Source organism: Gouania willdenowi, chromosome 1, assembly GCF_900634775.1.
Source record: "Gouania willdenowi chromosome 1, fGouWil2.1, whole genome shotgun sequence".
NCBI classification, from domain to species: Eukaryota; Metazoa; Chordata; class Actinopteri; order Blenniiformes; family Gobiesocidae; genus Gouania; species Gouania willdenowi.
The window spans coordinates 38,053,778-38,197,956 of record NC_041044.1 but is presented as its reverse complement, the minus strand read 5'-3'; the positions used below and the strand labels follow the sequence as shown (position 1 = coordinate 38,197,956).

The 144,179-nt window shown below is 38.0% G+C and overlaps 5 protein-coding genes across 15 annotated transcripts; 1 reads left to right on the top strand and 4 right to left on the bottom strand.

Moving 5' to 3' along the window:
• Positions 1-28,535: 28,535 nt before the first annotated feature.
• On the bottom strand, positions 28,536-38,749 carry LOC114466888 (keratin, type I cytoskeletal 13-like). 2 transcript variants are annotated; one of them, XM_028452792.1, is made up of 8 exons: positions 38,270-38,748; positions 35,982-36,064; positions 35,299-35,455; positions 32,234-32,398; positions 32,022-32,147; positions 30,460-30,680; positions 29,909-29,952; positions 28,536-29,827 (listed from the first exon to the last, which is right to left on the bottom strand). In XM_028452792.1, the coding sequence occupies exons 1-8, from the start codon at positions 38,630-38,632 to the stop codon at positions 29,724-29,726; spliced, it is 1,263 nt and encodes a 420-aa protein (XP_028308593.1). In that variant the 5' UTR covers positions 38,633-38,748; the 3' UTR covers positions 28,536-29,723. The 2 variants fall into 2 exon arrangements, with proteins under 2 accessions (XP_028308593.1, XP_028308668.1); XM_028452867.1 differs by lacking the exons at positions 28,536-29,827; positions 29,909-29,952 and having other exon boundaries at positions 30,456-30,680; positions 38,270-38,749.
• On the top strand, positions 38,483-85,924 carry krt222 (keratin 222). 7 transcript variants are annotated; one of them, XM_028452244.1, is made up of 11 exons: positions 38,483-38,731; positions 55,173-55,271; positions 60,574-60,777; positions 66,596-66,678; positions 68,462-68,615; positions 70,137-70,418; positions 73,687-73,815; positions 73,890-74,110; positions 75,483-75,709; positions 76,691-76,787; positions 84,648-85,924. In XM_028452244.1, exons 3-11 carry the CDS (start codon positions 60,580-60,582, stop codon positions 84,859-84,861), a joined length of 1,605 nt encoding a protein of 534 aa, XP_028308045.1. In that variant the 5' UTR covers positions 38,483-38,731; positions 55,173-55,271; positions 60,574-60,579; the 3' UTR covers positions 84,862-85,924. The 7 variants fall into 7 exon arrangements, with proteins under 7 accessions (XP_028308045.1, XP_028307965.1, XP_028308127.1 ...); XM_028452164.1 differs by lacking the exons at positions 38,483-38,731; positions 55,173-55,271 and adding an exon at positions 55,331-55,605; XM_028452326.1 differs by lacking the exons at positions 38,483-38,731; positions 55,173-55,271 and adding an exon at positions 60,348-60,367.
• A 994-nt stretch (positions 85,925-86,918) lies between these two features.
• LOC114464741 (tensin-4-like) lies at positions 86,919-103,052 on the bottom strand. Its single transcript, XM_028449247.1, has 12 exons — positions 102,922-103,052; positions 101,701-101,972; positions 95,685-95,997; positions 93,594-93,976; positions 92,995-93,099; positions 92,783-92,875; positions 91,638-91,715; positions 91,502-91,564; positions 91,232-91,403; positions 90,462-90,530; positions 90,246-90,275; positions 86,919-87,395 (listed from the first exon to the last, which is right to left on the bottom strand). Exons 2-12 carry the CDS (start codon positions 101,939-101,941, stop codon positions 87,263-87,265), a joined length of 1,680 nt encoding a protein of 559 aa, XP_028305048.1. The 5' UTR covers positions 101,942-101,972; positions 102,922-103,052; the 3' UTR covers positions 86,919-87,262.
• A 479-nt stretch (positions 103,053-103,531) lies between these two features.
• ccr7 (chemokine (C-C motif) receptor 7) lies at positions 103,532-109,003 on the bottom strand. The gene is made up of 3 exons (XM_028451508.1): positions 108,988-109,003; positions 106,074-106,120; positions 103,532-105,240 (listed from the first exon to the last, which is right to left on the bottom strand). Exons 1-3 carry the CDS (start codon positions 109,001-109,003, stop codon positions 104,173-104,175), a joined length of 1,131 nt encoding a protein of 376 aa, XP_028307309.1. The 3' UTR covers positions 103,532-104,172.
• Positions 109,004-118,566: 9,563 nt separating this feature from the next.
• Positions 118,567-143,756, bottom strand: LOC114468458 (SWI/SNF-related matrix-associated actin-dependent regulator of chromatin subfamily E member 1-like). 4 transcript variants are annotated; one of them, XM_028455381.1, is made up of 11 exons: positions 143,509-143,755; positions 141,423-141,472; positions 139,867-139,910; positions 139,205-139,303; positions 135,298-135,378; positions 134,250-134,381; positions 132,660-132,831; positions 125,084-125,256; positions 124,909-125,010; positions 121,254-121,506; positions 118,567-119,167 (listed from the first exon to the last, which is right to left on the bottom strand). In XM_028455381.1, the coding sequence occupies exons 2-11, from the start codon at positions 141,427-141,429 to the stop codon at positions 118,962-118,964; spliced, it is 1,269 nt and encodes a 422-aa protein (XP_028311182.1). In that variant the 5' UTR covers positions 141,430-141,472; positions 143,509-143,755; the 3' UTR covers positions 118,567-118,961. The 4 variants fall into 4 exon arrangements, with proteins under 4 accessions (XP_028311182.1, XP_028311175.1, XP_028311199.1 ...); XM_028455374.1 differs by having other exon boundaries at positions 139,199-139,303; positions 143,509-143,754; XM_028455398.1 differs by lacking the exon at positions 134,250-134,381 and having other exon boundaries at positions 143,509-143,756.
• Positions 143,757-144,179: the final 423 nt, after the last annotated feature.

Below are 144,179 nucleotides of genomic sequence, written 5' to 3'. Positions count from 1 at the left end.
CAAACTCTTCAAAGAAAAATGAACTTAGACACAAAGCAGCAGTGCGACTCTCCACCTCACCAAGTGGTCCTAACATGTAAATAATGTATTCACTGTCCATTTATTTATCAGCCTCATCAGTTTTCAGACACTCTGCTCCTCTGAGACACTGAGGAAGATCTCAGTGATTACAGCAACAGCACCAGAGAAAATATCATCATCGTCATTCTTCAAATGTATCAGACCTTCCTCCCTCACATGAGTTTATTACATTTTAGTTTTGTCATTGTAGCGACAAGTATTCAGGGTTTTAATCACTGGTTGCATCTTATCCCAGAAGGTGTGTGTGTGTGTGTGTGTGTGTGTGTGTGTGTGTGTGTGTGTGTGTGTGCGTGTGCGTGTGCGTGTGCGTGTGCGTGTGTGTGTGTGTGTGTGTGCGTGTGCGTGTGTGACCTGCTTTTGCTTCCATTCCCATGCACCAACATAATTACTGTGTTCTTAGTAATGCAAAGTAATGGCTTCTCAGGAACACTCTAAAATGTTGATGAACATCTGTTTGTTCAAAAAAAACTCCACTTGGGGTACACACACACACACACACACACACACACACACACACACGATTGACAAATGTTCTGTAAGAGACGACGCAGCCAAAGAAATGCTGACCAGCATCAACGCGTGAAGTGTTGGGCTGTGTTTCAAATCGCATGCTAACGTGCTACACACTACACACTCAATGACAATAGTATATACTGTCTACTATATACTATTAGTATGGTTAGGATGTTTAGGATGGTGACTGTAGTATACTGCCTTCTGATTGTTCCTTCTGATTCTGACTCCTGGGACCTTTCTACATGAAAACATGTCATGTCATGTTAGTTTTTAAATAAAATTCAATCCGTAGAGAAGATGGACGCATTGAATTTATTAAAATTTGAAGCCACCTTTGAGTAAACATCAAACGTCATTTAACTCTCCAACGACAAAGTTCTTCTTCATTTCTGATACCATAGCTATTGAGTTATTCCATGTCTCATTTCAATATATTTTCAGGACATCCCCTGCACTTTGCTCTCAAAAACTTCTGACATCTAATTATTCAATAGACACAATGTCATTTTTTAGTTTCATAGGATGAATATATTTTCAGGTACCGCCAAATTTTGTGAGGGGGGCATGTGTCGATTTTTGTGAGTCCTTTTTTTTTCTTCCATTTTCAGATTCTAATATCTCAGGAACTACAGCACGTAGGAAATGACTATTTGGTGTAATAATACAGCTCCACCGACTCTCTTAGAACATTCAAAAATATCTGCTATACATCCCATCTGCTGGACATGCCAGCCCCTCACAACTGGAACAGATCACTGTACACTAAAACAACCCGTCACTCTGATGAACGCCAAACAGTCAGAGTGTCAGACCTGTTGCTGTGTAATTACTCTGGAACTACTGTATACATGTAAGAACCCTGGAGCTAAACTGTCATGGTGAATGTACATATATGTATATTATTTAATTTAAATGTTCACCTAAGCTCACTCTTCATTGTAGATACTGAAATAGAATTAACTCATGTTTAATTAATCACCTTTTTGTAATACTGCACTATTATCTTATTATTATCCTATTTAGTTTTGTACATATTAGTCTTTAATTAATGTTTCTATTTTCTAGTTGACAGTCTCTTGAAGTATGAAAAAATCCTTTTTTTAACAATTTTCATTGGACCATAACTGCATTTGGGAATATAAGACAAAATCTGATCTCTGTTTTCATTTACAGTATAAAGATGACTCTTCCTTGGGATATAAAACTATTTTTCCTCATGCAACTTCTTCATTTTTATTTTGGACATCAACTTTGGGTTATTTCACTACTCGCGAATATTGAAAATCCTTTACATGAGGCCATTGTAGCTTGGCTCTGTGACTAATAATCATTTATTGTTTATCAGTTTTTCACTCGTAACTAGTGAAATGACATGAAATCACCCTATTGTTTATTTTCTGAAAGAAAGAGAAACTTTGTTTTCCATGTGGGAAAGCGACCTGCAGCACAGGTCCCTAAAAGAACCATTGCCAGGTGTGTGCGCAGCACGTGCACATGTTTTCTCTGCTCACCAAGGTCATTGAATGTCTCAGGTCGCCCGAGACGAAGGTGTGTGTGCTGGTGTGTGAAATGTGCTCCGGTGCCAGCTGGCAAGGATCCGATCTGCTATCAATGTTGCCCACGCGCTCTCTCCTGTCTGAAGCTGTGTTAGTTAGCGACTAAAGAGTTTCAGCAGAGTTTGAAACAAGTGACAATATCTAGACTATGACTCATCTAGAAAAACACTAATAAAAACAAAACTATAATTTTCTCAAGAGATCAAATCTGTCATGTGTGTATTTAAAAAACATTAACATTACCCAATATCAGGTTGATCAATGCTAACTGAATCTTTATAAAGTTAAAAAAGTCTTATACTGTATAAGGTAGAGTAGAGTACAGTACAGTAGAGTATCTTTATTAATCCCACAGTGGGGAAATTTACTGTCATGGCAGTTTACATCAGATAAAATGCAATAATATTCAGAGAATCATTCGATATCAGAGATGAGCACGTTCTATCACAGTGGGGGCTACAAAAATGTGATTCTCTGATCTGTGGGCCACATTATCAACATTAATGTCAGCATTAAGATTAATGATCAATCTGTGCATTAATAGAGGAAGGAAGAAAGGGCTTTGTGTGTTTTTTGTTGCTGTTTTGTGTGTTTTTGGAGTCATATTGTTTGTTTTTGATGTTGTTTGTATATTTTCCTGTAGCTCAGTATGTTTTTTGTGTTATTAGTTGATTATTTTTGCTGTCCATTTTGTATTTTTCTATAATTTTGTATGCTTTTTGTAGTCATTTAGGTATTTTTGTTGTCTTTTTTTGTATATTGCCCAGTCGTTCCATATGTTTCGTTGTTTTGTGTGTTATGAGTCATTTTGTTCATTTTTGTTGTCCTTTTTGTGGTTTTTTTTGGAATTCTTTGTGTATATTTTTGCTGGGGCGTTTTGTGTACATTTCTGTCATTTTGTGTGATTGTGTTGTTGTTCCTTTTTGTGTTTTTTCAGGAATTTTGTAAGTTTTTTGGAATCCTTTGTGTATATTTTTGCTGGGGTGTTTTGTGTACATTTCTGTCATTTTGTGTGATTGTGTTGTTGTTCCTTTTTGTGTTTTTGTCTGAAATTTTGTGTTGTTTGGAGTTTGTGTTTTTTTTTTTGCTGTTTTGTGTGTATGTATCTGTCATTTTGTGTTGTTTTTGGAGACATTCGGCCCCTGGGCCACCAGTTACCCATGTCTGCTGTATATTTCAATCAAATCATATCTGTATGAGATTTAGTCCACTCAAAACTAGACTTTTACTGAATTACTCCTGATGACTACATTTTGACTAAAACTAAGCTGTATTTTGAGTCAAAAGACTGTAATTAAAACAAAATCAAAATTTGGTGTAAAAATGAACACTGCTCGCTCACTCAGGCATCAGTCACTCAACCACTTTCCGTTGTTTTCCCAAACATCCGGACAAAAAGAAAGAGTAGAAAGTGAGTTTGTGTTTGTGTTTGAGCGACTCTCACAGCAATTTTTTCCATTTTTGTCCAATAATCACATCTGAAGCCCAACAGCATCCTGAGGCGCCACATCAGACGAGCGCTAAAAGACATTTATTGAGACACCGCATGACTCACGTTCATTTATTTCCCCGCCTCGCTCTCAAACTGTGCGATGGACAGATGAAAGAAAGCGGGGACGCCGAGCGACGGAACCGTGTGAAACAAGCGTCCTAATTGGGCACAAGAGGCTTCACCAGTTTGGTGGTGCAAGACTTAAAACAGGCATTTTTTTCTAATGCAAACAACCAGATAAAGGGCCGCAGATAATTACACCACAACGAGGAAACACACAGTGGTGCGATTGCAGTCATGAACTCACATGTAATGAGTTCTGTTGGACATACACAAGGCAAACACTCACACACACATACACACACACACGCTCAGGCTTAAAACAATAGGAGTCCCCAGGATCTCAGAGCAGATGCATTATTGAACAGCGGGACAAGGATAGCCTCTTGTGTGCAGCATACGTGCCCGTATCTTTTTCCAGCTATAAATACACCTGGATCTGAGATTTCCATCCGCCCGCTGTCTGTTTTCCTCACCTTTCCTCTTCATCTCTACCAAAGCCGCTGCGTTCCACAGCGATTCGTCGCCGCGTGAAATGAATGATGAATCTAAATGACGCTTCCCAGGAAAGCAGATTTCAGCGTTTTGAGATAAAAAGTGTGGAAAAGACTTTTGTAACCGTTTTTTTTAGAAAACCTAAGCCAAGTGTGGTGTCAAATCCAACAGGTTTAAGTTGCCTCCATGGTTTCACAGACCTGATTGCAAGGGGAGACTCATTACCAGGCCTTTTGCAGCTCTGCATGATGACACGATATCAAATACAGCTGCATGTGTTAGAGCAGGAACAGGCAGGATTGTGATCAATATGAGAATAATTCTTCTTTCAGTGAATGTTTAAAAAGGATGCTGCTACTGAAGCCGTTGGAAACGATTACATTTTTATGAGATGAAGACATCGTGTTGGGTTCATAGATCAATACATTGAAATATTATTCACTTTTTTTTATTTATTTTTTTTTAAACATTGAAATTGCCTCTCGAAAGTTTGTTTCTCAAGTTGACTGCCAATGGCTGGGTTTTCATTACAGATTTTTGCAAATATTTGCGATATTTCTAAGTGTCGACAAAGTATAATTGTGCTTTGAACGTGTTTCCATCAAAGGTTGTTTTGAGCAGGAACCTCGTAACTTCCTTGAAATTTCATTCAAAGACTTCGTTGCAGGAAGATGGAAGCTCCAAACCTCCTTATAACACCCTGCATTCCTTTGTTGTTTCAAGTCTAATGTGGCAGTAATAATTTTAACGTATAATGCAAAGAAATGTCCAGGTATCTTCTTCACATACTGCGCCATGTTTTCTCGGAAAGAAGTGGTCACATGTGACCAGGTACGTCACATCATGTGACCAGGTACGTCACGCCATGTGACCAGGTACGTCACGCCATGTGACGTGTAATTGCGGAGAAAGTGTTTCCATAGCGCTGTTGCGACACATTTTAATATCAAAACATCTGAAATTCCTCCGAATGAAAGCATAAAAATCTTTTTGTGATATTCACGGGTATTTACAAAATTCAGGTGTTTCCATTTCCAGTTTTTTATTGTGCTATTTAGATTTTGAGCATTTCCAAGGGTTATGGAAATACAGCTATTGTTGGGGACATTTCTGGATGTGGAGTCCTGTAGACGGAAGCATAGAAACACAATGGCAGATTTCTATTTTAAAATTGAATGCCTTGCGGATTGAGGCGATACCTTCAAGACTCTACCCACATGAAAAACAAACTGTTTCACCTTCCCTTCAGGATTGGTCATTGTCTTCCATCTACTACACCTACTGACCAATCAGCAGCTGCCCTTCACCAACTGGAAACACAACCAGCCTCCAACCAATCAGTCTCAATCAGCCCCAGCGGTTAAAAGAACCTCATTCACTTTTACTCGGGTTGACTGACGAGCAGTTTGCCTCATTTTGTTGTTACCTTCTGGGATTTGTGTGTTTGTGTTTGATTAGTGCTTTGTTAGAACTTTGGTGATCCACTTGCCTTTGCAGTGCATTTTTTTTTTGTTTGAACACTTTTCCATAGTCTTTTGCACCTTAGTTGCTACTTTTGGTTGAATTGCAAGGTGTTGTTCTAAGTTGGGTGTTTGTCAAAGCATTTTATGACTCTTTCCACATGTTTATTTCATTAAAATTGCTCTCATTTGTTAACTTGTAAATAAATTGTTTGGGTTTTACACCATTCCAACTGGTTGTGTTGTGCTTCTTTGCTCCTAGACCAAAAGGGGTCATAACTGTTCGTTTAGGGGACTACACATCCTACAATGCAATGCGAAAACTATTATTTCATTTCTATTTTTAAATTTAAAAAATAAAAAAATTACACAAAAAAGGGTTCCATGTTTTTTCCCCATTCACATAGATTGCCAGAATTTACAAATCTGTTTTATGTATGTAATTATTGGCCAACTCATTCAGCCAATTTCTAATCGTCTGTGCCGTTGTTTTTAATTACTTTAGGCCACAATCGTTCTAAGCAATAAAACATTCCTTAGGTGTTTCTGTCTCTAAAACAACCAAATAAGGCCACATCTCTGTCTGGGACCAAGTCTGTCATATACTCTACAATTAAAATAAAACATAGACCAAAATTGTTGTATGGTGGGACAGTTCCAGAAAGTATAACAGTGAACTTTCAACTCATTTACATTTTTCACATATTGGAGACGCATCAGGATAGAATTTGTGCAGTGCAACTTTACAGTAATGGAAACTGTTATGGCAATTATTATATTCATCACATTGTCAAATGTGTGTTCAAGTCTACAATTTGTCATGTTTTAATACATGATGACTGCATTACTCTTTGCACTTTTGAACAGCTGAGTCATGTTAGATTAAATAGTACAGATCGTATTGTACCCACAGTGCAACTCACAGTCTCTGCTGAAGGCCAAACTCAAACTCACATGCAGATATACACGCGCACACACTATCAAGGACAGATAACAGTGGCGCCAGCCTTTCCTCCACTTCCATTGTTGGGAGCATCTGACTCCCTCCTTTTCTTTCTTTCAGGGTTGGGACTTTTTCTTATATCTGTAAAAAGCTAAAACTGTGAAACTGTTTGTCAGTCATGTACATCCTGAGCCGGACACAAGACCTTTTGAACCATCCTGCTTAGTACCTGGCTGCCTTTGCTCCCAACAGGATGGGACACTTCTTCTTTTGTACTCTTTTTCATTTAGTTTATAATAAATCATTTTTTTTTATAAAATCATCATGCTATGACTGGACTCCATCATTCAACCAGAGCAATAAATCATGTCTCCAAATGAGGTCAGCCGCAAATTTGCGACAAAACAATGAATCACTTTAAACTGCATTAGCCCATGTCTACTGTTAAGTGAGCGGTAGTGAATTAAAGAGACATTTTTTCCATAGTTGTTCCTGTATTGTTGTCTTTTAATGCTATCGTTGAAGTTGACGTTGGTTAAAGAAAACATTCAACAAATTTTGAGATTAACGTCTTAGTTGTGTATGGAAGTTTGTTTTAGTTTCTAGTATTGGATGTTTTTCATTTAATAGCTCAAAATTAGGAAAATTGTCTTTAATGTAATGCCTTACCAAAACAAGCTGGATTGAGGAATTTTGTATTTTGCTCTCAGATTGTTAAAAGAAGCAAGTCTGCCTTCATAGTAGATATTTTATGCATTTAACTCCCTTAAGGTGCCAGTTAGAAAAAAATGTCTGCTGTAGATGGAATAAAAGTATAGAATAATGGTGTGTATAATGCAGTGAAGTGCCGTGAGCACTAGGGACGGGTAGGCAGATCGTTGCAAATCGAAACCACCAATGTCAATGTCAACACCAATGACAATTCATATGTTTTTGCTGGCGAGTGTTAAACAAAATCAACATTGCAAAAAGCCATTAAATAAACAATTATTAGAGTCTCTGCCGTACCAGAAAATAGCGATGTTTAGTCATTTGGGCTATGAAAAGCACAGAATGCTGACACTTTCATGCTTATAGGTACGGTAGGCTATTGGAGACGGAAAAATAAATAATTTTTAATGATATAATTAAAAAAAATAATCAAAATATCAATTCACCCTTGGGTAGGCACTGCCTACCCTGACTGCACCTGACCATCACTGGTATGAGATATTTGGAGCATTATGTGCTTTTTTAATTAGGCATAATATTCTAACTACTTTTCATACCATAATTCTGTGGCGTATTGATTTGTTTTCAGAAAATGGTTTGGTGTAAAGACTTTTCCGATAATGTCACTAAGCTTTGTGTTTACAGTGGATGTAAAAAAAAAAAGAAATTTTGTAAATTCCAACCTTTCACAACTTTATTTCAAGCAATTTATCTTCGATTAACTGATTTATGATCTGTCTATATTTGAAAAAACATGATATCGTCTCCAGTACGTTACCACATATTGAAGCCCTTTAGTACCATATTGGGTAAACACCTGCAGTGTTTTTTTCTTCTTCTCTCTAAGAGAAACACATGATTTTAAAACCTTGTCTTTAAAAGCTTTGATTTGAATGTCATCAGCATATTTAGTTCAATAGTAGCTCTCACACCTGCGCTATGGATCACACCGTGCAATACTTGGAGCCTAGTTTTCAGCGACGCCTCGTTTAATCCGTTGTGAAAATGAACCATCTGCAGGAGATATTTACCATCGTCCCAGCTTTTCGAGCAGGTTGTGTGAAGCACAATAACAGATTGTTCACACAGACACGCAGCAGGCCCGCTCTCCCCTCTCACACACCGGGGCCTCCCAGGTGTGTTTAATTGAGCACGAAATTTACATACACTGTCGTGTCTGAACAGGTATTCCTTCACGGTGGCGTCACAAACTAATTCAGTTCCACATTTAATTCGTCAATGTGGTTGTTTTTTTTTCACGAAAATCAACTTGTGATACAGAAGATGATGCCTCAGTGACTGACAGATGTGTTTCTATAACGCGCCTGAGGCTGGATCCGCATTCTTTATGTATAAGTCAGACGTGATTTACATAAAGTTAGATAAAAACACCTGCGAGTGATCGGATTGTGTTCCACCCCACAGCTGACTTTGAATGAATTGATGAAATCCAAGGGAAAACCGGAGGTGCAGCTTCAGGAAGTGTCACCATTGTTTGTGTTTGTACAAAGTTTCCCTGCAGGCTGTTCAATAATTGCTGAAATATGTCAGTCTGGAGGAAAATGGCAACTGATTCACAGATGAACAGGAAAATAAAAAGAGGCTAATCTTTACATTTCTGTATAACTCCTCAAAAACAATCAATTCATGCAGAACATGTTAAAGAACATTTGCACAATCTAGTGAATTGTTAGATTACAACTCATATCACTTTTGGGTGTTTTTCATGTGCTGCCAGTAAGGACAACAACCTTGTTCAGGGCTCTATTCTCCTATGCACGTAGGTCCAAAAAGCCGCCCAGCGGCGCTGTTTTTGGCTCTGCGCTATTCTCCCCCTGTACTTAAGTCAGTCTCTGGCTTCACGCACACCACAGAATGTGAAAGTCCTTTTCCTTTTATGTGCTTCTAAGGCTGAGATGTTGAGCTTCTAGCAAAGAAGAGCTTGATGGGAAAAAGTCAGCGTGGTCATGGACCACTTTGGTAAACCAGGTTTAAACTGCAGGCCTGGTTCTTTTAAGAGCACGTTTATGAAATACCCCCTCTGGGCGTGAATTCCACCTGTTGAAAACAGAACTGAAAGACAGCTGCAGCAGAGTTGGCGCCTTAATACCTTAATACCTAATCCCTCCTCTGTTGGTAGTTAGCGCTCAACAAAAGGCTGCACCCTTGCTACTGCCTGGCCTTCTTTAAATAGAAATTTCCAACAGGATAAAATGTCATCAAGCATACATCTCTGAATAATCCTGGGAACATGTCAGTTATGTGTGAAAAAAAAAGGCTTGCATGGGTTTTATTTGGTCACCGCAGTTAGACACGCCTATAAACACAGAAACTGATTTACCAAAAACACACTCAGGCATTTAGAGCAATCAATGGATTTTTGTGTAATGACTTCTGTACATGGGACAATAGTTAAATCAATGAGTAGCCTGGCGATAAGCCACACCCACTTCCTTACTTTTTGTGAGATAGTGGGTATGGTCATACGGCCGTTTTTTGCTCCCTTCCTCGGTTCCAAAGAAACCGAGCCAATCAGAGCCGTACAGAAAGAAGGTCATACTGTTTCTCCTGCACCAAGCAGTGTCAAAACAAACATGGCGCCCACCACGGAGAAGACGTTTGGAGCTGCGCTCTGCTCTGTTTTAAATGACCTGGATATAATTTGTTGAAACCACAACAAGAAGAGACTTTAAAACCGTAAGTCTGTAGCGTACTACACACCATTTTCCTCTGCCGGCTCCGTTTAGGGAAAAAGAGCTACGCTTGTTGCACTATGGTCATCACGTCCACTCATCGTTTGATTGGTTACTCTGTGCATGTTTGTCCCACCTCGCTCAGCCCCCCAGAACTCAAACGCCTTGTAAACACTTCCAGGCTTAAACATTGTTTTGCGATATTTAAGTGTTTTTTTTTGTTTTTTTTTAATTAAGGTGTTTCCATTCCCAGCTTTTCTTGCACTATTTAGATTTTGCACATTTCCAAGGGTAATGGAAACACAGCTATGGAGTAATACAAAGACAGTAGGATGGATTCCAGGCTAACCAATAGGAGGACTTACATTGAAAACTAAAAGGAAAGCAGTGCAAATGGGAATCTGAGGGTAGCAGACACTGTTTGGGTAATGATATTACTTTTTTGGGTAATGAAGTAAAGTAAAGCACTACACTTAAAATATTGGTAAAGACAACTACTTTACTTTTCTATGGGAACTCGCGTTCCAGTGTTTTCTTTGAATAATCTGCTCTCATGGTGGAGTGGTAATAACAGCCACTCTAGTAAAGCAGCAGCTTTGTTACAGTAAAAATAACCTTAAACTACAGATGGGCTGATATGCAGACATGGAGCAGTGAGGAGGTGAGTTCATGTGTAGATGGAAACTCATCAGATGAAACTGAATACAGTAAATTTACATACATTCGAACCCGAGTATCAAGCCCGCCTACCTGCACGTTCTGATGATTCTTTTGATTGGCACCCTCATCAGCCAATAGAGTACCACCTAATAACAGATTTTAAGAAAGGTACCAATTATCATTGCACCAAGCAGGCTGCATAACAATTATATACATTGTGTTTAAGTGACATATTCAATAAACAGGTGGTTCAGTCCTGCTGAACAACAGTAACACAACCTGAACGTGTTGTTTTGTCTTTCCACTGACAATGTTCAGTCTTTAATTATTCAAATAATTTATGCAAGCTCTCCAATTATCACATATTTATTTTTATGAATATTTACTTGGCATTTATCGTATATTGTCACTTTTTCTTTTTATGTGTTTGTTGCAGTAACAACCGAATGTCACCGTTGTGGGACTAATAAAGTATTAAACACTATGCACAGGCTGAGTGATGATAAGAAACGGTAATGGTAAAGTAATAAGTTGTGATAATAGTCTCACTAAAATTGACAAAATAACTACTAATGAATTACTCTTCATGAGCATCTACAACAACACTGGTGGCAGAGGTCCCAAAATAAAGAAAAAGAGCCCAAGCAAAGACAACAGTGATTGATTAAACACACTGATGCACTTTCAGCTTTGAAACTAAAAAAACAATAGATCACATTACATCCAAACTCTCTCATTTGACAGTTACACATCTTAGACACAGAGGAACGTGTTCCATCCATATAAATTCAACTCATTCAGTGTTTATTGTAACTTATTTATCAACATGAAGCTCCTGTCCTAATACTAACATTGTTTTTTTTTTTTTTTGTGCAGGTCGAAGCTAACAAAGCATAAGGTGAAAGAAACATGAGTGTGCAGCTTCTCAATCGTTCAACTGTTCCACCTGAATTTTAGTTGGTTTCTTGTTTATTGTTGTTTATTCATTTACTTGTTAAAGTTTTTCACCGTGCAGCTGAAAAAGGCAAACAATAGACCATCACATGCACACACAGAAAACTCAAACCCGGTCAAAGACAGTCTTTTCATACGCCATTTCAAACCTATAGGCAAGGCAAGACAATTGTATTTGTATAGCACATTTCATACACGAGGCAACTCAATGTGCTTTACATGATCAAAAAGTGCAACAGAAAACATTCAACAGTTTAAGAACATTAAAAAAAAAAAAACAATAATAAAATCATCAGTAAAACCTTTAAAGTCAACAAACACATTACATCAACATCAGAAAAAAAGTGCCTTTAACTTTAATTTAAAAATATTCCCATGTGAAGCTGACTGCAGCTCTACTGCAGTTTGTTCCACTTCTTTGCAGCAAAACAACTAAAAACAGCATCACCATGTTTACTGTGAGCTCTGGGCTCCACTATCTGACCTGTGTCCATAGATCTGAGAGACCTGCTGGGTTCATACCTGACTAACATCTCACTGATGTATTCTGGACCCAACCCAGATTTATACACCATCATGACTCAAGATACTTGCTGACAGCAGTCCTCTTTTTGAGTTTTCACTCGTCCAGCAGTTTACTTTTTCTAAGCAGTCACACATCTGGATTCAGTGGTAGATATACACATACTTTGTTTGATTTTGCTTTCAAAAGGTACTAGAAGCAAGATTCTGTTATTATTATTGCAATTTATAGAGCGGTGCTTAAAGTCTGTAGTGCGCCGACCTGGTGGTGAACGGAGGTATGACAGGTGGGGAGCAACAAACAGGAGGACATTTTTAATTTCATACCAATAGTCTTACATGCCTTTCTTCATTAGCAAATAAAGATCATTAACAATAAACAAAATGTCTACACACAAAGAACGAATAACGAGAAACCTAAAAATGTAGCAGAAATTAGGAGCATTAAATTATTAGACTGCACTAGATATATGTCCAGGAACAAAATGTAACGTGGAACTAAAGTGCAAAAATAATGATTTACGTCTTCACATCTTAATAGCTGACTTGAATTTATTTATTTATTTATTTTCTTATAAGCATTTTGGCACAAATTGCAAACAATGTTTGTTTCCTGTATTTTTCACGATTGCACTTTTACATTTGTTTTTTATGCAGGGAATTTGTTCAGTTTAGTTTTTGAGTCTTGATTTATTTATTAAATAAATACTAACTTCATTAAACCTGATGGTTAGTTCTTTTCATACATAATCAATAGCTAATTGGCACAGATTGCAAACAATGTTTTGTTATTTCTGTATTTTTGTCTACTGCCCTTTTACATTTGTTTTTTATGCAGGTGATTCATTTAATTTAGTTTTTGATTCATTATGAAATATGATGTTCCCTGTTAGTTCATTAAATTTGCCAATGTGTTATTAGTCACTTTCGCTCAAAGTGGGGAACACCCCAAAAAAAAAGTCTGAGAACCACTGGGATAAGGCAATGTACTGAAGTACCTCTGAAAGGGGACTGCGTACCCCTGGTTGAGAAACTGTAGCTTAACGCAGCCACGATGCAAGCAGAGCTTTTCTAGAAATACAGTTAATCCTATTATGGCAGCTTTCCTTATCACCAAATCAAACACCTGCTGCTTCGTTACCAAACACAACATATTACATTGACATAGTTAAAAATATTTCTCAAACAACTTCCTCCTGTCATGCCACCAGTAACATGTGAAACATGTGCTGTACCCCGCAGTGATGCTGCGGGGTAAAGCGGGGGTTTCTGCCTTTTTGTTAGTGGCCCCCCTTCTGAGATGGGGTGACTGAGTTTTATTACTGCGCTGTGTGTACATGAAACCACATAAACATCATGGCTAATTGGTGAAGCAAATAGTAGTTTAGCCCCCTGTTGACCGTGAGACACAACACGACGTCTGTTCTAGTGTTTGTGTGGGATAAAGATTAGAAAGTAAGTTTTTATGTGGATCTATTGGGGAGTCTGTTTATGTTGTGGAGCTTCAAGCCAGGGTTGGGGTTAATTACATTTTTCAGTTACAGTTAAGTTTTTGATAACCCATGTTGAATTACAATTCAAAAATGATCCTTAGAAAGTCAATTACATATTAAATTACCGGTGCTACTGATAAATTCTCAATTATTCTACCTATTTGAAAACAATATTTTTATCTCAGCTGAATGAACAAGTGTTTAAAAGTTTTTCTGCCAAGAAATAACATGGCTGGTCACCTACACGCCGCAGAGTGTTTCCTCGTTGCTGTGTTTTTACAAATGTATTCTTTGTGGATCGTGAAACCAAATTTCACAACCAACAAGTTAGCGGATATGATTAGCTCCCGCCTCTCTCGCCTGCTTGTGTGTGTGTGTGTGTCACACACGTCACTCAGTCACATTAAGGAAGGTTGCGGTCATTATACGGGGTGGATTAAAGACTGAATAAAGGATTGTTTTATCCTGTTCTTCTCCTTATCACATTATAAAAAAGGTTAAAAATAGCAGGAATTAGTGCTGGTCTCGAACGGTCTTGAGGGAAAATCCAGAGTCCGAGACGAGACCGAGACCTTTAAAATGTGGTCTCGAGACCAACACCGGACTCGACTATTACAACACGTAATCTGTTACTCGCAAACACTGTCTATAGACTACTTGTGTTTAATCGTCTGGGTCAAAGTAGAAAAGATTCTTGTTTCTTTGCATATTTGTACACACTCCAGATCCAACAGCTAGAGATTCTTTGTCCTGCTGCAGCTGCTGAGATCAAACTCAGGCCTCCAGCTCCGCTTTGTCCCAACACCACCTTCGTATCTCCTTCTGATAATTATCTGCAAGGCTGCGCTGCCTCGCTCCGCTCTCCTCACGTTCCAACAGCAAAGACAACAGAGCAAAGTTTGTAACAGAGGCTGGAACTTAGTTATGAAATCAGGAGAGAGAGAAATTCAGGAGTCGGGTGGGATATTAGGGTTAAGAGGAGGGGCCGACAGACAGAAGGATTGGATGGAGAAATGATGATGAGCAGTGCGGATAGGAGGAAAGAATTCAATCTTTTAATCTCCCAAAGTGGGAAGAAAGCAACCTGAGGCATTTGTGATTGGATTTTCTTTAAGCCCGCAAGTAGGTCAATAGAAGCAACATTGCTCATTAGCAAAGCAGGAGGAGAGTTTTCTGTCGATACAGTGAGCATCATCCGTTTGTCCTTTCCTTGCGAAGGGTAGGGGAGATGGTGCTGAGTAAAGTTTGGCCGGGGCTTTGTTGACTGTATGAGACGGGCAGATGAGAGGCTGGAGCAGGCTGCAAATATAATGAAGCCAAGAAAACTCGACAAAGTATATTCACACTCGATTGCAGCCAACAGACGTGAAGGGTAAAAAAAAGGATTTCTCATTATAAGAAACCAGAGGTCATAATTAGCCTGTTAAAAAATAACCAAAAGAATATAGACAAAGTAAGAACAAGCCAGGAGTGTAAAATCTTCCATTTATCAACCCTAACAATGACGACCACTCACACTGGCCTGTGAACAAAAGCATTAACCAACAGTTTTTGACATTTGCTGAATAATAAACAACCACTAAAAGCTCAATATAATTCATCCAACCCTAATATCTGCCAGCACAATTACATATTCCTTTTAAGAAACAATTAGCAACATGGTGCCAAAGACAGGTTGGGAGAGGGCGGAGAAGTGTGAGAGAGAAAAGAAAATGAACTAAAAGGTTAAGTACAGCAAGAAATGTCAGAATGCTTTCAAAGCATTCATGGTGCCTGTGGCTGCTGCTTTTAAAATTTACCAAAGATTTATTCAAATTGAATCCTAGCATCATCAAAAAATAGCTGCGGGGAATATTTTAATAGTAGAGACATTGGGACACGTTTTTGATTAAAAGAAAAAAAGAAGTTGACAGAAGTTACAAGATCAGCATTCAAGTTTAGTTTTATTTGGATGAAGTTATGAAACTTAAAAACAGAACAAAATGTTCCACAAAAGGTTATCCTTCATCCACACATTGCTCAGTTTAAGTTCAAATAAGTTTAGTCTTTTAAAGTTCAATCACAGTTTAAGTTAGTTTAATCTAAGACCAGGTGACAGAGCAACTACAGGTGAATGCTTTATTAAATCCTTCAAGGCAAACAAACTTAAATTGTAATCTTTGGCCCAAACCAGAATTTAAGCTAAGAGATGACCAGCTAATCCAGGGGTTTCAAACTCATTTTACTTTAGGGGCCAAATACTTTGACCTTAAGTGGGCCACAGATTTTAGGTGAAAAGTCAACATTAATGTACCGTGGTTCACACTTTCACCTTTAAATAATATATACTGTAAATGATAGTGTGTTAGTATATCAGTCCCTGCAGGATCTTCGCTTTAAATTTCCCTGATTTGGGGAATTTGTGGAGATTTCCTGGAATAATTTGAGGAAAATTTGCCAGATTTTGGAAAACAAGAATTCTATCAACAATTTCAGATTAAAAATGACTGCCGTCATGTGACGAGTAAAACTGAAAATTTTAATAGATTTTTTTTGTTCAAAGGAGCTGATATATCTACAACTGAATTAGTTGGTGATTTAGAAAATGTTCAGTGTTTTTTTTCTACCAGTTTTACTTTTTCAAAAGGGCCGGATTTGGCCCCCGGGCCTTGAATTGACACTTGTGAGCTAAGCCAACAAACTAGGAGCAAAAATGGTAGAAGCTAACAACGAAGGAGCTCACAAAATTAGAGCTAACAAGCTAGGCTTGGAAATAATACGCTTTGGCTACCATTTTGCCAGAGAATTAATGAATAAAGTACATGTCGTTTATTATGAAATTGTGTGATGATGGATTGAATCATAGCTTCCTGCTAAGTGTAGTAGGCTAATGGTAAAATAGAGTACATTTTCAAGCGATTCAAGCAACGACCAAATACTGAACAGATCTTCCTTTTAATATTTAGGTAGCTAGGAGCTAATGGTAAAAGATAAAACGCTTGGAACTGACTTAGAAGCTCATATGCTAGAAGGTAACAATATAGGAACTAAAATCCTTGACGCTAACAAGCTAGGAGCTAATATGCTTGACGCTAACAAGCAAGGAGCTAATATGCTTGACGCTAACAAGCAAGGAGCTAATATGCTTGACGCTAACAAGCAAGGAGCTAATATGCTTGACGCTAACAAGCTAGGAGCTAATATGCTTGATGCTAACAAGCTAGGAGCTAATATGCTTGACGCTAACAAGCAAGGAGCTAATATGCTTGACGCTAACAAGCTAGGAGCTAATATGCTTGACGCTAACAAGCTAGGAGCTAATATGCAATCAGTTGGCAGTCTGCAGTTAGACAATTATGACAGATCTGCTTTTTACCAGTTTGGATAAATGATGCACCTTATTCCTGGAAGCGCTACAATAGAGTTTAAGAGTATGAGTTTGCAATTGTTGAATCTAATGACGAGAATAACTTCCTAAGATTCAGAAGTTATAATGATAAAGTCTAAAACATGCAGATCAACCTGAGGGTCTTTGGAAGTTTTATTGACGTTTCCAAATAATCAATTTAAATACCAAAAGTAACTCCCTCATTTTGATTGGAGTGCTGATTTCCAAGCAGATGTTTGAACACAGGCAGGCGGACAAAATATTTATTCTCATGTCAGATCCAAAAACAGTGACCGTGCAATATTCCTGTAGTCTCCTCCAATAGTCCACTTTGGAGAATTAAACTCATCGCTGAGGCTGCCAGGAACAGTTTGTTTTCTTTCTGAGACAAGCTTCACTTCCCAGCAGGCGAGAGCACACGTGTCGTAACTTTAATTTGTCTTCGATATAAAAAGTTTCGATTGAAAAGTATCCATTTACCTAAGATGGAGTGATCACACACGGAGGTTGTGGTTCTCTCTGGGGTAACCGGAGACTAGGCTAATAAAGTTTGTATTTGACTTCAATGGAGGTTCACTGTAGAAATTATATAAGCTAATTAAACGCAGACATGCACAACTCGCCCCAAAAACCAGTGCAATGTGGGCAACAATAGGTTATTGTGGGCGTCAATTACGTTTTCAATTATCCGTGTTCAATTACAATTCATTTACAATTACAGTGACCAGCATTTATTTCAAATTACAATTATTTTCTATCCTCAGAAAGTTTATTTCAATTATGTTCTCAATTACAATTTATCACAATTACTGAGCTTGAACTCAATAACCTAACAAAAGTTAACCTTCCTCTTGCGTTAGCTTTCTGTTAGCATTTATTATGATAATGGATCCAAAGTCAGCTGTAAAATACACTAAAAACAAATATTTATCAACAGTGGTGGCTTGGCCAATGGAGCGCACTACGTTTGTTTGAGTAAGACATACAATTAATTATGAATTAAAAATACCACGAAACAAATTTATATCTGTATTTAGATAATCAGAATAATGATTATCTAGATAATGTATATGTGTAAAGTTGTTTCGCCGTTTAGAGAGAAAGTTGCGACAATGGAAGTCCAAAATGCTTGACCGTCACGTGATTCATGTAGACATATTTGTTCCCCGTAAGTTATTGGTGGGCAATTCAGATCCATTGATTACTTTTTTTTTTTTTTTTTTTTTTTTTTTTTTTACTTGTCTGCACATGTTGTCAAAGGTCAACACTACAAGAAGTGCAATCATTATGAGACAGCAATGCATGTTTTAAAAATTATAAATGAATAAATAAATAAAATAAATTGATTTATTTTATTGCTAAATTGTGACCATCACCAGCCCTCCCTAAGGAAGGGTAAGAAATATTTTATTATAGGGAGGATATAAAAAGGGAGAGCAGTGTTCCACCTAGGAGAGACTCAAGGTAGGAAATAGAAAAGGTGGGGAAGAATAGATTATTTTACAGTGAGGGTGAGATGTGAAGTTGTAGAACATGTTGTGCTTACTATGTTGTGAAATCAAGCCAGTATAGTGACAAGTGTGAAGCTTAGCTATAAAGTTCCATTGATTCCTAGTGACATAACTAGGATTTTCGGTAATTTGTCATCAGTAACTGCATTGATTTACAATATTTATACAGTACACCGTCATATGTACAGTATGTGTATATACAATATATGTTTATGTAGTTCCATAAATAGTTTTTTTTTTCAGAAAGTAAATTTGTTCTAAAGATTAGTGTAAACAGCTAGTGTACTTGCTTTTTTGATGTAGTTAAGGCCAACATTATACAGTATGTATTGTACAGGATGACATATTGCTTTGAGCTTTCTTTAATGTATGGTATTAAGAGCAATCACATTCCAATGTTTACTGACATACTAGCCATTCATAATTCATAATAGTTTGATTTCTTCCATTTCAGTGATCCCATGGTTATTAAGGGCCTATGTAATTTTTGTGATTTGATGTAATTTGTAATTTTTCAGATATCTTTATGCAATGTAAGTAAGTAATGTTTATTTTTATAGCACCTTTCACAGACAGAGGTCACAAAGTGCTTTACATATCAACTCAGTCACACTCACATTCACACACCAGTGGGACAGAGCTGCCATGCAAGGCACTAGTCAACCACTGGGAGCAACTATATATTTGAAATACCCTTATATATATTAATATATAAATATAACCCTATACATTAATACATAACATTTACAAATTCAGAATCATTTAACTGTCTACTTTTTGTTTTGCAAAAAGCAGAAATATGTCTTTATAACTTGCATGTGCAGAAATCTAAAATAAAAAGGGGTCATTAAAAAACACACCACATCCAGACAGGACACGTGGAAAACATATTCATTCCCCTGGTCCCACATCAGGACGGAGATGACCATTAATGATAAAAACTATAGAGCTATAGTTTCTTTGACTCTTTTTTACAAAAAGAAATTCTTTAAAATGTGTTATCGCTCATTCATTCCATCATGATGATCTATAGTTGTTCTTTCACGGTATTCTGAGCAAAAAATGTGGTAGTTGGACATAAGGGGGTACTTGGATTCAGAAATGAGAGAAAGGGGGTACTTGAGCCAAAAAAGTTTGAGAACCACTGGTCTATACTACATTTGTTCTTGCTTGTTTATGGGTTCTGTTGCAATAAATGTGATTAGTTTGAAAGCAGTTTTGTGACTGCAATTTTTCTTATTTGTTCAAAGCTACACTGTTTTTGGTGTATATCTATTTTTAGAATTTTCATGGCAATTACAAAGTCAATTATCGGAACTCAATTACATGATTATACAATTACATTTCTTAAATTACAATTATAATTGCTACATAATTGTAATTATTATCAATTTTGCGATTACAGTCATAATTGACCCGAACCCTGACAATAATCATAAACCACGCACACACACACGAACAGGAGCAGCTGATGCTGATAAAGCACTGCCAGCCTGTGACAGATGATGGATGGAAGGGAGAAGACGACTGTATTGGGTGGCTATGCCTCACTCTCCATCACACCCCACTCCTCGCCCAGCTACCTCCCCTCACATCACTGTCCAAGCCAGGGCTCCTCCCTGTTCTCCACTGATGAATGATGGAGTGAGATCCTTCCCACCTCTGGGCTTCCTGGGTGTCATTAAAAGTGTCAACATCAACTACATCTCTGATGTCTGAGCAGCGGGCGATTTACTCACGAGAGAGGCCCGGAGGCCACAGACCAAAAGCAGACATTTGGTCAGACAGAAGGGCAATAAAGGAGGGATGGAGAGGAAAGAAAAACAAATATGCTTCAGTCTAAATATGCAGAAAATCTTCCACTCGAAACATTTGGGTTTTGGAAGTTTGAATGGTAACACTTTACTTGAAGTTTTATACATAAGGCTGACATTATGCTGTCATTTTCTGTCATAAGCATGAATAAAGTGTCATGAAGGCTGTCATTAGGTGTTCTTTGCTAAATTATGACACCTCTGGTGCTATGTTAGCATTTTTTGGGTTAGGTGGAGGGATCTTATGGTTAGGCAGGGTTAGGGTTAGGGCTAAGCAAGGTTAGGGTTAGGTAGGTTAGGGTTAAGGTTAGAGTTAGGTAGGGTTAGGGTTAAGTAAGGTTATGGTTAGGTAGGTTAGGGTTAGGTAGGGTTAAGGTTAGCGTTAGGTAGGGTTAGGGTTAAGTAAGGTTATGGTTAGGTAGGTTAGGGTTAGGTAAGGTTAGTGTTCGGTAGGGTTAGGTAAGGATAGTATTAGGGTTTTTTTTAGGGTTAGGGTTAGGTTTAATCTTAGTCACGCAACCTAGGATTAAGTAAGAGCATGTGTGGAACTAAGTGGAGTATTGAGTGTTGCGATCGTGAGACAAAATGATCAACAAACCAGGGCAAACGGGTCGACTCTGCATGTCCGGGCGGAGGAGGAAGTGGCGTGTATGGGAACGGAGGGGGGAGAGACTTGGAGGAAGGCTAAAACACAGGATGAAATCCATTCAATTTTGACCCAGATAACAAAATAATAATAATTTTGCCATCAAAAACCCAGTCTCAGTGTTTTGTAGGTTTATAGAAGAAACCAATGTTGAGGTATCCCTAAAGAACAAAAAATAGCTTCAAAGTCACTAATAGGTTTTTTCAGCCAATTATCGGAACAAATTCACTCTGAACACACCTTTGATAAGGGTGTAGGAAAAAATCGTTTCAGCGATTATGTATTGCAATATTTCACCGCACGATTATCGTATCGATCAAAAAAATTTCCAGATCAATTTTTTTTATCATGTTTTTTAGAGCCACACTGCAAACTTTGTGACCTAAAAAGTTGATGCATACAAGTTATTTTAAATGATTCCTCAGAAAAATATGCAGCACTTGACAGCATCAATGCTCCGAGCGGGGCTGCCTTCTTTAAAATACCACCCATGTAGGTTTGGAGAAGACAGACCGTCGTTGGCCAGGTCATGTGACCTGAAGAATGCCTGCCACTGTACTGCAGTCGCATGACCACAGGCTCTGATATACCCATGGAGCTAAGGCTTTTGCTACTATTTTTCACTAAGTGGTGTTTTTTGGTCACTCCATCACTTTATCGCTCCACTGATGCGATGACCAGGGAAGTGTGTGTGTGTGTGTGTGTGTGTGTGTGTGTGTGTGTGTGTGTGTGTGTGTGTGTGTGTGTGTGTGTGTGTGTGTGTGTGTGTGTGTGTGTGTGTGTGTGTGTGTGTGTGTGTGTGTGTGTGTGTGTGTGTGTGTGTGTGTGTGTGTGTGTGTGTGTGTGTGTGTGTGTGTGTGTGTGTGAGCGGTGACAGAGGAGAGAAAGAGAGGTCTAATCACTTCTTTTCCTTCTTCTCCGGCCGTATATTTACAGCACTTATCATAGACAGCTCCGCTTTTAGGGTTTAAATTATGAACTTACGGAGTTACTGAAGGATGAGTTCACTCAGAATGTAGGCTTATTCAAAAAGTTAACCGCTTTAATTTTGCCCCTATAAATTGAGGAAGTGTAGTATAGCCCTCTGCTGTAGCGGGAGGGAGCAGGAAGGGGATGCTGCCGCGGCTCTATAGACAGTGAAGGTCGGGAGAGATGTCGCCTGAAGTCAGATTCCTACTTACATAAAACTAACTTTACTTTTCTTTAATAATGAATTGATGATCTCTCTTCAACCAACAGGTCAACTGCTGTCTGCATACACAATCAAAAGACAAGGGAGGCTGGCTTGACTGTTTGTTGATTTTTGCGACAGTGCTGCAGCGCTTGTGGCCACTAGGGGAACGTCACGTGAAAGTTAAAAGTCTAGCGCCCCTCGTGGCCAAAAGTTACACGGTGTCGCTTTAACTGAGAAAAAAAACATTTAATTTAAGAACTTAACAGAATCAGAATCTGTTGTCGAAGCAGAAGTTCAACATTTTTGAAAAATGTAATTTGACAGTTTGATGAACACACCACTTGTTTTTGATATTTGCACATGAATTACAGTTAGTTAGTTGTTCTCGCACGTTTAAAAAAAATTAACAAATTGTATTACATACCATTTTGTACTTGTAAAGGGAAAATTTGTAATTATTGACATTGTAATATATTGTGACATGTCATATTGTTTAATATCGGATTTACCAAGATATATTGTATTGTGATATGCCAATCGTGAATTGTATCATGTCATCTGATTAATTGATACAGTTCTTCGATGGTAAGAGGGGAACTCGGGACAAAAACAGTCTTGTCTTTCTATGCTGATGACTGAATAAATAATAACCCTCTCACACTCTCATTAATGAACAACTGTACGACACGGCCAGTGTGAGCTGAAGCAGGTGGAGGAGAATGGAGGGAGGGCAGAATGGTAACTTAGATAAAGCATAATATCTGGGGGGACTTTACGGGATTAATTGGGAATTTTGGATTAGACCTGATGATGGACACTCTAAACCAAAGTCAAACAGGCCCAATGCCTCTGTACAGTTCTTGGCATTTTGCGCAAACTGGTTTTAGAAGCCCCCAGCTGCTCGGGGAGAGACAAACCTTCGTTTCCTTAAAAAAAAAAAAAAAAAGAGCAAGGATCTGAGACAGCCTCTCTAATAAAAGTAGTCTTCTCAAAAAACTGGATTTTAATAGAGGGTTAGGTCCTGTGTATTTCAAGCATGTAGTTTTTTTTTTTTTTTTTTTTACTCTATTCTTAATGAAGAGGTTTATTGTGTATAACCACAGCACCACCATGAGGCCAGAGGCTGAAAGTGTCTGACTGTCCACAGGGATGAGCATCACTTCAGGGACTTGGCAGCGGTGCACTGGAGTAGATTAAGAGTGAAAATTATTTATAAATATCTCTTCAATTATTTATTGAGCAATTCCTTCCAGTGTTTACTCGGGGGTTATTAAATATTATGCCGCTAAGCTGCTCCAAAGGCGGAATCGTCTGAGGACATCATCACATCATGCTTTAACTCCTGCACTTCACAATTTTGCTCCATCCATCGTCACGCCATCTTCTCTTCTGCTCCATCCTCATTACGCTCCTTCTCACCATCCAAACATCATGTGGCAGTTATTGTAGTTAATCCAAGATGTCTGCATTGTTCTCCGTCTCAATCACAATCACTGCCAAACATTTGGAAAGCTAAGACATCCTGTCTTCTCTTTCATTCCCTTTTCTTCTATTTATTTTTTTCCAAGTAGGGATCTTTTGTTTACTAAAAAGTTTGAGCACTTTAAAGAGCAGAACCGAAGCCAGAGGTGACATGAGTGTAATAGAATAAAAATAAAATAATGGTTGACAGATGTGGAGATCATCTTAGAACTCACTGTAAGGTTTACTTTAAAACTGACTGATTCAGTCACAGACAGGAGAGAACTGGTGGATTTGTAGCTTACCACAGAGCAACACTGACCCCTAGTGGAGATTTTATATTTTAAAAGCCATGAGCTGTCCAACACTTTTTTTTTTATTAATTATTCATTCGTTTTATTTTTACAATATTTTTGTATAATATTATTTAATTTATCTATCTATTTATTTATTTTTCTTTTTTTTAATAAAAAATATCTGATCCACTATTTTTTACAAATCATATCAAATATATGGTGGACTTGGGTCCTTTCAGTGTGGAGTTTGCATGTTCTCCCCGTGCTGCGTGGGTTTCCTCCGGGTACTCCGGCTTCCTCCCACAATCCAAAAACATGACTGTAAGGTTGATTGGAGTCTCTAAATTGCCCATAGGAGTGAATGAGAGAGTGAATGTTTGTCTGTGTCTGTGTTGCCCTGTGATGGACTGGCGCCCTGTCCAGGGTGTACCCCCGCCCAGCGCCCTATGAGAGCCGGAGATTGGCACCGGCAGACCCCCGCGACCCTGTTAAACGGGAATAAGCGGGTATGAAAATGGATGGATGGATCAAATATATGCAAGCATGAGTAAGATAAATATAATAAATAAAATATGTATTTTTAATATATACATATGTGTATTTATATATAATACACAATGTATTGAAATATGCCCAAGAACTCTAATTATGGTAATGTGCTTTTTTTTTCCTTCTTCAACTTCATTTTTAAAATTATTATTAGTATTATTATTCTGTCTGTCTCATGCAACCAAAGAAATAAATGAAATGATAAAAAACTTGGAATAAGACCAGGCTAAATGTTGACATGCTTTTTCATCCACTTTACATTGTTTTCTTCCTCTTCCAAGACAAATAATTTACATCCAAGCTAAGAAAACTTTCAATCAGTTCTATCAAATTTTAGCTAAATCTCAGATTATTCTGGGAACCGAGCGCATGTTATTCGTTAGATCAGCAAAAGTTAAAGAATGTCAACTCCCCTCTGGGAATGTAAATTTAAAGTTTAGACGTGTGACCTTTTCCATAAAGTTCCCAAAGCAATTATTTTAAAAAAAAAGTTAATCCAGACAAGAAAAGTGGATAATATTTACGTCAGCCTGCTGTTTATCTCATCACCAAAAGCAACAATCTCCCTCTCCTTTTTCCAAATACATATGCGCACAATTTTAAAAGCTACAATTTCATCAGTAAATGCTGGTTCAATCTTTGTGACAGACAAACAGAATGAGCGGTTAAACAGAATAATAAAAGAGCAGCGGTGATGACAGTGACAACAGAGGCCGTGCTGCTCTGTGAGTGTGGGTGGAGACCAGCCTGCAGCTAAACATGGGGAAATGACAAGTCAAAATGGCACTTTTCAATGTCCCTGAACCTCTGCCACCAGCGGATAATGTGTGTACAAACGCAATAATGCTATGCTTGGTGGTGAGTGGAGGTCACAGAGGTGAGCTGGAGAACACAAAGGAGACGGAGGTGGGAAGAGGAGGAGGATGCACAAACAAAACAGCAAAACAGTAAATCAGGAAAGATCAGAAGAAAGGAGAAACTCTGAAAAACCAACTTAAAATGACAGAATCTCCACCTGAAAGCTTTCTCTGTGAAACAAGTGAAGATGACCACCAGTGTGAGAATAAACAACCAAAGACTTACTAGAGATGAAGTAATATCATTCATTCAACATGAATATTTGAAGTGAACAAACATCTAAGTAATTGAATCAACAGGGAGGAATTTATACAACTAGTACAGTGCCCGTCAGAAGTTTGTATTCATATAGTGGGAGGAGCTTAAGTAGAGTTGTCAATTATGGCCAAATGAGTATGTGTTTGAAGGTTGTACTCTGTAGTGTTATAAAGGGGTTTATTTACGGGTTAATTCTATGGGACATGTGCATGATGTTTTTTTTTTTACTCATTTTTATATTTTTGTTGTTTAGTGTATTTTTCTGTAATGTATGTTTATTGGAGTCGTTATGGGTATTTTCGTATCTTTATGTTGTCATTTTGTGTATTTTTCGTATAAATATTAAGTTTTTAAATTATTACTCATTTTCATGTTTTTGTTGTTGTTTGGTGTATTTTTCTGTTAATGTGTGTGTATTGGAGTCATTTTGTGTATATTTACAGTTATTTTGTCAGTTTTTGTTGTAATTTTGTGTGTTTCTAGAGTAGAATTTCTGTTGTTGTATTGTGTACTTTTTGTATAAATATTGTTTAGTTTTTTTTTTTTTTTTTTTTTTTCCTCATTTAGTATATCTTTATTATAAATACCTTATGTGTGGTGAGGGCGTGTTTTGAGATGTGTGTGTGCGCACGCACGGCGCTCGCTCGCTCGCTCCGGTGTGGTGTGCAGTGATTGGTTGTAGTGCACTACGTGACTAAAGGCTCCGGCAAAGGATGATTTTAAGACATTATTCATTAAATGGACTATTTCAGTCCAAAAAAAATCCCACGTCGCATAGCTTTGAACCAAGCTGCAGCTATGTAGCAAGTATGAGCTCTGTCTGTCCCTGAACACCAGAGATATTTGAGGCACAGACACACACGCACACATACATACAGAGATTCCTTGCTTTGATAAATAGATGTCATAATGACATATAGGAAACAATGATTTTAAAAAAAATATTGCCAACAACGGGAACACGACCCTCAGCGTTGGTATTTTAAAGCTGTAGGCCTCGATCAATCAACTGAGGATCATTTGTTAAAATATGTAAAAGGTTGAAAATGCTGCACAAAAGTTTGTTTTGATCTCCACCCTAAACACTTTCTAGGGCTAAAGCGAGATTCTTGTCAGGGTGGGCAAAAAAAAAAAATATGATTAAATACATAGACCCTCTCGAGATTTGCGCCAACCACAATGTGTGTAACATATACAATAATGCAAGATTGATTTATAAACATCATTGATAATGTTGACTATAAAGATTTGCGTTGACGCCACATTTAATGTTGTAAATAAATCAGCTTTCTGCTTTTTTTTTCTGCAGTACCATACATGAACTGCTGGGTGCAGTGTCGCTTCACCATTTACATTGTGAGGAAGAACTGCGCAACAGAAGAAGAACCAAGTCACATGACTCGAGCACCAAAAAAATAACTTATTTTTAAAAGAACAACAAATTAATCCATATTCACTGTATTTTACACATTCACTGTGTTTTATGTCACTTGACATATTTGTATATTATGCACATTATAATAAGAATTGTATTTTTTCAAATTAATTTGAAAAACTTCACGTATGCTTTAGGGACTTGTACTACGAAGCTGGATTTCTTCTTATTGCACTAACTTCCGTGATTTATTCGGTGTGACCTTTACCACGACGCTGGTTAACTTCTTACCGGGCGAAATCACCATGGTAACTTAGGCTGCACACCTAACCTGATCGTGACCAGCCTCCTGACCAGTTTTTTTTTAAATATGACGCTGAGATAAGAATTATTTTTTTTTACCACAAATGTTACTACATTGACAATAATTAATGCAAATGACTACTTATACTTAATATATAAAATAACAATACAAAAACCAAGTGATGCACAAACATCTGAAACATTACTATACAGTTTTCCCAGTCATTTTCTTTTTCAAATTATTAAACTTTTATGCTATGATGGGTCAAAATGGACTGCAGGCTTTTGATTTAGACGCTTGTGCATTAATCATTTGGTAAATTAACACAAAGCACAATGTCAAAGTGCATTCATTACGCCTTAAGAAATAGTATATACAGTTGTGTACATGTGGAAGTGTTAAATTATGATTACACTGGAGGCTCACAGACTTTTGAGAGAGAGATTGTGTGAGATATTTAAGATTTTGAAACTAGACTAATCTGAATTTGTTATTCAAAGCAAAAATATTGCAGTTAAAAGTGTGAGGAAATATACTTTTAGGGTAATTATGTGAAATAATATACATGATAAACGTGCCTGAGCTGCAGATAAAAGTTAAGTCATGATAAAGGATGTAAACAGCTTTCCTAAATATTACTAATGTTACTGTTACTGACCTCTACTGGTAGTTTATCAACACTGCACCCAAAAGCACCACCAGATTTATGTTGGTGTATCTTTGTCTTTATCATTCAATCCCAAAATTATAACATGTACATAAATTAAAAAATTAAAATTAAGAAAACTGAATAATAACAATACAAATCCTCCTCCATAACAAACTTGCCTGTTCGTTCAAAGAAGTGCTAAACCTTCAGGTACTTCATTTGAATGTTATTAGCAAAGCTTACTCAACCTCCAGGCAAACAAAGATAAGTAAAGACAAAGACGTGCTCTTAATTTTGCATTTATTGGAACAAAGTTCAAATTAGAGCTTAAATGACAAAAAAGGAAAAAGGAGTCAAACTCAAAAAAATAGATCATTTCATTTCACCTCACCTTGTTTTCTTGAAAACCACATTTAAACTCAGGCATTTCATCAGCTGCCCAAACAAATTCACAACCTGGCAAAAAAAAAAATCTGCCTTCCATCTCATTTCCTATCGTGCACTTAGATAGGATTGTGTAGCTGAATAAGCATCTCCTCCTGAGCGGACTGAGATAGACCATTTTCATTTGTTTAAAGATCTAAGAATTGTGTAAAGTCATATCAGTGAAACTGATAAAAACACTATCAATCTTTGCTTTTTTAATATTTTATAAACTTTAATGAAAAATGTACAATATTGAAAAGACGTGGAAGCTTTAGCAAATAGTAACAATTTCCATAAAAATGCAAGCGAGAGTGCGAAGATGTAGTACGTTTGTGTCAAATATTGTCTTGTGTGTTCAAAAGTACAACATTACAACGATCCACTGGTCCGGTGTTGTGAGGAATTCTGGAGTGCTCCAGCAGGGGTCGCTACGCTGCTCTAATGTGCAGACAAACTAATGCTGCGTTCACACGCAAGTAGTTGGGCGCTTGTGCTCATTGAATCAGTACGTCTGTCACCAGCGTCAAAGATGAGGATGATGGGCTGCCGCTTTTGACACGTTTGGTGTGAATGCGCCATAACAATAAAGTTACAGAGGCTATCGCTAAATGGGAGCTATCAATTACATGTGAGGGACTGAAAGAAGAGAGTGGAGTAGTTTAAGGGACTTAAAGTTTAGTTTAAGGGAAGGCAAAGGCACTCAGTATGTGGCGCTGTCTGTGTGTCACAGCTCTGACTCGAGTCTGTTGCCTTTGCTTTGACTGTGAGTGGATCTACAGAGCATCACTTACAAGTTGTAAATAATAACAGGAATGTTGGTACAACACTGAATTAATTAATGATGATATTAATAATAATAGTTTAGAAAAAGAGTCATTCTTTACTTGAGCAATGTGGACAAACTGCTGTGCCTCAGCAGCTGAATGTAAAAGAGCCAAAGTTTGAATGTTGAAAGTTCAAAATTATTCTGCAGTTATCTCATATTGACACGGGAAATTTCAAAACATATAACTTAAATTCTTTCCGCACTTAGGTTCTATGGACAATCTTCGTAGTGTTTTTGTATTTTCTTTTAAATAAGTCATATTTCTGGTGACAACAGACTGTCCTTTAACAAAGCCCAAACCTGTAAAAGTCTGCATGGTTCACATTTTTCAGTGTTTTCTTTATGAAAACAAATGCAATCATTAAATATTTCCTGCGTTTCAAGATAACACAATTCCTGTGCAATAACTTGATTCAGTGTGTTGAATTTACAAGATGCGAGTAATTGAGATAAATTACAGATTTACATTCAATTTTCTTTTTGTTTTTTTCTAATTGATTCACACCTCTAATTACAACAGAATAAGGCCATTTTTAACGGTAAACCAAATCTCTGAGTGCGTCTCTTGCTGTACTAATTGAGCACTGTTTCATCCAAATCCACTGTGCTGGACACCACTCTTCCATCAATGATCTCCTCGATCACCACTTTTTTCCTTTGGCTCCTCACGGGTTTCCCTGCATGTGAAGAGCCAACAACATTAAAAATGTTTCATCTGATTGAAAAATAATATAAATCATGCGTGGATGCAAACTTACGCTCCTCTTTCATTTCGAAAACCTCTTTGACGATGACGTTTTTCCTGGAAAACGGACACACAAAAAAAAGACATGAGCAAACAGTAGCTACTGTATCTGTGGTTGGAGACAAACACTATGGACCTGCTTGTACCAAACAAGCTAAACCAGTGATTCTCAACTGGTGAGTCGGGACCCAAAATAGGTTGCGGACCTGTAAGGGGTGGGTCGCGGACAGCTGGTCAAAAATAAATCAATATTTAAAGAGTAACTAAACCCTTGCTTTCTCCTGACCTGTCACTTGGAGGGAAATTCAAAAAATGTCTTGGTTTTGGGCGGGGCAACTGGGGCAGTTAAGACACACCCAGTCTATTCTATAAAATCTCCAATGAACAATCTATGCTATATTAATACCTCTATATTCACTCTTCTCTCAATCCAACCTACTCACCACAGATTGTATAGCCCACAGGTGCTAGTTTTTAGGTGAGACCAGTTGAGAACCCCTGTACTAAACTATGACTTTCAGCTGAATTTATTCTCCTGTTTGTGAGGTCACATGTTCTACTCACCTCACATCCTCTCCGTCCAGAAGCCTTCTGTATTCTGCGATCTCCATCTCCAGTCGTGTCTTGATATCGAGCAGCATCTGGTACTCCGAAGCCTGTCTCGCAATGTCCGTCTTCACGTCGCCGAGGTCGTTCTCCAGCACGTTGACCCGGGCCTGGAGCTGGGACAGCTGGATGCTGAAGCGCATCTCAGTGTCTGCCAGCTGGTTCTCCAAAGAGGCTTTCTGCACAAGACAGAATGAGAAGAAGAAGAAGGAGTGAAACCTGCGCTATGATGGAAGTGGCCTGAGGGCTAGGATAAGCTCTGAAACATTTACCAACTGGTTTTACTGTGTGTGCGTGTGCGTGTGCGTGTGCGTGTGCGCGTGCGCGTGTGCGTGTGCGTGTCTTGTGTTTTCTCCTCCAAGGAGCGCCAATAAATGCTGCATAACCAAACACATTTTACTGTATTTTGTAGTCTCATTAATACTTGATTGAACTGTATCGCCTTTGGTCCCAGCTTATACTGTTCTCTACTATAAACGTATTGTGTCTTATTGTATAGATTGTAATATTTTGCAGCATGTTGTATAGTACAGTACAGGGCAGGTGTAACAAACCCATTTTATAATATACATACATGTATTTCTATACCAGCTTATTGGTAATTGGTATTATATTTATTGTAATGAAGCTGATGATGGAAATCTTAAAATGTATTGTATTGTTTATATGGTGCAGTTGATTGATTATATATCAATGCATATTGTGTATTGAAGTCATTATTAAGTATAGGATGTAACAGTAATATTGTAATGAATTATGGGTGGATAAGGGGGTGGGACTTAGCAAGTTTATACTTTCCACTCCATTTCAAATTGATCTGTGTACATGTAGTTGTATTTTTATTACAACTTGCCACGTAATTGATTCAATTATATCTTCTTTATCTTGCATTTTATTGTATTCTATCTTCACCTCATTACATTGTGTTGTACAACATGCTACAGTGTCTAAGAGGACGTTCTTTTGATTTTATCTATTAGTCTTTAGTTCACAATTCATGATTTGCATAATACAATAGGATATATCCCGATACTAACTAATATGATATAAATCGCTATATCAATTATTTCACTTTTACGAGTACGAAATGGTATGAAATACATTTGATTTCTTTTTTTTTTTTTTTAAACTTGTAATAACAAGTAAATGGTCACTGACTGTAATTCAAATACCAATATCAAAAACAAGTGGTACGTTTATCAAGTTTTTCAAAAAAGTTGAACCTTTGCTTCTACAACAGTTTCTGTTAAGTTCTTAAATATTTTAAAAGTAACCACATACACCTATCAAAGTGTCAAGTATGATTTATGAAAAAAAAGTGCAATCAAGTTCCAGTTAAAATGCATTGAGGAGTGAGGTAGTTTAACAAGGTCTGATGTGGTTCACTGACACCTTGTAAGCGGGCGTTTACGTGCTATGCATAATGTTAGTGCAATTAAATAAATACAATCCATTTTGACATTTTATGAATCGTGATATATCATGAAATCGATTTTTTTTCTTGCACGCTTAGTCGTTACCATGCTGAGTTGGGACTGTAGTTCGATCTCCAAGGCCTGCAGGGTTCTCTTAAGCTCGTTGATCTCAGTGCGGGAAGTCTGGAGTGAATCGGTGCTGCTGGCCATCTCCTTGTTCAGAGCATCAAACTGGGGAAACATCCAGTGACAGGACGTGTCACAGAAACCCATCTCGATGATGAGAAGCTAAATGTGTGATGTCTCGTTCCACTCACCTTGGCCTTGTACCAGGCCTCCATCTCACGCTTGCTCTTGTCGGCCACGCCTTCATACTGAGCCCTGATACTGTCCAAGATGGCAGCCAGGTCCTCCTGAGGCTTGGCGTCCACTTCTACATTCACGGAGCTGCTGTTGATAGCTCCGCGCAGGGCAGCCATTTCCTACAGGGAGAGGGAGGATGGACGTCAGCTGGAATGCTGAGCTTCAGTTACACACCCAAGTAGTATTAAAAAACATTTAAAGTCACAAACAGTGGTAGAAAATGGAATTACAACTGGTAAAAGGCAGAAACTAAAGCTACGTTTGGATTGTGAGCATAGGCGGAGTTTGAAATTTGTGTCGATGCGTTGTTTATTGTTGAAAATTCATCATAAAATCAGGCCGGCGACTGCTTTCTGGTTCATTTTTGCTGCAGTACCATACATGAACTGCTGGGTGCCGTGTCGCTTCGCCATTTACATTGTGGAGAAGAATTGCACAACAGAAAAAGAACCAAACAATGTTCACATGACCCACGGGCCAGAAAATAACTTGTATTTTTAAAATAGCAACAAATGAATTAATATGTATTTTGTACAGTCACTGTTTTATGGCACTTAAAATATTTGTACATTATGTACATTATATTAAGAAATGTATTTTTTCGAATGGATAAATGAAACCGTAATGACAACTTTTGACCACTGGGGGGTGGGGGGGAGGGGCAATGCTCTCCCTGCCCCCGCAAACTCTGCGTATAATTGTGAGGCTAGACATTGGGACTTTAAAAAACTAAGCTGTTATATCTGTGCAAAGCTAACCATTTGTTAAGCCATTAGAGCCATTAATCATTATCTTTTTTCAAGTGTTATATCTTTTCCTAATCTGGCAAGAGCCAGATTGATGTGTAGCCCCTCCCTCTAACTCGAGTTCTCCACATCGATCTGAGTCTGTGTCAGGCGAATCCTTTCAGAACCAGGGAGGGACATGAACAGAATGCTTGAAGCTGATTGGGCGAAGCACCTGTCCGCCATGATTTGTTTTGGCCAATCACACGGCAGAGACGCTGCTATGGCTACAACAACAAGGCTCCGCCGGTGAAAAAAGCGTCTCTCGCTGTTGATCTTTCAAAAGGAAAATGCTGGATTCTTCAAAAACTGAGTTTATAGCAGTTTATAACATCTTTCTGTATTGATTCGGAGCAATGATTATAGTGGTAGCCCAGCTAGTTCCTCTCCCAGCAACCGCACATGCGCCAGTTTTGCTTTTGCGCTTCTGCCTTTGTCCCGCCCTAAACCACAACACTGCCTCATGATTGATTCGAACCAGTTCAGTTCGCTTACGAAGGGTAAGGGCTGGAGCAGCACAAGATGGATTCTGGTGTTTGTGAACACCAGGAGAATCCATCTTGCAGGCAAGGTCAATCTTTTCCTGCCTATTATAGTTTGTTGCGACCCCATTGCTTCATATAACTTTTTGGTAAATATTATGTATTAAATATTATTTAATCACTCCCCAAACACTGGTCATTCAAAATAAAATACACACACCACACATTTTTTAAACCTTGTTCATTCTTTGCAGCCTGGTACCAGCCTGGTATCCACGGAGCTGTACCAGTGTTTCAGTAACACTTAGCTTACATTGTATTAGCGACTCTTGTGCAAATTATGTTATACATTTATATCATATTCTAACATAACACTGAATATTTATACTGTATATATAAGTATACATTTGTAACTACATTATATTATTTTTTTTCATATCTAGCAGAACCAGATTTATTTTCCTATTGTATTTTATCATGAACAATTTTATCCTGTAATTCATTTCATTGGATCTTGCAGCTTATCTATGATGTATTTTTTGTTTTTTATTAGAGGATATTGTATCTTGTCAGACTGTTTTGATCTTGATACTTGATCACTGTACAAAAATATGTATACGATGTATTTAAAGGTACATACAAGAGAAATAAAATATTTCCTTTTCCATAAAGGAGAATTGTCCACGCCAGCATTATGGTTGAATGGTTTTAGAGGGTTTTTTAAAAAAAAAAACAATGTCACCTTTAAGCAAACAGATAATTTGTCGCTTGGTTACATAGTTGGTTTTTGTGCTGCTGTACACATTGATGTTCAAATATTTACCCATAATGATGAAACCTTGTTGGTTTGCATGACTTGTAAAAGGATAATAAGGTTCCCCCAGGGTTTACTGTGGAACCAAAGCACCTAAGGGTGACACATTCAAACCAGTTTATGGTTTCGTTGTGTTTTTATGTAAATGTCTCCTGAAGCATGACCCCGCAGCGAGACTTTCAATCTCACTCTCGCTGTGCATCGGGGCCCTAACTACCACCTCCTTTAAAACAGTGCAAATGGCACTACTGTGACAGGTAGTCTGAACTGTGGATGTGACAAGGAGCGAGAGATAGACAGCAGCAGGAAACCATGTCTTTTCCTCAAGAAAGGAAAACCAGGCCAAAAACGCAAGGAAAGAAAGGAGAGGGAGAGAAGGTGAAATGGGGGAAAGCAACTGCTTACTAAGTTCTTCAGAGGTGAGCTTTAAAACACATATTATTTTTGATTGAAATTAACCATGTGCACTCTCACACATTTAAATTCTGGAACATTCTTTTTGCACGTCAAATCTGAATTGGAAAAAAAAATAAATTAAAAAAATGACAAAATGTTGCTGCCACAAAGTCTTAAGCAGGAGGCCAGAGTGTCGCCAGGATTCTAATCATTAAATATTTACCTTTTATTAAACAGATAAATATAGCAATATGATTAATATACTTTTACTAGCCACACATTAAAAATAGAGGATTTATTAGCAACTTTTCCAAACCAATGGAATTCAGTTTCAGGCGCAGCAGCAGGCCCCCTCATCATTATATATATATATATATATATATATATATATATATATATATATATATATTAGTTATTGGATAATAATGCAAGAATACTAGTATATTAAAAAAAAAAAAAGTCTACATAATTTACAGTAGGGGCCCAACAAGATGGTTTGGGGCCCAAAATGTGGTGCTACGCCCCTGGCCCCACCCTCTCACCTCCTCATGGTTCTTCTTCAGGTAGAGCAGCTCCTCCTTCAGCCCTTCCGCCTGCATCTCCAGGTCGGTCCTCGTCATCGTCAGGTCATCCAGGACCTTACGCAGCCCGGCGATGTCAGTCTCCACCGACATACGCACGGTCAACTCGTTCTCAAACCTGCCAATGAAAAAGAAAGACCAAAAAAAGCTCAGAGGATTCACTGCATGTGCCAACCACAGTGGAACCATATGTTAAAGAGTAACTAAACCCCAAAACCTTTTTTATGCTGAATACATTAGTATTCACTAGTATATTGATATCGGATTGGGACACCCCTACCCATAATCTTAGGCTTGTTTTGAGTTTCCCTCCTTGTGGCAGGTCAGCAGAGAGCAGAGGTTTAGTTCCTCTTTATGTTAAGGTTTGGTTTATTCAGACAAGGTTTTTTCAGGAAATTGTTCTCTCCTGACATGCTTTGACTGTCAACTGCCAGAAAAGCTGATAAAAATGTTCTTAAAAACCATGAAAGAAGACAAAATGAGTCTTGCTGGAACAATTCCACAGTGGAACCAGTTTCTCCACCGTTACAGCCCTGGGATCATTTATAGTCCACGCTGCCAGGAGGGACTTGGTGAAGTACTTAAGCGATGAAAAGAAAACAATTAGGCCACTTGAAGTAATTAGTCGTGTTCCTTTCACTCACTTAATCCTGAAGTCTTCTCCTGCCAGGCGGGCGTTGTCGATCTGCAACATGAGGCGCGCATTGTCCTGTGTGGCAGCGCTGATCTACCAAGGAAACAAATACAAAAAGAAACCCACGTTTATTGTCAGGTAATCCTGATTTACTACAACTCCACAAAAGATGCATCAGCGTCTTATTATATGTCACAGGATGTTTGGACAACCACGACTCAGGTTCCTTTGTAAATTTGCATCTGTCGTTGAACTGTAATCCTCCACACTCAAAACCGACTCAAGACGGTCATTTTTGCTTTGTGTTGAAAACAAAGGAGTCAAGTACAGACGTGAGCCTAAGAAGAGGCCATTAGGATAAAAAAAACAACTTCTTCTTTGATGTTTATCTGCTGATCCCACTCACAATTATTTATCTTTATCTGGTGGATGGGGTTTGTAAGCACTGGCTTTTTTTTAAATTGACTTTATAAAAGCATTTTGAAATAAACATTTTTGCACGTTCATGATGATTTGTTGTTTTTTTTTTTTTTTTTTTTTTAAGAATTTTATATTTTGATAGCGCTTTGAGATGACTATTGTTGTCATTTGCGCTTTTTTCAAAATAAAGATGGATTTGATCTTTTATAATGATATTCTTGTCAAAATTGTCAGGTTTTCTCAATTTTTTTCATCTTTTGGTGCCACAATGTGCCAAAACCCTGCATCATAAACGTTAAACTAATACAAAAAGATCTTGGCTTTCATACAAATGACCGTTTAAGGGGGACAAAAAAATGTCTCAGCACAAGCGGTGAATGCTGTAAATTATGTTAACATGTTGAGTTTCTTTTCACCACTCGTTTACAAATTAGACGAAACTTTGTTGAGGCTTTATTTGTTTAAGAGGTGTTTATTTAAAAGTATTTGCGTGCTCCAAGAAATATTCAAAAATGCAACGCATGATTCAGATTCCCCAAAGAAAAGTGAGTTTTTGTGTCTAAATTTTGTGTCGAGAAAAGATTAAGTATAGACAACAACTTGAGTTTTTCTGTCAATGGAAATGATAAACAAATTTAGGGAAAGTTTATAGGAAAATCCATCTCAGATAAGTAAATATCCGTTTAGATCATTTGCAACGTAATGATGGAGGTTATGGAGATGTTCGAGACCACAAATTAGCAGCTTTAAACACACACAAGCAGGGACTTGTTGAGCATATAATAACCAGTATCTCTGAGGGAGCGATGAGCTGCCACACGTCAAATACTAATTAAAGTCGGATGTGTTGAACTAGCTTAGGGGTTTAATTTACAACCTTAGAATACCAAAGTTTTTATCCAATGGCAAATAGAATGTTGCATTGCTGACTTGGTATGAGCTGATTATAGAAAATCATTCATGCTTTTTTTTTTTTTTTTTTCCAATTGGATTAAACTTATTAAGATCTTCTGGTACATTTTATTCTTGAATAATACACACACAAAAGAAGATAAATAAGGAAAAAAACACTATTAAAAATAAATTGGAGGAACTAACAGACAAATAGATAAAAGATGAAATTGATTGAGAACCTTCAAGAAAGGATTAGTTCAGTGGTTCCCAAACTTTTTCGGGGGTTGTGACCCCCATTTTTATATCATAAGCTTCTAGTGACCCCAGATACATTTTTTCCTCTGCAACTAGTGTTTGTATTTGTAACACTATAATAAACATGTTCAGAGTATTCAGAGTTCCCTTGCATACGGGAAAAATCTCATGTATAAACTTTAAAAGATATAAAATGTTGCACAATTTGAACTTAATTTATTTTACACAAAGACATCTGTATAAAATAAATGGTTTGTCAAAATTTACATTTAAAAATAAATAAATCACCTACGAATTCAAATCAAAAAATTTTAAGGGTCTAAGTATAGGTAACATAATGGGTACAAACCCCAACCTGAACCACAGAAATTGGATGAGTGTTGATCAAACATGTGGATTATGTTCAATGTCCATAAAACGGAAATAAAATGTTTTAAAAATCACAAAAATAAATAAATAAATAAATTAAAAAAAAAAAAAAAACGAATTCACTTAATACCGGTTGGGTGTAGAAATTTAATGAATTACTTTACTTATTTTAAAACGTACTTAAGTACAAGTAAAATGATTGATTTAGAAATATACAAGTACCTTTGTCCTTTGGAAATGACCAAGTTTAAAATTAATAATATTATTGTTATTATTAGTATTATTATGAATAAGACAGTCTTTCCTAAACGAATAGGACACCCTAAGGTGGTCCTACAGTGCTCCTGGAGCTCCTCCTACCTTCTTCCGCAGGTCATCGATGATGACTTCGTACCGGCTGTAGTCCCTGACCTCCGGGGTCGCGTTGTCGTACCACTCCCGGATTTTGCGCTCCAGCTCGGCGTTGGCTGCCTCCAGGGTGCGGACCTTCTGCAGGTAGGAGGCCAACCTGTCGTTCAGGTTCTGCATGGTCTGCTTATCCCCTCCGACGAAGCCGAAGTCATTGCCTCCCCCGAGGCCGAACGCGGGTATGTTGTAGGAGTTGGAGGGGTAGGAGATCTGAACGTTTTTACCGCCCGCTCCTCCGTACACACTGCCGCCGGCCCGGCCGGACATGGCGGGCAGGGAGAAAAGGCTGGAGGCGTAGCGGATGCTGGAGCTCATGGTGTCTGATGGTGGCTGGAAACAGCTCTGCTGGAGGAAGATGTGGAGCACTGGAGGCTTTTATATCCTCACCTGCCGAGGTTGGGAGCGGCTCCACAGGTAGGCCACCACCATCATCACCATCCTGCTCCTACTGGGCGGGGTGGGTCACTCCCATCACACGCACACATAGGAGAAGATCCTGCCGGTCTGACGCGTTCAAGGAGGAGGAAAGTGACATGATTCACCTGCAGCCTGTGGCTTATTCATTCACACAAAGCCTGATGTCACTTTAAAAACCCCAGTGCAGGGTTTCTCAAATGGGGGTACGTGTACCTCTAGGGCAGAGGTAGGCAACTTTTATCTCAGCGGGGCAAAAAAAAATGTGTTGATCAGAGGGTCACGTGATCAACATGACAAAGTCAGGATCTCTCTATAAAAGCAAGGAAGGTCTGTGTGTGTGTGTGTGTGTGTGTGTGTGTGTGTGTGTGTGTGTGTGTGTGTGTGCGTGTGTGTGTGTGTGTGTGTGGCAAATTTCTCCCCTAGTGGTGTCTGTTCGACCTGAAACTTTTTTTTTTTTGGTGTTGCAAACGTTTATCTTAATTTTATTTCGCCCGGACGGCACATTCATGTTTATCCAGAAGTGAAACCTATTCAGCTTTTGACCTCAGTGTGAGAGGGCGCTAGCGCATCAATCTGTTCATTTGCAACCTCTAATAATAAGTAGAAGAAGACCCTCCTCCAGTCCACAAAAGAAGGTCAATGTCACGGTGTCTGTTCCACCTGAAACTTTTTTAACAGCTCCCACATGGCCCCATGGTGTACATCCATTATTCTGGACTTATTTGGTGTTGCAAAACGTTTAATTTTTATGGTACTTCCAAGTCCAGTTGTTTTTCTCTCAAATCTCACACATTAGGCGTTAGACACACGCATTTCAACAACCTGTGATGGAGTATGTGCATGCGCGCGGCTGATGCGCGCATGCACGGAGGAGATGGAGAGAGTTCCACACGGCAACCAGGAGGACAGGTAGCGAGTCACACACATCTCAAAACACGCCCTCACCACACATAAGGTATTTATATTAAGAATATACTAAATGAGTAAAATAATATTAAAATACTTCCGACGGGCACTGTACTAGTTTAGAATAATGAGTGATCTGAGTTTCTATAGTCATTTTGTGTGTTTTTCTGTCATATTGTGTGTTTGTTGTTGCTCGTTGTGAAGCATTTTGTGCATTTCTGTAGTCATTTTGTGTATTTTTCCTGTAAAACGTGTTTTTTGGAGTCATATTGTGTATTTGCGTGTTTATCATTTTGCGGGTTGTTTTTTTTTGGAGTATTTTTTGTATATTAGTACCGTGGGTTTGCTGAGTCATTTTTTGTGTTTTTCTTGTCTTTTTCTGTAGTTTTGTTGTCATTGTCTGTAATATTGTGTATTTTTGTAGTAATTTTGTGTATTGCTGTTGTCGTTTTGTTCATTTTTGTAGTAGTTTTTTTTTTTAAAGTATTTTCTGTGTTTTGATCTTGTCTTTTACTGTATTTTCCTGCAATGTTGTAGTTCTTTGTATTTTGTCATTTTGTGCATTTACTTTGGGGGCGGCATGAAATTAGACCAACGGCCGCATGTGGCCCAGTTGTCTATGTCTGCCCTAGGGCTACGCAGTGGCACTTCAGGGGGTACTTGGGAGAAGGAGAGTGAGAGAGGAAAATTAACAAATGACAGCATCTGATGTTCTTTTTTTCTGATTTATATATTTTTTTTTTATCACCATTTTTCAGTGGTTCTCAAACTTTTTTGTGCTCAAGTACCCCCTTCTCTCTTATTTCTGAATCCAAAGCACCCCTATTTGTCCCCGACTACAATATTTTACTCAAATTCTATGAAAAAACAACAACTATACAGCATAATAATAGAGGAAATGAGTTATAACACATTTTTAAAGAATCTTATTTGTAAATATGTGGAAAGAAACAGTATTTAGTGCCTCCTGCATTAATTTATTTCTAGTTTTTTATAAATTTTATTATATTTTCATCTCCCACCTGGTCTACAGAATAATACAGACGAACAATGACAAAATACACAAAATGACAACAAAAACACACAAAATAATGATAGGTCAGTCTTGGTCCCACATGAACATTGAAGAACAGTCATGTGGAGACAGGGCCATCTATTAGGGAGAATAAAAGGGAGAGCAATTTGGGGCCCATCCACAAAGTCAACAATATGAATGTCCATTGTTCTATGAATCTGTGATAACCAAATTATTTATTTATCTAAAAAATATCCAGTTATCCATGAAGTGTATTATTATATACGCCATAGTAAATACACTACTGGTCCAAAGTTTTAGAACGCCACACTTTCCCCAGTTTTTTATTGAAAATTATTCCGTTTTTAATTTATACGACTTCAGGATTAATTTAGCATAGAACAAATAAGCAATTTCAGTTATAAAAGAAATCATGGAATCCATGAACAATACTGGTCTGGTACCACAGTGTGTTCCAACACTGCTTTTATGCAGACAGAGGGTGGTTGTAAGTAACCAAGAAAATTTGGAACACCTGTAGTAATTAAAGGGGACATATAATGAAAAATCCACTTTTGCAGTTTTTTGATCACATATGAGTTATTTTCAGTGTCTATCGACACACAAAATGTGAAATAAAACCATCCAGTAGTTTGTTTGTGGTCTGTGTAAGTCTTATAACACAGAGAAAATTTCTCCGTTTCAAATTTTCTAAGTTTGTGACATCACAAGCGCTTAGGGAAATACAATACACTCCCCTCCACTGGTAACTGCACCCATGGACTCCACCCCCAACCTGATGAAAACTTTTGAGAAAGTCCACCATTGTTTTTTCTGCTAGTAAAGGAGTGATGGCTACCGGTAAAACTAAATACAGAACTCGCCTGCTGCCGGTGCCGCGCTTCCACAGTGAACGTACACTGTATTGTAGGCATTGTTTGTTCATGCGCAGGTGTACTCCGCTCTTATGGTTTCCAGCACATCTTGGGGTTTAGCACACTGGGGAACCTGTTATATTACACAGTGTGACTCATTGGTTGGACAAAACAGATGATTATCACATTAAATGCACTATTCCTGTAGTTAGAAGAGCAGAGGAGGAGAAGAAAGTGACTTGGCAGCCTCACACTCCGGTGAGAGTTTGAATGACTGCTGCTGCTGTGAGACCCTGAAGCAGCGCTGAGACGATAACCGCTTAAATATCCATGCGTTTTACTGTAATGTGCAGTTTTTTTGTCTGAAAACAATAACAGTGTGTGGATAGCAAAAATAAAATAACTTTGGTGATCACTGATCCTCTTCGTAAAAGAGCGAGTGAGTGTCTGACACGCCCACTCATGAATATGCAATAGGTAGGCCTCTAAACAGCCCGATTTCAGAACTGCTGAATAAGTGACTTTTCAGTGAGGTTGAACGATTAATCGCATTTGCGATATTATCACGATATCATGAAAAGGCTGCAATTTTTTTTTTTTTTTGGACCAACAAGCTACATCCTTATCGGTCCTGTTACGGTATTTTTAAGGTTGTGTTAATCCTCAAGCCACAGACAAGCATTGATACTGCTGTGCTGTTGTCAGTCCTCCTTAAGAACCCGCATGCAGAGCTGACTGATGGGAGGGGCTACTGTAGACACTGTTCGCCTATTTGCCTCGCGTCATGAGTAGGCGTGTCTGTACACGTTATCTACACATTTATTATTGTTTTCAGCCAGTAAAACACATGGCTATTTAAACGGCTATTGTGATTTTGAGTCAGAAAACTGTGTGCCACTGCAGAAGCAGATAAGTTGTGTGTGTGCGCACGCCGTGGCGAGTGCTGGCAGGTAAACCCGCTGCGGCCGCTGGGTCGTCTCGGCGTAGCAGTTGGCTGCATAGGTTTAACCGCACATCGGCCACTACCGTTTAATTCGATTAGTGACTTGCGATCATATATTATCTTACAGCTAAAACGTTGCAAGTTAATATGGCAAAACAGGGGTAAATCAAAATAGTGAGCCTTGTTGTCACGAGCCAGTGCAGCAGCAGCCATCAGAGGTACCGCATATAAATATAACTTTCATAACAGTAGTTGGCTCATTTAACACTATTTAGCATTTAGCTTTTTAGTTTTATACGATTCCGGGAAGTTTAAGAGACAGTAAACTCCTAAAAGGGAAAGATGATGGAACAGAAACGAAATGGAACTTTGGAAGACAAAAAAAATGAAAGCCCTCTCGTCTTGTTGTGCTCATTAACAACATCAAACATCTGTTTTATCTGATGCTGCATGCAAGCAGGTAAACCACAAAGACTGACTTTTAGGGATGTAACGATTAATCGTAAGGCAGTTAAAAATCGATTCATAGGTATCACGGTTGATATCGATTTTCTGACAATTGAATCGCAGTACTTTTTTTAACCAGCAGAGGGCGCTATCCGGAAGTGTTGGCGGCGGGTGGAGTCTGCTAATACTTTCTTTCTGGCTGCCTTCTACTCTTAAATATGTTAATAAATGATTCATTACCCCTTTAATTCCGAAAGAATATCTGTAATATTACTTGAATATCTGTAAAAGTCACGTTTTTCTATTAGCTCTGTCTGCTAGCATAGCTTCTCTTCTTCACTGCAAGATATTTGCATGCCAACCGACCACTGGGTTACCAGCGCCCTCTGCTGGTCCAAACAAATATGACGTAAATCAGTGCAATGACGGTTTTTTTTTTTTTTAAAGTCCAATTGTTAAGACACAAAATACATTTTCCGTTGCACTTTCAAAAGAAAAAGAACTATTATGCAGTTTTTCATTGTTTATTATAGAACCAGAATTTAAATTAATAGGCTTCATTTTCATTTGACAATGAAAAATAAAAGGAAAATAATACAGTATTTTCTTGTTTTTTTCCCAAAAAAAAAATTTGTCTACAGTCCCATTTTGTAAATGAAAAAAATCGTGAGAGAATCGTATCGTGAACCCAGTATCGTAAATCGAATCGTATCGGGAGTTGAGTGAATCGTTACATCCCTACTGACTTTCCAGAATGACAACTTTGTCACATTGCGTGTGTGTACAAACAATAAATCTTTCTCCAAATGACAGCCTGTAATGTATCACAAGTGTCAACAAGTTCAATTACATGCCATTTCAAAGAATGAACTGCACCAACAGAGAATCGACAGAAGTGTTTTTATAGGTTCAATTGTTCAGCTAAAACATTACTGTCATTTTAAGTGTTTTCACTAACTTTGGTTGTTTACGAAAAATAGTTCCGTCCAACTTTGTCGCGCCTCAGGGATTTTGCTGCCACTGCATACGTGATTACAGTTGAGCACTTGTTTAGTCCTTGACTTTACATGTTGAATTAGTAGTTTGACTCATGAACTGGCAGAAAGGTGTGTTTGAATAGAAGCCATAATGTATCTAATCAACCTGCGTGCTTATTATTTATTTCATCCTTTATCCAGGCCTACTATTGAAAGAAACATCTGCGAAATAAAGTCAACTTTTGAGTTCTTCTTTCCATTGTGTGATGTCTGCAGCTGTCCTCTGTTTTATGATCCTTACATCCTGTGTCTGGCAGTCCGTCAACATGTTTTAATTCAGCCATATAAGGAGTGTTAGGTGTTCCCATAGTCACCAGCAGGAAATACAGCCATCACTGCTATCAAACGGACATACTCATGTTTTACTGCTTGTAAAAGTTTGAAATAAGGTCCTTTCATTTGCAGGAGCTCCAATATTTTACGTTTTAGCATCCAGAGGCTCCAATTTTTACATTCTAAAAATTCCCCAATTCCACTTCATTAGCTTTCCCTAATCAGATGACATTAGTCCCATCCAGCCTGAAAATAGCCACCATTGTTCCTGTCCCCAAAAATAACATAATAAGCAGCCTTAATGACTACAGACCCGTGGCACTAACATCTGTAATCAGGAAGTGCTTTCAGAGGGCTGTCCTCCCTTACCTCAAGTCCTGCCTCCCCCAAAACCTCGACTTCGACCAGCACCAATTTGCCTACAAAGCAAATAGGTCAACGGCCTATGCCATCACCACCGTCTTCCACACTGCTACAAACCACTTGGAGCCACGGGGGAACTATGTCAGGTTGTAATAGGGGAGGGTATTTATAGAGTGTAAATGTTTACAGTTTTTAATATTTATTTTTCTTATGTTGTAGGTGTATATATATATATATATATATATATTTTTTATTTTTTTTTCATGACTGTACTGTGGAGGGAGTAGTCCTATTTCGTTGTTCACCTGTGATCAATGACAATAACGACTATTCTGTTCTACAGGCTAATAAATATCCTGAAAACGTGCCAAACATGCTTTATACTAAACGTGGGACGATATATCATCCAGAATCATTAAACACTGGACGTGGTGTCAAATCGTCCTTTGTGCCAAAATATGGTATTTACATGAGGTTTACCATTTGAGAGTGGCGTGGGAGCTGTGTTTTAAAAGCTACAAAAACATTTATTTGTACTTTATTATTCTTACTGTTTGTATAACCTTGTTGATTGTTTTAAAAGGGGGGATGTAACTATCTAACCAAGCATTATTATTATTAATAATAATAATAATAATAATAATAATAATAATAATAATAATAATAATAATAATAATAAAATCACATTAGACCATTAGAGTTCACATTGTTATGGCCGCTGCAGGCAGAATTTAGTCAATGTTTTTAAAAGTTTTTATTGTTGCCTCATTTTTTCCCAAAGCTTCTCTCAGGCTTATTGATGTCATGTGACTGCGTTAAACACAGATTACACAAGCTTCAGTTCATTTTTAAACAGGGTCGTAAAAACTAAACACTTTCGTCAGGAGAGAGAAATGGAATACCCTTCAGAGCTGTTGAGTAACTGGGTTTTCCCTGTTTGCCACCTTGTCTCCGCCATAAACTGCTGACCTTTTCTAAACCAGGAATGTCATCAACAATAAAGCCTCTTGTCCAGGACAGTCCAGCATGGCATCAACAATCCAATTTAAAATAATTGTTATTCCTTCATACCTGTTGGTGGAGAACTATTCTTTCTCTCCAAAATATTGAAGATCAATGATGAATAATATCCTGTAACATTTTTGAATTGTACAAAGAAGAAACAATCTTGTGAAAACAAAAGGATTCAGACTATAAACATAAGGGCTAGAGGGCAAAATGTCGTGCTATACAAGCTTGACAACCACTTTTTTGAAAGAATGTTGCTATGAATGAATAAAATTGAGCCTGTGTACTTGTTTTTGGGTTTTGTCAACATTTTTGATGAAACCGCTAGATGAATATTGGTTGAATAAAGAAATACAGTAATATCAGAAGAAACCATTCAGTATGTATCCTTGATGTAAATGTTTATTTGTATTCTGAAGAGGTGTGTCCTGAAAAAGTTCCTCCAATACGATATCAATAGCTTTGAGTATGAGTCAATAACATTTTTGATCCCATATATCATATCAGCATAAATCATTAATACTTTTACTGCCTATTTTCTAAGGCTTGATCATGATGACAATAGTCATTATGAGAAAAACAGAATCTATTATTAACCAATGGGTTACATAAATAACCATTAAACTCAAACATAAATGTAACAAATATTCTACAATTGAAAAAAAAAAAAAATCATTAGAGGACCATGAAAATAACCCTAAATAAATCCAATAAATACGTAAAAGCTGCTGGATTGAGTGTTTAAATCTGAGGTTTTAGACGCAGGTCGATATAATGATACGTTTTGTAGATAGATAGATAGGTTTTCCATAATGTTATATTTTGTTGCTCACAGATAATATTCTTAGACAAACAGAAGGAGGAAATGAAACTAAGCTTGAGGCTAAAGTCAACAAAACACAAGATGAAAAACTTGAAGCTTGTGTACCCTTAAACTTCATCTTAAAACAGAGGTGAATCCTTGGTCGTGGAACTGTTTCATTGGTGAAAAGTTTTTACGAAGCTTCCGATTCTGTGGTTCAGCCACCATGCTATGGTAATGACACCCATGCAAATATTTACAAAAAAGGAGCATGACTGAATGAGTTTTTCATTGTGCTTGTACGGTTTGTTGTTTTTTTAAAATGGGGATTTAATTGTTTGGCATTCAGGTGACCAGTGTCTGGACTTGACATGTTTACTCTTCATAAACCTTTTCGTCTTCCTACTTGTCAGACTTGTAGCACAGATCTGTCAAGATGATTTACTGTACATTTGAATATTGATATTGGCAGCATTAGCAGTGTACACACTAACGAACTACTTGGCAGCCGGTGTTGAGGAATTAGAAGGAAGTAGACCAATTTTATGATTAGTGGGTGTTGCTGGATCAGAAGTAGTCACGTTCCATTTTTGTATCTACGTTGCCTTTTACTCTACTTTAAGAAGAATATGGTGCAAAAAAAAAAATGAGATGCCCTTCAATGAGTTCCAACTTTCACAAACCTCAGTCGTCTTCTGCTTAATAACTTTATTTATTTATTTGACAGGGACATTGCACAACAAATGTGTTGCACAGACCAGAGATAGCTACAAGCTGATTTTCATCTGTAGTCCCTGGACACAGGCAAAGTGACAGCAGGTTTATACAGTGGACAATGAGCATTCTTAATTAAGAGTCCATTCACAGAATAAAAACAGATAAAGCACTGTCAAAAGGATCACCTCAACAAACAGTCAATGCAATATTTAGAGTATTTACAATTGCAATTACAATTATTTACAGTTCAATGTACCTTCTTACATTTTTAATAATACCCTGATTAACCATTGCTAATGATCACAAGTCTGACCATCTTTCAACCACGTCTTTAGGTTAAGTTTAAACTGTTGCAAGGTGTTACTCTTACGAACAATTAATAGCAAGTTTTCCCTGCAGCTTTCACAGAGAAGCAATTCTGTCCAAAGGTAGAGGACCTAAAGTTCACATAACAGTCTCCTCTGCCTCGACACAAGATTTCACAAACATTCTCAGGGGCTGTGGGGCCAAATCATGAAGAATTGTATACACTAAACTGACATTGGAAAACAAAATGAAAATTTCAAACGTTGATAATTTATACTTCTTCACAATGTTACAGTAGTGGTATGAAACCGGTTTTTTATCTAATGTTTTGAGTGCCTGTTTGTACAAGCTTTGAAACGGCTGTAACGCAGTGTTGGTGGATAGAGACCAAGTTGTGATGCAATATGTAAAATGTGAAATTATCATCACATGCATATAAAGCTTGGCTGCATCTGTGCTCATTTGAGGGCGAATATCTCTGAACTGCGATAAATTAAATTTTACAATTTTTATCAGTTTATAAGAAGGCTATTAAATGTTATGAATGCCTTTCAGTGCTTTAAATGATTTAATTTAGTGAGTGTAAAGAAAAATGATTCCTTAAAGGTTTGAAAAGGTTTGCAGTTTATCTACTTGCACACCCCAAATAATCCACTGGCCCATCTGGTGATCCACTCAAGTTGCCGACCACAACCTTGAGGACTTACCTTCGACTTTGTTTGACATATTTTCCCAACCACAGTGTGTGTAAAAAGCTGACTGACAGCCAAGCTTGAAACTCCTAGTGTAATTGTTTTATCGGGAGCCAGTACACTGTCACCCCGAGGTAACTCTCAGGACTTATACACCAAATGAATACATTTATTATAATGATGCACAGTTTATTTCTGCTTCCCTGGTGGTCGACTTCTGCTTTTGACGGATCTCCGTCGATACTTTTCTATACCAGCCTTTTTTATTTAACGTCAAGATATTAATGACGCTTTGATGGTTTTTAACTTGCTCTCCCAGTCGGTCAGGCACTGCCACCCCTGCTTGTCACGAGCATCGAGCTGCTTCCTTGCAAATGATCAGTTCTAGAAAGATCTTGGAGGACTTTCTTTTGTTTGCTTGATTTCTTGAGCACGTCAAACTCGTTTCATGTTCGAGCCTTGGCGCAATGAAAGTTTTGGAATGGTGTGCGTCAACGCGAAATTAGTCAGCTAAGGTGGAATGATCAGCATTTACGGTTAAGGTGTGTCTGAGGATAGACTGGGATGGGCCGGAAAAAAAACGTGTCCTAAATGATTAGAAGCTTCTCCACACCAGTATAATGACCCCTGACATTAAAGCAAATAACCGTACACTGCTGATTGGATTGGCCTATATTTGGCTAGGCTAGACTACAAGTCCTCTTTTGACGCTCTGTCTCAATTGGTTTCTGATCTTATGCAAAGGAACTATAAGCATATATCTTGACTGACAGAACACTGCAATGTGCACTAATTCTATGTCCCACGAGAGCAAACCAGCTCTACAATCAAGGCCTTACAACATTTGTCTTTCAATGATAATCAGTTGCAGTAATTGGAGCAATCATTGCAATTATTGTTGAGTTTTATTACACCGAGAGGACAGTAACTGTTGTTTTTACACTTTGTATTTATAAAAGAGGTAATATTTCATCATTAAACATAATTTCATGATTCTTGTCTACTCGTCTAATAAGACTTAAAATGAGGGCAATTACTTTTCTACAAGTTGATTTTCCAACACAACAGAAGCCACTCTCATTACTCTCATTAAGTTAATTTACCATTGAGGCTTGTCAGAGACACATGATTTAAGGCATTCATAAGGGTGATCAGTAACTTCTGAAAAGCCTAATTAACTTTGTCAGTTATAGGGAGAGATGTTACGTATCCACTTTTTCCCCTGGTGCCGCGACTTCCTGTTAATTGGTGCACCTTCCTGTGGGATAGATATAATAACAAAGGAAATAGGCTTTCTTAGAGTAAGCAGTTGCTAAATTATCTTTATTTCCAGAGACACAGAACACAGTCTTTTTTTTTCAGTCTTTTACTTTTAATAATCATTACTACAGCAACTGGATGTGATTAGATGTACAACTTCCTGTTTGGATCAAAGAAGTAGCAATCACAAATCCAAAAATACTGTTGGCAGATTATTCTCAAGCAATTTACTTTGTGGTTATACACAAAGACAATCTGAAGTATAACGATTAAGAGGAGTCAAATTTTCTGTTGGTTATAAGTGTATACTTTTTATCCAGAGTTCTTATTGTGAAAGTATGGATAAAAGGAAAAGTCAAACTGTGTTTTTTGGTTTTTTTTTTTAAATCTGTTTATCATGGGTTTTTGAATCAGGAAGTAGTTGAATAAAGAAGTAGTGGTGCTAGGGTAGAAAGGAAAAAGTGGAAATATGGATTTGACCAATACTGTACCAGTACTCGTCTAGCGATTCCGAGCAGGAAAATTGTTGCATCACTACTATTTACTAACTGGCTGTTAGGCTTGGCGTTCTGGAAAACGTCAACTTATTTAACCTTTAGTATTATCCAGCGGATCAGAAGTTGCGATCTGAACGCAAACCAAGTCAAACCAATCACACCACCCGCCTCCATGCTAGACTTTAAATCATTTCTGAAAAAGGTCTGACTCATGTTCCAGGGAAACCTGGAAGACCGTTTCTTACGTTCAGTACAAAGAAAGCAGGTTGAAACAGGACAGTGTTTGAAAACTGGCTAGAAAGTTGGGAATGACATTCTCTTCATGTCATTAAATAGGTTTACACTGGAAATCTGTGTACAGAGATAAAGATGCCAAAAAAATGTAATCACATAAGCCTAAACTTACATATCGCCAACGGATAATTAGCACTGCGGTTGGATAAAAGGGTGTGACGAAGCACATTCAAAGCTCCTGTCGACTGACGAGTAGACACTGTTAGCTTGACTTTGTTAGTAACAGATCCAGAATCCAAACTAAAAGATTAAAGGTTACTCTTAAAACAGACCTCCCACATCTCAACGGATGAAAAAATACAGTGAAACAGTGCTACATGTTAACAAGAGCTCTAAACCGAGTTGATCAATGGAAAGACAAAGAATGAACCTGTCAATGACTAGAATCAGAATCAAAGTCGTAGGGCCTCCACTTTTCTATGATTGTAGAAAACTGACAAAATAAACCGAATTCATGTTCTAAAATGGAAAAATCAACCTGACCATTAAAATGCAATCCAACCCTTTTCTTATTTCAAAGTTTTGAGACAATTTCACCAGAAAACAGGTCATTGAATGTTTAGAAATTGTGACAAATTGACTAATAATTACAGTATGTCAGTTCAAAATTTCTTGCTACATATTATTTTGTGATTGAAAATTCATGAAGTGTGTTTTAATGTGTTGCAATAAACAAGTGGTTCAGATTATTTTGACTGCATTCAAATATGAAAGGCTTTGGTACAAAGTGGTAATTATTTTACCTGTTGACATCATGTCGGTTATTAAAGGAATCACAAATAATGTTTTGGGACCAAATCATACATTTCTATGGTATTTTTCTTGTTTAACTGGTGGCTGAGGGCCTAGCATTGTAGCTAACGTCACTCTTGCAATGTAGTTTTGCGTCATTTTAGCGTAACCATCCCGATTTTGTAAATCACCGGAAGCATATAAAATGTCAAATCAATAACAATAGTTGACTCTATTAACCCTTTTTATAGGGATGTAACGATTAATCGTAAGGCAGTTAAAAATCGATTCATAGGTATAACGATTCACATCGATGCTGTGAAAATTGAGTCGCAGTACTTTTTTTAAGAAGAAGTGTTGGCGGCGAGCGAAATCTGCTAATACTTTCTTTCTGGCCGCCTTCTACTCTTAATCATATTCATAAATGATTCCTTACCCCTTTAGCACCGAAAGAATATCTGTAATATTACGTGAATATCTGTAAAAGTCACGTTTTTCTATTAGCTCTGTCTGCTAGCATAGCATCTCTTCTTCACTGCAAAATATCTGCATGCCAACCGACCACTGGGTTACCTGCGCCCTCTGCTGGTTCAAACAAATATCTGATTGTTAAGACACAAAATACATTTTCAGTTGCACTTTTAAAAAGAAATAAGAACTATTATGCAGTTTTGTATTGTTTACTATAGAACCAGAATTTAAATAATAAGTTTCTTCTTCATTTGTATTACTCCTTTATTTATTTCATTCAAGATTTATTTTTTGTTAAATTGCATTGTTTTGAATAGTTTATCAAGGGATTCTTTTGACAATGAAAAATAGTATAGTATTTTCCCAAAAAAAATAAAGGAATATTTTTCAGTCATTTATATACAGTCCCATTTTGTAAAATAAATTGTGAGAGAATCGTATCGTGAACCCAGTATCGTGAATCGAATCGTATCGGGAGTTGAGTGAATCGTTTCATCCCTACCTATTTAGCATGTTGGTACAGTTTCAGTCAAGTCATCTAAATAGGGAAAGATGATGAAACTAAACAGAAAAGTGCAACATGGCAATGGCTAAACCCCAAAATGGAATTTGGGAAATTTGGAAATAGAAACTCAAAGGCGCTACTGAATGTCATTGAATGACACCTCTGGACAATGTCACCAATGTTAAAAACATGCATGTTCTAGTGGTGGGGGACACTACATGATCATGGGGAAAACATTCTAAATAATTCATCTCAATGGTCTTTATCTAGCTAGAGCCTTTTCTCGAATTGTGGGTGGCCTACAAGGTCCTGTTTGGAGCCCAGTTGCCCAGAATGTGTTTGTATTTGGCTTTGATTTTAACACTTGTGTTGTAAAATATAATTTCCTCAGATCTCTGAAAACACCTCTTCAGGTAAATTCTCGATGGACTAGATCTGATACTACCCTCCTCTGTTCCACAGGCCCACAGTGTTTGTACTTCAATTAGTTCAGACATGTCGATTTGAGTGTAGTCAAGCCTGAGTGAAAAACTGAGGAAAGACGGCCACACCCTAACAACAAGAACAAGTCTGTCTTTTGTTTGTGGACTTTGATCTTTGCCAATGTTGTTTCTGTAACAGAAAAAGGAGCATAATGGAAAGCCTCTTGCCTGTGATCTTATCGTACCGAAAATCATTATAGTGTCTTTGTTTACTTTCCTGACATACATCGTCTGAGACATCAGACACAATTACCCAGCCACCTTTATTTTGTCTCTGTCTGCAAAATGTTGATTCTGTCAATAAAAGGTGCTTTTGTTGACCTGTTATATTATAGCTACAACAAGGCTATGTACTGTGACCAAATGTTTTTTTTTTTGCCACACATGTCCCTCTTTTTACTAAGTTAAGAGATAAAAATGTTGTCTCTCTGGCCCATTGAGCGAATGTGTTTGTTGCGTCCACTTTACATAACGGTTGATTCATTATTCATGTTGCTGCGCATTACGACTACCAAGTCAAATCCCTTGTACTGTCCTAAAAACTGTACTTGGCCATTAAAACATTTCTGAATATGATTCTGATTAATATTTTTGTAACGTGTGAAGTAGGCATGGACAGTACCCAAATTTTGATATCGTTATACCGCCTCCCTATTTTACCGCAGTATACGGTATTACCGTGACTAATTAAAAAATATGACGTAAGGCTCAGGGTACGTTCACACCGAACGTGACTGTGTGTGTGTCTGTGTCTGTCTCTGTGTGTGTGTGTCTGTCTGTCTACGGAGCCGAGTGACAGCGGAGAGGACTGATTGCTTCTTTTCCTTCTTCCCCGGCCGTATGTTTACCGTACTTATCATTAACAGCGCCGCTTTTACGGTTTAAATGATCAACTTACGGCGTTACTAAAGGATGAGTTCACTCAGAATGTAGGCTTGTTCAATGAGTTAAAGCTGCAATTCGTAGAATCCTCTCTCCGCTCCGGTTTTAAACCAAAACCGAAACTGAGCCTCCCTTACCGGTATATTTTCTGAACGCTCTTAGTGACTTTTTTCTCAATATAGACTAGTGACAAATGTATGGACTTTATCTTGTGTTATTGGAGATTTTTCTGGTGTTTTACAGACTCTGTCACAGGGAAGTGCATTGTATTTTTTTTTAATTACAATATTGAAACTGATATCGTTGCTGTTTTTATGACCCCATGGTATACGGTATTACCGTATTACCGCCCAAGCCTAGTGTGAAGGATTACCTCTGTCGCTTTGGGGAAATGCATCCAAGTTTCAAGTCTAGAATCACTTTGAGGATTCAAGTGTCCTCTTTTGTTCAGGGGGTTGAGCTACACCTTCAGGGAACCTAAATTTGAGGAAGCAGTAACAGAGTTGCCCCTCACTGATCAAGCTAATGACAATGCTAACAAGTGCTCTGTAAACTGTTAATTGAAATGCTAAATGTTAGCACACAATGCTCGTGACTAACTTGCCCAAACCTCAAAATACCATCGATTGGCGGATGTCATGATCTGGGATTTGTCGGGTATATTTTGCGTTAGCTACACTGGCATGTTCAGTGGCACTTTGATTAAAGTTCTGTTTAAATATTATTGTATATTGATGGTTCTGGGTTCAAGTCTGTTGAAGTTCTGCTTTTGTTTCAGATCATATTCCTTGCTTTTTTTTTGGTTCCTCTGTTTGTTTCTCTCCCTGTCTCTATGTTTGTTCATGGGTTATCGCCCCCTTGTTGTGAATAGCACCCCCTGAGATAGAGTAATTCCTGCTGTTACTAGGTGTTTGTCATCCCTTTATTACCTTCCTGCACTATTCAAGGAGTGCTTTGTCACAGTGTGTTTGATGGTAGTTGGTTTTGGTTTCTATCTCCTTGTGTTTTTCCTAGTGTCTTATGGTTCTCTGAGTTCTCTTGGTTTCATGGACTTTATGTCAGTACTTTCTATTGGATTTTGTCTTTTTTTAATGCATTTAATTCTTCCTTCCTCGTTCCACTAATACTTCTACTCAAAGGAAAATAAAAATTTTTTTTAAAAAATCCCAAAATAAAATTATTATTTTTGTCTGGTAAGTTGACCAAAGTAATAATTAAGACATTTGTTAATAAAATGAACACTGATGGATGTTTTTTATTGTCAATTATCATCAATACCTGTGATGTAGGAGTTAATTTCAGCTGGTTTTCCTTAGTAAGGCGGGGCAAATTCCGAACAGGTCACCGGCCCATCATAACACAAACCCAATCACATCATCATTAGAGATGCCAGTTAGCCTCAGGTTATTGAACTGTGGGAGAAAACAAAAAAATGGGGTTTCTTAAGGTTGGAGGAAAGTACCATGAAAAACTTTTACAAGCTAAACAAGAACCTGTAAACCTGGTTCTGGAATCGAACCCACGGTCTTTGACTGCCTCACCCCATTTCAGTCTTTTACAAGATGCCCTTTGAGGCATTCTTTGTCTACACATTTTTCTATTCTTCACACATTTGTCAGCGTTGATTTCATACTATTTCTTAAGTCAGCTTTAAAGTGTCCTTGAAAAAGAAAGCGCTTGTTTGTTTCGAGTACTCTACCCTCTTTGTACTACAAGTAAAAGCACATGACACATGTTTAAGCAAAACATAACCCTCACAGCAAAGTTTACGTTCAACTAATCCTTTCTGTAGTCCTGGATTTAAGCCACAATAGAATTGTGGCTTTGCATAGTTATATCTTGTATGGACAACATTGTGCTGGTATGGAGCTTGTTTGATAATGAATAATGTATGGCGATGACATTTAAGCGTGTTTTTATGGTTTTCTCAGAAACAGGATGCTTGAGGGGTCACATGAGTGAGGATCAAAGAGCTCCTGAGCAGCCCAACCTTCTACAGAACGGAGCCGGAGGAATGTAAACTCTTAGAGGTCAGTGCAGGAGATTGTTTGACTCTATTGTATTCCTTTCCTTTTGACCACATCGGAGGTCTCCACTTCATCAAAAAGCACCGACTCCACAAGTGCCGCAAGAGTTTTTGATGAATTATGTCCAGCTGACGTCGTTTCTTGGAAGTGAGAGGGAGCGACATACCCTCAGGGAACAAGTTCTGTACACAGCACTCATTATTCAAGCTGCCTTAAACCTTAAACGCCCTGACACGTGTTTCTACGGTTTTGAGTGACTGTTGTTGAGCATTGGAATCATCATCATCATCATCACTACACTGCTGCCAAGAGGAGAATGGTGTGGAAGTGATATATTGTAAGTATGTTGGACTTTCTACAGTCATCATCTGTTTGCTTTCTCTCCATAGGTACAGATGACAACCACAATCCCCACCCACTATTGATTGTTAGCATTAGGTGCTACCAGGGTTGGGGTCAATTATATTTGAATCTCGTAATTAATAATTAATTAAAATTATGACGTAATTATAACTGTAATTGCAATTGGGAATTTTTACTATAATGGAATTGTAATTAAGTTCAGGTAATTGACTTTGTAATTGTAATTGGAATGGAAATTCCATAAAAACTGTAATGTACAATTTATTTCAACACAAATCAAGGGAACCATGTTTCAGTTCAATGACTTACATAGTTAATACGTAAATGATACTATAATGATACATAGTTAACAATTATTAAAATGTGTTTCATATCAACTTTTCACACAACCTCTCAGTTCTCTTGAGGATCATTTTACTATTTAAAAATATAGATAAATCAAGGGGTATACTGACGGAAAAAAAGCCTTTTTATTGATAAGGAAGCCTAGCAAGGTAACCAAGAGATGAAAAACAAAATTAGATGATATTTTACAGCTGATTTAAGACATGGGTCGGACTCAGAACTGACCAAATATTATAAGAGATGCTAACAGGAAGGTTACATTTTATGGAGTATTTAATAAAGGCTCAGTAATTGTGATTAATTGTAATTGACTTAAAGGTAGGGTAGGTAAATTCCTCCCGAAACACATTTTAGGTTTTGGTTGAAATTGTCTTTATATCCTGACAAAAATGAAGATCTTATGTGCTCTGAAAAAGGTACGAAGAAAATCCGTCATCTGTAGCAGCTGTAACTCTGTAAAAACTTCGGCCACTGAAAAAAGACGGTTTGTTTTTTATTAACTAATCACGTCTCCTTGCTCGTTCTCGACCCCTCGCGTGCACAAGTTCACACTCATAGCGCGTCACCGGTGACAGAGTTAAAATACAGTTTTTAGACCCATTTTTTTACATATAACGATAAAGTTTAGTGTTTACTTACCGCTGGATGAGACAGCTTTAGAGGGAGCACAGAGGGGAGGGGTTGGGTAAAAGTGCAGCAGAAGATGCTATACTTTCAAAATCATGCTAGTTTTCGAAAATTCCCTACCCTGCCTTTAAGGGGGAAAATAGTATTTGTGATTCTAATTGTAATTGGAAAAAATGATGGTCACCGTAATCGGAATTGTGTTGCAATTGAACATTGATACTATATCAAACCCTCCCAGTGAGACAATATTTGCTCAAATGCTGTTGCACAGACAGGAGAAGTTGTCTGTAGTCGCTAAGGATAATAATAATAATCCCACATCCTGCCTTTCTGCACAGTGAGCCTGTTTACCCAGTGCAGGAACCAAGTGACAAGCAAAGCTTCCAAATCTGTACACACAACTGCACAAAAGCAACTTTTTAGAAGACAGACACAAATATACACTACTGATACAAAAGGGGAATATCCTATTTATGGATGTGGTTGTATATAGAGAACATAAGATTCTGTGTGTATTTATTAAAGATTTATTCAAATCATATTCCATCAGCTTAGCAAAAGGAGAAGCCTAATGATTTTTCATCACCCTCATAACAAATGGGTTTATGTAAGTTGTAAGCCATTTTGTGGTTTATTATTAAAATTATAATAACAATATTTTTATTTATTTTTTAAATAATACTAAAAAAAAAAAGTATATTTGTCACCTTCATAATATACACATACTATAGGAACTGCTATGATTGTAAACAACAGAATAACTCACACCCCCCCTACTAATTATCACTTTCAATGGAAAAGTATGATGCTAGCATGAAGCTAGGCAAGATTGTTATTTTTTAAAATTAGATTTTTATCATTTTAATTAAAATATGCATCAAAATGAATTATTTTTTTTATTAAAAGTTCCTAGATCTAGAAACATGCATTGCTGTCTCATAATGATTGCACTTCTTGTAGTGTTGACCTTTGACAGCATGTGCAGACATGGAAAAAAAAAAGTTCCTCGATCTATGTATATGCTGTTGATCGTGTGCAGACAATGTCTAACAAAACATTATTTTTTGTTATTTTGTGTTTTCCTCTACTAAATGAAACAACAATAGCAGATTTGTTTTGATGCAAGGACAAAAGTCTTTGCATTAAAAAAAAAAACTCTTCCATATGCAAGTAAGGACAATAAAGAGAAATCTAAGAATTGTAAATTAATTAGAAAGTATCCAAAATAGTTATTTAAAACATTTAATTTGTAGGACCAGCCCTAAGTAGCTAGTTTGTAACCCTATATTAATATCACGCACTTCTGTGGTGGCAAGTTTGTCCTCGGAATCACTAGAATGTGACGCCTCTCAATCCTCACAAGCTTTATTGCTGTTCGTTTTTTCAATAAATGTTTACATTGTTTATTTGTAAAACTTAAAAGACATGGGCAACTGGCAGTCCCGGCGGCCACATGAGTCTCACGGTCTAATTATGTGCGCAAAATAATTATAACAAAATTACGCGAAACAAATGACAACAAAAACACATCAAAGAAACACAAAATACAAGACAAAATGACACCAAGATCACACACTGACAACAATGAAAATACACGTAATGACACCCAAAACACACAAAATGAGAGCAAAGTATATAAAATAACACCAGAAACACACAAAACTAGAAAAGTTTACTCAAGGAATACTAAAACATACAAAATATGAGAATTCACAAAAAGAACACAGAAAACAATAGTAAAAATAATAAACAAAACGACAACGAAAACGCAAAACGATAACATAAATTACTTATTTTGTTTGTTTTTTGGGATTTTTTTTTTTTCCTTTTGCACCATCCACCAAGTAAAATTTCTTCTCTTGTCTAAAAACTTTACTTGTCAATAAAACTGATTCTGATTCTGATTTAATTTAGGACATTTATGACTAGGGATGTCCTGTTTATAAATCGTAGTTGGTGAAAATATATCACACGTTTCATATTAACAGCTTAAAATATGATTAAAGTTAGATCGTAATAACTACCAAACAGAACACGGAAAAACTAGCAGGCACAAAATCAAAATTTCATTAAAAGTACGCAAACAAATCGACAAGAGCAGCAACACACGGCACTTGTTGGTTCAAATCTAAGTGTTTTCTGACTATTTGAGGCAGTAAGCCTCCCATCATCTGCTTACATTGTGATCACAGCTCGTTGCTTTAAACAAGTTCGTCTTTGCACCACACCCTGCACATCAAAAAAAAATTATCATAACATATCCAATACTTGACATATGATTGATGACCTGAGCTGAGGTGAAGCACCTTGTGTTTTTAATGATTTTTCAGGAAATCTGAGGAGGTTTATTCTTGCCTCAGCTTGAGTATTGAGTAATATAAGGATTTATGAGGTCTACTTTTTAGCTCTGTGACCAGAAAAAAATCAGATATCCCTCCCCAGGGTAGAATGAAACACAATTGTATATGTTTTTTTTTTTTTTTCAAGTATGATACTGTATATAAGAAGTGAGAAAATGATTGTTGTGGTTGCCAGAATTGGTATCAGGGGTGTTTCTGAGCCCATTTTAGTGATATGCCCTGGTGACAACTTTCGCGATTTATCTAAAACACGTAATTTTCAAATAACTATATACAGTATATATATTTTTTTTAATTCTGTCATATTTGTCAGCAAAATAATATTTTTTGACTTATTTTGTCACTTTTTGTCACCTGACGGCCAAAATAGATTTCGAAGCGACTCAAATTGTTTTGTTGAAGATGTGTCTCATCATTCTCGACGTTTTGAGATCAAATATGACGTAAAAATATGTTTTGAAATACATTTATTTGATAATTACCTGTTTTTTATAAATCACGTCATCACCAGGATGTATCACTAAAATGCACTCAAAAACAAAAACATCCTTGCCCCCAACTCTGGTGACGATAAAAATAATTTTCCTACTTCTTATATACAATATCATACTTTGAAAATAATACAGTTGTGTTTTGTTCTACCATGGGGAGGGGTGTCTCCTCATACGTATAATGCCCTTTTGAGATATGGCCGTTAACCTAGTATATTAACAATATTATGGACAATCTTGAGCAAAACTATTCCCAAATCCAAATAGTTTTGACTGTTATTTTGTCACTTTTTGACGACCAAAATAGATTGACCCAAATTGTTTTGTTGAAGATGTGTCTCATCATTGTTGACATTTTGGTACAAAACAAATGTTTTGAAGGAAATTATTTGTATTTGACAAATATGTGTTTTCAATAAATTGCGAAAGTGGTCACCAGGATGTATCACTAAAATGGGCTCAAAAACACCCCTGATTCACCCCAATTCACAGCAATCAGTTTCTTACTATAAAATACAGTTGTGTTTTGTTCTACCATGGGTATCTCCCCATATAATGCCCTTTTGAGATATGGCCACTAACCCCTAGGCCCGTGCACTCCCAGGTCCAGTCACAATGTCTCCCTGAACATTCGCTCCACACCTCGTGTTGTTACAGTTTTGAAAGCAACTCAGTAATCCTGGATCAGGGAGCACAAAGGGCCACAGAGCCATGGTGATGTAAGCTAGCTGTCCAGCACTCGCCACGTGTTGTTTCTGCTCTCATGGTGCCCTCAGGAGGTGGCTGAACATCCCTGAACATCCCTGGACCCTGAGGAGTAGAACCAGCTGGGAGGAGGTTGTTTGTTGGGGATTGTGATCAGGTGTAAAAAGGGCAAAGCCAGCTGACATTTTACTGTAGCTGTAGCTGATCCGTGAGTATCCCTGGGTAAACATTTACCTTGTTAACACCTTAGCAGCATGTGACCTCAGCTGGGTGGCAGCCACCTTGCTGTGGGAGTTGTAATATCCTGACAGTGTAAATGCACGTCGCTGGGCTCTGTTGTGGTGCTATTTGACTACATGGAAATCTCCCAGCGTGAGTTGGTGGTTCACGCACTCTCTACTTGTTTTCCTCCAGGTCACCATGGACTTTCTAGAGGACCCCAGCCAAACCATGTGGGACCTGAACGCTAGATTGAAGAAGTTCCTGCAGCAGGTGAACCAGCTGCAGGAGGCCAACCGACACCTGGAGGCTCAGATATGTGAGTGGGGCGTGAGGAGCAGTGCGCGCTCCCAGGACTGGTCCCAGCAGGAGCAGACGGTGGTGGAGCTGCGAGCACAGGTCAGACTCTGCTTTTATGACATCATCAATCAGCTGGTTATCCAATGTGATTGGCTCAGACTGGTTGGCTGTCATGGTTTTATGATCAGCTCAGGTTCTATAGTCAGTGCTTCTTGGCTGCCAATCAAACGCACCACGCACCAGGGTTGGGGTCAGTTACATTTTTTCATTTACAATTACATTTTCAATTACCCATTCTCAATTACTATTACATTACGATTGCAGTGGCCAGAATTTTTTACAATTACAATTACATTACGATGATTTTTTATCCTCAGAAAGTCAATTACAATTATGTTCTCAATTACTAAATTCCAATTTCACATATTCCCAATTACTAAGCCTTTAATAAATAACCTATTAAGAGTTAACCTTCCTCTTGTGTTAGCTTTCTGTTAGCATCACTTATAATAATGGTCCTAAATCAGCTGTAAAATACACTACAAACATATATATATATCATAATATATCATCTAATTTCTTTCCTAACTATTGATTACCTTGTTAGTCTTCTTAATCAATGAAAATATAGGTTTTAGTATTTTTGGTGTGGGCATCTGAGATGAATTATAATTATAATTACGCCATAAATGTAATTATCAGTTAAGTAATTACAATTATAGTTGGGGTCAATTCATTTTTTATTTTAATTTTCTTGAATTAGCCATGTTCAATTACAACTCAATTGTATAGTTATTTTTGGTGGGGCGTCTGAGCCTTTTTCTGTCAGAATATTGATTTTTTTTTTAATAGTAAAATGATCCTCAATATTTATGGAGGTAGATTTGTGTCTTTATTATTAAATTAGAAAAAAACTAAGGTTTCAATCCCAAAAAATGTTTACATCATTAAAAAATAAATCATTTCAATCAAAGAAAAAAGTTTTGAAATGCAAAAAACATTATTTGAGACCCAAATAATTGCTTTTGAACACTTTTTTTTTGATTGAAAATGTTTTTTTAATTACTTCTAATTCATCTTTTTTCACAGAATTTTTTTTTTCATAGAATTTTTTTTCTCTGATCGAAATGTTTTATTTTTTGATTGAATGATAGAGACACAAATGTACTGCCCATAATATGGCCCAAATACAAAAAAAATATGACATTGATTTTATTATTTATTTGGGTCTCAAATATATATTGAAATACAGAAATATATTGAAAATATTTATTTAAATTGATTTAAAATGTTTTGTTTTTTTCTGTTTACCTCCATAAAGATTAACAAACAGTGAGTAGTGGGAAAGTTTGATATGAAACATATTTTACTAATTATAAACTACATGTGTGTAAGCCCCAGTTTTGCATTTAAATAAATTGTAATTTACAGTTTTTTATACATTTTCCATGTCAATTACAATAACAAGTTAATAATCTGAGCTCAAATACATTTAAGTTATGATTATGTCATAATTATAATTATAATTGACCCAACCCTGCCATGCACCTCCATGTGTGAGTGATATCTGTTAGAGGTCAGATCAGGTGAATGGATGACTCAATAAACACGTCATCAATTGGCAGCAGACTTACACTTATTTCCCAATCTACTCGGGTTTCTTGATAACAGAGTTAAAAAGCAAAACAAAGCCAGGTTTGTTTGAAGTTAAGATGTTATTAAGTCGTGATGACTGCTGATCTTTTCATCTTCTTACGCAACAAGCAAACAGCAGCTACGCCCCGAAAATTCCCCTTGGTCACAAATCTGTAAAAATCAGTTTGTTGTTTAGAAATGTGCTCGACCTCAATATAGAACCACTTCCTTCTTTACGCTCATTAGTGGAAGGAGAAGAGACAGTAAGTGGATCAAATCTAGAGTTTGTGTTTACAGTTAATATTAGTGTTTAGATAAGTAACTCCACAAGGAAATTATTTTTCAAAAATGGAAAAACCCAAAATTGTAATTGCTTGGCACGGATTACTAATTTCAGTTGTGAATGATCACACAATTATTCACAAATAAACACAACGTTAGTCACAATAATGGGAACAAAATCAAAATAGGGTAGTGTCTTTTTCATTTATAATTAAGAATGAATTAAAATGAACAAGATTTTTTTTTTTTTTTTATTTATTTTTTTAAAGTAAAATCATTGCAACAAATAAGAAGGTTTAAAACTAACGGATTATTTTACAAAACAACAGTTTTACGATTTATTTTTCAAGAATATTTTCTCTAGGTTAAAGCTGCAGGAACCGATACATTTTTTCACCAGATAAAAACATAGTGCAGGCTTCATAGATCCATAAATAGAAGATAATTTGCGAGAAATTGTTGCTCCACTGTAAGCACTTAATGTTTACGTAAACGTTTTGTGCATTGCATTGTGGGATATGGAGTCCCATAGATGGATGCATGGAAGTGTTTTTACTTGATTCTTACTGTGATTTCCATTTTTGTTCTAGTTTCTTCCCAGTATTCCCAGTATGATGTCACCTCCCTTCATGAGACATTAAATGTGGGTCAGATTCAGATTTTTCCGTGTGAACCCGAAAACAAACATCCGCTATTTTTACTGCAACTTTCAGTGAAAACACCAGAAATGTCACTTTGGCAGAGTTTTAGGGGCAAAAACAAGAAATCACGAGACTGAAGTAACAACACACTCCACATCCGACAATGCAATGCGCAAAACTTCTACGACAATGTCAATAAACCAAGTGTTTACAAACTTTCAAACGGCAATTTCAACCCTTTACAGCAAATATATCTTTGATTTATTGATCAATGAGGCCTACACTGGATTTTTATTTGATTAAAAATATTAATTGATTAAAAACTTGTGTTAGTTTGTTATAGAAAAACGAGTTACGGAGCCTTGAGCAGTGCTTGATAATACGACCTATTGGAGCTACGTTACGAAGCTAGATTACCTCTTATTGCACTAACTTGCGCTCTCTCTCTCTCTCTCTCTCTCTCTCTCTCTCTCTCGCTCTCTCGCTCTCTGACAACATTTTTCTGCGCCGTTGCTATGATCAGAATGATTCAGTGCGAGCAAGAACGATTTAATGTTAACAGTTTCATTGTTCCACCTGGTCTAATGTGACGGAGCTCAAGTTTGTGGCGGCATGAAGCTTATAAAACTGGGAAAAATCCACAATTTAGCCGCGTCATTGTCATTCATCAAAGCGTGAGAAAAAAGTAGCGGCTTATAGTCCGGTAATTACGGTATTGTAAGCAACATTCCAACACACTCACACTAACACGCATCGTCGTGCTTCCTACAAAGTGTTAATCCTCCATTGGGAGCTATTCAGAGTTGGTTTTACCCAACGCCACTTTGACGCATGAACAAGATTAAACAGCAAACCTCCCTAAAACAGTTCGTTGTTTTTGTGTTTGTTGGAGATCTTCCAAACTGGCACAGAGTTGTACGAGGCAGAACGCAACATACATATTTGTGTCTGTATTAGATAGACTGAGGTGTGACATATGAGGTTCATTCATTCAAATTCTTATGTGACTTTGTCAAATTAATGTTTATCGTTATATAAATGGTATGAAAAGAATTAGAGATGAAGCGTCACGTACACATACAGTACGTCTGCCTGGTTTGGAAAACTTAGATTTCAATCAATGAGGCTGTAAAGCTTTCAATAACAAATAGCTGGAACTATAATGTTGTCATGAGCAAATGTTGGACCGGGGGCCTCATGCGGCCCTCGGACTAATTTTGTGCGGCCGCCAACACACAATGTTACAGAGAAATACACAAAAGGACAACAAAATACTCAAAAGTGTGAAAAATTATGACAAAAAAACACAAAATTTCAACAGAAAATACATAAAACGACAACAAAAAAATACATAAAACAACAACAAAAATGAACAGAATTATTATTATTATTATTAATTCTTCTCTTTCTTTTTTTCTTTTTTACTTGTCTGCACATGCTGTCAAAGGTCAACACTACAAAAAGTGCAATCATTATGAGACAGCAATGCATGTTTTGTTATTGCAGTAAAAAAAATTGATTTATTTTATTGCTTAATTGTGACCATCACCATCCCTCCCTAAGGAAGGGTAAGAAATCAAAATGAACAGCATTAGACAAAAAAAACAAGACAGCAAAAAAATAACCAAAAATACAACAAAGACACATATTTATGCAAAACAAAAAATACACAAAAAGACAACAGAATAGACAGAATGAGACTAAAAACACCCAAGACGACACAAGGACTCATGCACATAAAAAAACACGCAAAACAACAAAAAATATTATTATCTCAGGCTCAGTAATTGTGATGGATTTTAATTGAACTTTAGTAATTGAGAATGAAATTGTAAATGACTTTCTGAGGATCAAAATGAATTGTAATCGAATTGTAATTGGAAAATATGCTGGTCAATGTAATCGTAATTGAACACGAGTAATTGTAACTGAAAAATCAACTAATCCACTGGGTGTGAAGTCATTTGTTCTGCTTTAGTTGTCAACAGCAACTGGGCTTTAATCCAATGCTAAGTCTGACATATGAACAACAGACGTCTCTGGCAGACGTTAAAAAATATCTTTTATTTCCTGCTACATATTGTGTCAATCAAACATTTGGCATGGCCACACTAGGTTTAACTGCCAGCCGTATTGTTTCCTAAAGCAGGGTGTCAGTGTTTTCTTTCTGCTGTGTGAATGTACAGACATGTTAGACATGCTAACTGTGCTCCTCGCCTCACGGGAACTCAAACAGGTTCCCTAAGTTCCACCTTACGCTTGTGAAATGATGTTTGTGGTGTAAATAACATGCTTATCCCCCTGGTTCTCACTCTACATGGGTGTGTCATGATGTGAGAGTGTTTGGAAACATGATGAAATGAGGGCGTGTGTGTGCGCGCGTGTGTGTGTGTGTGCGTGCGTGCGTGCGCGTGTGTGTGTGTGTGCGCGTGTGTGTGTGTGCAAAGGGTGTGTTTAGGATTTTAGCGTGACCCACATGTCTTTGCTCTCCCACGGTGAACGTGTGTCTGATGTAAATACATTATGAGCGTTAAAGCAGACGTGGGATTGAACAAGCAACAGAGGAATATCTGGTCCTCAATGTAAACGTGTTATAACAGTGAAAGGACCACGAAAAAATAAATGGCCTATAGGAGTGATTGTGAGTGTGAGTTGTTGGCTGTGTTGCCCTGCGATGGACTGGTGCCCTTTCCAGGGTGTACTCTCGCCTTGCGCCCAGTGAACGCGATTTTCTAATTTCAAAGGCTGCGATTTGTTTTTCTTTTTTTTCTTGTACTGTCCTGTTAAGAGTGTTTAAGAAGAACATGTTTCATGAAACGTGAACTTCGATATGTTGAAGAGCTAAAGCCACAGATTTGTTTGCTTTATTGTTGTAATCTGTGCTTTAAAATGTCTATTATTATTATATTTAAAGTTTAAATAAAATTGAAATTGTTTATTATAAAACAGATTGATTTATTGCTTGTGTTGTTTGAAAAATACATGACAAGAGGTCCTTGAAAAAATAATCGCATATTAAATCGCAATATTGAGGAAAAAAAATCACAATTAGATTATTTTCCAAAATCAACTAAAATGGTGGATGGATGGTGGCAAGTTGTGCCAGCTCAGGTATTTTTAAATCACATTTTATTATTTAGTAGTAGTAGTAGTAGTAGTAGTAGTAGTAGTAGTAGTAGTAGTAGTAGTAGTAGTAGTAGATGTAATATTGTTATTAATAACTGGATTTATATTTGACAAATAAAATATTTTATTTTTGCCAACTACTAGACATTTCAGGTGACCCAATGTCTGTGTTAGTCGACTGAAACATGACCTTTTTTAATAATGTATTTCCTGTGTTTGTGTTTTGTCTGCAGGTGGCTAAGCTACTGATGGAAAACGCTGAGTTGGCGCTACAGTCGGACAACATGAAAGCTCGAGCTGCAGACATCCAGGCCAGGTCAGCTGGAGCTCACATCCACTCTCCTGAACGTTCTCCAACGCTCCGACCTTTTTCATCCACGTCAGACACAAACCGTGCTCCGATGTGAAACATTTGGCACCGATACATTTAAAAGTGTTGATTCATTATTTAGGGGTAAACACCCGAGTCGTCCTGTGTGCGTTGCTTCTCCAGCTCTTTGTCATCACCACGCACGCCTGCACACAAATCCAGACCGGCATTGAAAGTGCGTCAGCGCTTTGCTTGTGTTGATGTGCGGTGACACAGAGAGAAAACACACACACACACACAGCTCTCTATATAGTGCAGTGGCCAAGGCTAAAAAAGGCCCTATAATTAAGGAGATACCCCTACTAGCAGTATAACAAGTTTAAATTGGTATCATTGTGACCATGTGGATGTCTAGTTTCTGAAAAATTATGTTGTAGTTGCAGATTCTATGTACAACATGTCATATTCGGAATGCCCCAACTTTTTTACTTCCGATAACATACCGATAATGCGTCCTTGAGTATTGTCCGATCCCGATATTGATCAGATACAATATCAGCATGAATCATACATACTTTTATGACTTATTTTGTAGTGTGGAATGTTAGAAAAGGCTTGATCAAGTGATGTCACTCAAACAGAGAACAATAGTCAGCAACAGTAGATACGAGAAAAACTGACCCATTTATTATTAACCAATTGGTTACATACATTTTAACCTTCAACATAATATCTACAGTATCTACAATTGTATAAATATAGAATAGTATATATCGGAGATTTTAGATATCCGATATCTGATATCAATATCGGATCGGGACACCCCATGTCAAATTAACACCTTGTTTGCCAGAGGTGAAAGTAATGCATTACAAGTACTCGTGTTACTGTACTTAACTCACACAGTGCCATTGACGAGATTACTCGTCATTTCAAATCCAAACGCTCAGTGCCATTGACGAGGGGGGAGGGGAGCCAGATAGCAAAATAATAGGTGAGCGCACCTTTGGATGACAGATCATCCATGCTCAGCAGAGCTCAGAGGGAGAAGAGGAAAGGCGTTTATGAGGCAGAAAATGGCGCTACGTACGAGAGTTGACGTTCCCAGCAGCGCACAGCAGTGCACACTCGACCAGAGCATGTGTGGAACTCATGGATAGTGTGGCGATGGTGTGATAAAACAATAAAAACACGGGGAACGCAGTGACACTCTGCATGTCCGGGAGGAAGAGGAAGTTGCGTGTGTGCAGACTGACGGGAGAGAAACTTGGAGGAACGCCAAAATACAGTAAGAAATTCATTCAACTCTGACACAGATAGCAAAATAATAATAATTTTATCATCAAAAGCCCAGTCTCAGTGTTTTTTTTTTTTTGTTTTATATAAGGAAACAATGTTCAGATGTTAGAGTTGTCACTAAAGCCAAAAAATAGCTTTAAAGTCACTGACAGGGTTTTTTTAGAAAACTGCTTTTTTCTCTGAAACTGAAGATTGTGCAAAACTTGCTCTATTCAACGGCTGATTACAAAAGAACGAAACGAGCCAGAAACAAATTCTTTTTCCCCTCCTGTTGTGGGACCAACCCTTGTATTTTTAGTTCATGTTCTAATTAAAATAATTTCCACCATGATTAGTATTTTTAACTAAACATAAACATTATAAACCCCATATTTTTAAAGCTTTCATTTGTTAATTTTGCACTTTGTTTCTCAAGTAGTGCCATTGCGTACCCCCGTTTGAGAAACACTGCCGTAGACAGATGTATCTAATGCTATTTTTCTTTCTTTAGGTGTGATTCGGAGGAGGTGAACACTCGTCATCTGGAGCAGCACCTGCGGCTGTTGAGGGAAACCAAAAGGACAATGGATGAGAGCAGCTCAAGGCTGCAGGACGAGTGCCATCGCTCCATGACAGAGCTGCAGTACATGGACCGGGAGTTTGAGGTCTCTGTCCTTCTGTTCTTCTGTCTGCATGTTGCATGAGCTGTTGGAAAATGTCCCTTCCTGTTGATCATCAGACACACACAATCTGCATTGGGTTTAATGGAGCTCTGGGTTCAGTCGGAGACAAATCACTGCTGCTACACTTCTGATCTGACTCTGAGTCTCTGGATTGTCTGTGAGTTTTAGTGCTGGGATGTTACCTCGTCTAAGGAGGGAATATTTTTACCTGCGTATGTTTGTCTGTTAGCAAAATAAAGTCAAAAGTACCCAATTGATTTTTACAGAATCTTACCTAAATATGGATCTTAAGCCATGGTAGATTCCATTTAATTTTGTATTGGATCTGCATTAATATACTGATTCTGAAAAATTCTTATCCCTCATCATTGGCAGAATTTTAAAAAAATGTGTATCTTTTTGTAATTGACTGATCTTTATGAAATATGACTCAGTTAATTTGGGATGGTTTCTCAATATTCCCAAAGAGTTTCGTCCGTATACTATCGACCCATACATTTGGACCTACTGTATGTTTATTAATGAAGATATACATTCCTTCCAAGCCTTTAAAGTGTGAAATACCATGGTGTAATGATCGAGATCATTGATCCTGGTAACTGACAATATCTGGAAAAAAGGAGGTTTGCTCTCTCTGAGGGCTCTTATCTTTTAGGGCCTGTACTACAAAGCTGGATTTCCTCTTATCAGAATCAGAAGTACTTGTGTTACAGCCGCTCAAGACAGAAAGAAAGAGAAGTGAAAACATACATATTTAAGTAAAATACTGTTAATTAAATAAAGATTAAACACAATCGCATTAACTTCTGAGTTTGGATGAACTCATTCATTCATACATACGAACATTATGGTAATGAAGACAGCTCATATCTCATCCCAGTGTGTGTGTGATAAATTGAGGAGGATTACTTGAATAGAAACACGTCTGTGCTGTAATAAAGTGAAACTGATCAGAGCGCTGTCCGTTTATCATTCTATGGATTATTAGTGTATAAGCTTCCTGCCTGTGTTCTTTCCTTCCTGCTTTTTCTGCAGCAACAGTGTTGTTTTTGGTCTGAATTATAGATTTTAATTCTTCATATTTTTAAAGAAATATTCCTCAATTGTGACGTAAGTTTCTCCATTTCTGAATGCTCCTGACGTCGTTTCCAGTGAACTCGCACGTTGCCAGGCTGAAATCACCTGGCTGAAGTGAACATGCTTATATCCTGCTGCGTAGTACAGCTGCTCTATGATAGAGAATGTTTGGTTAGGTGAAACCCGCTAACGGAGAGATATCACAGATATACTGTACTTATCCAGCTTTGTTGTACAGGCCCTTCGTGTTTTGTTTTGTTTTCACTTTTTTCTGTGGTTTCCCACTCATGGGTTGAATACTCTCTCTCTCTCTCTCTCTCTCTCTCTCTCTCTCTCTCTCTCTCTCGCTCTCTCTCTCTCTCTCTCTCTCTCTCTCTCTCTCTCTCCTACTCCTTTCTCCCCCCCCTCCCTCCTTCCTGTCTGCAGACAGCCTGGGCTCTGCAGCTGCAGTGGACCAGCTCCTGTGATGCTCTGTTAGACTCACCAGCAGCAGCAGCAAGGACAGAGGAAGAGAAGGAGGACAATGGCACAGGGATGGAGATTCCCCGGCTCCGTGATCGAATCAGAGTGCGGAACGAGCAGCAGACTAGATCTCCAGGATGGGGGGAGAGACATCACCTCTTTCCTGATCCTCCCCCAGGAGAGGGTGGGCCTGTGCGTGAAACAGCAGGAGGAGCATCCAGATCACAGCGACGAGGCCTCAGCGAGGTAGGGCTCTCTATGTGTGTGTGTGTACATCACTCTATATGACCTATTCATCAAATTGTCATAATATGACTATTATCTTTTGCTAAAAATAAAGAACAGCCGAAAAATCTAGGCATGGAGAACATCAGAGCTCTGAAGTTGCGCTGTGGTATCTGCTCTTTGATGTTTACTAAAAATAAATAAATAATAGCAACTCAACGCAGCCTCATCATGTTTGCTGTGAACTCTGGGCTCCACTATTTGACCTGTGTCTATAGATCTGAGAGAGGTGCACGGAATAAAATCAAGTAAAAAAAGTTTCAAGGGAGCGCAGCTTCAGTGCGCTTCCACGTTTAAAAACTTGGCTAAGATCTACTATGTTACAAAAGAGACAAAACCATGTTGTGGTTTGCCATATTCATCAAGAAAAGCTTGATGAGATAAACAAAACAACAATCTGTCAACAATAAGTTTCATTTTCAGACAGATGGAAAAAAAACTTTGGGAACATTTGTGTAATTCAGGGTTTTCATGGTGCATTGAAAAGCATTAAGTCATTTAATGAACTGTGCCGAAGTCAAGGCCTTAATTGTTATTAAAAAGCATTAAATTGGATTCAAACTGGCATTAAATCTGAATTTATGGGGACATTATGACATTGCTCAACAAGTTTTACTGTATAAGTTAATTGAAAATACCATAATTATGGTCAAAAAGCATTAAATTTGACTTGCTTCTGCCTGTATTAACCCTGTAATTCTGTGATTTATTTATTGCAACATGAAATAAAAAGTAAAGAAATACAGTTTGTTTATTCATTATGCACTGTTGTAACAGATGTGTGACTGAGTTCAGTAAGATTATTGTACCAATGTTTTAATTAAGACGGCTAAAATGCACCAGAATGCAGGTAATTGCTTACAGATTCTTAAGATCCCCAAGATTCAAACAAACTTGATGTGAGGTACTGCAGCAGACAGAAAGCAGGAAGCGGCCGTGGGCTGGATTTTATCACTAATTTACAAGATTAAACAACGCGTCGACGCTATAAAATCAGCGTCAACACATTTTTGTAGTCGACATTATTGATTATGTCTAATCATTGCAGCCTTACTGAGCATTAATGCCTCTTCTAAGCAGAGGTTGAGACGGATCACTGAGTGAAAACAGTGATAAGTTCACTCTGAGGCGTGATTTATGTGTTTGTCACATTGACGCGCAGTCCTATGTGTCAACACACGGATGCCTACTCAGCAGCATGACGTGTGGCTGTGCATCAGCAGCATGACTTGGGCTTTAGAGAGTCTGTCAGCACACGTTTCACAGAGATCCTCTGCACCTCATCAAGACTGTGCTTGGTCCGCTAAAGTAAAAGACTCCATGGAGAAGACTGAGAGAGTAGATATAACTACAGACTCGCTTCTCAAAGCTATATAACAGTTAGAGCCCACACCATTGAGAGCATATTTGAATCACACACTGGCCAAAACATTGCTGCAGTACTGAAAGAGGAGCTAAGGAAGGGAAAGTCCAAAATATAACAGCACTAAGGCAAAAGCTTTTAATAATTTTATGTTCAATAAATGAGAAATAATTATAAAAAAAAAAAAGTCTTGTTGTTTTACATCAATAAATATTTGTTTCTCATTGGTTACTCTTCATTGGGAATTTGTGTGATTTTTTATATCGTATCGTGAGCCCTATATTGTATTTCGTATCGTGAGTTGACTATTTCGTTACATCCCTATTAGTCGTTAATAATGGTAAATCGGTTTGTAATCGAATTGAAACTTCAATAATCACGATCAAATCAGGAAAAAGGGCAAATTGACCCCGAATGCGTCCGTCAGCAGTGATCATAATGTTATGGCTGATGACTTGTTTTCTTTACGGTGATTTTAACTCAAATAGTGTAAAGAAATGAGTCTAGACAAACACGTATTGAGTATTAAAGGGAATATTCTTATACTTAATCACAGTATCTGAAAGATTGAGAAACAGAAAGCTGTGTATATCCGTGTGAATCTCCTGCTCTCACTTGTGTTTGACTCATCTATAAAAACAGCTCCGGCTGGGAGCCGCTAACTCTGTGGTGTGTTGTGTAACTTGTGTTTGCACAGTGCAGTAATCTCAAGAATCCAAATGCCATTGGTCGGTGCTCATGTTTGAGCGTAAAATAATCATTAACAAAAGGGCCGGACCTTTGTGTTTAGTCAGAAGGAGAGAGGTGTGTGTCTGAGGTGGTAATCTGTGCTGTCATTTGTGTTAAATATGTTGCATTTTTGTGTGTAAATTGTGTCGTGGCTTATATAAAGACTATTTTCAGAAATCTGGCTCCGCCTTTCCCGTCCGAGCTCATTCGTCCTATGGAATGTTATTTCCTCACACATCTGTGCTTCTTAAAAACAACATACATTGTGTCATATTTATTTTTCTCCTTCTCATTTTAAATTTTCAAAAAAAAGTTGTTGAAAGTATAAACTTGTTATATCGCACCATCGGCTCAAATCGACTGTTCCCACTTTGTTATGAGGACACAAATGTTAGATTTATATGTGAAATATATACAGTTAGAGATAACTGTATGCATTCACTTTTGCACACCTTCTTTATTAATTATATATTCATACACATATAGACACATATTTTCATATTTCCATGTGTAGAAAAATATATACCTACTACATTCTCATTCACATATTTATTAATTATAATAATATATACATATATATTATTTAGATTTTGTTTGTGTAATGTGTTTGAACTATTTTAGTCTTTTATTCTTATAGTGCTCTGTTTATAAGCACTATTTAATAGTTTTTACTATTTATTTAGCGTGTGATTCGTGTGCAGTGAAGCTTTGCATCTTTGGTTTAAAGTCTGAATGACGATAAAGAACAATCATAAAGGGTACAGGTAGTGAAAATGTACGAACAAAAAAAAAAAAATAGTTTACTGTATATATTGTAAACAAAATATGTGCATCTTTTTATTTAAAAAAACAAAACACATTAAAATGACTTTTTATACCTTCGGGCACAAACTATGAAGAGTCACCATTTTGGTCAGGATATGACGCACTTTTGTTGATTTCTGTTAGCTGTTGCTAGGCAACAGTGTTCCGTTGGTCCAGTTTCTGATCAATGGTGGAATGTAAAACAAATGGTTGCTTTAACAACAAGATAAAAAACCTGCAGAAACATTTATTTTGCTTCTCTAAACCAAATAACGACACTAAGTCAGAGTTAGCCATTCGTTGGTTCAATCTCTGACCTTCTCTCTAACGCAGGAGGAAGCGGCGGCGTGGACGCAGGTGAGCCTCGGCGGCGCCGCCCTGCTGGAGGCTCGGGCCGAGCTTGCAGAGGCCAGGAAGCAGTGGAGCTGCCTGCAGGTGGAGATGGAAACCCTACACGCGTTGGTAGGAGCACCCACAATAGGGTCCCCTGATGCCTGTGGCGGCGGCCATGTTTAATTTGTTGTTTGGGTGTTCAGGAGAAAGGCCTGGAGAACTCCCTGCAGCACACCAAGCGCACGTTCTCCTCTCAGCTGCACGACCTCTCCCAGGTCATTGCCGAGCTGGAGGCGGAGCTAGAGCAGGTGAGGTGCGGGCTAGCCAATCAGAGACAGCGCCATGGACAGCTGCTCAACACCAAGATGAGACTAGAGAGAGAGATCGCCACCTACAGGCGTCTGCTGGAACAGGAAGAGGGAAGGTGAGGCATTGGCTGTGTTAGAAATGTCATACTAACATACTACTCATACTAATGTACTACTAATACTAACGTACTATTCCTACTAATGTACTACTAATACTAACGTACTACTCCTACTAATGTACTACTAATACTAACGTACTACTCCTACTAATGTACTACTAATACTAACGTACTACTCCTACTAATGTACTACTAATACTAACGTACTACTCATACTAATGTACTACTCATACTAACGTACTACTCCTACTAATGTACTACTAATACTAACGTACTACTCCTACTAATGTACTACTAATACTAACGTACTACTCCTACTAATGTACTACTAATACTAACGTACTACTCCTACTAATGTACTACTAATACTAACGTACTACTCATACTAACGTACTACTCATACTAATGTATTACTAATACTAACGTCTTCCATTGTTTTTTTTACTCTTTTGTTAATAGGGCTCTTGTTTTGAAGGGTTAGGAGATAAAACTGGAAGTTTTGTCAGTAGCACAATGGAGGGTCTCCGAAAATGTTGGAATGAAATGTGTTTCCACGTGTTTTATGGATCAAATGATCACATGTTGATATTCTACTTGGTCAATTTCTCATTTCAAATGCTTTCAGAACTTTCAAAGGTGGCGAATCAATGGAGATATTTAGCCTCAGTGTGAGTCATTTTTTTGTCGTTGTAGGTTCGAAATGCATCGTAACTTCGAAGTATACGTCAGTGGGAATGCTCATCTTCCTAATCATACTAATAGTATATAGTAGACAGTGCATAGTATGGAGTGTGCCATTTTGAACACAGCCACTTTCTTTCCCAACACATTTCTGGTGTTTTCACTGAATGTTTCGGCAAAACAACGGAGAGTGTTTATTTTGGGTTTTACACAGAAAGCTCAGAATACAGCCAATATTTTAATACCAAACTAGAACAGAAACGGTGTTGAGCAAATCACTGTCGTCCTTGTCTGGTGAAGAAATGAATTTAAAAATGAAAGAAAACACTTTTACATATCCATCTACAGGACTCCACATCCCACAATGCAATGCACCAAATTTTTCCAGCAACGTCAATAGGAGAGTGTTTACTGTAGAGATGAAAACAATCAACCTTTTACATCTTTTTTGTGAGGAAATGATCGTGTATTTATTGATCTGTGAGGTCCACATTATGGCTTTAACTGATAAAAAGTAACTTTAAGATAAAGTGAGTTGAATCCTGTAGTAACACCTAATAATGCAAGACCTAAATATCAAACTTAAAGAGCAAAGTTGGAAAGAGTTTGAAAACGTTGAGTTCCAGGGATTAAACTAGTCAGAATTTATCACGGTGTCAGCATCAGCAGCTGTTTCATGTGTCTACAGGTACATGGTGCGTGTGGAGCAGCCAATGGTTTTGCAGCCCTGGAGGTCTCCAGCCGTGGAGCCAAAGGACAATGAAGAAAACGGCTTCAGCGATTCTGTTTCCGTCGTCACTCCAGATGAGCCTAAATCAGAGCCTCTGCCGGAGATTCCTTCGCTTTTTCCCGCTGAGAACGAACGGAGAAAGAAAGGAAAACTGTATCGCCAACAGAGCCTCGTGATTCTCACAGGTAAGGATTCACCTCAGAGGTGCCTTTCCCACAGTGAAGGTATATTAAAAATGGTATTAGCGACAATGACTTGCAAAGGTGTAACACTGCCAGCCCTCCATAGATCATAAGAAAACCACACGGCTGTTCAATGCTAGACAAAGACTGAGATCAAAGACAACTTCTATCACCTGAAAAATGTGATTGTCTGATCTAAGGGTCATGTGATCAGAATTCACATCAGCATTTACAATAATAACCAATCTGAACATTGTTATTGGCGTTTGTGCATTATTCGTATCATTTTGAATATTTTCCTCTCATTTTCTGTTTTTGTTGTCATTTTGTGTATTTTTGTTGTTGTTTGTGCTCATTTAGTATATTGTTCTTTCATTTTGTGTGTTTTTGTTGTTATTCCATGTATTTTTGTTGTTGTTTCAGCTTTCTTAGTATTATTTAGCAGAATTTTTTCTCATTGTGTGTGTTTTTGTTGTCATTTTGTGTATTTTTCTTGTCATTTGTGCACTTTGGTATCATTTAGAATATTTTTCTCTAATTTTTTGTGTTTTTGTTGTCATTTTGTGTATTTTTGCTGTTGTTTGTGTGTTCTTGGTATAGTTTAGACATTTTTCTCTCTCGTTTTGTGTCTTTTTCTTGCGATTTTTTTATACTTTTGTTGTTGTTTGTGCATTTTTGGTATCATTTTGTATATTTTTCTCTCATTTTGTATCAAGTTTTGTAATTTCATTGTCGATTTTATATTTTTCTGATATTTTCTCTGTCGTTTGGTGTGTCATGGGAGTAATTTTGTGTATTTTTTCTCAGGGGGTTCTCTACTTTTGTCATTTTGTATGTTTTATGTTGGGGGCCAAACTCAATTAGGCAAATGGTTTATTTTGCCTGTGTTTGGTTCAAATATTATTGAGAAGAGAATGCTGGGAAGTCTATTAGACATCTTTAACAGAAAGACCTGGATTTGTATACTTGAATGTGTTCCTGCAGAGCAAGATCTAGACCTGCCGATCTCTACTGTGAAGACTCAGGAGATTCTCCAGGGCCATGTGGTGCATGAGAGCGCCGAGGGGCACGGCACCATCGAGTAAGTATCAAAATTTATACCAACATTTTCACTGTATAAGTCACAACTATTGTTCTTTTAAATTCAGGGTCTGACTTTTACAACAATGTGACTTTTTTGTACATTTTAACAGCTGAAATGCATTTTTAATACGTCATTGGTAGTAATAATTCTACTCAGCGCTAGAGCTACACTGTAGTTTATTGTTGCTCAGTTTTCCAAGATAAGTTGTATTTACTGCATCCATTCCATTTCTACATGTTTACATATATGATCACAAAAGTATGTGAAGGATGAAAAACATTTACAAAATCGCAATAAAAATTTACAAAAATAGGCAAAATTACATCATAAATACACAACAATATTCAGAGATACACAGAAAAAAAATAAATGAGAGAAAAATATACAAAATTAAAGCAAAAATAAATCAAATTACAACAAAAATACACAGGACTACAACAAATTCATAGAAATATATGCAAAATTACAACAGAAATGTACAAAAATATACAAAAAATACAACAAAAACACACAGAATAACAAATTCACACAAAAAGACTAAAACTCAAAAAATGAGAGAAAAATAAACTAAATTACACCAAAAATACACACAACCATCAGAAAAATATACCAAACAACCACAAAAAATAACTAAAATAAACAAGAAGACAGAGGAAAATGTACAAAATTACAACAAACTAATATGGTAAATTAATTTTAAACACTAATAAAACACCAATAAAAATACAGACAAAAATCTTTGTTCTTTCCTTCATTAATGCTCAGATTGATCATTATTTTAGACACGACGTGACAACAACTTGTGAACGCTGATTGGCTGAAATCTCCAAAATGGCGACGATCCAAGGATATTTCTGACACAAATATGTCATTTATTTATGTAACATAGTTTCATTATTCAGCTTTAGAGCGATCATCTAATGATGGATAAGGTTGTGTAATGTATTAATTTCGCTTTTAGAGACTTTTATTAATTAGACTGAAATAAGATGAATCCATAAAGTCTTGCAGCCCACGATTTTTTATTGCCACCTATTTTTTTTTTCTTCTTTAACTAAAGACATCAAGGAAGAAGTTGTTCATCTTATTATTTTTGCATTGATTGATAAAAGCTGTGTAAGAAACTGAAGGTGTTGAACCAGCTTTAACCAGTTTCAGTTGTGTATTTGTAGAAAAAAAGATGACATTGGTATTTAGTCTAATGAGACGTTTAGACTTCTCAGAATGTTAAGTGCACGGTTTATGATCCTAAAACAATGCCATTGATGCACTTTATGTGCTTTAAATCATCTGCTATGTGACCTCTATCATTTTCCTTGAAAGGTGAAATAGATTTTACATTGTTCTACGGCTTTAACGAGAGGACGCTTCAGACACTCACTCAACACCACTGAACAGACTGTGTTTGTTCCACATTGAGTCATGAGATTGCTCTGACACTTTCAGACCAGACATTAATACTCTGGAGTTTTTACACGTTTGTCTGTTGTCCAGAAACAGAAACGTTGAGCTGGTTCCCATGGGTAAACACATGGTTGCACCTGTGCGGGAATTTTCCTCCTTTGGTGGCTTTGTTTGATGTGGAGAGGCGTGGCTGCTGTTATTATTAGAACAGACATGGAGGAATTATTACCTTCTGTTTGTTCCTGTTTCAGGTATTAGAGGGGATTTACAGTAAAAAGCTCTTCACTCTCCTGTTAATAACCCACGCTTTTGTGACGTGACGTGAAGTTCTATAGAAGACGAAATTATCCCATAGACAGTGTGGATTTCATAAAGCAGACTGATTTCATTTTCCCAGGAAAAGTAAAAGAAAACTCTTAAATTAACGTTACATAATTACACAACTTCACAAAATGATATTTAACTTGCACATACTGCAGGTGGTGTTATGGTGTTTTCCATCAAGACCAGTAGACACCAGCTACATGATGGTAAATACTGATGCACCGGCTGCAACGGTAGAAGCTGAGGAGTCTTTGAGCGTGTTAATTTTAGTAAAAAAAAAACACCAAATGGAAAACTAAAGCCCAGTTGTGTGCAAATTGTGCAAGAAAGAGTTTATTTATCACCGTAGGTCTTCTAGCCTCCAGCAGAGCTTTTCCACATTAATGCTAACTATGTAGCAGCTAGCACGGACAGCGGTCCTTCTGACGGTACACTAGACCGAGCAGACAGAGTGGCCCATACAATCCACACTGGATGAGATGATTTATAATTAATAAATCCATCCATCCATTTTCATACCCACTTATTCCCGTTTATCAGGGTCGCGGGGGTCTGCCGGTGCCAATCTCCGGCTCTCATAGGGCGCTGGGCGGGGTTACACCCTGGACAGGACGCCAGTTCATCACAGGGCAACACAGACAGACAACCACTCACTCTCTCATTCACTCCTATGGGCAATTTAGAGACTCCAAGCAACCTTACAGTCATGTTTTTTGGATTGTGGGAGGAAGCCGGAGTACCCGGAGGAAACCCATGCAGGACCCAGGTGTCCACCCCAGGGCTTGAACCCAGGACCCTCTTGCTGTGAGGCAGACGTGCTAACCACTAAGCCACCGTGCGCCCTATTAATAAATCCATGAGTGACAAATTAACAAAATGAGTGGATAAATGATTGTAGTGGACAGTCGACCACTCTCAGTGGTAGAGGATGTGGGCGGGGCTACTATTACTACTACTAGTAGTGATTGCTTGATGTTATTACAGTACTTTATTTTCTGATGAACACTGTTATTTTTGATGTGCTACTTTACAGCACTGTGATTGATGGGTCTGTTTTATTTGTTTTAAGTTATTTGAAGGAGGGAGAAAAGCAACAAGTTCTGTTGTTCATTAATTTCTCAGAAAATTATTCTTATGTGCTTTTGTTTCATTTCTGTTTTCTATTATTTGTAGATTGACAGAAGTATCCATCGATATTTCCTTGATGTTCTAAACTAAAGGTGGTAGCAGCTCTTGGGTCTAGTCTCACACATAGAGAAATGGTGATGTTTCAAGTCTAAATTACTTTATAAAGACACTTTGTGATACATTCATCTTTCAGTCTGCCACAATAATGTAAATTAAATGAAAAGGCGTTTCTCAGCAATTTTTAGGTGAGATTAAAAAGAGATTAATTAGATTATTTATTCAAAAAGCATAATTAATTAATCGCACAATATGTTTTATCTATTGACAGCACTAATTAATGTATATAAAGTAGGCTTAGTAGCTGTCATGATTTGTCTCACTTTTCATATTTCCAGGGTGCGTTAGCCTTTGAAATGCAGTGATTAAACACTCACACCTTCTTACATCATGCCCTCAGATGGAAGAACAGGTCCTTGATCATTCCCTGATCACGGAATGGATTAAGTGTCGCGACGTCTCTCGTCAGGCAGGGCGAGGTGCTGTGGTATGTTAGGGAGGGCCTGGTGCATACCTGTGCATCACATAGCTTTGAACGAGGCCTCCTCCGGACCGGCTCAGCTTTTGTCTCCAGGCTTTTATCAGTGTCAGATGATTGATGGCATCACACACAAACTATTTTCACTAACACGTTCAAATCATTCCTGGATGATTCTCCCACAGACATTAATGTTGTTCTAAATATGGCCTTAGGGCAGTTTTCACGGCGTTAAAATCAGTTTTAAACTCATCTCATTGCTGCCGCTAGTGGCAACACACGGACCCTTTCCAAAAAATTTGAATATGGACAACTTTTATGGGATTGTGTTTGATCTGAGCAGATCTGTGCATTAACACATTAAGTCTGTCGTTGTGTCGTTTTGTTGTTTTACGTGTTATTGTTGTCCATTTGTTTGCTCTTAGTGTTATTCTGTGGTTTTTTTATGCATTTTTTTCTTCATTTTGTGCATTTTAGTATTTGTGCTGGCATTTTGTGTGTGATGAGTCATTTTGTGTACAGTATATTTGTGATACGTGTCATTTTCTCTATTTCTTTGTCATTTTTTGTGTTTTGAGGCCCATTTTGTGTATTTTTGTCGTTCTATATGTTTTCATTTTTTCTGTGTTTTTAGAGCCATATTGTATATTTTAGTGAGTTGTGGGAGTAGGTTACCATACCAACTTTATTTATAAAGCACTTTAAAACTTTACAGTTGGCCAGTAATGTTGTACACAAATCATAAAACAACACACAAGGTACATAGTCAGGTAAATACAGCCATAAATAAAACAAAGACAATTTTAGTTATGCAAACAACAGGAAAACTGAAACCACACACAAGTTGTGTATTTTTTTGTCAGTTTTTAGCCGAGTTGAAGGCCATTCAAAATTACACTAAGTGTGTTTATGTATATGAGCACATTTTACGAGTACATGCTGTAAAAGCACAAGCACATACAGTACTATTAGTTTAGAGATGACTCCGCCCAAAGTCAACAGTGAGTTCACTTAAAGGGAACTTATTATTGTTCTAAGGACCCCAAAAACATAGTATTTCATGTTTATTGTCCCAAAGTCGCCTGTTTTCCAGAGTTTCAGCCCTCTGAAAAGTCACTTCCTGAGCAGTTCTGAAATCGGGCCGTTTTGGGGCCTGCTTATGCATATTCATGAGTGGGCGTGTCTCTAGATGTTGTTATTGTTTTCAGCCAAAAAAACTTCACATTACAGTAAAGGCCGTGGCTATGGATATGTTTAACGTATCCATAGCCACTCTATGCACATGCAACGCCTCTCATTGGCCAGTTTAGATCACGTGATAGGTGCACCACATGACCTAAAGTTCCGTTAGTTGTATTTCAGCTCATATTTGTTTTCAGCTACCCTGCTAACCCTTTTATTTTAGCCCTAACGCTACCCCCTGTATATTTAAAGGTGGACTTTGCTGTGTTAAATATGTTAAATGAAAACATTTATATGTCAAAAGTGGAATTCTCACGTTAGGAGAAGGAAGAATACTTCAGTGTGGAGCCTTAGACCACTCGGCCATTCTGACACGGTGAGAACAGAGGTACGTTACACTGTAGAAAAGGTCCAGAAACGTACCCACAGTCCCGTGGGCTGTGGCTGTGTTTAACGTATCTCTAGACACTTTTTACAGTAAAACACTGTAAGTGAGTCCGTCTCAGCGCATAGGGTCTAGCAGCAGCAGCAGTCATTCAAACTCTCGCCAGAGTGTTAAGCTGCTAAGTCACTTTCTCCTCCTCCTCTGCTCTTCTAACTACAGGAATAATGCAAATCATGTGATAATCAGTTGTTTTCTCAAACCGCTGCTTCGCATTGTGTCACAAACACGTCAGATCAGCGATACGAGGCAATAGAACAGGTTCGCCAATGCGTCGAACCACTACAGTTTACGTTCACTGTACAGCAGGTGAGTTCTGTATTTAGTTTTACCGGTAGCCATCACACCTTTGCTAGTGAAAAAAAACAATGGCAGGGGGGTGGAGTTACCAGCAGAGGGGAGGGTGTTTTCTTTCTAGAGATACGTTAAACATAGCCAGAGCCCCTGGGACTATGGCTACCATGTCAGGATGGCTGAGTGGTCTAAGGTGCCGCACTCAAGGATTCTTTTTCCCGCTAACGTGGGTTTGAATCCCACTTTTGACGTATACATTTTTTTCATTTTAACATATTTAACATGGCAAATTCCACCTTTAACATTACATATCAGACAAAAATAAACATTTCAGGGTATTTCCTGGGTTAAAATTAGGGATAGGGTTAGGGTTAAAATAAAAGGGTTAGCAGGGTAGCTAAAAATAAATATGAGCTAAAATACAACTGACGGAAATTTAAGTCACGTGGTGAACCTATCACGTCACCTAAACTGGCCAATGAGGGGAGCTGCGTATGAATAGAGTGGCAGTCTATGAATACGGCCTATTATTTTTCTCAATTTGACTTGTGATGTCACAAATCTGGAAAATTTGAAACGAAGCAATTTTCTCTGTGTTGTAAAACTTACACAGACCACAAAAAAAAATGACTGGATGCTTTTATTTCATATTTTGTGTGCCATTGGACAGTATAGTTACCTCATATGTGATTTAAAAAAAAAACTGCAAAAGTGAATTTTTCATAATATGTCCCCTTTAAGAAGGAGCCACAGTTTGATTTGCATGTGTTGACATTTTTACAGCTTATTTAAATCACAGAATACCTTAAATCACAAACGTATTCTCTGTCTCCCTCTAGAGTCTGTAAGTAGGTATTACAACATCTTGTATCATATCAAGAATAAGTGTGCTTGTGCTCAACCTTTCTGTGTTTACGATCATTCCTTGGTTTTCACCTTTTAGCCTTCCATTTTTGTTCTGATTACTGCACATTATTCATTTATACATATGCTCATATAAATGTACCTCAAATATGGAATCTTATTCTGATTTTATTTTTGGACACCAACAATTTATTGTCAAAACAACAATAACAACTGGCGGTTAGTGTGGCCCCCAAAGTAAACACACAAAATGAGTTCAAAATACACAAAATGACAAAAAAAAGACACAAAACAAGAGCAAATATACACATAAAGGACTGCAAAAGCACAAAACAACAACAAAAACACACACAATTGGAGAAAAATTGACAAAATGACACTAAAAACAACACAAAATGATAACTAAATTACACTGAATGACTCCAAAAACACACAAAACAACAATAAAAAAAAGATAATTTACTAAATAACACTAAAAACACACAAAATGACAACAAAAATACACTGAATGACTCAAAAAATACTCAAAACAACAGCAGAAACAGATTAAATCAGAGAGAAATGTACAAAATGATAACAAAAACACAAAATATAACTACAAAAATACACAAAACACACAAAATAGGAGAATTTACAAACTGGGACTAAAAACATACAACAGAAACAGATGTCATTTGAGAACATTTTCTCTATTAAAGGAGCACAGGGCAGGATTTGAGAAAAAATAAACATTCATTTAAAGTTTTTTTTTTTTAATGCCAACAGGTGATGAAGTGCTCTAAACCAATGAGAATGAGTCCACACATTTCTCCCTATTGCCTTGAAAAGATTGTGTGACACATTTTGTACTGCTGTTCTGGGCGGGAATTTCCCGCACAGTTCTGCGCACATGACATCAAACGACGCTGGTGCGCGTTCTTGGCAACTTGGAAATAAACCGGAAATAAGAAGACAGCTTGGAGACTGAAAGAAGACAAGCACAGTGGACTAAACTACTGTTTGATTCCACAGATGTACGCAGAGGCATGTGCACAGGTCTTGCAGTAAACAGTCACATGAACAGCAAGTGAATAATTAGCCGTGTCACAGTTGGAATGCGGATCGGGCCGCATTTTTTCATCTGAGTCAGACCCAGCTGTTTTAGTAGTAAGCACTGATTTTACTGACAAACAACTGTTAATGTCAACATCAGATCAGTGCACGGGTAACAAGCGAAAGTGAAACACAAACAGGAGCGCAGCGCACGTAAGAGATCTACCACATGTATTTACATAATCCATGTATCAAAGATAAGGGTAATCCATGTTACTGTGTAGAAAAAGGAACGTTTCAACGGTGTATTCATTTACAGTTGTGCTCTGCTCCATTCTCCTTGGATCACTGCTCTCACTGTTATACAGTGAGTGAACTCTGCAGCAGCTACAACATCTGTAGCAGCTGCAGCAGGAAAGGACACTATGTGATCAAACCCGAACACCAGTTCTAAATATCTGTCCGAACTCGACCCTTCCGGTGCCGTCGCGTCCCGTCGGGCTTCGGTCTGGTATCCATCCTCTAGTATCAGCTGTAAACAGTTGATGTTACCCTTAGATCAGACAATCACATTTTTGTTGTCCCACTGTGATAAAAGTTGCTATTATCTGTTTTCGATATTGTTTAATCACTTATTTGTTTGGATCCTTAGGACGGAAAAGATCGACAAGGTGATCAAACAGTGGGAGGGGTCCTTTTTCAAGGACAACCCTAAGCTGAGGAAGAAGTCGGTGTCGCTGCGTTTCGACCTGCACATGGCAACCGCGGACGAAGGCTGCCCTCAGACCCGACAAGACAGCCTTCCAGATGTGGAGGTCCGTCTCATCATGAAGCGCTCCAGCAGCATCCCCGCCATCACGCCATGACCCGGAAACATCTGGACACTAACTAAATCCTAACCCGTCATCACGCCATGACCCGGAAACATCTGGAAACCAACTAAACCCTAACCCGCCATCATGCCATGACCCGGACACATCTGGAAACCAACTAAACCCTAACTTGCCATCACGTCATGACCCGGAAACATCTGGACACTAACTAAACCCTAACCCGTCATCACGCCATGAGCCGAAAACATCTGGAAACTGACTAAACCCTAACCCGCCATCACGCCATGACCCGGAAACATCTGGAAACCGACTAAACCCTAACCCGCCATCGCACTGTGACCCGGAAACATCTGGAAACTGTCTAAACCCTAACCTGCCATCACCCGGAAACATCTGGAAACTGGCTGAACCCTAACCTGTCATCGTACCATGACCAGAAAACATCTGGAAACTGAATAAACCTTAAACTGCCATCACCCGGAAACATCTGACAACTGACTAAACTGTGACCTGGAAACATCTGGAAACCGACTAAACGCTAACCTGCCATCGTGCCGTGACCCGGAAACATCTGGAAACCAATTAAACCCACCATAGTGCCGTGACCCGGAAACATCTGGAAACCAATTAATCCCTAACCCGCCATCACACCGTGACCTGGAAACATCTGGAAACTGACTAAACCCTAACCTGCCCTCTCGCCGTGACCCTGAAACATCTGGACCGCATTCCCCAGAGGACACAGTGACATTAGAGGACATTTACCCATTATTCCCAGTGGAGGCTCCACTCAGGCTTCTGTGCATCTGATTCTAAGTGACACAGACTGATGATGTCACAGAACATAGACAAAAACCTTGTCCTGCTTCCTCATCCGGATTTAAAATCTCTTTCCACAAGTTTTCACTGGACAAGTTTTCCCTTTCCTCCTCAGAGATGGAGATCAGTCAGGGAAACACCAGAAAAAGATAAAGATGAAATTCTCCAACCTCCCGAATATGAAGTTAACCTCAATCCTAAAATCTTTAGCACTTTAAATCATTGAAATGTATTTATTAATCACTAAGAAATCAATTAAAAAGCTGAGTCCCAATCATCTCCAGTGCATTGGATTTGTTTTTTTTCTTCCTTCTGATTTCTGTTCAGAAAAATTGCTCAACCTTAAATAAAGCTGAATAACATTAGCAGGTTTCTCAGCACACAAAAATATCAAGGTCAAGGAAAGTTGACCATCTTTTCACAATATTTAGCAACAAACCATGCTTAAATAACTTACAGTTTGTACATTTATTTAATGCTACTTTTGACCAGATTTACAGCAATGTTTGAGCAATTTATGATGTTTACTTTTCTCGTAAATGCATAATGTCAATGCTAAATCTAAATGCTAAATCTAAATGATAAATGTTGAATCTCAATCCATCCATCTGTCCATTTTCAGAACCACTTGTTCATGTTTTTTAGGGTCGCGGGGGTCTGCCGGTGCCTATGTTGAATCTAAATATTAACTGTTAAATCTAAATGTGGAGCACAATCCCTCCGTTTGAGTAGACCTCAGATAGCATTCATCAATAAGATTTTATTTTGCTACTTCTGGTGAATTTGGAAATATTTAGTTTCACCTGTGACGTTTGTATTCAACATAATAACATTTAGATTCAACATTTTGACATTTAGAATTATATTCACTTACTTTAACTTTAGATCTTCAGAACTTTAACTTTGAAACTTTAAAACTATTTGAAAATGTTAACTTCAGAGAGGTACTGTATAGTGAGTATTAAGTATAGTTAGCATAGCATAGATTGTTCTTTGGAAATTTCATAGTATAGACTGGGCGTGTCTTAACTGCTCCATGAGCCCCGCCCATAATCAAGGCATTTTATACATTTTCATCCTAAACACATCAGCCAAAAACCTCTAGGTTTAGTAACTCTAATAATTTTTCTCATCAAATCAAATGTAAATTGCTGCTAATGCTAACATATGTGCTAATGCTATCCTCTGTGATTGTGTTATAGTAATGTAAGCTTTGTTCAGGTTAGATGATGCAGAGCGTCACCATCAGTAGTTGATAAAAGAACCACAGACAAAAGCTACAAATCTTTTTATTTTATTGCGTTGTCATGTAAACAAAACTAAACAAAAATCAGCAATAGTGTGTTAACAAAATGTTATATTTTCAGTGCATGAAGAATAAATTACAATCAGAAATAACATAAAGGGCATCTGCATTCAAATTAAACCTGGAAGCCTGCGTTCAAGCTGCTTTGCGTCAAGTCTTTTTACCGAAACCTTCAGAGGCGATTATACGTCCATACGTCAATGGCAGCCTTTCTTCAGTCCTGTGTCTCTTTGTGTGTAGGAATGGATTTATTTAGTTTTTGACCGAATACAAACAGCAGTGGTGAGATTTACGTAGGTTACCTCACACCTACAGTTTGTTTACAGCAGCCTGAATGACCTCCGTGACCTTGTTGAAAGGCTGTAGAGGGTCGTACTCTGCGAAGACGTGACACACGTTCTCCATCCCAACTTCAGCGCCTTTAGCCACGAAGCCAAACATCCTGTTTGGACAAAAGAGAGACGACCCATTCAGTCCATGTCATGCAAAAACAACACAGAAACAGTCATTGTTGACCCGACGAGTCCATGCATCGTCCTACAAGATTTATTTATTTATTACCTCCACCAAGGAGGACATATTTTTGTTTGAGAAAACATATTAAAAACCAATAAAATTCCACTTTTCCCAAGAGTGAAATTGAATATGCATTCTTATATTTGCACAGATGATGTTTATTTATGGAAAACATCCACAATATAAGTATGGTTACCCTGTAATCTCCACGAATATATACATAGGGTAGATTGGGGTGGGGGGGGTAGCACTGGTTCATATCAGAAATGTAGTTTTGGCCAATGTTGAATATCAGGAAAAAAGCTAAAATCAAACTCCTGTAAATATGGATCCCGGCTGATTTTCCCACTTCTATCCCATCCCTATCTGTTAGCAGAATTACGTCATAATTACTTCGTGGATTTTGACAAAATTTTACCCAAAGATAAACCTTCGGCAATGGAAGATTAAATTTAATTTTGGTGTGGATCTGGATTAATGTACTGATTCTGGATCAGTTTCAATAATGGAAAAATCTGTCTCTCTCATCATTGGCGAATTTGAAAAAAATCACATCGGTTCGTAATTGACTCATTTTTATCAAATTCGACTCAGTTACTCACTCGGTGAGAATTTAGATTGCGCATTTTATCCTGATGTTTCTTTTTTTTTTTTAAATATTGCCCATACTGTGAATAATAATGGTACCATGATCAGGATTATTGATCCAAATTACTGACAATATCTGAAAAAGAGGATATTTGGCGCCTGGCAGAGGTTTGCGCTCTCTGAGTGCTTCTATTCTGTTTCCAACATGATAACCCCAGCTACACAATGAGCACATCTGCCTCACAGTAAGAAGGTCCCGGGTTGGACACTCAACTCTTATGTGTGGAGTTTACATGTTCTCTCCATGCTTGCATGAGTTTTCTCCAGGACATTCATCTGTTTCCTCCCTCTATTTATGGTGGTGTACCACGCTAATATTATCTAAAAAGGACAAGTCCATATCTTAACTACGGGCTGTGGAGTCATCATAATGACCTAAACTGACATTAATTGTCAGTTTCTATTATTGAAATTTATGTTATTACATATCTTGTTTCTTATGTTCCTATTGAGTTGAAAATGTTATACCCAAAGTAAGTATGTACGATGTGTCCAGGGTTAAAGTCAAATAAAAGCATGGTTATTTTTGCCATTAGCACTTTTTATGTCTTTTCCAAAAGACAGTGGCTATCCATACGTTGCCGTAACAATATACCAACATTCTATCCGTACGCAGTGCCCCTCATTGGCCAGTTTAGGTCACGTGACTAAGACTAATCCTAACCCTAACACGCTACGTGCGCGTACTTTGGTAAACGTACCAATAGCGTTGGAGGTTGTCCGTACGGCAACCGTACAAATAGACACTTTCTTTCCAAAACATTGTGTTGTTATCGTAAGTCCATTATCGTCTATTGAACGCCGTCTATCGTCCCACCCCCGTTTGTTTGTGAGTAGAGCTTAGCATCATGGCCAATTTCCTGAATCGATTAATAAGGTTTTGAGTCGATTAATCAAGGTTATATTTTGATTCAGTGTTGATTGATTGATTTTTCAAATTTCACTTGGATATTAATAAGGTGGTCACACAGCAGAGCTTCGTCTGCATCCAACATCTGCCAAGTTTGCTCTGGATGGCGTTGTACAAGCGTAGTAGTCGACGTTGCTAATGCAAGGCTATAGCGCGACACTGCTGGCATTAGAGTAAAAAAAATAAATAAATAGCGATATCAGCACCTACGAATTCATTTTGTCAAATTTCAATAACGATTTTTTTTTTTTTTTTCCTTAGCTTTATTTGTGAGTGGTTGTGTATCTGTTGCCTAGTAGCCGTGGACAGCTGGAGAAAAGGACCAGGAAAAATGACTATTAGTTTCATTTAGGCTTTAGTTCCTTTTGGCTCTTCCTTCCAGCTGCTGGTTGATTGCCTGCACACCTGAAGCTGATCCAGTGATTAGAGTCTGCAGCTATAAATGACGGCTCTTCACAGAACATGCGGTCACATGGGTTTAGAAAAGCTGGTAGTTATGTCTGCTAATCTGTCAAAGAACAATAAACGCAGCTGAACCTCTGCTGATTGCTCAGTGTGTCTGTGTTTGGGTCCCATTTAATTAATAATGTCATTTATTTATTTATTATTCTGGGTTTTTCTTTCTCTTACCGAAGGAAAATTGTTGAAAAAGTCTCCTCGTAAACAGAAGCACAAAAGAAGCTGCTATACATGTTGGTGTGTAAAGCTGCCTTTCACAATAGAAGTGAAAATAAAACACATTTATCTAATCGTCCTGTTTTTCAGAGTTTCAATTTAAAACATTTATTTAACAATCTCAATCTTACCTCATCTGTGCAATTAAACTTCTTTTCACAATGTTTGTCTAAATGTGTGAATAATTAAATTATTTGTGCAATGTGTTCGTTGTGCATAAATTTTAATTATCTTTGTTTACTCAGTGTTTTTTTTTTTTTTTTCTTCATCTTTTTCAAGCCTGAACCCAAAGTTTACCAAACTACAAAAATGACTCATAATCCATAAAATGCTCCACAAACTACTGTAGTCTGACACTTTACACCCATGAATAGATGAACAACTTAACTTCAGTAGATCTCTATTTAAGGCTCTACTAGGACTCAGGTTTGGAGCCCCCTGGTGGCTCATAGGGCCCCATGCATTTGCATAATCTGCGTATAGCTAGAAACAGCTCTGTCTGTTAGTATTGTGGATTATTAAATTGTGCTACATTGTCATTACCTTGCAGAAAAACAGGATCCTTTCTTCCACCTGTGAAGACAAACAAAAACAGACACATTTCAGTCTTACTCTTGACGACCGATCATTTAGATCATTTAACCTTTAAAACATCTGTGTATTTTCCTTTGTGGGTTTAATGTTCAGATTATTGTACTGTATTGTTTGGCTCCTGTAGCTTAATGTATTGCGTTGAACAATCACTGAAGCATCACTCACAGTCTCTTGTCGGGATCTTCTCCGCAGTAGCTCAGCAGGTGAGAAGGATAATGACGTCTAAAGAAAAGCCTGCAAACAAACCATTGGTTAGTTCATCATCATTTTTTTTTTCTGTCACATGTTTAAATACATACAAACACCAAAAAAAAAAAAAAAAAAAAAACAATTACTGACCAATGCGATGTGGGTTAAAGCATTAGTTTAGCCCGCCTACCTGCCTGTCCTGATTGGCCGAGTCGTCTGAAGAGCACCCTCATCAGCCAATAAAGTGCAGCCTATGTTGCGCCACAGTCTTTGTGTTAATTTTTCTTAGAAAATTGCTAAATCATTGAAATACAGCCCATATAACGGTGCACTTTATATCCCGGAAATTACGGTAATTGTACAATTTGTCATTTGATTAGTCGATGAATCGTTTCAATAATCAATGCCTAGTCGACTATTAAAACAGTCGTTAGTTGCAGCCTTAGTTCAGACTGTCTTTAACAGATCGGATACAGGTGACCTATGGGCTCAAAGTTGGGGTTTGGGTTGCATTTGCCTGCAGTGTGAACGTGTTGCTGAAAATCACATCCATAAACAAGCTGCGCTGTAACTGACGGGGTTTTCCTGTCAGTTTGGAGCGACTCATAAAGTGCATCGTGAACGCAAACCCATGTTTACGTCACTCTTTTTTTTTTTTTTTTTTTTTCAACAGAAGGTAAACGACGGTCTTAGTTTATGAGCACATTATTGCACAAAAGCATGTGTTGTGTTCAAACGGCACTCACTTCCTGTTGATGTCGGTCAGTGTGACGCCCTTCAGAGAAGCTTTCATGTTAACGATGGTGGGGCTGAGGGAAACCGTGGCCTTGTTGAGCGTTGAGGTCACGGCCTTCCTCACAGCGCAGGGCCCCGTCAACCTCTCCGTGGGAACGGTGTTCAGGTAGACGAAATTAGAAGCTGAGGGAACATTTGGAAAATCTGACGTCAAGCATCCGACATGCCTGAGGCTTCAGCTCCTCGCTGGAAACGAGACGCCGGCGTTCCCTGTGACTCACCTGCTCTCATGTTATCGTCTGATGCTGCTTTTTCAGCCATTCTTTCCTCTGTGTTTGGCTCTTCTGCAAAAAGACGATACACTGAGTTTTTCTGCTTCTCTCATGAAATTCACACATGAAAAGGAAAACGCGTTACCTTTGGAGTGGAGCACCAATAAGGAGGGCAGAGCGTAGGCTGACACAGTGTGCTGGTACACCAGAGCAGAGAGGCTGCCTGGAAAGGAGAGATCAATAACTGTGAATACAATAATAAAAGCTATAATAGTCTCTAAATACAATAAATATATTTTTAGTAGAGATGGCTGATATTATCAGCCCACCAAAATGTAATATCTCATTGTGTCATAGAATAGAGACTTTGTTTATGGTGAAACAGTGCTACCTAGTGGTGGTAAAGGATATTGTTTGGGTTTCCCATCCTGACCTTTCAATACGAGTGATTTCCTGTCAAGTTCCAAAACATATTCCCATTTGAAATAAAAATCTATTTATTAATTTTTAAAAAAGAAAAACATACTCCAGCAATGCAGTCATACCCATAGATACATACGGTCATACTTTCTAGAAATCAATCAATTAAATTTTATTTATATTGCACATTTTACACAAATTCAATTGTTGTCCAAAGTGCTTTACAGGGTTTTACGAAAGTGATTGACAATGATCAAAAAGGTTTAGAAAAGTAATCCACATGGAAGTAATTTGATTTAAAAAAAATATTAAAAAGATTACAAATAAGTGTCAGATAAATAAATAAATAAAAAAAGCTGCATAAAAACAGTTAAAAAGAAAAAAAACAACAAAAAATAAAAGATTTAACAAATCCAATAATTCAATGCATAAACACTGTAAAGCACTACATTAAATTCAGAGTAAATAAAATGGCTTGTTAAACTCCATTCTGTGAGATAAATCAATGTCTGTCATTGTTGGTAGACAGTGTTTGTGATGAGTTTCAGTCATTTTACACAGTGATATAAATCATTGTTCACGGTCTTACTGCTAACGCTAACTTGCTAGCTATCTTCATCGATCTGCACCTCATGTACAAACTATTTAACAATGTTATATGTGATATGTTTGTTGCACAATATTGACGGTTGTTTTATCTTGTATTGTGTTAGTGTGAGTTATTTTACAACTGTTTAATTGTTTGGGACAACACTAAAAATCAATAAAATGGTGCTTTTTCCTCCATGAACGCTCACCCACAACTTAAGAGTCCTAACGTGACTCAGTGTAACTGATTCAACCTGCGGAGTAAACATTAAACACACTCACCAAAGTACGGCTCATGGGAGGAGCCTTTGATACGAACGCCTTTTGGAGACGATTCGATTAGGAAGTGCCTGATAAGGTCTGAGCTGCTCTCTCCTAGTTTTAGTAAAAGAGAAAAGACCATATATACATCATGTTTCAGAATTTTAAAAATAGAAATAGGATAGGAAAAACACATGTAGGTATCAACAGAAGTGCTCCAGAATGATGCGTACCTGGTATTTGCTCCGTCTTCATGACCAACCCAAAACTGCCTCTGAACGAGGTGCTGTCTCTGACTACAAATGCTCCAGCTTCTCTGTCCTTTATCAAGCATTCAGCTGGAAAACATCAGACATTCAGGCAAACTGTTCTGCTAATATTTATGTTTTTGTATGATTTCATTTTGTAATCTTTTTTGGTAACACTTTAATTTAAGTTTAATACATAAGGCTGTCATTGTCATTTGCTATGACGCCTTTGGAGCTATGTTGGCATTTTTGGGTTAGGTGAAGGGATCTAGTGCAGATAGGTAGGGTTAGAGTTAAAAGGTCTAGTTAAGGTTAGGGGTTAAGGTAATGTAGGGTTAGGTAGGGAACTATATATTGGTTAGGGTTAAAATTTGAATCTTCACTTTCCAAGATAAATGCAACATTTTATGCATAACTCTGTACAAATAATCCAATAAAAACCTGGATTATACATTTTATACAGTAAATAGAGACAGCTCATCTTGCAAATACAAAGTGATGTCATCAGCCTAAAGGATGAGTCAAACACATCGGTGCATCTCACTTTGTGGAAATTTGGTTTGGCATGGGAGCTTGTTTCTCACCTTCTGCTCTGCTGATGTGTGGGCGAAACCAGTACTTTGATGTGTCCATGACAAACTTCATGGATGAATGGCTAGCGGTAAAGCAGGCCTGGTGTCCTGAACGTCTCTGCGTGGAGTTGGGCTGTTGGAGAAGACTCTGGATGAGGTCCATGTCTGGTTCAGGACGCTGCATTTCCGGCTGTGGTGCTCCGTTGACCAGCAGCAGTGGGATGTCGTTTAGTGACCCCGAGAGGGAAGCAGGACCACTATGGGTAGCTTTACCCTGCAGCTCCTGGACATGCCCTCTCCTCAACAGCGGGGGTTTCTCTGGGCTGTTTCTGGCTTTGACATCATCATCTGCCATCCAAGTGAGATCCATGTCATCGCTGGCCAAGGATAGAGTGCTGTGAATGGAAGAAAGATGACGGTTAAATCTCAGCATTGTCTTTATCTTAATTACATATGTCAAACTCAAGGCCCGCAGGCCAAGTTTGGCCCGCCAGAGCCTCTAGTCCGGCCCACAGGAATATTTTATTTAAACTAAAAAATACAGCAAAAACAAAACTTTTTGTAAATCATAAGTTGTGGATGAAACACGATGGAGGTTGCAGTTCTACAATATGTACAGTAAAATTAAATCACAATTATTTTCAAAAACCTGGAAAATTTTCACACATTATCCAACAAAATTCTGGCAAATTACATTGCCAAGTCAAAGAGTTTTGACCAAATGCTTAACATTCAGGATTTTGTGCAAATTAGTGCTCTTTCCTTCACAAAAACTTTTTTTTTAATTTGACTGGGTCGTATGTGGCCCTTGAACAAAATGAGTTCTATGAAACGGAGCGCTGCTCTTGTGGCTCCTCCCCAGTACTCCCATACCTGTCCCCCATGTGATATGTTACTGTCTTTTATGTTTCTTGGTTGGGATGTAACTGAAACTGAATTGCCCCTCGAGGACAAATAAAGTGATCTGAATCTAATGAAAACACCTGAAAAAAAGTTTTGAAGCTTTCATGAGGAGGAATTTTAGACGTTTCTATCTATTGAAATGTGGCGCAAAAGAGCCACAAATGCACATCAAAGAACGTGACGTACCTGGTCACATGACCACTCCTCTCCGAGGGATCATGGCGAGGTTCTTAGCATTATACTTAAAAATCATTACTGCTACATTAGACACAGTGACGTGCCATCAGGGTAGGCAAGGTAGGCAGTGCCTACCCAAGGGTGAATTGATATTTTGATTATTTAATTATAATTTTTTTTTTTTTTTTTAATTATGAATTATTTATTTTTCCATTTCCAATAGCCTACAGTACCTATAAGTTTGAAAGTGTCCGCATTTTGTGCGTTTCATAGCCCAAATTACTAAACAGCGCTGTTTCCTGGAACAGCTGCAGTCTTTTTTTTTTTTTTGCTCCGCTGTAAGGCAGAGGGAGGCCACGCCCCCTCCCAAAGGCACGTCGCTCTTCTGCCTCTGTTCTCATTGCGTGAGTTTACGTGTTTGCGCATGTGCAGTCAGGTCCCCAATGTGACATCCATTTACGTGCAAAGGCAGCGTAGAGAGCTGCCTTTGCACGTAACTGCGCCATGCTAAATGCTATACGTAAGTTCACAGCACATTAGTGAATAGATGACACGTGACTGCTGCTGCTACGTTCTCTAGCTAGTGGGCGGGATAACACTACAGTGTGGATGACGGCGCTAGAGATGATAGAGAAACTTTGTTTTGAGGAAAAACGACAGCTTTTAAAAGATGGAGACCAACACCTGAGCTTGTTGGAAATTGCTTTATACAAATAAAATTGATTTGAATTGAATTAACACTTGACAGCAGAAACATATGAAATTGTCATTGGTGGTCTCGATTTGCAATGTGCCTACCCAACCCTAGTGGTCACGGCACGTCACTGATTAGACATGAAGCCACAAAGGAATACAGAGTGTTATAAGGAGGTTTGGAGCGTGCAGTGAAGTCTCGCGGGAGTTACGAGGCTTCTGCCAAAAACAATCTTCAATGGAAACGCAAATATACTTTATCGACATTCAGAAATATTGCTTTTATTTTGCAAAAATCTGTAATGAAAACCCAGCTCGTGAGACCTTTACCTGCCCAGGATGTAGCTCGTGTCCGAACACGTGGACGTGGACAGCAGCGAGATGGCGCTGTTTCTGTTGGAGTGCGATGGGTACAGGGATCCCTGGGACACTCCCGAGTCCATCCTGGATGAGCGGGTCCGTCTGGGTGCGCTCCCACATGGTAGAGGAGGTAGGGTGAAGGTCGGCGAGCTGGAGAAAACCAGGGTTCCCTGAGGACTGCAGCTCAGGCTGTTCTGCGAGGGGATGGGGATGCTCGGAGACACGGATCGTAACCTGGGGGAGCTTCCACGTGGAACCCGCTCACAACGGGAGGCATCATCATCTGAGGGTTAGAGGACAGAACAAAGTGACGCTTTAAACTGCACACACACACAAAAGCATTCAAACATGGGTCCTCATTTATCAACGTTGCGTGAAAACGGGTGAAAATTTCAGTTCACATTGTGTCGTACGACAGCGGCGGCTGAATTCAATCGTCTTTAACATGTTAAGCCCTGAAATATTCCAGGTTCGGAAGCTCCGCCCACTGAAGTAAAACAAACAGTGGCAAGGAAATGTTTACGAGATGAAAATCGGCATCCTCACATCTAAAGTGAAGATGAACAAAATCTGGAAAAACTGGAATTTAAGGAGCTCATTTTAAACACTCTGTGGAAGAAAATAACGGCGATGGTGAACAGCGTTTCAGAATCAGAATCAGAATCATCTTTATTCGCCAAGTGTATGTTGTACACACGAGGAATTTGACTCGGTCAACTGTGCTCTCTCCAATAGTGAAAACAAAAAATTTTCAACAATAAACAATCAGCTAGAAAAGATGAAAATAAGTATAAACATAAGTATAAATATAAACAGTAGTTAGATTTCCGTTTTGGAACGGACTCGGGCTGACGTTTGAATTAAATTCTCAATAACTAACTTAACTAATGCCTAATGATTAATTAAATGAAATTTTACTCATCCACAGCCTAAAAGCGTAAATCCCTGCTTTTTGATCAAGACAATTCTTTACATTTTGGTCAATAAAAAGTCGATGAGCAAGCCCAGTAGCAGTGTTTCTCAATAGGTTTATCAAGTATTACCTTAAGGAAAAGCTAAAAACAATGGTATCAGTAATAGTGTGGGTTTAAAAAAAAAATAATATATATATATATATATATTTTTTTTTTTTGTTTATGCTTAAATGACGGCTGAGGCTTATTTAAAAAAAGAAATGTTTTAAGACGAATCCACACACTCAGATTTGCGTACGTGAGGTCAGACCAGACGTGAGATCTGATCGTAGCGTATATGATCACGTCTAAATTGATAAAAACTTTTGTGAATTAGGTCTTACACTCGTTGTACGAACGGTTGATAAATGAGGGCCATGGTGTTCCTCTTCCTCCTGGTCAAGTTCTGTTGAGCCTGAGTGAACCAGACCCTCGGTAACCGGAGAGACTCCAGCTGGGTCTGCTGATGCTTCACGCGTTTAGAGATGGTCCTGTGCACACTTTAGTTGTAACCAGTTCTTCTTTCAGTCGCTGTCCCCTTCCTATCATCTGGAACCAGTCTGTCCAATCACCTCTGACCTCTGAGCTGCTACTCACTCAACATTTCCTCCTTCTGGACCATTCTCTGGAAACACCACGGCAGGTTGTGGGTGAAAATCTTAGTCATGGGTAACCTGAGGCCCTCAGTCTAATTTTCTGTGGCCCCAAAAGTAATTGCACAAATGCAATCTAAAAACACATGAAATGGCAGAAAAATGCACAAAAAGAAAGAAAAATATAATGACAATATAAAAAGCACAAACATAAGACACTAAACTCCAAAGTGAAAGAAAAAAGCACAAAAGGATAACAAACCAACAACAAAATGTCCTCCATAAACACACAAGACAATTGTAAAAATATAGAAAAATATATCAGCAACAACATAACTACACAGAAATGACTAATAACACACAAAACTTCAATAGAAATAGACAAAAATGACTCCAAAAACCTTACATTAACAAAATACACAAAACAACAACAAATATACACAAAAAAACTCAAAAAATACACAAAACAACAACAAATATACACAAAATAACTACAAAAATACACAAAACAAGCAGAATCTAAAAAATCAAAAGAAAATGACCACAAATTGGTCATTGTTCCAACCGTTGACATGATTGTTGGTCATGTGACCCTCAGATCAGACAATTGTTGTGGCCCCACTGTGATGGAAGTTGTCCTTTTCTGACTTCGACCCACTACAGTCTACAAAGGCATGTTTGAACCTCACAGCTGCTCTTAACAAGTTCAATAAACAAGTTTCTACCATTATGTGAATGACTGATTAGCAAACAGTTACAGTTAAATGAGTTCATCTAATAAACCACGTGGTTTTATGCATGCAGGCCCTGACCTGTGAACATTCCAGGAGCACAGTAAGAACAAGCTAAACAATGACGCGTTCTCAGAGTTCCTGGTTGTGAATGCGGTGTCCGGTAAATACCTGCAGGTACCGGCTCGCACACAGGCCCAGCTTCATACATGTATGACTGAGTTATGATGGAACTGTTCAGCTGTGGCGAAGATACGCGTTCGCTGAGAGGAGTCTAAGCTTGTTGGTGCACAAGTGCTTCGCTCATAGAGAAGGAAGAAGAGGGTGTGACACACACGCAGCAGCAACAGCAGAGAAAGGAGAAAGTCGTTTGCACAGAAACATGAACATATCAAGGCTTTTCTATCTAGTTTTTCCCTTCTTCTATATTTTATGGTCTCCAGAAAAGGCAGAATGCATGATGACGCCATCATTAGCATTAGGGAGACATCTAAAACAGCACAGTTAAACACTAATATTGATAATACATTTTGTTTGTAATACACTTTACGTTTGACACCAAATCTCATTGCAACACATTATTCCACAGTGGCTGAACCTCTATCTGTTGTTAGTATCACAGGCTGCATTCACACCAGTATAAAGTCCTGGACTGCGTCTGAATAATCCCTCCTATCTCCTTTACTATCCACTGTTCCTTCATCCCCAGACGTGTTTAAGTGGTGGCCATAATAAAGAGTGTCCACGTTCTCTTTAAGCTCAGAAAAAGAGGCTCAACGCTTCCTTTTTTTACCTCCTTTAGCCTAGGAAACACTGATGCATTCTTTACTAAAGGAGACGAGAAAATGCTGACCCACAATTCCTTGCAAGTTGCGGCGACAATACAATCTTATGTATAATACATATTTTATATTGCTGAGTCGAAAGTGAGCGTGAGCAACCCTTCTCAATGTGACTTTCTTTTCGTTTCACTTTTGTTCCTCGTAGCCTCTTTTACTTTGATTAAAATTCAAACCGTGTGATTTTTTTTTTTTTCAGCAGAAAGTGTTATAAATGTCCATTTTTGGAAATTTGTTGTTTTTTCACCTCGGCAGATGTCACTTAACTTCCCGGCCGACAGATTATTACGTCACCTAGTTGAAGTGCATCTGATTGTCAAAATCTTTTCCTAACTCCTCTCCTAACACCTTTCCTCAACCCTGTGACGTCATCCACTGGGTTATGGAAAAGTGGATAGGAAAGGAGATAGGAGGGACTATTCAGACGCAGCCCTGGACTCAGGCAGAATGGTCAGAGAACAGCTGATAATTTCATCTCCTTGATTGGACTCGGTTTGCGTTCACAACGCACATTTTGATCTGCTCCAAACAGCCTCTGATGCAGTTGCATGAGCAAACTCAGGGTTTTTCAACCTTGGGTCACCAGAAATGTCCAGTAATAACTAAGTTTAAAAAAAATAAAAAATTACTGATTAAAGTTAGATTTAAAAAATGTGTTGTATTTTATTTTTGTATTTTGCACAATTAAAAAAAACAATACATGGTATCACAGAAATAGATATACAGTGCTTTTTCAAAATAAAACACAACACAATCTCACAACTGTATTCTATACTTTCACTTTCTCAAATATAAATCTAGTTCAAATAAAATGCATCTTGTCTTTTTGTGCAGTAATCCTTACTACTCTGTGTTTTTAATACAGTATAACAAATATGGTCAGAAAACTAATTTTAGGAGGTAAAACTTGTGAAACAAGAATAGGGTCACGACCCAAAAAAGGTTGGGAACCACTGAGCTACATTAGCTGGGGCGCCGTTATCGGACTAGAGACTTCTCTGGGCAGACAAACAGAGATGGGTAAAGCGAGTGCGTGAGAGCGAGCAGAAAAGTCAGCCTTCCTCACCTTTTCTTTAACAACATTCAACAATAGAGCAGCAACAAGTTACCGTGCGTTTAGTCGTTTTGCATCGTACCTGAGTGGCTCTAGGCTTTGATTGGAAACGCTCCGAGTGCAGCCAAAACAAACGCCTGCCTGATCCGTCCGACACTTCATTTGCATGTTCTTAGTGCAGATACCACAGCTCACTTTCAATAAGACAGAAGATGAGAAGAGGTAATAATGTTATGGAAATGTATGATACAGTATCTTCTTCAGCTCTTGGTTTTAGATATCCCATAAATACTAACCCTGGTATTAATGGTTTTAAAGTTATAAAGACAAGAACATGTGCTGTCCGTACTTGTCTGTAAATGCAGCTATTGATTCACGGTGCGGAGGAGGCGGAGTCACAGGAGGACAACAAAGTAAACAAACACCCAGGGTTGAATCTGTGCGTACCCTCGTCGTGATGCTTTTTTATTCCAGGCTGTGACTCATGTCTCTGTTTGATGTGTGTCCGACCCTGCAGGCCTGTTTTGTGACTCCTCAGTGAGTCCGTCTGTCTGCTGCCTGCACATGGGTGCGGCCCAACACCCTGAGTGCTTTCTTACAAAAGCTGGATAGAATTCCAAAGCCTGGAGCCATTGATTTCACATTTTTTGCATCACTCCCACAGTGTTTGTTTTGTTGTAACCTAGTCTGGACTTTGCTGTTACTTCTGAGATCTGAACATCTCCACCCTAAGGATGTTTTTTTGAATCCCAAATGTTTGTGAGGCTGTGCTCATTATTTCCTCTTCTTTTCACCAAAGACGACTCCCAAAAATAAAAACATCTCTCGACTATAGAAACCATGGGAGTCATAACGTGTGACTCTCTGATGTGATTATTCCCTCACACTTCTACACATTCTACAAGGTTCACAGATAAATGTATTTAGCTGTGCTAGCATAGCCTGCCTTAAAGATCGGTTAGTGTTTCATTTTCCCAGTGAAACCCTTTGTTTCTACAGCAGGGATGGCCAGTTCTAGTCCTGGAGAGCTGCTGTCCTGCATGTTTCAGATGTCTCCCTTTGGGACGCCGATTGTAAAGTTGTGCATTGAGCAACAAACCACGTTTACAAAAAAATAATGTGAATTTAATTTAGATTTAACATTTAAGATTTCCATTTAACATTTAGATTTCCATCCATCACTCCATTTTCTGACACGCTTGTTCCTGTTTTCAGGGACGCATGCGTCTGCTGGTACCTCATTTAGATTTAGGTTTAACATTTAGATTCAACAATTAAAATTTAAGATTCACATTTAGATTTAGACTTAGTATTTAACATTAGGATTTCCATCCATATATTTTCTGACCCGCTTGTTCCTGTTTTCAGGGTCCCGAGCGTCTGCTGGTGCGTCATTTAGAGTTAAAATTGAACATTTAGATTTACATGTAACAAGTTGCTGTTTTAGCTTTGGCAACTTTACAATCGTTGCCCCATATTTTCCTGCGTTCCTCTCCAGTTTGGGAAATTCTGATGTTTTTTCTCACCGTCCTGTTCTGGTTTCTCCTGTTTTCTCAGCCAGTGAAGGCAGATCATCTTTACATTCCTGAGTCTAGGCTTGATTTGTGCTATTTCATACTATTTGAAGGTATTTTTTGCACTACAGATTCATTTGAATCCAGTGTGTTTAAAGTTTAAAGAAAATTGCAAATGTGAAGAAAAAGCAATGAACCACAAACAAACCAACCTATTATCGGTCCTATTATTAAATGTTTTATGACTCCATGCTCTGTTCTGTGGCCTCTGCTTTGACCTTGGGGGTTCTTTGTTGATTTACCTGAAGGAGGGCTGATGCATGAAGGACTCGTGTTGGCTGGGATGATCTCGAACGTCGGATCCAGCTCCAGGATGAGTTGGTTGAGGTTTTCCAACGAGATGTCCAGTTCAGGCTCGCCATTTTTGGTGGGAGGTGGGCGTTCAATGACCGCCTGCTGCGTAGAATCCAGGCAGATGCTCTGGCCAACTCTCAGCATGTGAGTGGGTATCGTCGGGGACATGCCTTCAGCTGTAGGCATCATGTTAGGAGAACTCGCCGTTCTTTGGGTCTAACTGAGACGGGAATACAAAGGAAGAAAGGAGTCAGTTACAGGGAGTTCAGTGAAACCAAAGCTTAGACTTTGAAAGGAAACCTATTCAAAGAGAGTTTTCCCAAGATTGACCGTAGATCGAATGGCTCCCTGCTCTTACACACATAGGTGATTGCTTCCAGGGCCTGATTATCTCACAATCTGTTATTCAGAATGACACTTCATCAGATTGAAAGGTCATTGTCAATGGAGCCATTAAAGTAAACCCTATCACCTAATTTCTTTTGATTGTATCTTATCAGGTTATCCCACAGAGTTGTTCCATAAGTTGGAAGTAGCGACCTAAAAACAAAGTTGGATGAAGAGATTTTCTTTAAAAGTCACTTTGACTATTTCTAAAAATGGCTTGAAAGAGAGCGCAAGCCTCAGCCAAGCCTGAATCTCTTTCCCAGAAATATATACATGTAGCTACGGTAAAGTCGGGCATTGCGTATAGTTTTCCTGCTAACAGTGACTCAGGACCACAGGGGTGACACCGTGCTGAGTAAAGCTTTTCCTCTCCTACTCATATCAGTGTGTGGGAGGCTCAGCCCGACAAGGTGCGGCCTTGTTTGACTCACTAATGGGTGTTCATGCTTTTTTACTATGGCTACTGTAATGTTTATCTACAACAGTCTTTGGTTTATACTAAAGCAATCAGAACTCATGCCAAGTTTGTTTGATTATTATAGAAAGGTTAGTCTTGTCTCAATCGTTCAGGTTCAGAAAAGCCAGGAATACCTGCTTTAAACCTGTGTTTTGTGTACCTGCTGTAATCTGCTAAAAGAATAAGCAGATATATAAATATATATTACATATATAGCCATAAAGGTGATTAAAAACCCTTAGTTTTCTACTAAATAATCTAAAAGTCCTGAGTGTGCTGCAGCTGTTAGAGAAATGAAAATGAAAAATCTAAAAAGTCACATCACCTTTTATTCTTCTCTTCAGGATTCTGCTGCTTTAGATCTCAGGCTCTTCTTTCACTTTTCACCTCACTTTTCACCAGCAAAGGCTTTTATTAATGAAGACACACCCCTTTTACTGGGCAGCCAATCAGCAGTGAGGCTCGGGCCCATGAGGTTATCAAAGGTGTGAAGGAGTGTGTGGCTGGATTACTTCCAAGCTGCTGCAGAAGTGGCTTGTTGACGTTGATGACGTTGATAAAAACGTGTGTTCAGTCATGCTTTATTCATTGCTTATAAAACCACACACCCTGTGAGATTCACTCTAAGGAATCTTTGCATTGGAATTTGGATTTGGAGAAAGCATGTGATGTGTTCGAGAATATTTATTGAAAAAGTGAAAACAAAAAAATCCAAGTGGAAAACAATTCAACCTAAATCTACACAACAGTGAAGTGAAATAAAAACAAGAAACTGACTTAAGGGATAAACTAACACTAGGATAAACACATTTCATATTATTATTTCAACAAGTCAGTGATCAAACAAACCCTTAATAGTGAAAGGAAGACAGTCAGATCAATAGACGTCACCTATGGAGTGGAAGAAATCTACAAAAATGATGAGACAAGGGAGAGTTTAAAAGAAATTCACAAAATTGGGAAAAACCAACAAGTCAGTAGCAATGGAGTTTTCCAAAGACTTAAGAGAATCAGAGTGTAAACCAAAACAAAAGAGGGCTGTGCAATGCACGTTGCACAGGAAAATATATAGATTTATGTTTGTCTGTATGTTTTCAACAGCTTTTTTTGAAAAACTAAATTTGGTTGGTTGAATTCTAAAAAAAAAAGATTTAATGACAGCAACAAAATGTGGCTCCTAGGGTGAAACCAATTGAGAACCCCTGCTTTAAACAACCAACAAATGGACTTAAACTATAAATCAAAATGATATCAACAAGCCTATTGATCAGTATGGTTAAATCAGAAACTCAAAAGGAGTGTGACACAGATTCAAACCTCTTTCTGCTTCTCATTACGCAGCATTTTTCTTACTAATGTGGAACTGTTGCGTTCTATTCTTTAACTTTCTGAAAACTTTGCTGCAAGTATCTATTGTGCTTCATAAATCACTTCAAAAACCCCCAAAACAGGTGTTTGGTACTCTGTGGATGAGTCTCATTAATCCGATGTTACATATATTTAGGAAAAGTACTTGTATCATTTATGAATTCCATAGTACCCATTACAGAAATGTTCAAACGTGTCTCTTAAAGGGCTAAGGATAGACCGTAGTGCTGGTCTCAGTTTCGGTGGTCCATGAGCTCCTCCGTCTGCCATTGGTGAATTTAAAAAAACACTCTTGGGTCATACAGCCCCAGTCCTTCAGTAGCTTCAAGAGGTCGTATCGGAACTTCACACCAATGAACGCGTAGAGAAACGGGTTCAGGCAGCACCTCAGGAAGGCCACGCACTGGGTGACGTCCGTGGCGTAGAGCAGAGCGTTATCGTAGCTGCAGTCATCGGTTCCTCCCTGCGCAATGACGATGGTGGTCCAGAACAGGACAAGGTTGTACGGCAATTGGGAAAGCAGGAATACAATGACTACGGCAAGGATCACTTTGATAGCCTTGTTGCGTTCGAAGGTGCGCGATTGCCACAGCGTCTTAAGGATGCTGCTGTAGCAGATGCTCATGACCAACAGCGGGATGACAAAAGCCAGAACGATCTGGCTCGTCTGGATGCTGATGCGAGTTTTGTCGAAACTGCTGGAAAACGGGCTGCAGGTGTTGTTGGTGATGTCGGTGTACACCATCTCTGGTATGGAGAAGACCACTGCCATCACCCAGATGACGGCTGAGGAAACCTTGCTGATGAAAACCACTTCAGAGCGATGTCGATGAGCCGACACAGCTTTGGCAATGGCAAAGTATCGGTCGATGCTGATCAAAGACAGGAGGAACATGCTGCTGTAGAAGCTGACCTTGTAGATGGTGTGGACAGCCTTGCACAGAGCCAACCCCAGCACCCATTTTACTGTGGAGTTGGCCACCCAGAAGGGCAGCGAGAGGGCGAAGAGCAGATCTGCGAACGACAGGTTGAGCAGAAAGACGTCTGTCATGGTCCTGAGGCGCTTAAAGTAGAAGACAGTGAGGATGACCAGGAGGTTTCCGGTAAACCCCAGGAAGCAGATGAAGGAGTAGAACAAAGGCATGAACCAACGGCGGAACTGACGGTTGTGATCTTTTGTACACAGCGTGGGAATGTCGTCATAATCAATACTAGGCCAATCGATGGAATCATAGGTGCTGGCGGTTGTATTTTCTTCAGATTCGGCTGAGCAAGACTGTAATCACAGAAAAAGAATAAAAGGCAGAAACTTAGTTTAAAACTGACCAATGAATGAAGAACAAAATATCTCAGCCGAGCCGGAAGCTTTCTGTGTTTTTCAGTCGATTTATTTTACAACTTTTTTCTCCTTATTCCTTTATTGTTATTGTTTTCATTTATTTGTATTCTATGAATTTGTCTTGTCTTTATTTATTTTAAAAAACGTATTTTAGTATTTATTTATCCATTTACTTACTTCCTCATCAACTAGTCATTATTTTTAACTGTCATTTTCCCTGATCATTGGACAGAACACAGCCCTTCCTTTCTTTACTTCAGAGTTTTTATTTTCCTTTTTGTTTTGCTGTCCTAGCTAGCATTAATGTTAACGTAGCTTAGCATCAGCTAGCATTAGATTAGCATTAGCATCAGCTAGCATTAGCTTAGCATTAACATTAACCTAGCATTATCATAAGTTAACATTAACTAGCATTAGCACTAACCTAGTGTTAGCATTAACCGAGCGTTATCATAAGTCAACATTAACTAGCATTAGCACTAACCTAGTGTTAGCATTAGCCTAGCAATAGCATCAGCCAAGCATTAACACCAACCTTACGTTACCGAGCAATAGCATTAACATTAGCCTAGCATTAGCACAAGTCTAGCATTAGTATTAGCCTAGCATTAGCATGAATTATTCCTTCAGGTGATAAAATGGAGGTCTGATAACACAGAGTCCCAGCTTCTTCATCACGTCTCCCTCATCAACCATCCTCCTTTAGAGGAAACGACACTCATGAGAGGAAACCTGAGGTTTGCCACCAACTTATAACCATGTGCTCTCACCTTTAAGTTTGCAAATAGTAGCAGTGTTAGCACGAGATTTGGGAAATCTGGAAAGAGAAAAAGGCATCAGATATCAATTGCATGAAGTTGTAAGACATGAGCAGATAAAAATAGATACGAGTAAAAAAAAAAAAAAGGCAGGAAAAAATGAGTCATTGATGTTTCTTTGGAACCTTTTACCCTGATAATAATATTATGTCAGAATCAGCTTTATTTTTCATTGTACATTCTACAGAGCAACAGAATTACATTTGAGTTTCATCCCATCCCAGAAAATATGAAAAGACAATCACATATAACATGGGAGGACAAGGGCGGGAGAACTGTGGGTCTCCGCAAGGGCAGCGCCCCGTATTTGGATGAAAAGTGGGAGGGCAACAGGAGGAGAGAAGAAGAAGAGGGAAACAGCAGGTTAGGCAGGAACACAGTGTGTTTCTACACAACATCTTGGTGGTAGATGAGACAACCTAGACGGCTGGCTTTGGGAGCCAAATATAAGTGATTTGTTTTCGAGTCCTGGTCTCCCAGCAGTGAATCCAATAATGTGGCCTTTTAACGACCGAGTCGAGCATTCAACTTCTCCAAGATCAATTCAACTCCGTGTAAAGGTTCCAAAGCAGCCTCCTGCTTGCTTTTGAGATACTGTATATTTATTCATGCAATATGTGCTGTATTGGATGCTATAAAGGGCTACATTTGTCCTGTGAGGCTTTCAGTTTAACACGTGTCACCGATTTTTGACACTGAGTTTGGAAATGCACAAAATGATCACATTTCTTTAAATCATAATGACAATAAATACATTTGGGTTGTAGGGCTTGGCGCTCTGTGACGCGGTGGTTAGCAATACTTCATCACTGTGAGAAGGTTTAGGATTAATGCCAAAGGTATTTAGAGTGGAGTCGCTGCAAGGTGAAGGATTATTCTCCTGCAGCCCACACGCACACACATGCCTTTATTCACTAAAGTTGTGCTGGATTAGGGAGCATCTAACACATGCATAAATGACAAAACAACAATAAAATTACACAAAAATGGAGAGAAAAACATAAAAAATTACAAGAAAATATATAAAACAACAAGAAAATTACAAGAAAATATATAAAACAACAAGAAAATTACAAGAAATTATATAAAACAATAAAATTACACAAAAAAATGGGGAAAAAATGCACATAAGGATTAGGGAGCATCTACAACATGCATACATTACAGAAAAATAACAAAACAATAATAAAATTACACAAAAGTGATGGGGGTGGGTTGGACCCGTACAAAATTACAGAAAAATACACAAAACAATAGGGATGTAACGATTCACTCAACTCCCGATACGATTCGATTCACGATACTGGGTTCACGATACGATTCTCTCACGATTTTTTCATTTACAAAATGGGACTGTAGACAATTTTTTTTTTTTGGGAAAAAATTAGAAAATACTGTATTATTTTCCTTTTATTTTTCATTGTCAAAAGAATTCCTTGATAAACTATTCAAAACAATGCAATTTAACTAAAAATACATCTTGAATTAAATAAATAAAGGAATAATACAAATGAAAATGAAGCCTATTAATTTAAATTCTGGTTCTATAATAAACAATGCAAAACTGCATAATAGTTTTTCTTTTAAAAGTGCAACTGAAAATGTATTTTGTGCCTTAACAATTGGACTTTAAAAAAAAAAAAAAAAACGTCATTGCACTGATTTACATCATATTTGTTTGGACCAGCAGAGGGCGCTGGTAACAGTGGTCGGTTGGCATGCAGATATCTTGCAGTGAAGAAGAGAAGCTATGCTAGCAGACAGAGCTAATAGAAAAACGTGACTTTTGCAGATATTCAAGTAATATTACAGATATTCTTTCGGTGCTAAAGGGGTAATGAATCATTTATTGACATATTTAAGAGTAGAAGGCGGCCAGAAAGAAAGTATTAGCAGACTCCGCCCGCCGCCTACACTTGTGGATAAAAAAGTACTGCGATTCAATTTTCAGAAAATCGATATCAACCGTGATACCTATGAATCGATTTTTAACTGCCTTACGATTAATCGTTACATCCCTACAAAACAATAATAAAATTGCACAAAAATGATAGGGCAGATAAAAAATTAAAGCAAAGTGGGGGCTGGCTCACATCACGCTACGGTAACTCATAACAACGAAATGCGAAAAAGTCCGAAAAAACTGTGGTGGAGAAAAAAATATATACATACATTATTAATATTATTATTTTTATTTTTTTTAAACACAAATTTTTAAAGTAAAAATCGTTTTTATCTACACATTCGATTAATCAATTATTTATTTTTTATATTTTTAGCCCAGCCCTAATCTCTCGTTGTCTCACAATTGTTTGTAACCAATGGTAAATTCTCTTCCACTTTGTATATGTTGGACATCGTTTCCCTTTAAAATTTCATCGTTCACTTTCTAGTTTCTACTCTTGTTTCTAAATGTGTTTCAGATGATTGAAGCCACATTCCTGCATGAGACACTTCTCTTTCTTGGTGAAAAACAGGACTTTCCAAAAGTGAAAACAGTCATTCTGTTGCATTTCCTTACAGTCAATCACCGGTTGAGTGAGAATTACGTTGCGTCAAAAATAAAAAATCTGTTTAAAATTGCATAAATCAGAAGCTGTAAAAAGCTCCTGAGTCAGGGGGTTCACCCATAATACCAGTTGTTACACGTATAGTGAATTCCTAATAGTCTGTGCACACCAGGGTTCAATGTTCCCTTCAAGAAATATCAAAACAGCATTGGAAACTGAAATGTAATGTCATTTAAAAATGTCACATACTGTATATTCTCATATCTTGTAAAATATACTGTATGATCCACTGTCCTTAGTCTAATTAAGGTTTTTCAGGTCTTATTTCTAACACACATCTGTGAGTGTGTACTCACCGCTCAAAGCCCTCATGGTGACTGAGGGAAGTTAAAGCTTTGAGCAGAGAAAAGTTTCCCTTTGATCGCATGAAGCTTTTTACAGAGGATGCATGCATACTGCACCGTCTGCAACACACACACACACACACACACACACACACACACTGACTCCAAATATATCAACCTGCTGAAAACATGATGCTTACAACCAGGGTCGGGGTCAATTACATTTACGTCTTCAATTATCCGTGTTCAATTACAACTCATCTATGCCTACAGTGACCAACATTTTTTCCCAATTACAATTCAAATTAAAGTTATTGTTTTCCTCCTGAAATTCAATTACAATTATGTTCTCAATTATTAAAGTTTAATTACAATGAATCACAATTACTGAGCCCGAAATAAAATTGAAAAAAAAAAAAAAAAAAAGCCCATAAAGCGTAACCTTCCTCTTTGTATTAGCTTTCTGTTAGCATCTCTTATGATAACAGGTTCGTTTTATATCAGATGAGAAATACACTAAAAATATTAACTAATTAGTTTCTCATCTATTGGTTACCATGTTGTGCCTCCTTATCAATAAAAATATTGGTGTTAATAGTTTTGTTGTGGGTGTCTGAGCCTTTTTTCTGTTTACTTTACCCCTCGATTTAATTTTGTTTTCTTTTTTAATGGTAAAATGATGTTTAAGAGAACCGACAGGTAGTGGGAAAAGTTGATATGAAACATATTTCAATAATTGTTAACGTAACATGTGTGTGCATTTAATTCAATTGTAAAAAGCAGTTTTTATAGAATTTTCCTGACAATTACAATTACAGAGTCAATTATTTGAACTCAATTACAATTCAATTACGATTGCAACAGATTATTTCAATTACAATTAAAATCATAATTGTAATGATCAATTACACAATTACAATTATTGTTGACCCCAACCCTGGTTACAACCACACATCAGGGGTCACTCACAAATAATGACAATTCCAACTTGTTTCCATCTCTTCAGTGCAAATAAGTCAACCTACAATCTATATATTAACATCTATACTATCTGTGTGTGCTTGTACATTACACTGGATCACATTTAATCACAGGTTTCTGTTCCTCTGTACGTGAACTTTGGAGCAATGGAAGGTGATTGGTGGGTTCTGTGGGTCAATGTTTAGATCCGTTTCATCACCATGATGCATTCTGGGAACAATTCAAACCCATAGACTGGAGTGAGATTTCTCCTGGGAAACCCTTTGTTTGTCCATTAATCATTTTTTATTATTGTAAATATTGCAAATATTCAATCAAAAAAAAAGGTTTCTTAATCAAAAAAATAAATAAAAAATAAAAAAAATGAAAAAAAAGTGTTGGAATGCAAACAAATATTTTGGCACCCAAAAATTGCATTTAGACACTTTTCTCATTGATTGAAGAGGTTGGTTTATTTTTCTTGCTTGAAGTGAGTTTGATTTTTTTTATTTATTTAGTATTGTTATTATTTTTAATTAATTGAAGTCACATCTTTTTTTTTATATTACAGGTATGAGAAATTTGTGTTTTTGTTTTTGGTTTTCGATCCCAAAGAATATTGCTTCAATAATAATAATAATAATAATAATAATAATAAAACGTTTTTAATCAAAGTGTTCAAATGCACATTTTTTGGGGGGTGTCAAATATTTGTTTGCATTTTTAAAATTTGATTGGATTTAAGTAAATTTACTTTGATCTTCTGACATGTTTCGACTGTCAACGCTTTGATGTGTCCAAAAATAATAATAATAATAATGTTTAATTTATCCAGACAACTTTTTTCAGCAAACTCACTTTGAGCTACTGACTTGTTTCAACTGTCAACTGCCAGTTTTCTACTGAGGTATCTGCTGATGGCTTTGATGTGTCTTTGAAGTCTATTCAAAGACACAGGGTGGAGACAGATAAAAGAGCCGCTGAGACTCTGTAACTCCACACTGAGGATCCCACGGACCTGCAAGACAAAAGCCAGAAGGAGTACAGGAGCAAACACACAAGGGAGTAAGCAGACATAGAGGGAGTGTTTGAAAGAGGAATGGGACCCTCTCCGGTCCCTCTCTAACCTAAATGACCTCTCTCTTAACGCCCTCTCCAACCTCTCTCCAACCGAGCATGCCAGACCCCCCCCCCCCGGCAGTCTATGCCTATTGCATCTTAATTATGAGCTATGAGCTGGTTCCTAACTAAAAGCTTTATCAAAGAGGAATGTTTTGAGCCTAACCTTAAAGGTAGAGAGGGTGTCTGCCCCCCGAACTGTGGTTGGTAGATGGTTCCAGAGAAGTGGGGCCTGATAACTGAAAGCTCTTCCTCCTATACTACTTTTAGAGATGAATGGAACAACGAGTAGTCCAGCATTTTGAGAGCGTAGTGTTCTGGGGGGATTGTATGGCACTACAAGCTCCTTGAGATAGACTGGTGCCTGTCCATTTAGGGCTTTATAAGTGAGAAGAAGAATCTTGAATTCTATTCTATATTTTATGGGAAGCCAATGCAGAGAGGCTAATACAGGAGTAATGTGATCTCTTCTCCTAGTTTTAGTCAGTACACGTGCTGCAGCATTTTGAACCAGCTGAAGTGTCTTAAGCGACTTGCTCGGGCAGCCTGCTAAAAGAGAATTACAATAATCCAGTCTAGAGGTAACAAAAGCATGGACTAGTTTTTCGGCGTCGCCCTGAGACAGGATAGATCTGATTTTAGCAATGTTACGGAGATGAAAGAAGGCAGTTCTTGAAGTTTGTTTTATGTGAGAGTTGAAGGATAAATCCTGATCAAATAGAACCCCAAGGTTTCTAACAGTTGTGCTTTGTGCCAGAGTAATGCCATCTAGGGCAGTTAGGCTAGCATAGGTTTCTCTAAGGTGTCGCGGGCCCAGTACAATGACCTCAGTCTTGTCTGAGTTGAGAAGAAGAAAATTTTGGTCCATCCAGGCCCTAATGTCCTTTAGACAGGCCTCAAGTTTAGATAGCTGATTTGTCTCACCTGACTTCATTGATACATACAGTTGGGTATCATCAGCATAGCAGTGAAAGTTAACAGAGTATTTTCTCATAACATTACCAAGGGGGATCATATAGATACAGAAGAGGATTGGACCTAGCACAGAGCCCTGAGGAACCCCGTAGCTTACTTTAGTGTACACAGAAGACTTATTATTCACGTGTACAAACTGGTACCTATCAGATAGGTAGGACTTAAACCAGTTTAGGGCAGTCCCTGTGATTCCAAGTAATTTCTCTAATCTCTCTAGTAGAATATAGTGATCTATAGTGTCAAAAGCTGCACTAAGATCTAATAAAACCAGCACTGAGAGTCGTCCTTCATCTGAAGCCCAGAGTAGATCATTAGTTACTTTAACTAAAGCAGTCTCTGTGCTGTGTTGAGCTCTAAAGCCTGACTGGAAGTCCTCGAACAGGCTGTTGTTTTGAAGAAATTCACAGAGCTGAGCTGCCACAACTTTCTCAAGAATCTTTGAAATAAAAGGAAGATTAGATATAGGCCTGTAGTTTGCTAAAGTGCTGGAATCAAGAGTAGGTTTTTTGAGAAGGGGTTTGATTACAGCTACTTTAAAGGACTGTGGCACGTAGCCTATTGATAGGGATATATTTATTGTCTCCAACAAAGATGGGCAGACTAGGGGAACAACTTCTTTAAACAGCTTAGTTGGGATCGGATCTGAAAGGCAGGTCGATGGTTTGGAGGATGAAATAATAGAGTTAAGTTCCTGAAGTCCTATATGTGTGAAACAGTTTAGGTTAGGCCTATTTACATTTAATGGTACAGCAGGCCCAGGTGAAGGCAGGGAGTGGCTAATTTTATCTCTAATCTTGTGAATTTTATCGTTAAAAAATGTCATAAAGTCCTCACAGCTGAGGGCTAGAGGAATCATGGGCTCAATAGAGCTCTGACTTTGTGTTAGCCTGGCTACAGTGCTGAAAAGGTACCTCGGATTATTTTTATTTTCTTCAATTAGTGAGGAGTAGTATGTAGATCGACTATGTCGTAAGGCTGTCATGTATTTACTATGGCTTTCTTGCCAAAGTATTCGTGACTCCTCTGTTTTATTGGAGCGCCACATTCTCTCTAATTTACGGGTTGTTTGTTTGAGTGTGTGAGTTTCAGAGCTAAACCACGGAGCTTTCCTCTGACGTTTAATAGTTTTTTCCCTCAATGGGGCAATTGAGTCCAAGGTGGATTTTAGTAGACTAGCAGAGCTATCGACAAGCAGATCCAGTTGAGAGGGGTTATAATTAATATCATAGTTATTTATTGGATGGTGCACTGAGTTTAAGGCAGCAGGAATGGCCTCTTTAAATTTAGCCACAGCACTGTTGGATAGATTTCTACTTGTAACTATTTTATTGCACAGTGCGAGATCCTCTAGGATAATGTTAAAAGATATTAAAAAGTGATCTGATAGCAGAGGATTTTCAGGGTAGACTTTTAGTTCATTAATATCAAGGCCATATGTTAGAACAAGATCAAGAGTATGATTTAAACGATGAGTAGCTTCATTAATAGTTTGAAAAAAGCCAACTGAGTCTATTAGGGACATAAAGGCTGAGCTCAGGCTATCACTATCTTTGTCCACATGGATATTAAAATCTCCTACTATCAGTATTTTATCAGAACTGAGGACTAAGTTTGATATAAACTCAGAGAATTCTGATAGAAATTCAGAATAAGGGCCTGGAGGACGGTAAATTATCGCAAATAAGACTGGCTGGCAGGTTTTTGATTCGATATGAGATAAATTTAGAACCAGGCTTTCAAAGGAAGTGTAACTGGCCTTTGGTTTAGGATAGATTAGGAGAGAGGAATGATAAATAGCTGCTACACCACCTCCACGGCCTATGTCTCGTGGCATATGAGTATTTAAATGACTGGGAGGAGTGGCTTCATTTAAACTAACATATTCATCTTGATACAGCCATGTTTCAGTTAAACAGAATAAATCAAAGTTATTTTCTGAGATAAGGTCATTTACTAGTAGAGATTTGGATCTCAGTGATCTAATATTTAATAGAGCACATCTAATGGTTTTATGTTTTGGTGTTTCTAGATTTGAGATTTTAATTTTTTTCAGATTTTTATAATTGATAGCTCTTTTATTTGATTTTATGTTAAAATCATTGTGAAATATGGGTCGGGGGACTGACACCGTCTCCATAAAATAATATTCATCACCATCACAACAGTTGTCATGGCGATGAACACAGCTATCCTGATAGCAATGGGAGGGAAACTGTCCTAAGGCAAGCGCAGAGGGGCGTGGAGGACTCCCCCTCTGTAACATGGTCTCATTCATGAGATGTCATAAATGTGCCATGTTTTCTGATAGTAGAGATGCTCCCTCCAAAGTAGGATGGATTCCATCTCTTCCTATCAGGTTCGGTTTTCCCCAGAAGGATCTCCAATTATCAATGAAGCCCACCTCGTTTTCTGGACACCACCTCGATAGCCAGCGGTTAAATGATGACATGCGGCTATACATGTCATCACTGGTCAGATTTGGTAAGGGACCAGAGAAAATTACGGAGTCCGACATTGTTTTAGCATAAGCACAAACTGATTCAATGTTCACTTTGGTTGCTTCCGACTGGCGACGTCGGGAGTCATTAGTGCCGACATGGAGGACTATCCTATCAAACTTACGATTACTCTTTGCCAGCAACTTTAGATTTGATTCTATGTCGCCCGCTCTGGCCCCTGGGATGCACCTCACAATGCCCGCTGACTTCGCTAGCTTCACGTTTCTCACTATGGAGTCGCCAATTATCAGAGTTTGTTCCCCGGTGAGTGTGTTGTCCTCACAGAGGGGGGAGAACCTGTTTGAGACGTGAACATGGTGGTGTCCCGAGCGGCTTTTTGACCTTCGACTATGCTTACCACGGACAGTAACCCACTCATTGCTGGCCGGGGGGGAGGCTAAGCTAGAGCTAGCACGGTCCGCACCGGCTAGGTCCTGCTTGCTAGCTTCTGTTTTGGTATCAGGGGTGCGGAACCGCTTCTCCAGATTGTTGATCCTCGCCTCCATATCTAACAGTACGCTACACTTTATGCAACTACCATTGTCCCTAAAGGAGGACGAGGAGTAACTAAACATCTGACACACCGGGCAGGAGAGCGGAGGGGAGGAGAGAGAAGCCATAGGTGCTAAATTTAAGCTAAGCTAAGCTAAGCTAAGGACAAAAGGAAGTTTAAAGGAGATTGTACTGCCTATAAGAGGCGAGATTGCTTTTTACTTAACCTTCGTACGTTTAACTGTACGGTAAAAAATTAAAACAAGTGTTTTCAAGGCTAAAATATCAATGACAACAAGTTTGATTAGAGTTAGCAGAACACAGTAGTAGAGCGCTGCAAGCAGCGGTAGAATTCATGTTGGGTGTGGGATACATCTGTATGTGTATATACGTATATATGCATATGTGTGTATCCATAAAATGAAGAGTCCGTCCTTAAGACTGCTCTACTGTAAAGTGCCTTGAGATACCATTGGTTATGATTTGGCGCTATACAAATAAAGATTGATTGATTGATTGATATTCTTTCTTTTTGAAAATATATATATATATTTTTTTTTGCTTGAATAATAGGGACAAAAATCTGCCTTCATACAGATACCACAGCACATCAGAGATGCAGGTTGTCCTTTGGTAGTTTGACAGTGAGATGAAGACGGTGCCCTGCAGAGCTCCACTCTGCACACACACACACACTCTCTCTACTGCGGTTGTGGTTTGCAGGTTTCACTTTAGGCATTGATAACCACGTACTACACAACAGACAGGTGACAACGCTGGGGTCGTCTTTAAACTGAAGCACCTTTGAATCTAAACATGACGTCTGTCCAAATTCCAACAGGACAATAAAGAGAGTAATGAGTCTTTGATCAGGTTTGGTTTGTTTTACTGTCTTTAGAATGCAGCAAAAAGAGGAAATCAGATGGATTCCCTCTCCTCACACCCACTTCCCTTACATGACATGCAGAGAGTGACAGTGTGACACTAGCTGCCGAACATTCAAACAAACAACAGGGATCGTCTCTAAAGCAGAGATTCATCCTCACAAATCAGCAGCAGCTCTTTCATTAAATGTCACTAATTTCTACACATTGTTCAAGGAAATGTTTTTATACATGCATTTAAGAAATAACTACTATAGGATAAAATGATTTTAATATTTACAAAAATGTGATTGTCTGATCCGAGGGCCATATTATCAGGATTCATGTAAGCATTTAGAATAATGAGCTGAGTGTGAATATATTGTCATTTTGTGCAGTTTTGGATGTAATTTTGTGTATTTTTGCTGTCATTGTTGTTTTTTTTTTTTTAGTAGATTTTTATGTTTTTAGTCATTCTGTTTTTTTTTTTTTTTTTTTGCATATTTGTACTTGTGTGCCTTAACTTCTCTTGGACTGTTATGTATTTATTGCTTTTTTTCAAATGTGTTTTTAACTTCTTAAATCCAGAAGATCCTGCTCTGTTTGTGTGAATGTGAGCAATAAACTGCTGCACAATTCCCTTCAGGATCAATAAAGTATCTTGTTTATTTTCTTCTAAATGTGTGTGTTTGGGTTGTTCCGTGTGTTTTTCAGTCACTTTGTGTGTATTTTTGTTGTGTGGTCTTGGAGTAGTTTTGATGATTTTTGTTGTGTTTTTGGAGTTATGTAAGTGTGACAGCCAATGGGACTGCAGCTGTAAATGAGCTCAAAGCTAAAACGTGCATCAGAGCGAAACACGTATTCTTAATTTTGCATGTGTACACTGACTGTTCCCTAACAAATGAAGAATATATCAATTAAAGACGAACAAATTTGTATTTCGAACAAAAAATGTTACGTCAGATTATTTTATATTTAAAAAAACACTTTCATTCATTAAAAAACTGAGCTTTAAACTAAACTGTAATCCTTTTTTGTAAATAATAATCATAATAATTAAATAATTAAGTAAATACATACATAAATGAATGAATCAATGAGCACAAATTTACAAAAACATTCTAAAAGTTTTAAAATAAAGACACTATAAAAGATAAAAACTTGCTTAAAAATTGAAAAAAAAAAAAAAATCTCATTGCTAACAAAAACAAACCAAATTGTGCTGTTGATTCTGCTTGGATTTATGTTATATTTAAAAAAAAGTAAAAATAATAATAATTAAATACATTTTAAAAATATACAAATATAGAATAACTTTTTTGTTTGTTAAACAAAACTAAGAATTTTTACAATTTTTCTTGTCAATTCAGAGTAAAGTTTGAGATAGAAATCTAATTTTGTTAAAAAATAATGACGCTTCATCATAACCTACGGTTCAGTTTGAGCGTTCGGAGGATATTTTTAAAAGACAACCAAAGGAAACTTAAATCTGTGTAAAAAAATTTATTGGTATAAATGTGCAAAAGAAAAGCTCTTAAGACTGCATGTGGGACTGTTTTTGTACGACAACATGAAAAATCCAAGTTTAAGCGAACCTCGTTACACGACGAACACAAACACGACACGTTTAAAAAGTTCCTGTGTGTGAAACTGCTACACTGAACGCAGCGCGCTAACGTTCTAAGCGTACTGCCTGTGATTTGATTGGACAGCGAGCAAACTTGAGAACACAGTCAGTCGAGCTTTGTACAGCTTTGACGATAATGTGATAGTCGTGGACGGAACAATACACAGGAATATCAAAAAGACTGGTAATAAATAGATATGGTAACTACCGTACTACTAAAGACTGCAAACTCCTGAGACAATACATCACTGTAATACTGATACAGAGCGTAAACAAACTGTTGCTCGCCGAGCTCCGACTCTTCACAAGATGAGAAATCTTTTTTTTTTAAACTTGCATCATGCAAAAAACAAATTGAAAGCTACGGTAACACTACGATACAAAGGACATAAGTCAAAATAACACTGAGCAACGTTCCCATGGGGCGCCCATTGTAAAGTTGCAACATTTAGCAACAAACCACATTTCAAAAACATAGATTTAATGAATTATTTTTTACGTTACTTTTGACCAGATTTACAGCAATACTATTTGTGATGTTTTTTTTCGGAAAAATATAATGCAAATGTTAACCTAAATGTTACATTTCAATATAAATGTTAAATCTAAATCTAAATGCTCAATGTTAAATCTAAATGTCAAATCTAAATTTAAGTGTTAAATATTGAATCTAAATGTTAAACCTAAATGTTAACTCTAAAGGTTGAATCTAAATGTTACATTTAAATATAAACGTTAAATCTAAATGCTCAATGTTAAATCTAAATCTAATAGTCAAATATTAAATCTAAATTAAAATTTTAAATGTTGAATCTAAATGTTAAACCTAAATGTTAAATCTGAAGGTTGAATCTAAATCTAAATGTTATATATAAATGTTAAAGGTTAAATCTAAATGCCACGGGTGAGACTAAATATTTAGCTTATTTGAAAATTCACTAGAAGAACCAAAATAAAAGTTTGTTGACGTGAACGAGAGCTATCATTTAACATTTAGATTTAGATTTAAAATTGATGTTATATTTTTACGAGAAAAAAAATATCACAAATTTCACGTATTGTTGTAAATCTGGTTAAAAATGACATTAAAAAAAACACGTTTTATAAATGTGGTTTGTTGCTAAATGTTAAAAAAAAACTTGCTGTTTATTTTAGCATGCGCAAATTTACAATCGGCACCGCATACGTTTCTTTTGTTTTTTTAACTGCAGCGATCTGGGACGTGCCAGAGATATGTTTCTATATGTGCTGAAGAGGGCTCGGTACTTTATAGTGCTTTGTTTATTTACTTTTTTAAGCTGGGCGAGCTTCTGTGGCACGTTTTGGGATCATTGCTTTGTCGGCTTCAAGTGCAGAATTGTCCGTGTGTGTGTGTGTTGATCGTCGGCTGGACTTCAGGGCCAACGCCCTCACCCCCCCTCTTCCACCCACATTTGGCACACTGTGGGGACATCAGTGGGCGGCTCTGGCCCTGCTCAGCCCCTCCGACGGCTCACTGGACGGGGCGTCCTCCGTTTGGGCCGAGGTGGTCTCTGAGCCCGTGTTGCTGTCGCTGGTTCCCTCCTCCATGGCCCCCTCTGGGACGCTCTCCTTGTCCTCCGAGGCCCCCTCCTCGCTGCCCGGGTGAGCATCCAGCTCCTCTGCTGCCTTCGTCTTCCCTGAGTCACAAAAAATGAAAAGAAAAAAAGGAAGAAACCATGTGAGGTTGAACAAAAGTGACGGACAGAGCTGAAAACAAGGTGATCTTTATCAGGACTTCCAGTAAAAACAGAGCTCCTATTTAAAAAAATAAGTCAGTCTGACATTAAAGCTGCGTCTGGTCTTTGTTACACAACGCACTAAATAATGGCAGTATTCAAAGGCTGCTGGTATGTTGACTGAGCGCCATCACATTCAGTCTGTCAATGGGAATTTCAAATTCTTGTGTAAAATCATCATTTTGGTATTTCCTGTCTGAGTTTATGAAGAAAGGAGTAAAAGAGAAGGTATCCAGTAAGTTTTCTGTGACTGCAGAAAACAAAATTCACATTCTGGCACGGAACATTATATAATCTGACCTGATTTTTCTTTTTTCTTTTTCTTTATTTAAAATCAGGCCCCAATATGATATGGAAATCCCTCACATGCATGTTTTGGGACAATATCATTCATTTACACGTTATTTTTTACCAGATAATGGATGATTGAATGTGTAGAAAGATTGACAAATACCTCTACATCTAAGTCCGCCCAGAATCCCGTTCAATGCCATTGGCTACGTGTCACGGTTACACTGGTGATCATGTTATCTCGTTATTGAAAATGTGAAAAGGCTCTGGCACAAATACAGGTTTGGCTAATGGTGTATTAGCTAAACTGGTGATAATTTTACCTGATGACACGTCACGGCAGAAGCGTGACCGACCAATCTCACAGCTCACAGTGATTTACCAGTTGTGGGTATTTAAAGGTTTCACAAATAATGTTTTGCGACCATATCACACATTTTCATGATTTTTTTTCTCCAAATAAACCGAGGCTGAGGATTAGCAGTGTGGCTAACGTCACTCTCGTGGCGTAAACATAATGTTTTTGTAAATCATCTGAAGCACATAAAATATAAAACTAATAACAGTAGTCAACTCTATTAACTAGGGACCTTATCCTAAATGGGCTAAAAATCAATGCAAATAAGAGGGGATTAAGATCGATACAGCACAGTATGTGCTTCAATACTCTGCTTAAACAATAGGGGGCGCTGTACATGTTATTATGACACTGGTTTTGACTGAACCAAGAGCAGAGGTGGGAGAAGAGCTTTAATCAGGCCAAAAAAAGTAGACCAGACCTGGCCCGAGCCCGACTAAACACGGCCCAAACCCGTCTGACCTGAATGAAGCCGTTTCAACCGGACACTATTCACATCCATGAGTTTCCCAGGGACCCTGAAAGCATCTTGAGAACAGTTAATTTAAAAGACTGTAACTCTGCTAATATTTGGTCTATCTGAGAAATTCCACCAGTTTCTGAAAGCTCAAGAGTTGCTCTTTTCATCAATGTTCATTTCTGGATAAATATTGTTATGCTTTTCTGACAATTTACGTGTGTACATCATTTTTTATCCTTTTTAAAACTTACGGACAACTAGAAAAGCACTTGGAGAGCGCAGATCTCCACCAAGCAGCTCAAGCTCAGCCAACACGCCCCGGCCACGGTAACATGGTCAGGATTACCATGACTACCTGTCAACATTGAGCTGTGTTACCATGACTACCTGTCAACATTGAGCTGTTGAACCTATGACATCATCACAAGTTCCAAAGAGTGGATGGGAAAATGAATGGGAAATATATATATATTTTTTTATTATTTCTTTTATATATATAAATATATATACATTTATATATATTTTTTTTTTCTTTTGGGAGCCAGAACTTCACCAAAGTTTAATCACATGTTCCTTGTCCCATTTATCAATTTTCCTGAAAATGTCATCCAAATCCGTACATAACTTTTCAAGTTATCTTCCTAACAAACTGACAGATAAACGGAAGCTAAAACATAGCATTAGTGCTCTTCGCTTCGCTCTTGGCGAAGGTAATAACTTAATTTATCTCCTAGTTTGTATTTTGTCGTTACAAGGTAGATGAAAAAATTGTTGAGTACTTTTTGAGTATGCAGAGCTCGGCCCAAGTGTCCTCTTTTTTGGAAATCAATATATGGTCACCCTATCTTTCTCTATGTTGATGTTCTGGTTCTGCTCACCTGGTGCTGCTGTGCTGCTGCTCTCTGAGTCCTCTCCTTCTCTGCTGCTGCCTTCACTTGGCTGGGACTTGTTTCCATGCGTGGAGCAGACGTGTTTGTCCTCCTCAGCCAGCACGCAGCTCTGTCCCTCCTGGACTCCTCGATCCCCGGCCTCCTTCTCCCGCTCGGCCATGCGTTTGCGGGCGGCCTCTTCAGCGGCGGAGATCTCTGAGGAGATCTTCTCCATGTCCACCTCCACCTTCATGCAGCATAGCTAGAAAGCAGTAGATCACAAATCCACATTTCTTGAACCTAAATCTGTTTGGATTTCATGACTTGTTCATCAGAAGCTGAGATTCAACATGAACAAAAAAAATAAATTCAGTATTCAAAAAGTAAAACAATGTCTTTTGTTTAAATACTTCCATGTTTTCTGGTATGACTGTACACAGAACTACCTTTATAGATAACAAACCAAAAGAACAATACATTTCTAATGATCACACATTATCAAGGACTTAAAGCTGTAGGAGACAATAACTAATGTTTCTTTTTAATAACTGATAAAGGCAAAGCGTAGGTAGCCCTTGTAGATGATTACATCAAAGATATATTCTGGAGGCCACATGCAGTCCCTATGTCTACTATTTTGTGGCCCCAAAAGTAAACACCCAAAATGACTCCAAAAACACACAAAATAATGGGAAAATACACTAAGAAACACAAAAAAAACACAAAATGACTAGAAAATATACTAAATTACAGAAAAATACACAAAAAGAGAACAATAATGAACAAAAATATAGATTACAACACAATATACATAAAATTACTTCATAAATTGAAAAAAATACTGACAAAAAACCCCCAATAAAAACAAACAAAATGACTCAAAAAAAAACACAAAACTACAACAAAAGCAAGAAAAATTTGAGAAAAATATACAAAAAAACCCCCAAAATGAATTAAAAAAAACTGAAGAAACATCAACAAAACTAAATGAAACAAAACAACAAAAACAAAATTTTAACTCACAAAGGTTAGATTGTTGTTGTTTTTTTTTACTCCATCCCAAACATTAAGTTTTGTTGGCAAATAGTCCTAAAACTTAAACTTACAAAGATTTCATGCGTTGCATTGTGGGATTTGGTGCCTGTAGAAGAATGAGAAGATGGCGCGGAAATGTTTCTAAAATGTTCAAAGGGTTTTTATTGTCATTTTCACGTTTCCATAAAAACAAAATGTGTTCCTCGGGGCCAGCAGCATACAAGAATATAAATATAGTGCTACAGTGTATAAACATAATACAACAGAAATAAATAATATAAATAAATAATAAAGAAAGAATACACAAGTACAATAAAAATAAGGATGCAGGTACCAGGTGATTTTTTTATGAGTTTTGAAGAGGAATAGTTAACAATTTTACCTTTTTACCAATAAAGGTTATGTTTGTTGGCTTTTTGTTGGGTCAGACTGGCATCAGTAGTGGACGACATACAGGTAGGGTTTAAGAAATTTTAGGGATCGTCCCCAGCAGCTTTAAACTACCTTGTGAATCATCACTGGATATTAATCTAAGTTTAGGTTCAGACTTAGTTTAGTCTTTAGAAGTCTTAGCCAGCTTAGTCAGGCCTTGGGCAAAAATGATTTGGATTAAATTGAATCTTCAAAAGCACTTTTGTCTAGACAAAAACTACTGCGCTCATTAGTCACAGTTGTAGTCACTGACTTCAGTCTTACTCTATTTTAAGTTTTAAAGGTGAAAAAGTCAAGTTGATGAAAATTATTAGTCATCAAAATGTAACAGTGAGGCCATAGTTTGTATATAGTTTAGGATCAAAGAGCCAATAAACCATTTATTGAGAAATCAGACCCTTCATGTTCATGCAGGAGTCATTACTGTTTAAACTCGGAATTCAGTTTCAATTAAATCATTTAGTTCAATTTGAATGTTGCAAGGAACTGCATGCAGTTGTCCTTCAGTCATTTGTGGAGGCAATAAGTCACAGAAACCGACAGCTTGATGATAGTCTGAACATGTGAAAGGGAAGAAAAAAGAAGAAAATAAAGCAGAAATGGGCAACATTTATCACAGTGGGAGCCACAGAAATGTGATTGTCTGATCCAAGGACCACATTATCAACATTAATGTCAGCATTTAGAATAATGATTTTTTTTGTGATCATTTATGTGTACTTTTGTTGACGTTACTTCAGTTTTTTTGTTTCATTTTGAGTATTCTTCTCTCATTTCTAATGCTTATGTTGTAGTTTTGTGTTTTCTTGGAGTCATTTTGTTTATTTTTGCTGTTTGATGTGTGTTTTTGTTCATTGTTGTTGTCTTTCTGTAATTTAGTTTAGTTTTCATGGGCCTGTACTACAAAGCTAGATTTCCTCTTATCGCGCTAACTTCCAGGATTTAATTAGTGTGTGCTGTCCTACAAAGCTGGCTAACGTCTTATGGAGCAAAATCACCATGGTAACTTAGGCTGAACGACTAACCTGGTTGGGACAAGGTTTTGTACTGGCTAGGATCTGAGCGAGTACTAAAGTCCCGCCTCCTGACCAATCAGTTCTCTTAGAAAACGACCTGTTCAATAAAAGGAGGATCACTCTGTGAACACGTCACTGTGTGACTCTGATGTGACACTGACAGGAGAGATAATATTTAGACATTGATGCAATCCTTTCATTTACCATGACATCCTATTGGAAACAGATTTATATCTGATGGACTGATGATGTATAATAAGTCAGCTGATAAAGCCTGCGTGCATCGGGTACTTTCAGACCCATAAATTAATTAATTAGTTAATTAATGTATTCTGGGGTAGTGCAAAGAGCCTCAGTCCTGTAAGATAATATAAAATATAAATATATTCCACCTTATTTTTAAGGCTGATCTGTATAAATGCAGTATCAGAGCCACAGAAAAGGTAAAAGAGAAAGTGAAACTGATCTCACTAATTTAAGCATTAACACTCATTAATTCCTTCATTCATTACTTGCTGCTTTTACTGCACCAACAGTGAGTTTTTTGCTCTGAATTATTGATTTTAATTCTTCTTATTTGACGTAATTTGCTCTCCACAGTTTCTCTGTGATTGTGATTGGTCTGACGCTGTAATCTCCACCTCTGTCTCAAGAGTATGCACGTAACCAGGCTGGAATCAACACACTTAACCTAGCGAGTTGTAATCAAGATTCGTAGGACAGCTTCTGTCTGACAGGCAATGTTTGGTTAGGTGAAGCCCGCTAATGGTGATAAATCCAGGATATAATTATCTGGCTTTGTAGTGAAGGCCCTTAAGTTATTAAAAGTTTGTAGAGCTAAGTAGATGCTAATTAATTATAGCAGCTTTCATCTGTATGCCACAGAAAAGCGTTATGGTTTAACCCATCCGTCATTGATAGTCATAGCTCCACCTATTGGTAAAAGGAAATCATAGGCGTTATTATATTTGCACAAAACATTTGAAAGTTTGTGATATAGTCCTTGACATGCGTGTGGTTGCGAGAGTCATTTTGTGTATTATTGCTGTTTCTTTGTGTGTTTTTGGAGTCATTTTGTGTGTTTACTTTTGGGGCCGCAAAAATTTAGACCTGGGGACCGCATGTGGCCCCCGGGCCTCCAGTTGCCCAAGCCTGAAGTAAACAGTGACTGAAGGCCTTACCCGTTTGAGCTCATTAGTGAACGACTCTGTGGCCTCGATGAATTTTCTCTTCTTGTCCTGGTGTCGATCTTCAATCTGAAGAAGCTCCGCCTCCAACTTCCTCTGCAATGGCACACGTGCAGGCGTTTAGAACATGATTGGTCCGTGTGAACCAATCAAATGTGCAAGAACTCACCTGATGCACCATCAGGGACTGGACCTGGCGTTTCAGCACCTGCATGCGTGCGGTGGTCACGACGGATCGAACGTCCGGGACGACGCTCTCGCTCAGAATCTCACTAATCAGACGATGGTTGCGTTGGAAACGAGCGGCAGCCGAGTGTTTGATGGAAAAACCGTCATCGAAATCTGAGGACGAGATGTAAATATCAGTTTAATGTCAAAAGGATAAAAAACTAACTTGTTTTGGATGACCTTATGTGAAATAGTGTTGAAAAAAAGTCATTGGAGATGTAAACAGAGCTATATTCTGCAGAATTTTAGCCTTCAAATTAAAAGTACAAGCTCAAGCTTTCCTTATATCCAAGCAGATGCTTGCAACTCACAAAATAGGGTCTGCAACCCCATTTTGCATAGCATCAGAATCAGAAATACTTTATTTATCCCAGGGGGAAATTACTAGTAAACAAAGAAAAAAGAAAAAGAAAATGTATATAATAAAGTAAAAGACTGTCAATTAAAATTAAATAATACAAATGCACACATTACAGTAGAAAAAATAAAAGAAGATAAAAAATAATAATAATATACAAATGTACAAATATAATACAAATATATACAAGAATCAAAAAGCAGTCAGGTTATAGTATAGTATACATAGATTTAGTATACATAGATCTATGCTGATTAATGCAAAAATTTTTACCTACAGCAGGGGTTCTCAACTGTTGGGTAGGGGCCCATTAGTGGGTCACAGACTTATTTTTGGGGGGACTATCATATCATTATATACGTAGTATCATTTATTATTACTTCTAACAATAGGAGGCAGTGATTTGGTTTTTGAGCTTTTGAGGATGTAACTAAGATTGTGAAACCTTTTCTCTTTGAATATACATTTTTTCTAATTATTTATAAGTTTTTGGATGAAAACATGAATTTACGCAGCAAAAACATTGAGCTTTTACCGTAATTTCACAACTACTTTATATTACATTTATATCACTTGTATTATATTTGTATAATTATTATTTATCTTGTTTTATTTTTTACTACTATAATGTGTGCACTTGTTTTTCTTTCTCTTTTTCTTTCTATCTATGTTTAGATAGATGTTTATTTGTAATATTTCTTGAGCGTCTGGAACGCAAGTAATTTCCCTCTGGGATAAAGAAAGTACTTCTGATTCTGATTACATCTACTGTAACTGAAACAGGCTCCAATCTTTAACATCAAAACTTCTGTAACTCCATAAATACAAACAAACCATACCATAGACATAGTGGTATAGGTAATATTGCACACTATAGCGAATTCTTCATGGGATCTAATGGTTTGACAAACCCGGTCTGAGAAAAAACCTCTTTGGGTTTCTGTTCTTTAAAATTACTGACTGTTTTTGATGTTTATCCCCACAGATTTCAAACATCTGCCCGTTATTGAAAACATTTAGGACTGTCAAACTTAACTTTTAATCATGGTAATTACAGGGCAGCCATGGATGCTACTCGCGGCTGCTGTTGCTCTTTCAGCCTGCGGAAAACAAGGAGGGGGGGTTACACTTTCTGGAATACGAGGATTTTTTAACAACTAGGACTCATATGACTTTTGCTGAATGCATAAGTAAGATTATTCTAGAAAGGTCTATATTTCATCTTTTCACCGTCAAACAAAAATCACCTTATGTTTGACGATCACAACCTATGCTGATAAAGGAGTCACACCTCCCAACCTTGCAGGACTGAAGCCCTCCAGGACCGATTAAAGCTGAGCCATCTTTCAAATTACAATCTGCTTTTATAACTGAATGTGTCAGCAAATGTAAACAGCTCGATATTTTTCTTTCTTTTTTTTTTTTAAAGCCCACTTCATGGCTTTCATGATAAATTCTTGATGAAAAAAACATGCTTGCATTTGTTGAACGTTTTTATTAAACTTTAAGTGGAACCTTAACAAAACACGACGCTGACAAATGCACACAAATCACAAACAGAACCACATCTCCTTTCATCTAGAAGCAGGATAAGAAAACAACAACAACTGTGTACACCAGGTTGGCATTGAGGGGAAACAGACGGTTCAGCATGATGGGAGGATGCCATCCCTTGTTTCCATTATTAAGAGCATTGTTCCCTGTTAGGCCAGTACCATATGTTCACTGGTCCTGTACTGGTTTCATACATTTTGGAGTAACTAAATACCAAAAACTGCTGAAAACAAATGTAATGGATAAACTGTTTCTAATCGCTATGAGTATACACTGTCTACTATACGTATACTATAAGTATGTATAGGATGGTGACCGTTCCCACTGAAGTATACTTCCAGGTTTCCCAAGATGAATTTCAAACCTACAATGGCAAAAACCTGAAGCACACTGAGGCTAAATATCTCTGTTGATTCTCCAACTTTGAAAGTTCTGAAAACATTTTAAGCAAGAAAGTGACCAAGTAGAACACAAGTGTCAAACTCAAGGCCCGGGGATCAAATCCAGCCCTTTAGAGCATCAAATTCGGCCCGCAGGATAAAGTTGGAATTACAGAAAACATGAATCATTGTGTAAAAACACCAAATATTTTGTTGTAGATATCTCAGCCCTTACAAATACATAAATTCATTGAATATCCACAATATTTGCCAGGGCGCACAGTTTTCCCACGCATTTTTTACATGATTTGATGACAGTCATTATTAATCAAAAATTGCTGGAAAAGAAATATTTATCTTTTCCAAAATTCTGCAATTTCTTAAAATTATTCCACACATTTTTTACCAAATTGCATAGCAATTTTAAAATTGCTCGTTTTATCGCCTAAAATTTGCGGCCGACTTGAGATCAAACTCGTCTGTATTTGGCCCTTGGACTAAAATATGTCTGACACTCCTGAAGTAGAATATCGACACGTGGTCATTTGATTCATAAAACTTGCGGAAAACACATTTAATTCCCACATTTCGGAGATTTTCGGAGACCCTCTATTGTGCTACTGACAAAACTTCCGGTTAACTATTTACAAAAAGGGTAAAATAAAATATAAAAATTAAAAAAGCGCTTCTCTCATCAACACCATGTCAATTATTGGCCAAGATTCTCCACAAAGCTGCTGAAAAAACATGCTAATATAACCAAGCGGGCTTCTAGCATTTCGTCATTTCTAAGAGTTAAATATCAATTGTGTTTAGATTGTGTAAATAATCTGCCTCACTACAAACATAAAGCAGAGACAGCCACAGTTTCATTTTATTTCTTCTACAGTTTCACCCCCTCTCTAAAGTCTAATTACCTAATATTTAAATAAAGATCTAGGCGGCTATGTTGGAAATGGCATACTCGCGCTATACACTACAAACACAATGAGTATATACTTTCTACTATATAGTAGAAGTATGATTAGGATGATGACCATTCCCACTTAAGTATACTTCCAAGTTTCTCAAGATGCAAATGGAACCTTCAACGAGAAAGCGCTCAAGTAGAATATCAACATGTGGTCATTTTAGCCATAAAACTCACGGAAAACACATTTCATGCTGTCATTTTGGAGATTTTTGGAGACCCATCATTAACTTCTGGTTAACTTCAAAACAAGAGCCCTATTTGCAAAAGTGTTCAAATGTAATGGAAGACAAGAAGAGATGCTTTTGTTTTGAAAAGGGGATGTTTGACTTTTAGCTTGAAGCCGGACGATTTTACATTCTACTCGCAATGCATCATGGGGCGGTTGAGTATGACTAGTGTGCCCTCTGTGCACACTACAAAAATGTCCCCATATAGTAGCCATCTGGGTATTTCTTGCTTACTCAATCTTTCTATGCTATCCAATGTGAACGCACTACATACTCATGTTGAAGTCAGACTTAGTACGAGTAGTATGTTCTCAATGCAAAGCTTGCATCCATACATTGATGATGGTGAACAAACCATAACCATAAACACACATGGTTAAATCTAACATAGGATCAGTTGACTCACAATCATAATCGGTGTAATGGGCACCTCTGCACTCTGTGTGTGTGTGTTGTGCAGTTTTAGTCCAAGGCTGTGTTTTAATCAGCCCTCTCGGCCCTGTGCACGTTTGTAAAAGAGGCTCTTAATGTCAGCGCGGCTTTCAGTTGGTTAAATAAAGGATATGTTGTATATGTGTGTAGCCAGCCTTTAAGCATACAGCTTGATATTTATAGTCACAGTTAAGTACATGTCATTACAACTAAACACATCCTTCAGCTAAACGGGGTCAGGTCGGCCAGGTAAACGGGACACACACTTAATCACAAGCTGCAACAGGCGGACGGATGTTTCCGGATCTAGTCTGCAATTTTAATCCCTCGGCAGACGCTACGCTCCCTCCTGAAGACACGCAGACTCATACATGGTGGGGCTGCTACGTAAAAACGCCAACACAGCAAACCTCAGCTCTTTCTCTACAGCAACGATGGGCAACGTGATTGTCTACTACAAGGGTCACATTATCAGAACTAGTACAGTGCCCGTTGGTAGTATGTAGTTATATAGTGGGCGCTTAAGTAGAGTTGTCAATTATGGCCAAATGAGTATGTATTTGAAGGTTGGATGTACATACTGTACACTGTAGTGTTATAAAGGGGTATATTTGCAGGTACAAAGTGAACTAGCTTGTGTGATTTCCCTGGTTTAATATGAAAACATATCAATAGACTGCCAGTCTAAGCATACGCAGTGCCCTTCATTGGCCAGTTTAGGTGACGTGATAGGTGCACCATATGACTTAAAATTCCGTCAGTTTTATTTCAGCTCATAATTATTTTAGATACGCTAACCCTTACAAAAAAGTTATATTCCTCTGTCTGAAGAACCAGATAGTTTGTGGTTGGACGCCGTGCACAGTCAGCTAAATGCCGTCAACATGATAATCATTGTGGAGCCGTGTTGTGGACTCATCCGCTCACAAAAAAGTTACATTCCTCTGTCTGAAGAACCAGAAAGTAGATATGCATATGGTCGGCTATTGGCCGTCAGCACAGCCGCCCGCACAGTCATGGAGACGGAGGAGGAAGTGGACCCCGTGACCCGTGATTTAAAGGAAGTTTGGGATCACGGGAATAATTTTAAATACCCATGAAATATTAACTTAAAACGTTTTTAATATTAACCTTTTTTAAACCCAAACAAACACAGTGACACAGTGACCTCATGAACCGGTGAACCGGAACCGGAAGTACCGCGCTCAATACCAAGAGGGAGCCGTAATCTTAAAATTAAAATGAACATTTTGCAACACCAAATTACTCCAGAATAACAGATGCACACACTCAGGCTATGTGGAAGCCGTTGACAAAGTTTCGGGTCGAACAGACACCGTGTCGGGGAGATGTTCGCTCCACAAACACGCCAACACACACATGCACACAGAACTTTTATTATTAGAAGATATCATCTCAGCATTTAGAGTGAGCACTTAATGATATCAGGGGACCTACAGTTGCCTATGTCCATTGTTCTAACTGGACGTGTTATTGTACCATCCTCTGTTTAAAAACCTTTTTATCTTTCTAAGGCTAGTTTGTGATCGTAGTAGTAGTAGTAGTAGTAAATATGAGTTTCTCTCAGAGCTCCATCTGGGGCAGCTGTGAAAGTAGCCTGTATTTATACAAGTAAAGTGTTTCACAATACATAAACAGACAATTAGCATGCAGTTAAACTTCAAACCGAGCACAGCATTAAAACATGAAGGGTAACATGAAAGAATACAAAGCCTTTTCAGACATTTTGCTCTCAGCACAACATTCGATTGGTGGCGTCCCTCGCTGTACGCCAACGTACCCCCTCCCCTCAGGTTGTGTTGTGGTTTACCTTGGCTCTCGTTGGGCTCTACAGAGTTTGTTTTTTGCACTGCAGGATTTGAAACCTTCCGAAGAACAGAAATGAATCACCACAACCACGTTTCCCAGGTGCTCTGACACCACAACCGTAAACATATTCAAACAAAAAAGAGCTCGTCTCAAATGATCCACTGTAGCAGCAGCAATAGATCCTCTCACAAATAAAGAAGCACCTTTAAAACTACTCATTTCCCCCCAATTTACTGGATAAAAACATTTGTTTTATTAAAATATACCATTGGTTTAAACATGTATAATTATACAGAAGAATACTATTTTTGAATTTGGTATTGGTTTAAAATGTATATAAATCAGACATAGGAATTTTGACTTTTAGCTCATAAGTGATCCTGTTCGTTACCTAGACAACCAAATGAGGAACTCTATGGCTGTTAACACCTGCACCTCTTTAATGTAGTAAATTAGGACAAAAATAAACCACAAGACTTTATTCAGTCGTTATTTCTTAATTGTAGAGCTAAAAAAATCATGCAAACTCCTCTGAAAAAAGGCCAAGTTATGAACCATGCAAACAGACAGCTATATCCTGCAGAATTTTAACCTTCAAAATAAAAGCACAAGCTCATTTTAACAACTATAACACCTTTTCTCTTCCAGTTAAAGTTTTTGTCTAATTACATTTACGTATTTTGATGAAAATATTTATGAAAGAAATGGGGTTTTTTTCACAGCAGCAAAAAACTTTAGCTTTGAATTTCACAGATATGAAATATTGATCAGTGATTTTACATCACATGTATTACATCCAACTGAAACAGGCTCCAATCTTTCAGATCAAAACGTCTGTAACTCCATAAATACAAACAAACCACAACATAGTAGTATGGTATCCTAAGTATTGACATCACAGCACATGAATGCTTCATAGAATCCAAAGGTTTGACAAACCCGGCCTGTAAACAGACAGCTATATCCTGCAGAATTTTAACCTTCAAAATAAAAGTACAAGCTCATTTTCTCTAGCAGACGCAAGCAACTCATTAAAAAGGGTAAGCAATCAATTTTTGCATTCAGGCACACAGGTAAAGAAACTTAGCTCTATTATATGTATATAGAGCTATGCTGATGAATGCAACTTCATTTACATACAGCATTAAATTTGGAGCTAAAAAATCATGCAAACTCCTCTGAAAAAAAAACCAAGGTATGAATCAACATGTCTTCCTTCCTTGGGAATCAAACCAGAACAAAGTGGTAAACTGTGGCAGAGTAAAAGGCTTTTTGTAACCTGTTCCCACCTGCAGAGATGAGCGTCATTAAATTGTTAACGCTGCCAAAAATGGGTGCAGCGTTTAACCCACAGCACTGCACCCATTTTAGCTGCTTTTCTCCACTTCATTATCTTTTACTCTAACGCAGTCAGACCCCAGACAGGCATCATTTCCTGGACGTGGGTGTAACTCAGACACGGTCTCCGAGCCTCTGTGTCTGAGTGCGTGTGCGCGCATGTGTGTGTAAAATGGACAAAAGAATGTAAATTTGGCAATTACGTCCAAACCAATTCCAGTAACAGAACGTAAACAATTTGTGCAAAAACCAAGGTGGATTTTGCTGCTGCCTGACGTTTGGGATGGCTCAGAAACTGATGCGGTGGTGTGGGCGGAGGCAGGAAGATAACACTCTCAGGGGGGATGTAGACAAGAGGGGTGTGTGTGTGGTCGTCGCTGGGGATAATTGCCGGTCTGTCAGAGCGTGTGGTGAACCCGTCTTACCGTCTGGGTCGTCTGCCGGCTGGATGCTCATGTACGGCTCGCCCTTGTCCAGCCGGGACTGCCTCTGGCGACTCTCCTCCTCCAGGGCCGCCTCGGCGCGGCTCTTAGCGTTGACGTAGGCCAGGTAGGCCGGAGAGTTGTGGTAGGCCTTCATGCTCTCGTTATACTCAATCTAAGGGCAGAGAACACGCCGGGGATGATGAGGAAAACAGAAAAGGGAAGGCCAAGTGTGGACACTCGTTTCTATGAAATACAGCAGTGGTTCCCAATCTTTTTTATCCCGTGTACGCACTTTATATCAGAAGTGCCCTCTCCATTATTTCTTGTGCTGTTTTTTTTTGCCGCTCCTAAACCCCTTTCATGTCACATTGGTTCAAAACTTTGGTTTCCTTTTCCCTTTTTCCTGGAATTTAAAGTGGAATGTATTCAAAAGAAAAACAGGTAACTTTTATGTGATAACTTCAATAGTAAGTAAGATGTTGCTAGTTATTGTCTCCTATTGTCAGAAGTGTAATAAAATGGCCTCTACAGCATAAAATACTCCTTTTTCATTACATTATCAGAAAATATAGTATTTTATTGAGCAATAGTACTATAATAGTGTTAGTTTTTGGTGAATTTGTAAAAAAAAAAATAGCCTAAAAAGGTACTAGGAACATTTCCTGATTTTTTTTTTTTTTTTAATTAATAGTTTTTAAATCTCACTAAGTACCCCCTGCAATGTGCTCATGTACCCCTAGGCAGTGGCGGTTCTGGGGAGGGGCCAGCGAGCGCCAGTGCTCGTGTAGAACTAACCCTGGCCCCCCGTGTGGCCCCCCTCCCCACCAAACGAGAACATTTTAGTTAGCTAGCTGCTACCATGCAGCTGCCATGCAGGCACCAGTGTGACCAGAAGTGATACCACAGGTTGTGTATCATTTGACATTTTATTTAACAAGAGGTGTGGAAAAAATGTGCACTTGAGTTTTATTTCCAAAGGGGATTTATTTTGTGTTGTACATTGGTCATTGTTTATTTGCAAACAACTTAAGTTTAATTCTTATTCTTAAGACAAATATATACTCACTGTTAAATGAAATGCATACAATTTTTTTAATGTTTTGAGCAAAAGTAATTGCCATTTGTACATGTTAATTTGTTCACAAGGCTTTGTACCTTGACTCATTTGTTGATCGGTTTGCCAAAAATCACCAAGACCGTAGAATACAGTTGCTGTAATTTGAAATCTTATATGACATGAAAAATGCGTCTAACGTTCAATAAAGCTTATCTGTTTCTGGAATACTTTTACTAATACTGTGTATTATTTTATTATTATTTAGACCACAAAATGTGTACGCTTGAACACTTCTCAGTCTCTTTTTTCAAGGTTGAATGTGTCCCTTGGTCCCAATCTGGCCCCCAGTGAAACTGGTCTAGAACCGCCACTGTACACGGACCCCTGTTTGGGAACCACTGAACTACAGTAAGGAAAAGGGCAAGGCTGTTAGACAGGAAGGAAGGAATAAATGATGACTGGAGGGACCCACAACTAGTACTGTTCACCCATCAGAGAGACACAGACACACACCCGTTTGTAAAACAACCAACCTTCTCTGCTTCGTAGTCATTCAAATAATCCTGTTTCTCCTCATCAGTGAGGTCCCTCCACATGCCACCGATTATCTTCCCAATTTCCCATAGCTTCAGATCGGGATTGGAGGCTTTTACTTGATCCCAAACCTGGTGATGAGAACCAGACATGGGTGTGGAGGGTTGGGTTGGGGTGGAGGGGCTATACGTGGTTATCTATTAGCAGAGAGGTCACAAACCAGAGGAGGCCGTGTGCTTTATGCTCCATCTCCAAGCTAATACATCGTCCCACTACACCTTGTCAACCACCTACCTCCTTATTCCTCCTATTATCCTTGGGGTCAATTTGACCCCGTTCAATGTTTATCATTAAAAAAATAATAGTTGACTTTTCTTTTTTTTTGCTTTATATGTCCTGACTGTTCCTAATTTGATGGGTACAATTGATTAAGCATAAAATTCATCAATGAGTATTTTTGAACAGCTCTTTCACAGTGAAAGTGACGTAGAAGAGAATGTGTCGGAAACTTTATATTGAATAACCCCAAATATGTTACAAAAAGGAGATTAAAAATAAGTAAATAAATATGTTTATAACAGGAAACGGAAGATTTGGATGGAAGATTTTCAAGATACACTGACTCTAAAACTGAAAGTTTGACCAGATGGTGGCGCTGCAGGAAAGGCCATATCATCACCATAACCAATAGGGTTCAGAGGGATCGTCCGAATAGTCCCTCCTATCTCCTTTCTTGTGGTCGTAAATGTTGTCAGTAAATTTCAGAAGATTTGGATGAAAACTATTCAAGATAATTCAATTGTAATTTAAAAGTTTGGCCTGACACAAAAACCTTGTCAACAATTTTCTGAAAACCATTTTCTGGAGGCAAAAATCCCTAGAGTCAGATTGACCCCATGGGTAATAAATATAATAAATATCTAAGGATAATAGGAAGGTTAAGCAACTCGTAGCATCTGAAACAAACCTCACTTTCTGACAGATCGCAGAGTTTATAATAAAATGTGTTTTTAAACAAAAGGCACCAATCGCACTCCGAGCCCTTACCTTTCGACTGTATCTCATGTACGGCATCAGAGGCTTGTCAGGCGGCTTCGGTGGTTTTGGGATATTTATCCCAGAGGAATTCTGACAAAGAAATGGAGAGTCCTGGTAAGACATGGCTGCAGGAAAACATCAACCTACATTTCTATTTCAACACAAGCAAAAATAAAAAAAAGTTGTTAAAATTTCTAAGGATAGAACATTTTAACCTAATTATGAATTCTATTAAAGCACTAATTTCCAAGCCTAAAATGTGGCAAAATAGCACCTTTAGACTACAATAAAGCTCTTTTAAAGCCTTAAAAAGAGAAGAAAAAAAACAGTTTTTAACCTTTTGCATGAAAATTAAAGCCTTTACAATTTTTAACTTAAACTCTTCACAAACTTGCTAAAGATAACAGATCATTTGTAATGTGCAAAATAAATGCTTTTATTTTGATTTATTGTCTTGTTGACTTCTAACTTCTTTGTGCACTGTTTAGTAACGTGTTTCTATTAGGCTTTACACCGATCAGCCGATATTTAGCATTTTATGCAATTAATGTGATCGGCTGTAGATGCTCCCATTGCATTGTTTGATTGTCTCATTTACACCGATGAGATGTTGCTTTATGTGACACAGCTTTACTTCACTCACATTAGTGCACAAAGGTGAAAACCTATGAGCAAACGACAAAAATGTTGATCGATTAGATTCTTCCCCAGTCTACTGGCTCAGAATGTGGGGACAGCGTCTGCTGTTAGTGTCTGTGTGTTTGTTTGTATGTGTTTCCGCACTTGTTCTGTTTATTCAGCGTGTTTAAATGGAGAGAGCGGAACGCTGCGCTCCAGATTACTGTCGCTTTCAAACCAGACCCTTCTGTCCGTTTCAGGGCGGTGGTGGACACAGAATAGTGCATGCGTGCCTGTGCGCCCCACCTTCGCTGCGCACCTGTGAATACGGACAATAAGCAACAGTAGGTTTTGCGATGCCACAGTCAGGAAATGTGTCTTTGCTCCTAATGCTAATGCTAATGCTGATGGAGGCTTCACGTAGTTCCAGTGCGGTCTGCTTCCACAGCTTCATCTCCAACTCTCTTGTAGTCAACACAGCTGCTGTTCAGGGACTAAATCAAATGGTTTAGCTCACATTTACACCTGCAAAGGCTCGGTCTGCATCGCATTTTTAAAAGTGAAGCCATGACGCTCTTGTGCGTGCATTGTTATGTTGGGTCTTGCATGGAAAATGCCAACTCTACCACTCCCTCACAGTCAAAAGGATGCATTTAGGTCCCGAAACATGAAAGGCTGTATCTGTATCAGGTAGTATCAAAGGAATTTAGTCGTTACTTAAAAAAAACACAAAAAAACCCAACTTGAATTAATATGATCGGATCGATGATCGGAAATAGTTTTTTTTGACTCACTGATCGGTGATCAGTGATCGGCCCAAAAATCCTGATCGTGTAAAGCCTATAGTTTCTATTGTGATTTAATGTCATATTCCTTTTTCTAATTGCTACGTTGTAGGGTTTTTTTTAACCTTCCAAAGGACTGCGGCTGTAAATTAGCATTGTTACTATAGTTCAGCATATTTACATTTATTGCTGTGAAAACAGATGTTCATAAATGTGCACTATCCCTAGCAAACAATTACATGAATCAAATAATTAAAAGAAGCCAAAGAGATGAACAATGAGGTTAGAGGCCTTTAAAGAAAAAAAAATCTGCAGTTCACTCTGCTGACTTTCCCCACTTGATCCATTGTCCCACCCTTACTCTCTCTCCCCTGTTCCTTTTCACCTCACCATGGTGTAACACTGCCCTCTCTTTTTCATCTTTCCCTCTAATAAAGTTTTTCTTACCCTTTCTGAGGGAGCGCTGGTGATGGTCACAATAATGCAATAACATATATGTATTTATTTAATTGCAATAATAAAACATGCATGGCACTACATGTAATGTTGGCCTTCAAAAGTATATGCAGACTAGGTAAAACTAAATAAATAAATAAAATCTGCACAAATTTCAGATTAAAAAAAAGCACCAAGAAACCTAAGTTAATAAAAAACACATGGCAGCACAAACTGTTCTGAGATTAATCCTAAAACTTTTTTTCACCTGGTAAAATGTTTAAGAACTATTTCTCGTAACAAACAAAACTGTTTGTTGAGCTGTTGCATTAGTTACAGAACTATTTTTTTATCAGGGGATTTAGATATGATTTGATCAAATGTAAAACTTTTGGCCTGTGAGCCAAATCCGGCCCTTTGTAGTATCCAATTCGACTCGCAGGAGAAAGTAAAAATGACAGAGAAAACATGAATCATTGTGTGAATAAAACTCAACAATATTTGCAGAGGTTTCCTTGTGCTTATATTGCATGATTTCAGTCATTTTTAATGTTTAAAATTCAAAATTCTTAAAAGGCCCTTCAATTTTCCTCAAATTATTACATAATGTCTCCCTTAAAGGCACACTGTGTAACTTTTGGCCACCAGGGGCGCTAGACCTGTAACTTTAGCATCAAGCGCCCCTATTGGCCACAAGTGACGCAGCACTGTCGCAAAAATCAACAGTCAGTCGGGCCAGCCTCCCTTGTCTTTTGATTGTGTATGCAGACAGTAGTTGACCTGGAACTTCGGGATAAGGATTGGCTCTAAGTGCTTAGTCGGTCGGGCTGGGGTGTGAAGCGAGGCTGGGCTCGCCTCACACCCCAGCTGCTGGAGGAGCAGCAGCCGCCACCGGCCTCCTCTCCCCGCCGCCGGAGGCCCGGCACTCGGCCCTCCACAGCGCATCGGTGGCCCTCGCCCCCACTCTCTGACCTCGCCGCAGTTGTCAGCCTCCTTCGCCGGGGGTTGGCATGGCAACCGGGGTCGGGGTGGACGGGGGACCCGGCATGCACAGGGCGGTGTGCGGCGGAAGGCGAGTCGGCAGAGGGTGGAGGGTCTCAGCGGCGTCTTTTTAGCCTCCTCAGAAGCAGTTTTAAACTTTTTGCTTGGCTCTGCCATGACCAAGAGTCAAACAGGTAGGAAAATACTATCAAAAGCCCAATTAGTATATCAGAGCCTATGGCCACGTGACTGCCGTAAAGTGAAACGTTCTCCAGGCATTCTCCAGGTCACATGACCTGGCCAAAGACGGTCCTTCTCTCCAAACTTACATAGTCGGTTTTTCTAGAGGGAAGCCCCGGTCAGAGCATTGATACTGTCAAGTGCTGTATATTGGCCTGAGCAATCATTTAAAATAACTCATATGGGTCAACTCTTTAGGTCACAAAGTCCACAGTGTGCCTTTCATTAAATAGAAAATGTTCACAAAATCTAGGAAATTTAAAGTTAAGATCCTGTTGGGACTGATATCTATCACTTATTGCTTGAATACTGTCAGTTTATTACATATTTTGTATTTTATCTATACACACAAGTGTAAACTAGGGCACAATAATGTTGAAATGACTTGTTTTCCCGCTTTAAATTCTGTGGCCCACTTGAGATCAAACTGCTCCGTATTTGGCCACTGAACTAAAATGAGTTTGACACCCCTGCTTTAGAGCGTCCAACCTCCCAGTTACTAAAAGCAATGTTCTCTGATTAAACTTGTCGTATACTCTTTGTTTGTGGTGTCTAATACGTTCCAGTTGGAGGCCCTGCAGAGGTCAGACACAGGTCAAGAGAACGTGAAGAAAAGTCACTGCACCACACTTTGCCATGGCCGTAGTTGTCCCACCACAGTACACGCATCACTTCAATGCAACACTGATGGAATGGACTTCACTGAATACTCAGCAGTGTCTGTTTACTAAAAGCATGCTCTTAGTTGCTTTTAACTAACTAAACATCAGGAAAACAGTTCAAACCTCAACAGTTTGCGACCCTTTACTGTTCCCTTATTTAGTCTGCGTGTGCTCTGTTAGCATTCCTACCGTTACCCGACTGTTGCTGCTTTGGCTCCCGCCCAGTCTGTAGTTGTTGTAGGCCAGATGGCTGTATGGGTTGTAGCCCACAAAACCAGAGGTGTTGGGCATTTGCTGATGGAAACAAATGAGAAAAACACAAATGAGATGTGACATAAAAAAAAAAAAAAAAAATGAAAGCAGCCGGAGAAGAGAAAAGTAAAGGAAAATGCATCCATGTTAACATTACAGGTAGATCAGCTCATTACTATGTTGCTGGAAGTTGAAATTACATGTTTATTCATTTTAAATATCTATTTTTTCACATTTTGTTATGTACATTTGTTTTTGACAATAGAACTCTTATCATGTGCATTTGTACAGTAAATAGTCAGATTCTATTTCAGGCTAACAGTAATGTAATTCAAAAAAATATGTGTATTATGATTTTTTTCATCAATATTTGCAATATAATTTGGTTGAATTTTTCATTGCTAATACTTTATTTTGTGATATTTTGAGTTAGATAATCATTAATTAAATATGATGTTTCAATGTTAAAATCTGTTCAAACTAAATTTGTGGAATAATTCTGATACTTTCAATTCATTAATAATACACATTGCTTTAATTTTTTTTTTTTAATGATATGAGCTTAGACAATATTTTCTTTTTGTTCACGACACACACATACTCACAGTAGTCGGGACAGGGGGAGGTGGAGGGGCGTACGATGGTCTTTCTATCACAAAACAAACAGATAAAAAAAAAAAATCAACATTCTGTCAGTGATATGGAACATGGTGATGACAGGTGGTCAACTTTACTATTCAGATAGAAGCATAAATATGCTTTTTTTAAAGCCACACCGCAGACTTTGTGACCTAAAGAGTTGACCCATATGAGTTATTTTAAATGATTCCTCAGGCCAATATACAGCGCTTGACAGTATCAATGCTCTGAGCGGGACTTCCCTCTAGAAATACCGACTCTGGAAGTTTGGAGAGACGAACCGTCTTTGGCCAGGTCATGTGACCTGGAGAATGCCTGGAGAACGTTTCACTTTACGGCAGTCATGTGACCATAGGCTCGGATATACATAGTTCCCACATGATGTCACAACATACGGGCATTTCCCGACCCCGCGCCACTGTTGTGGGCAGCTGAAACAAGTTAGCATCTGTTCACAGCCAAAGGAGCACAATATGGTAGATTCGTGTTAGGTTAATGGTGCACTAATCACCGCAATAGTTCAGTTAAACGTGGATTCTTTAGTAAGGGAAGTCGTTAAGTCAGATCCGTAACTTCGGGATAAGGACTGGCTTTCAGGGCTGGGCTTGCGCCACCGGAGATCTGGTGCAGACGCCGCCAAGACCCGGCCCCCTCCACCGACCCACCTTCCGCCCGGTGCCGGACACCGCCACGCGCACGCCAGGTCGCCCGTCCCCCATCCACCTTGACCCCGGCTGGCGAAGGGAGCCAACGACGGCGGAGAGGCCAAGTAGTAGGGGGGGAGTGCCACCAACGCAGCAAGGAGGGCTGAGCGCCGGGCCTCCGGCGGCAGGGAGAGGAGGGCGGCGGTGGCGTGGCGCGAGCCCAGCTCCGCTTCACACCCCAGCCCTAAGAGCCAATCCTTATCCCAAACTTACAGGTCATCTACTGTCTGCATACACAATCAAAAGACAAGGGAGGCTGGCTCGACTGACTGTTTGTTGATTTTTGCGACAGTGCTGCGGTGCTTGTGGCCACTAGGGGGTGCTTGACGTGAAAGTTACAGGTCTAGCGCCCCTAGTGGCTATTAATAAAGATAAGATTTACTTTAATAATAAGCTATAAGCTACAGAATATATTCTGTTGCAACGCAAAGCAACAGAAAAATACACTGAACAGTTACGTTCAGGTACAAGTTACTGCAATACATCCATTGGTTACACAGCTTTGCTTTTTAAAGCACATAAATAAGTACACTATATTTAATAGTGAGGCTACTTAATGACATTTACCTTCAAATAATACATAACTGATTATTTTGGGGCATAAAAATAATTTGGAGGAGATTTTAAATTGCAGGAAAACTACTTTGAATTTGTAACCCCCAACCACCCGTGACCCTAAACAGCAACAAGCGGGTCAGACAATGAATGAATGAATTAAATAAATTAATATTTGGCATTTCATTCTGCGTTTTGTTTATTAACCACAAAGACATTTTACAGCTGTTAAAACCAAAATAGAAACAATGTTTAGTTCTTACTTGACATTGTTGCTGTTTGATGAGGAATCAGTGCAATGTATTGATCGGATCTGAAAAAAGAAGAAAAACCAAATAAGTGAAATTCAGATCAGAAATGAACAACGATAGAAAGGAGGGGGGAAAAAAAGACAACACTGACTACAGATGAGAATAAATCCTACACAAAAAAGTACAAAAAAAAAAAAAATGAAATTGTGTTCAGAACAACCTAAGAATGTTTGACCAGAGAGACAAGCTTTGATGTAAAATTTCTGTGTTCAAAACAAGGGGACGGGACTTAGAGAAGCAAACTGCTTCTCTCGTCTCCTTTTTCGGCATGTACGAGAAAAAAAAAGAAAAGTGAATGTAACCATGTCGGAAATAAACTGAATAAATAAATTAAAAAAAAATTAAAAATAGATAGACACTTAATTCATTCATGCTTAATCTTGATGTAATTTGTGCAGCAATATTGGTCTTAACATCTTTAATATTAATTATTATTGTCATTATTATTTATGTATAATTTATTATTATTATTATTTATTTTAGACTACTGTACATGCTGAACATGTTTTCCAGTGCAATGTGAATTTAGGCTCACACATTAAATTACAAGCCAACTTTTTTTCTTAAAAAAAAAATAAATAAATATTGGTCAGGTTTTTGTTTGCCAAACTAACTTATCTTTTGATGAAGACAAGCAATGATCTAATCGATTTTATTTATTAATATATTTTCTTTTATTTATTTTATTTGTACAAATAATCTAGCTTATATGTGACCAAATTACATCTTGGACCCCTTCCATCTAACAAGATTTATATCTGTACATATATACCAATATATTTATTATATTTAGGAACTGTTGGCTTTTTTTAGTTTTCTTTACATTTTGTTATTATAATATTTTGATTATATTACGATATGACTTATCTTTACATTTCTCAAATCAACTGAGACCTGGGAAATAACTTTATTTGACCCTTATTCAGCCATCATGGGGGTTGATTGAACAGCCACCAGGTGAGTCCTTTTAAATTAATATGCAAACAAAACTGGCTATATATTATTAATTTGATATTTAGAAACTTGTTTAAAAATAAAATAAAACTAGTCATGGTTTGTTCTGGCTATTATGTGGTAAACTAGATTAGTATCAGAGTTAGCACAGTCTGCATTCACCCCAATAAATTAGCATATATCACCATTGGAAATCATTAGCATAGTAAGCTAAAGTAGCTGCTAACTAGCTTGCAGTGTCCGGTAGACTAACAACTATTAGAAATAAAGATAGAGGCGATGGAATAAAGATTTCAGAATGAATCATTAATATTAACATTGTAATGGCTACAGCTTTAATGCTTCAATAACAACAACCGAAGTAGCATTATGCTGAAGCAGCATTATTCTAATTAGCTTAACAGGCTAACGTAGCTGCTTGTTGTTGTTTCCCTATTAACAACACAACAAGCGGTAAAACATACGCGCAAAAATAATTCTAGCTGTTCAATGGGAACATGTTAGTTAATCTGACATGATGACAACATTGCCTAATTTATACGTTTGACTTGTGTGGCTGGCAATGCTAGTTGTTAGCATTAGAGCAGCTAGCTCCAATAGGTGCTTGTAAATCTAGCTTTATATATTGCTGATTTATCGAGTGTCACGCCATTGCTATATGTTACATATAAGCATGAGTAGTTTTTGAAGTGGTGAATAATACTTGCATTTTATAGATTAAATGGTTAAGCGATTATTTGTTCAAATGTAACAACAACTTACTGACATTGGTAATAACAGGCTAACAATACCATTAATACTGACATGTTTTGTCGGTTTTGTGAGCCTGACGCTAAGGTTGAACAGCATTATCATTTAGCTCTGATGTGTGTGACCATATAAATGTCTTATATCGCTGCGTGTTTTGAGCAATAAACGTCATGTGACTGATAAATCGATCTAAATAACGAGAAGGCTAATGGTCGCTAGCTGTTATGACATTAATCATTAGCATGCAGTCGAACCGACGCGTTTGCAGGGATTCAGTCAATCTGCAGCCGACAATGAAGCACACACACACCGCGATGACAAACAGACAACTCACCAAAAGAGGCTTGGTCAGTCCCTGTCACTTCAGTCTGTCATGGTTTACACGTGGACGGCTGACAACCTGCAAACCCGGGCTAACAATCCCCCACAAAGAAGGGGTTCCTTCCAGCCTGATTCCTCCAGAACCTTCTAGAATAATGCACCCCCACCTTCTGTAGCACAGCTGTGGCTGAGCCTCATCTTCATCGCCTTCAGCTGCCTGTCACACTGACTGCTGCAGTATCCTCTCACTACAGAGGAAATCATTGTGATGCACTCCTCAGATTCATCCTTAAATCCACTGACTTCTGTTTGGGGTTCACACCATTCATATTGAGGACTAAACTGTCAGGATTTTATAAATTTAAAGATAAAAAGCCACATTACTCGGTACATCTTGCTCATGCAGTTTGACCTTGAATTTCCCACAATGTCACAGATTCATCAAACCTTCAGCACTGATGCTTTGTTAGTGATCTCCAAGAGCTACGATTTCATTATTTAGAGCTAAAATATGATCCCCTTTCTTATTTTTGTGTTAATATAATCATTGTCTTGGTCTCTGTTTACTTCTACAATATAATTGAACTTTTTAATCATGTATGCATCTTTTGTTAGTTTTTATTTCACCTTGTTATAGAGCTGGGTGATATGGACCAAAACTCATATGGAGATTTTTTTTCTCAA

What these genes read in the sequence shown, in the direction of transcription:
- LOC114466888 (XM_028452792.1), bottom strand. Translation starts at nt 38,632, where the DNA reads ATGAGCTCCAGCATCCGCTACGCCTCCAGCCTTTTCTCCCTGCCCGCC. An exon ending in TCGATGACCTGCGGAAGAAG is followed by an intron (nt 36,065 to 38,269) that starts GTAGGAGGAGCT and finishes TTTCCTTGGTAG; the next exon opens with ATCAGCGCTGCCACACAGGA. An exon ending in TACAGTCCCAACTCAGCATG is followed by an intron (nt 30,681 to 32,021) that starts GTAACGACTAAG and finishes TGTCTTGTGCAG; the next exon opens with AAAGCCTCTTTGGAGAACCA.
- krt222 (XM_028452244.1), top strand. Translation starts at nt 60,580, where the DNA reads ATGGACTTTCTAGAGGACCCCAGCCAAACCATGTGGGACCTGAACGCT. An exon ending in TGGAAACCCTACACGCGTTG is followed by an intron (nt 73,816 to 73,889) that starts GTAGGAGCACCC and finishes TTGGGTGTTCAG; the next exon opens with GAGAAAGGCCTGGAGAACTC. An exon ending in CTGGAACAGGAAGAGGGAAG is followed by an intron (nt 74,111 to 75,482) that starts GTGAGGCATTGG and finishes ATGTGTCTACAG; the next exon opens with GTACATGGTGCGTGTGGAGC.
- LOC114464741 (XM_028449247.1), bottom strand. Translation starts at nt 101,941, where the DNA reads ATGATGCCTACAGCTGAAGGCATGTCCCCGACGATACCCACTCACATG. An exon ending in ATTGGTGCTCCACTCCAAAG is followed by an intron (nt 91,565 to 91,637) that starts GTAACGCGTTTT and finishes GTCTTTTTGCAG; the next exon opens with AAGAGCCAAACACAGAGGAA. An exon ending in CTGACCGACATCAACAGGAA is followed by an intron (nt 90,531 to 91,231) that starts GTGAGTGCCGTT and finishes GTTTGTTTGCAG; the next exon opens with GCTTTTCTTTAGACGTCATT.
- ccr7 (XM_028451508.1), bottom strand. An exon ending in TACTATTTGCAAACTTAAAG is followed by an intron (nt 105,241 to 106,073) that starts GTGAGAGCACAT and finishes CTGTGATTACAG; the next exon opens with TCTTGCTCAGCCGAATCTGA.
- LOC114468458 (XM_028455374.1), bottom strand. An exon ending in GCAGCAACAGTCGGGTAACG is followed by an intron (nt 135,379 to 139,198) that starts GTAGGAATGCTA and finishes TTTCTTTGTCAG; the next exon opens with AATTCCTCTGGGATAAATAT. An exon ending in AGTCCCTGATGGTGCATCAG is followed by an intron (nt 125,011 to 125,083) that starts GTGAGTTCTTGC and finishes GTGCCATTGCAG; the next exon opens with AGGAAGTTGGAGGCGGAGCT.